Here is a 125,732-nt window from a genome sequence, read left to right as displayed (position 1 = left end):
CCCTGTACCTCTTAAACCTCTCTCAGCACTACGGGACCAGTAAGTTTTCCCAGTAATGAACTTCAACTTTGGAGTACCAAAAACTCAAAATATAACCTTGTGCTCAACGTTAACTGCATGGAAATGCAATTGTTTCAGACAATTCATGCTGTGAACTTACTTCAGCATATTGCATCATAAGAACTACTTATATGAACACAAGTAAGAAAGTCCTGATCTGCTGAAAAAGTCCTTTAATGCCTAGTCTTCACAAAGAGAGACTTCATAAGGTACTTGCACTATGTCATCTTCAAGAAGAGGTCAGAGCTACTGTGAGTAAAGCCTTAGTCAACATCTAAGCACTGTATTGGTCTTTATATCAATGTATTTAATTCTACTTTGCAGTAAAGCCTACCATATTATCTTTCTTCAATGCCTGCTAATGGTGCAAAGGCTGAAAGACACAAATAACTTTTTTGAAAGAAAAGAATAATTTATAACACATGCAGAATACACTATTGGCTGGTCTTTAGAAAGGACTTTACCAAGGCCATGAACCGTCAGGGAAATTCTGGACTTCCAAAGCAGCAAAAGAGATGATCTCAGGTGCACAGCATTGGGGCAGGTCTGTCTTCTACCCTTCTCTTCTGTAACAGGGATCATGGATTCAACCAAAGTCCCAGATATCAGCAGCTTGGTAGCAATACATCATTGCAATGTCACTGCCTGAACACACAGCACCAAATCCCAACGTTATACCTCTGACAAGGGAAACTGATCTTAAGGTCTGCTTGACTGAACTACCTTGGCTTTTGGTGCCTATGTTCAGCACTAAGAGCTGAACTTCATAGAAGGAAGTCCATTTCTCTCTGTAGGGTTTCAAGAAAAGCTTGTAAGGAGGGACGACAGAGAGGAGAAGAATAAACAGCTATATACATCTGAAATGTTCAAAAACAGAGGAAAGTGTGTTGGTACTGCAGTAGCAATGTGCTGATGATTTATTTATGCATTCAAGCTTTTTTGATGTTTCAAATAGAAATTACTCCAAAAGAACAAACACTTTCAGTCTCATTCTGTAATGCCCATAAACAAAGCAGAGATGAAAGGTACCTGACTGAATTTGGGTAAAAATAGATGGGATTTTGAAAACTAGTAAGAAAGGCCTGGGAAAAGCGATCTACACATGGTCTTAATTATGCCAATGGATAACCTCCACATTACCCTTTAAAAGGTCATCTGATAAACATCAACATTGGGCTTTTCTCACAAACCCAACACCTACAATTGCTTCAGGCTACTGTAATATGGCATGAGAAGTTAAATTAGAAGCATATATTTGGTAATAACACCTCTGAGAGGGAGTCTTCAAAAGCCTGTGCCCCCATTAAAGGATTAGAAGACCAGCATACATATCAGCAACTATACTCAATCCAAAAAGAAACAGATCAGGAGACAGAAATCAGCATTTTGTTCTGATTAGCTGCTTTGATTGATGTATATTTATTTCTTCACTACTTCTTCTTCTTTTTCTCTCTTTTTTTTTTTTCTCCAACTGCAGCAAACATACCACTGGGGAATGCTATAAAATATCAGAATAAAGTGCCACTTTCAAGCCTTCTCCTATCTCTCATGGGTCCAGAGATGATCTTTCCAGAACACGTGTTGGTAAGTCACACAAAATAAAGCAATCTCCAAGGAACTGATAGTCTGGGGTTCAATTGTTTTCAGGAGCACCCAGAATAAAAGTTGGAGACTTAGATATTAAGTCATTCAAGAATAAGAATGGAGTCATTAAATATTTCTGGAAATGTGATAATTCTGTATGAAACAATATGAAAGATTAAAACAGAAGCAAGAATAATTAGAGTCAGTGTTTTACATAAGCACTGCTTTTTAATTTCATTATCTTCCCTTCTGGAAACAAATTCATCCAGTTTTCCTGAGAGCTAATATTTTGAGGTTTTCTGCCCCAAAGGCAGCCCAGAAATAGGTTGGATTGTCCAATAAGGATGAAGGCAAAGGGCATATCCTAAGGATTAATGACTGGCTGAGAAATTGAAGGGCTTAAAGTGAAAGAAATTCTCTGTATCAAGGTCACTGATGAGGTTAGGATTATTTTAAACTGGGAAGGAAACCCATAACCAGCTTTTTTTTTTTTTTTTTTGGTACTTTCTCTATTCTTCTGCCTGATTGTAGAGGAACAAATTCAGTGACCCTCTCCTCCCATTTAAATAGCGGGCTAAACCCTGCTGGCACTTGCAGGCTTTAAAAGGGGCTAAATGGAAAAGGGTATTTTGTCTCATTTTGTTAGCCACCTGTAGCTAGTCAGAAAATTGTCTGCAAACAGGTTTCTATGGATTTTTCTCTTTATTTTATTCTCAGCTCATCTTTTCAACTCACATATCAGGGGACTCTGACTCTTGCCCAAGAAGAGAAGCTCAGGCTGTGCTACTTCTGTATTAGATTTCCTTCCCACCATGGAGGATCTGAGGACAGTCACAGACTTGATTCCAGAGTCTATTCAAGGCAAGCAGGGCATGACAAAAGTCTCTTTTACAGACACTGTGGCTCTGAAATCCTAAGTTATCTGGCTCTGAAGTCCTAAGTAATCCTCATGTGTTTTGTCTCCTGGACTCCTAAGGGGGTAGAGCAGTTCAATTAAATATTCATTCCCAGCTCCCACTGAAGCATTTCTGAACCCACTTCTCCCAGTGTCTGCATTTGACAGATCCTGCCCCCACTGACTCCTATCTCAAGAGCATACAAGCAGAAGTGGGACGCTGTAACAAGAATCCAGAAGCCAGAGCTGTCAAACCAAGTCTTCCTAGATACCAAAGGGGCTAAGAAAAGAATGGGTGCTTGTTGTATTTCTGGCAGGGATGGTTGCTGAAAAGCCTAGAGAGAAGGATCCCGAGACACCTCAGCTTCCAAGCTCTGATGGGTATATTTCTAGTTGATCAATCTCTATGTCTTTGAGGCTGAACTAACTTCCCACTTCAGGCTTCTGACAGCTGGACAAAGCAGGGTTTGAGCTGTGCCTTGCCCTAAGTAAGTGTGGAGAGATGTTTTCAATCTGACCTTGCCAAATCAGTCCCTGGTTTGGGGCGTTTGCTGAAATCCAGGAAAGATTTTCCCACTGCATTTCAAGTGGGTAAAACAAATTCTATCCACAGAGGTTTGATTGAGTATTGAAGCAACAAGCATTCTGGGAGATATGAATCTGCCTCATGATCTGCAGAGTCTCTAGCTTTTTAAAGTAGAATATACATCTACAAGTGGATTTGGTGGTGGTGGAGCTAGTTAAAAGCCGATTATAAAGTATAATTTTCACAGACTGAAGGATTATTTTTAACCGCACTGTGGCTGCGTACATTATTAACCTTCTATCTTATAAAGATAAGATTTGGCATGAGCAAATGTGGGCTTTGTTTGGCTTTTTGTTCCTAAGTTCACATATTTTGTTAAAGTACATCAGATAATGAGATGCAAAAACATAAAGACAGACATAAGAAAGAGCAGCAAAATAGAAAAAAAAGCAATGAATGGAATACAAATGCCTAATCACTGATTTAAAAAAAAAAATCTTTCATTTACATATTTTCATTCATTCATTTACTTTTGCTCTTTGAATTTTTTTTAACAATTCAAGTCAGTAGCAAAATTGACATTCAGGATTTTACCCTGGATCTCCATGGTGTACAGCAGTGATTCCCCTCCCTCACTTGTTGCCCCATTCTATTTCTTCTCTTTTAGTCAGACACATTGCTATGCTGTGATTGTAATGTCACTGGGTTTTACAAGATCGCTTCTGAGATGTGGGGCTATTTTACTCTATATATTGCTTTGAGCATTTTTACTATCATCAATGTAACCCTGAGAAAACTGTGAGTCGAGTTTGTCATGTTAATCTTAAATACACTAGCTGCTACTTCTTAGAGACAATCCAAAGCATTTTACCATATTGCAGGGAGTTCCTGCTCTGCTTTGAAATGCCAGTTCCTTCCAATGACAATGAGATGCTCAGTTCCTCCCATGAGGACAGATGCAGTGTGGAGAGCTGACCCCATCATGCTCACATCCTCCTTTCCACGTGGGCTGATGTTGCCCCAGGGAAGACACCCAGGTAACACTGGCTGATGATGTGATTGCTGCTATTTTGGTCGGGGCACTAGGGAGTGAAAGAGGAACCTAATGAGCTGAATAGCACAAGCTGGGAACCTAAGGGCAGAGTTATCCTGTCAGCTGTTCACAGGCCTGAACCTGTGGCCTTTTTCCATAGTAAAACATGCTTAAAGCCTTGCTCTTGAGCCCTCTTTTCACCTGGTAACAGCTACCATTTGTGACTAGAGCGGGGCAAATATCAGCCATGCAGTGGGCGAGAAGCCACACACCTTGCCTTGAGCCCGTACCACTCTGTATGAGGCTGGCACCATGCTCCTCTATTAGCTGGCATTGTTCAGTCGGGTACAGCTGCAGAGGTGAGCCTGGAATGAATAAGAGAAAAACAGGTTGTCTGATACTGCATTTAGAGAACTTAGTAAAATGTGTATTGACTTCTTGGCAGGCTGCTCAGCTGGAAACGGATAAAGAAAAATCTATTAATTAAATAATTTAAATTTTAAAAGTAAGTAGGATTTTAAAAGATTAATGCCCGCCCTTGTTTTGAATGCGAGTTTGGTCCCCTTGCTAAATTCTCACTATGTATACTCTGAAATGTCTTCTGCTTTACACCTGGAGAAGCTGTGACCCTGATTTCAACAGGCACACTGTGTGTCAAAGGCCGGGAATCCTGGATTATCCCGCAGAAGTCAGTTCCCAAACTCCCTAATGGCATATTAAACAACAACATGTTGAAACAAAACAGTGCGAGACGAAAGCAAAACTAACTCCTGCTGGTTGAGCACACCCTTAAATGCATTTCTACCAGCTTCTGTTAACAACCTTTTCTGACACAAGTCTGCTCTGGATAACTAAGAGAAATACTGAACAGGTAGAAACGTGGGCTCAGAAGATGTGGGTTCTACACCAAGTTCTGCCACTGACCTCCCACACAATGTGGAGCAAGTCACTGCATGTCTTCCTGTTACAGCTTTTATGGCTGTACGATGGAGGCAATGATACTGAGCTCCCTTGTGAGGTGCTTTGGGACCAATTGTGAGAAAAAGGCTGTAAAACCCCAAAAAGCTTTTTCACAAAAAAAAAAAAAAAAAAAAAAAAAAAAAAAAAGAAACAAACTGCAATAATAATACAAGAAATGTGTCACAAAGCCCTTTAGAGCCCTCCATGTTTCAGGTTGTGAAGCACCAGTAAATTGGTAGCTCAACTCATACAATTCTCCCTCTCTTCTAATAAAAATTTTTAAGATGGCGTATTAAAATTGAAAAAGGGATTCTTAATTGTATCTCAATCACTTCTAGCTGGGAAGATGAAGCACAAAAGCCAGATGCTTCATTCTGTCTCTTGACTGACTGATTCCGTAGTCAGAAAGGATAACAGTGTAAGAGAGGCAATAACTCAACAATATCAGTTCTGTCTGAATTAGACAAAACCAATTATCCCTCTGCTCTTTCTGGGCTTGATTATTTGCTCACTCCTTTAAAATATGTAGCAGATTGTTCTCCAATCCACTGTGCTGTATTCATTCCTGCTGGAGCCATTTCTCCTACCTGGTAATTCCAGCCTTGAGAGTGCATTGTAAGATGGAGTTGCTTGGGCATAAGGTGGGAGATAAGGTGAGTGGTGTGAGGGATTCTCCACAGCCTTGAGTTGTTCCAATAAACATGCAGCCCTCCTTGACTGTTGTTTGTCACCAATTTATACATCATTTGGTTATGCGGAGGGTGGTTTTCAGCATGCTTTTACATGTGGTTTGGCAGTGTTGAGTCTGTTTCACAGCTTGCTTTTACATGTGGTTTGGCTGCAGTGAGGCTGATTTACTGTGAGTTTTTTTTTTTACATGGAGTTTGGCTGTGCTAATACTGGGATCTGCATGTTAGGGATTTTACTGTCCCTGTAGTAAGACAATGAAGTCATAAGGCTGAAGAACCGTTTAGATCAAGTGAGAAGTTAAAACAAGCTGGCACTGTTCCCTGCAATACCATGAGAAGATACTCAAACACTGTTACACCCCAACTTCCTCCATTGTGATCAGAAAGCTGCTGCCCTATATCCTGATGCAAAGCCATATGTTTTCTGTTTCAGATATCAATCCTTAACACAGTTTCAGAGGTGGGATCCAAATGGCTTCCAGCCACATCAGCTGTTCTACCTTTGTGTGGGTTCAATGTACAGCAAACAAGATTTTGCAAAGAGAATGTGATTTATTAAGCCTTTTCTTAACTAGCCCAAATAACCAAATAACTTTATCTACAACCAACAATTTTTCCAGGCATTTTCAATTGCATAAACCTTCTCACGTGAGAAGCACTGTTTTTCCCAGCTAGATTGTAACAGTCTTGCAGAAATCATTATCCCAATCCACACAAAACGTGCTGGCAAAATTTAACTACTAACTCTTAAGTATAAACATGCAAGTGTTATTTTGTCATATTTTGTATAAAATTAACTCCTTTTGAAGCCTTTTGTCTCTAAGTTGGCCATGCTGTAGCTGTTGTTTGTAGGTTGTTAATGAGTTAAATTAAGGCCTTTCAAAGGCAGCAAAATTATTCCCTACCTTTTCAATCCTCATGCCTAGAACTGAGCTGTACCTCACCGCTTTTCATTGCCCATATCAAGATTCTCACCAACTGCAATTTTCTCGTTATGTGCTTCAAATGTGGGGTGGAACAAAAACCTTCCAAGTTTCCTATCACATAAATCCCAGTGCTGTTCCAACTTTGTTTTTCTTGCTTTTCTATGCAGTAACTTAGATTTACACATACACAGGCTTCATATCAATTGTCCCATACCCCATCTTTATTTTTCCCTGTCAGCTCTTGAAGAAGGGAAGATAAGACTGGAAAGGAAGTTAATGGGGGAATTACAGTTAAATTCTCTTCCAAGAATCCACCTAAAAAGAAGATATCATTTCCAGATGCTATTGCAGGATTTAGCAACTTAACAGGGCACTAGGTGTCACTTCAGTCTTTTAATCACTTTCCAGAGGCTGAGCTGCAAAATAATCTCACAAAACAACATAAAAAAAAAAAAAAAAAGAAAAAGGAAAAGGCAAAATATAGTAATAATGTACAATAAATGCTACTCAATATGTAAGCTGTCCAGAAGTAAACATGTTTAGCAGATGAATTAGAAAAGGCAGGAAAAAATCTTCCACCTTGGCTCAGTTCTTTAAATGCTAATCTCTGAGTGAGTCACTGTAAGAAACAAATACTTTATCTGTGAAAACGCAAAGGAAGCACCCCACCCATTGATGCTTTGATACAAAAAGAACATTTCATATTAGCTGCTTTTTAAAAGGCTCATCTGTAAAAACTCTCAGTAATTTTTGTTCTTTGGTAACAGAGTTCTGCACTGCATTAAGCACCCATGATCTAGATGAGAGCTTTGGCTTTCAGTGAAGATGTGTGACCGAGGGGAGTCTTCTGGATGATGCTATATTTTACCTTTTGTGTTTGCCTTTGGCACAGCAAGTTTGCTAGTACCTCCCTTTCCTGAGTTCACATTTGGTTTGCAGAATTTCCTCTCCCAGAACCGAAGGAGAGAAATGCTAAAAAAAAAAAAAAAAGTCAGTTCAGAGGAGTGTTTCTCTTTGTTAGCCTTTTTTAACATGCATTAAGTCTGAATTTCATGAAATAAAATTTTTACTTCTCTGAAACCAAAAGAGACAAAACATAAATATTTAAAAGAGAGACATTTTGTTTCAGGTAGCATTTATAGAATGACTCAAAATTTCAGTTCAGTTTTTATGAACAGAGGCAGTTCCGTAGGAACTCATAATTGACAATATTTCTTGAAATTATCAAATGCCCTTATGAGAGGTGATGTACTACATATCACATTTCTTTCCAATTTATTTTCTTCAGTAGAGTTCATGACTTCCTGTGCAATGAGGGAATACTGGAATTTAGCAGCTTTAACCATGTTCCACTTATCTTTGTAGTCATGCTGTAAACAGCCAATATGAAGACATATAGGTCGTCTCATGCACTCGTAAAACAAAGAGTAATGCTGGCAGGAGAACCTGCACAGGCTTCTCTTAAACCAAATTCCTGATTAAGCCTCTGAAGATAAGAGTCAAATTTCCTATGCTAAGAAATGGCACATGGCACCACGGGAAGTAGAAATGTTAAATATTACTTCGGAGGGTCAAGTTACAAACTAATGTTTTGCAAGCCATCCCAAATGCTTGCTGAAATGAACATGGGGTTTCTTTACCAGTGTTCCCAAATTTGTTCTTATCACAGTCCAACGTCTGTAGTGCAAGGATTTGTTTTCAAGTTAAGTGTATTTTGCATGTATTTACTCTGACTTATTACTGTCACTCACCACCCCATGTACAGGAGCCCTCACAGGACACATCCGGAATTTAGGAAGTGATAAGATTCAAACATTTATTTTGAAGCTCTCTCCCAAGACTTAGGAGCTTCCGTATTTTCCCCCTCAAATAAGAAAATCTAGAAGCCTTTTAGGCTGTGGGTAGACAGAAGTTAGATTTATCTATCACAAGCACAGTTTCCATCTATACCTGCAGAAGAATGCTGGTTGTCAAGCTTGTGACAGACTTAAGGGATGCCAAAAACAGAGGCAAAGTGTCTTTGGATTTGCATGTTTTGTGACTTCTGGTGCTTTCCCTGTAGGGTGCTTTCAGAAATAATGATGAAAAATACAGATCCTTGTCTTCAAAGGCAATAGAGGCTCAGCTACACTTATCAAAACACCCTATTTGTAGGCTTGCACAGGGCAGAGGACATTTTTGCCTTCAAAACCAGCAGGGCGTGATCATTTCTAAGTCAATATTTCCCTGTTACTAGTAGTGCCAGACAGCAGGATGCACTACACAGAGTAATGCTATATAAATGCCTCACAGGTACACAGCATGAACAACTTTTTCCTGAGGAAGTTAGTGCTGAGCTTTGCTATTCTGAGGATGGTTCCCATCCATCCAGATGAGCTGTGCTGGAGCAGCAGACTTACTTCATGACACAGTCAGCCAGGGCTGCCAGAATTATTTCTTTACATTATTCCTTCTGCCACCTCTCCCTACCCACTGAAGTATCACCTGCATACTCACATTGGCAGCACCCAGGAAAATGTTAGCACATGTTGGCTGCCAACGTTTCTGCTGAGGACATACATAGGCAGCTATTTAAGAAAGGCACTGGCAGGTTATGCTGTTACCTGTGTCTTCAGTGAGAAGTCACTTCTAGAATTGCTCAGGCAGCACTGAAACAGAGGGATTTTTCCAGATATCTCAATGGAAGGTAAGACAGAGAATGGATAGGAACGACCACAAATATTCAAGGGAGAATAATGTTATTTTCCTTTTACTGGTAATTCTCATTTTCTCCTCTTTCCTTCTTTTTTCCTGAAACCAGCCAAAAGGGCAGCTGCTAAATGACTGCTGAAAAGCAACCGGCACCCCAGCTTGTGGCATCATGAAAAACCTTGGGCAGGTAGCAGAGTTCTCCCAACCCCTACCTGCACTGGCAAAAGATGCAGGAAATAAGGGTGCTGCAGGCCATGTCTCAAGAGGAAAAAAAAAAATGGAAAAAGACGAGTTTGAAGATTATTCCATGTAGAAATACGGAGCATATAGAAATCCTGTGAGAATGGATGCTGTCAACCCCCCTGTAGTAATATATGAGGCTAATGCATTTTCCACCCACTGCTGCAATTAATAAAGGCTGCTGCTAGACACACAGGCGAAGCTTGCTGCTACAGCATTTCTCCAGGCAGCCACCACTCTACAAATAACAAATCTTATCCAGTCAGGGTGAGCCACTCATGGAAGTTTGCCAGACGTATAAAGAGTAGGCTTTCCTCTCCACTGACCCAAAGAGCCCTTCTGTTGAACACAATGTCTCTACACATTCACATACAAATATAAGTATATATTTCTGCTAATGTAACATATCATTGGATTTAAGTAACTGAACATCCACTGAATCAGAAAAGTACCTTGGTTAAGCATTAACTAGTATTTTCTATCTGCCATCCAGTATGCTGTGAAGATACCAAATTCTATGAGCTTGATAGAGAAGAAAGCAACATTAGTAGATGAACTAGATGATTAGTGGATGATTAGTAGATGAATCCTAAGTACAAGAGCTCTTCATAATGTTTCCATGGAATAGGGATGTCTCTGGACTACAGACAAGATCACTTTATTACAGGTTTCTAAACTATAAGCATGAGAAGAAAATTTATCACCAAAGAATGTAAAGTGTGAGTATTTGAATGGAGGAAGTAATCAAGACAGAAGACCCAGTTTCTGGAGATTCCAGGATAATGATTCACTCCCTGCTGCAGTAAGCAGTGCTGAAGGTGCTCATATCTGCAAATTTTGATCGAAGCTTCTAAAATTCCCCAGAAAAGATCCAAGCATCATGATTACATCTATTATTTGTACTGGAAAAACTAACAACCCAGAGACTGCAATGTTACAAGGACGGAGTAGGACTCAAGCCATTGCTGATGCATCCTTACATGCCAAAAAATGCTACTGAGCTACAGGAAGGGTGACAGACTCCGCCCTTTCCCCTGCTACCTCCAGGCTAATGAGTGCTATAAATTAACAGTTAGTGGAATTGTTACTCAAGACTGCAACACCTGGAGAACATTCAGCACGCCACTCTTTAGAATTTCCAAATGAAATGAAGCACCTTGGTTTTATAACCACAGACGTTTCACAGGCTTTTTTGCAATGCACGAGAAAATCCCATTTAGCATCAAACTTGCTTGCAAACTGGCTTGCATCTGGAGTTGGAATGGTATTTATCTGAAAAGCAAAATTAGTAAGTGATGTCAGTGCTCCTTAGATACAAATCCACTGGAAAAATTCAGAATTTCCTCTCTTTTTTTCCCTAGATTTTTGCTCTGTGATATTTAACAGCAGACGTTATTCTTTGTAAAAATTTTACATGAGCACTGCAGCCTGAATAGGCAAAAATCTGCAGAGAGAAACCCCATACATGCAGAAATACATGGTACTGCCTAACCCAACTGGAAAACTCCTGAGGCAAAGAAGAGAGGGAACTCAGATGAAAAGACTGTCTACAGCAACACATACCACTGGAAAAGCTCAGGACTCACATCTTGCCTTGGCTTCTCTCTAGGGAGGGATTACAGTGCCAACAATTCAGCAGTCTGCAATTCTCATGTCTCATCTGGTCTCTTATGTCACAAATTGAGCAGCACGAACAGAGTGCCTATTTGGTTGCTGAAGAAAGCATCTTTCCCAAGACTTATGCTGGTGTACATTTAAATGAGAACACTGAACACAGTCCATGTTTGAGGTGAAGAGAGAAACGTAAGTGCTTTAAATCAAAGAGCAGAATGTTTGTGCTTTGATTTAAAATTCATATATAAATAGATTTTTAATTTTGAAAGCCCTAGACAAGATGCAACATGACCTTCTGCAAAATTGTTACTAGACTTCAGTGGTGAAATCTTGATTATGATGGTTCCCATACAGCATCCAATTTCAGTGCAATTTTGAGTGTGGTCTTCGAGCAAAATAATCAGTATCTCCACATGTCATCATGGAAATATAATTTAATAATCTGCTGTCAGGACTGAGATTAAGGAGGGACTAGAAGGGAAAACTTCTCACCAAATTGTAATCAGCATCCCTTGAAAATTAAATATTCTTGGTAAAACTCCCACCATTCATTCTCTCGTGAGCAGAATATATTGGGTCTTGTAGATAACCGAGCTGTTGTTCCAAATAGAGCAAACAATTTCATAACATTTGATTGAAATTCAAGAGGGTTATACAAAACAGCTGTTTAGTTTTGGTTTTGCTGCTGTCCGTAGGTGTTTGCTCATTCCTAGAGTATATAGCCCTAATGTATCATCTCCCTCTTACCACCTAGACTATTAATTTCAGTCATTAATCAATTTAATCACTTATCAGTTGTTAATCATGCGTGTAATCTCAATATGTAGGAAAAGAACCAGCACCTGAAAATATTTAGGCTTTGCTAGAGACCTGAAGTTTACTTTTTTCTTCATAAGACGCACAATAGCGTCAAAGTATTTTTTTCTGTCATCGAGAAGGAAAGTTGAAGAAATTTACAGAGGTTTTAAAATATTCCCTTTTGGCTACATTTAAGACAAAATGAGCACAGAGCTCTTTGCACACTGCTTCATGCTATCCTCCAACTGTTCCTCATTTCTGACCCATAGGTGGCTACGACAATCAAGAGCTGAGCAGGAAATGTAATGAAATGTAGCCGTGTGTAAGGAGGGGTTGCTTTGTTTTCTTTTAGTCATTGCTAAGAGCTGGTGACAAAGCCTCCTCATGACTCTAAAGGCTCTTTCCTTCAGTTATGTTATGCTCTGCTGGAACTATTGGCTCTGTAGTCTCCCTGTTAAAGGCTTGGTATGTCTGAACAATACTGTGAAGTGTGGCAAATGGTCTGCGTGAAAATGACCTAAATGAGGGAGAAAAACGAAAGTACACAAAAGCAAGATAGGTAAATTGGTAGCCCTCACCACAGAAAAAAATAAATGAAGTAGCAGAACATAAGGAGAAAGGAGAATGTAAACTTAAAAGTCCTTACGGTTAGCTGCAAAAGACAGAGAATAATCCAAGCCACATAGAGTCAGCTGAAAACCAGCAAGGTCTTTACTCCACACGCAGCTAAACTAGCTCTCTGATCTAGTAATCCCCTGGAAGATGCTGAAAGCTGAAGTCTTTTGAAGACTTGACAAAGTGAGCATTTTGTCTCATTTAGAAATGACCTAGATAGAAAAATTGCCCCCACACAGCGAGCACAAACATATATGTATTCTCAGAATTCACATTTGCTCCTTCCAGTTCTTTCTGGACTCTGATAAAAACTCCTAAATCTCACCGCCAGAAGTGACTTTTTTATGAAGTAACATTCAGACCTCACTGGATTCTAACTACACCAGAGGTGGCCTTTCTGATGTCAGGAAGGAAAAGGAAATATATATGTGAAGAAAAACAAAAACTGCACAGTCTTACCTGAGTTTACTTATATGGAGATGGTTTCAAATGTAGAACCACAGAGAGAGCAAAGCAGTCAGTTTGGTTTTAAAGAGATATGATCATGTGCTTGTGCAAGCGCTTGACAGACACATACAGCAGCCTGCAGTTCGTACATCTTGTTCTCATGCCCATTTTAACAGTGCATCAAGCACTGCCAACTCATTATTTACAATTATGGACATGATCACAAGATGTATGACAAATCTTACAAATGCATCTCATCCCAGATACCTTCCTGACATCTCTTAACACCGTAATAATGCTCATTGAGTCAAAGGAAGATCCTCAATCTGACCCTCCTGTTTGCCATGTAACTATTTTCCTACAGACCCTTTTAGGGAGGAGGATCTGTTTGTTGTTTGTGGGATTATGCTATGCAGATCACAATTTGCCTCTCTTTTCTGCTGATCTATAGAACACAATGAATTCCATAAATAAAGTTTTGTGTTGGGATCAGGAAACTAATACTTAAGTAAACACAAGTTTGCTTCACATCTGTCTGATAACACATTGAATTGTGGATAAAAAAAAAAACATTACAGAACTTATTCTTGGAAAAAGCCATAACGTGCATTCGCAGAAAGGTGGGATTAATATCTCTGGCTCAATCTTTCCCTCTCCCATTTGTTTTCACTATATATCTCTGACTAGATGTATGTACATAAAGATAAGACGTGTTCTTCTGTGTTGCCAAAATCTGTAAACAATCATGTGAGTAAATATCCTATCGTTTCAGGTCTTTCATTCATAACTTCCTGGAGGAAGTAAACTAGGAAAAGAAGGTTGTTTTTCACGAACAAAGCCTAGAAGACAAAATGAATCACTAGGCAGATTGATGAGCCTATGCAGAACTGATTTAGCCGGCTCAACGTTAGGAGCAGCTCTCAATTTTCACATCACAGAGTTAAAACGAGGTATCAATAAACAACTCCAAGTATACATAGTTTGAGTATAAATTCGCCAAAAGTAATCCCAGGAAGTTCCAGCCCTTGAACCTCTACAGAGTCCATGCTGTTAATAATATTTGCTATACAGCCCAGATCGCATGTAACAGACACAAACTGCGTCTATTAACTTGGATCTGGAGCCAACAGTAGAGGCCAGAGTACGTAGGTGGCCTGTTTTGCAGGAAACATTAGAAATCTGTAGTTGAGTCAGGCAGAAGGGACCCTCCCTCCCTCCGTGCCCATCCAGGCTCCTGGGAGGGCACAGTCCCTCAGCCACCTTCCCTGCCCTCAGAAAGGACCATCCTCTTCATCCTAGCTATGGTTTTGGATTCTCAAGAACCACTTGAAATTAAGTCAAACACTCAATGGGAGATGATTTTGCTGACTGTAGGGAACTTTTACAACATTAGCAGCAATTTAAGTTTGTGTTTTTTTCTTTCTCCCTCCCTGGACGCGTGGGCTGTTCCAGAACTTGTATCAGAATATTCAGTTCTCACATCTATTTATTTAGTTAGCAGTGGCATTCCTATTTTTATAGCTTTGAGTTTTTAACTTTTTTGTTAGCAACGTTAACAAGGTTTACAGCATATAAAGTGAGCTGTGGCATTTAAAAAATGTTAGCTTAATGTAACACCAGCTTTTTTTATATACATGTTCAATGGCAAACTCCTACTGACAGGCAGAATGCATTTCTATGTCTGGGCAAGTTTATAGATGGTGTTCCCACCTCTGGGCCACAAGGTCACAAATTTGTTTCTGATTCTATTAAGGAAACACTCAACAATGGTAAGTTTGTGTGCTTTTTTTCCTTCCCCCCCATCCCCCCTTTTTTTTTTCTTTAATGAGAGGGGACTGCTTTATGTGATCCAAGATCTTAAAGATACTCCAAGGAATCTCTGTTTAATGCTGAGCCTTTCACCCCCATGCCCTGACTGAATAACACTGGCTGCAGATTTGAAAAGCTCTGTCTGGCAGTAAGATAAAACAGATTTCAGGGAAATTTGATGTGACTGAAAGAAGAAGAGGCAATGTCTCCCTCATTTGCCCATGCACAGTAAGAATAGTTACAGTGCCTTCTGTGCAATTTCATAGGAGTAAGATCTGACTCTGCCTCAAAAGGACGTACTGAAGTGAAAGACACAAGACTTGTTCTCAGTTCCTACTTCTGCAGCAGTTTGTCTGTGTGACCTCGAGGCCCTCACCAGAAAGCTTTGCTGCCAGGCCCTCCATGACTGTGGGGTGGAAGGAACCTCCTTTTCCTGTTTTCATCTGCAAGATCTCGGAGGTCAGGCACTGGTGTCTATCTCAGCAGAGGCTTTTCACACTCCATATTAATGGGAATATTTGCTGTACTCATGGCAGGGACAAATAAAAAGACAAACAAACAAGAAGACATTAGAGGTGGCTTTTATTGCCCTACAACGTACCAACCTTGTTCTTTCCTGGCATTAATTTAGCTAGATATCTTCTCCTCCACACCACATGATGGCTCAAGCTGGGGATCCCTCACTGTAACGGCTTTCTGGATGACACCCATTTAACAAGAGGGGAGGTAGCATCCATGCTTGTTACAGCCATCACTGTCCTGTGTTGACTTCATGCTGGAGGACAATGCACTCTGGGACTTTATGGCTACAAACATAGGGACTTCTTGCATGAGAAATATCTGGGGCCTATCAATAAGACTCAGGTGATGGGGTAAAATGATGAGCAAGAGAGAAATAGAACTTGGCGGAGAGAAAGGAGAATAAGTATGCATCTCTGTTGAAAGAATTTCAACATCACCTATAACTATCCAGAAGGCAAGCATGAAAATGCAGAATAGCATGAAGTGTAGCCCAATTTCTGGGTTGCTTGGGTTATTGTGAGTAGGAGGATCAAGGCTTGGTTTCAAATGCCTCACTAGTGAAGGGAGATCAGCTGGAATAAAGCACGAAGACAGAATTTCTAGGCTAGGAAAAAAAAGCTGATCATGTTGCAACAGACCACAGGAAGGAGAAATTGGCTGCAGTGTCTGACTGGAGGCCTTTTAGCTACATGAGAGGACTCCAGGACTATTCTTTTTCTAATTTCCTTATGCCCCCAAGGAAGCTCCTGGTGGAAATTTGCTTCCATTTATGGGAGAACTGGAAGAATGAGAGCCAGACTGTGACTGAGCATCTGGCAATGAGAGGGTTCAAAGGAGAGGAAACTGCTCACACAAGATTTGAAAGTGCTATTCTGCACTGATAATTGACCTGTGCAAGGAGTGCTTTTACGGCTACTGTAGGTCATTACAGGCAGATACTTTTGAAAAGTGCTAGCTGAAGAAACTCTCTCAGGTGCACATCTCATATGATAACTTCACTGTCTGAAAACTGTTATCATCATGCAGATTCTTGTCACCAAATGAAGTGTTACATCATCCTTTGTGCCTTATCACCTGCTTCAGACTCTCTTCTCCGTGATATGTATGGGTTTGGCTATTAAAAGGCAGTCTGACAACCACAAACCTACTACTAAACATCTTTGCTCAGAGGAGACATTTGTTCCTAACAGGTATTCCTGTTTTTCAATGCTGTATTTGGTTACCTCATAGATAATGGTTTATGATTGTTGTGCAATACCTTTTTAAATCAGGCTGCAGCTTGTCTTGCTCCTCCTAAGGATGGCAAGTTTTCTTTTGGTTTTAAAAAAAATTGTGATTTCTTCAGGTTAAAAAAGAAGTCCCTACTTCCCTTAAATTCCTTTAAAATAACAACCTACAGGTGAGAAGCACGTACGTATCTTCCTACAACACTCAGGCAGTTCTCCACTAAAGCAAATAATCTGCTGTCTCTATTTACTTGGTTGCTGCTATAAATCACTCCGGCAGTTCACAATGATGTGGGAGAAAAATGTATTTTTAATGTGTTTGCAAATTTATCAGAAAATAATCCCAAAGGTCAGCATGGCTTGTCCACAGGAGGAATGATTAATAAGCAAGGAATAATCAATCGCTTTGCACCACATTCGGGTGTTCTGCTTTGTTTAAAAAATATATATTAAAAAAAAAAAAACACAGAAATTTTGACTGTTCCAGGAACATGGGTGAAATGTATTCAAGGCAATTGGGAGTTTTTAGTTTGTTACTGCTTGATGGCATTATGACACCAAAAAAAGAAAAAAAAGTTGATCAGACTTTTCTATAAAGAAAAGCAGCAGATGTTCGCCTTCCACTTTACCCTTACCTACAAGAGCTATTTGTGAGATAGTTTTCCATTCTTCTGTTCCAATGTTTCAAAACACTTTTCTTCCTACTTTTCCACTGAGGAGTTTCCCCTCCTGAGATACTGCACCAACATGAAATCACTATTAAAACAACACAGGCAAGTGACAAATACAGAAATTCATCTTGCTCGGCAGCAGTCCGTACAAAGCACTATTTTTGTGACAATGCTAAAAGACACAGTCTTGCTCTTGGGAGAAAAGGATGAGTACCAGAACTGCTGTGCGCATCTGGTTTGGGCCTGTCAGCCTCTGCAACACACACTGCAAACACCACACAAGTGGCTCTTTTCTTCTGAAGTACAGTAACAGACCTTGAGTGTGTAACAAACTAGATCCTCAGTGGTAAAAAAGAAAGAATGCTGAAATCAGCCCAGCCTCTGCTCTTTGCATATGTCATGTCTTACATAAGATATCCCTGTACCAAAATCACACTCCAATGTCTTCTTATACCCAACCACCACCATGACAATTTCTCACCCCCTCTAGTAGTTACCTCATGCCCTCAGCGTTCAGAGGCACTCTCCTTTCCTTCTGTCCCTCCTTCCTTCCCCCGGGAACTGGCATCACTCAGCGTTTTGGCTAGGAGACCAATTCTCCAAACTGAAAACATCAAAGCATAACTCTGGTTAGATCTCATCCCAACCCTCTCAGTTTGTTGACTTGGAAAGTGAATAACTAATAAGGCAGCATGCCATTGTTTTCTGTTTATTATAATGGAAATAAATTGTTGGCTCCAAATCAGGCACTGATTGTTCCTTTGATATCACTGCCAGGAAGCAAAATAAAATGGCTTTTTAAAAATCACCTTTCACAGAAAGTGCCACAGGCATTTGAAAGATGAGCCTTTTTCCATGTCAAAGGGCTCCTGCCAGAAGTGCCAGACACACTACCACAGAAATTCAAATCCTTACCTCTCAAAATAAGAAAGTGCCAGTGAGAAGGTGAAAGCAGGGCAGTAGGATGGCTGCAGCTGGCACGCTGCAGTCCTGCAAGTGCTCGTGGCTGCAGAAGAGCTGGCTCTGCAGTGAGGAGCACATCCTGAGGAGTATGAAACACATCCTTTGCTTTTCCTTTTTGTTTTATTTATTTATTTTTTTTTTAACTCAATAAAGCACAGGTGGGCTGGGTGGACTACTCTCTGTGCCTGGCAGCTCTTAAACTAATAATATGAGATTGAAGGAGCCAAAAAAGATGTAGAAAGGGTATTGCCTCAGAACTTGAACCACCCATAAATCTTGCTTGTGTGTTTTTTTTCCTGTTTTTTTCTAAGCTACACAGAGCAGCAATTTCACTGTACCCTAAAGCTTTCTCAGCACTTTAGCTTCTTCCCTACAGATTGTAAGGTGTGAACTTCCAGTTACTTGAGTACTACCGCCTAATGAGGGAATATGTTGTACATTGGCCCCATGCACGGACTGAAGCTTCCTCATCAGAGGCTGTAGTTGGATCCAGATCTTAAGCGACCCAGAGCACAGTGGTGTTTGGATTTCATGACGTGCTGCAGTTTGATTTGGCTCGGAGCAGAGGATGAAGCCGAGTGCCAGATTCAGATCTCAAGCCAAACTTGGATTTTGTATTTCAGCTACCAAACTTCATCATGGGTTGGCAAAGTCACGCTCTCACCTGCTCACACCATGTGGAGAACACCTGTGATGTGCTGGAAGGGCGGCTGATCCTGCTGTGAGAAATTCCCCGTAGGGAAGCCAGCATGTGAGAGGCTGCTCCAAATGACTGGTGGCTGCAGATGGCTTCGTGTGCTGGGAGTGCAGGGCCAGTGAGGCATGCTCAGACTCTTCAACTACTAAGAAAAAAAGTTGAAAAGAAAAACTGTCAGGAGCAGACTGCAGCTTTACTCCTCCCTTTGTTGTCATGACTGTTGAAACTGGAGCAACATTTTTGTTTGTGGGACTGGGACTGGGATGCAAAGCAGCAGCATGACCAGAGAATAAACTAGAAGAACTCCACAAGCACATAACTTCCTACAACAGCATGCTTTTCAGAGTATCCATCCTGATGCCTAAGGATCTGTTGCTCAACATTATTTACTGGTCAATGCTTTTTCCAAAAATCAAAAATATTCCCATAGCTTAACTGGTAAAAGATCTGTGTGTGGCTAACAGTGTGGTCTGCTAAATATTAAGGTCTTATTTGACACCTATCTTATGCTTATATTTGCCTCTAAGTGCAACCTTATTTTGCGAAGTATTTAGGCTTATTATTAACTTCAAGGATATGGATATGTCCACAAAAGTTGGGACCTCATAAACTGCTTATGACATAATGGTCTTTTCTGAGCACCTTTTCTTAGGTGCTTTTCTGAACTGAAAGGTTTGAGGGGCTTTCACCAAAACGCTCTGGGATTAAGTAGAGACTTTCTATCGCCTTCAATTCCTTATTTTTTTATACTTACTGCTATCTTATGATGGAATATTTGGAAAGAAAAAGGAAGGACTTTTTCTCCAGATAATACCATTTATTCTCAATTATTTCTAGCACTAAGGATGCAATTACTGACCTGCAAACACCTGATGATCACTGTTTAGTTTGACCTTTTTATGAGTGTGTAAGTTTGGTAACTAGCCCAATAATTTGTTCCCCAAGTGGGTATAAAAGTCATCTGGAAGAAAAAAAACAGTGTCTGAAAGTTTTCTGTGCAAATGGAAGATTCTGCTAGCTGGATATATGTGTTCATTTTCGGAAATGGTTCTCAGATGTGAGGCTGAATTTGCTTTCCTAAAGAAATCAAATATAAGTCTTTAAATGCAAAGTAGTGCTCGGATTCTTGCTTATTTTATTAAAAAGTCAGTGATCATCGCTACATGTTGATCTTACGTGTTTACAGAAAACAGGTTCAAAAAATCTATACAGACTCCAAAAGATACTGTGACAGAGATATGAGGAAGGCCTGAATGACTCAACATGGTCTTTGCAACCATGCTGTCCCTTCCCTGGCATCCGTTTACCCAGGGTGCAGCTGGCCTCAGAGGCTTTGCACAACTCTTTGTGGGGGGTCGTGATACCCCAAAGGCAAAACAGAAACCTCAGGTGACAAAGGCAGCTTCTTTGTACTCAATATGTGCCCCTTTGTCTGTGAGCAAGGCTGAACCACGAAGGTCACCTGAGGAAGAAGGTGGATGCTATGAAATTCAGTGGGTTGCTCGGTTTCAATCCGAAAGCACTGGTGTCTGGCTGAGCATTACTGGCACATCAAATTGCTCAGTGTACACTTATCTGTCCTATCTGAAGAGACACAAGTAAATGTCAGACCTTAAAATCCCCTTTGCACTGGTACTCTGTTACATGAAATTAACAGGACCTCCTTGGAGAATGTCGAAACATTATATTGCGGCATGCAGAACTGATACTAAACAAAATTTCTGCTTCTGCAGTTGATTTGTTTGCAACTCAACTTACCCAGCAAGTTACTGGAAATACTGCAATGCAAAGAAAGAACTTCAGTGCAACTTCAGTGCTAAGTCTACTCCTGTTCTTTTCTAGAAAAGGCTCTGTGAAACTTTAGGAAACTGATTCCTGAGGAATCACTTCCTGGACACAGCACAGTCAATATTAGCATGACACTCATGCTTAAGTTATCTTGGTTTAACTTTAGAGCAGTATTTCCCTGAGGACCCCTCAGTTCTGGAAGGAGTAACTTGTCTCTGCATTCTGTGAGAGCCTGGATTATTTTTAATCTTCTGGCCATGTTACAGATCAATTTATAGTCTCACAGAGATGGTAAGGACAAGGATTTTGGGGCGGGCAAAAAGAGAGTTGGCTGTTGTTGATTAGTGAGTATTGCTATTTCTGAAAAGAACAAACTTCTCAGGGCAACTTATTCTATCTTCTTGCACTGCTAGCTTCATTTTCAAGAGAATGTGAACTGGCCCAGATCCACAAACTGCAGCAGACTGATGATCCCTTCAACCAGCATGGACTTTTTGATCCATGCATATTGAATTGTGCAAGCCCTCACAGCTTTGTACAGGTGCTGTGTACTAAAATAACAGAGAAGATGATGAGAAGAAAACTTTCTTTTTCTCTTCCTGTGGCAGTTTTATACATACTACAATGAGTTATCCCAATGGCTTTGTTTCCAAATGACCTCAACCTAGAACAGCACCTTGCTTGTTATTTTGAGAGACACAACTAGTTATCATTTCCAGTATTATGCCAAACATATTTCAGGTTCCCACTGAAAGTGACATCAAAGCTAGAGTTTGAACAAATCTCTGATATGTGCTACCCATAATATTCAGCCATATATATTTTAAAATTCTCTATTTGTTCAGACCAAACTTATAAGTTCAAGTATGTGCCAGAAGTCATCACAAGGATGCACAAGGATGTGTGCTGAATCTGCATACATTTCAAAAATCACAAAAGGGAGAAAGTGCATTTTCTTCCAGTTGCACTTAGGTCTTACTCAAGCCTTACTTAGGCAAATGCAACTCCTAACACTTACAAGGAATGCAGTACAATGGTTTCCTTAATTTTGGCAGATGAAAAGGAAGAACCACAGAGTTTTGTATTACTTCCAACCAAAAGAGTCAAATGGCCTAAGTTTACCCAAGGTTTCACAAACACTTTCGCAACAAACCCTGTCAGGACATTTTTACTAAATGCCAGTAATGCCCAGGATTTCAAGCTCCTGAATTTAAAATTTTTCCGGGTTCTTTGTTTGTTTTACACAACCTCCATCATGATTGTTTTCTTGCCCCTGTGAGTACCACTAGGATGTTTCGACTGAAGCACTTTCCAGGAATTAGTGAAGAATTTTAACTCATGGAGCAGAGAACTGACTTCACTTCTGGAAAACATCATTCCTGGAAATGCCTTTTGCTGAAGTACCCCTTCTTAGTGAGACCCAAGGGACTAGTTGCAGGAAGGGCTGGATGAGGCCATGCTCAGCAGGTGGCTCCCAGAAGAGGTCCCCTGGCTGCCATCTCACGCTATGTGAGTCTCCTCCACTTCTCAAAATGGTTTCAGTGACACAAATGGCACCTAAAGTGGGGCACATCACAAGGCTACACAGCTTTCTGTAAGCTTTTGATCAAGTTCTCCAGCTCCACTTTGTCCTGTCTCCATCTCTATGGAGGTGACCGCTGCCTGGGGCTGTCCCAGCTGCTTCTGCCTTGCCCCGTGAACCTAGGCATACTGAGCAGGGGTGATGGGAGGTCCACTTCCAAAGCACAATCCTGCCCTGAACTGACATATTCTGTGATCCTACAAAAAGTCTCATGGAGATGCACTCCGAGTGGGAAGATCTGCTACAAATACAAAACAGATGCTATGGGCCTTAGAAAGAGAAGAAAAGTGACATTTTCAAAACCATGGGCAGAAACAAGAGCAGAAGCAGGATTTCCTAACTTACTTGTGGTTGTCTTATTTATACTGCTGCTTCTTAAATCTTATCTTCAGCACTGACAATTCATAGCCTTTCCCAAATGTCTTTTCTCCTATGGTTAACACTCCGTAATGCTGAAGGTTTGAATATTAAAATAATCTTCCCAGATACAGACAGTTATCTGACATCAGTGAAATTGTGATGTTACTATTCCCCAAACACCTGTAAAACTTTCATTTTTCCTCCCCAGCAAAACCAAGATGACCTTCTCTTCTCCTTCCCCTGGTACTTCTCTTCCTGGGGCCCATGTGGCTTTCTTGGCCTGCCTTAGCCAATAGCATTCAAATCAGAAGACAGACGGATTTTCATTATGAACTTTACAGTTACTAGTACCCCCAACCCACTAAAATACTGCAGATTTCTGTGGTAATTCTACTTCCAGAATTGTCAGAAGTATGCATAAGCCAGGCTTATTACATGTGGACACAATTTAGATGGATAATCATCCAGTAGGGAGTTATTTTTTATGAAGTCAAAATTTTACTGAGATACGGTATAGTCTAGAATGGGAAACTCTTACAAACTTGTGGGTTTTCTCTTGTGTGGGTCAGCATATTCATAGGATGCTGAAAGCAATAGTCCTTAATCCATCAGCCACCTCTCTAACAACTCAGTACTCATTAGTCACTATAATTTCCTAATAGCGCTGAGAAGAACACTCAGTGGCTTTGACTTCAGTCTGCTCCAGTAAGCTTTTTTTGAGTGTTGCTTTACACATTTCATAGATTGAACACTCTCAGGATCTGTGGCTGGAGCAAACAGTTGTAGGCTTGATGGTACCTAATGGCTGAGTGGAAAACCATTCTCCATGAGCTGGGAGATTGGCTCAGAATCTTGATGTTCTCTGTGGGATGAACTGCATTTCCCCTAGATAATCAGAAAAAAATGTTAATCTCCAACTATCACTGATGTGCGTAGACCCAGTGTTCTCTACCTGCCCTCCAGTGTGTAAATTGCACACAGACTGGACTGATCAGTCCTGACTGCAACACTGAAGCAAATACACTTTGGTAGGGCACACCACCGAGTTATATGGCTCTTACCACAGAACCATCGTGTCACTGTGGAAGCTGGCTGGAAGGAATCTATACCAGTGGCATCTCAAAGTTGAGAAGTTTTGCATTAAAATGAGCACATCCAGGAGGCCAGAGGGCACAGCTGGAGCCTCCACACTTGTCCCAAGCCCCATCTCCTGCTGGTTCCAGCCAGATCTCCTGGGTGGGCACCAGAACTGTTTTATCTGCATGCAGTATCTGGGACTGCACTCATGTACTGCTTGCATGAGGGTACCACTTGGCTTCTGTTTGGACATTCTCTGGAAGCAGCCCTGCTGTTGTCTGGCAGAAAGGCACAGGCAAGTCCTTGAGAAAGGATGCTTTAGTTTCTGGTTAAAACAACAGTCCTTTTGGTTTCAATCCTGGCAATAAAGTTGTTCTCAATGCTCTACATATATAAGCTGTAAGAGCAATAGCACTATAATTTTCTTATAAAGCACACAAGCTTCATTTTACCTCTGACAGCAAGTGATCCAGGGCCAGTAAATGACTGGCAAATGCTTTCTTTATTCATCTCTTCAAGTATTCTGGCTTTTCTTTACTTTTAATTTGCCTGGAGGCAGACATTTGAGATAACAGCTGTTACAGTGATATTATCAGTCATCTGCACGTCAGAGAATGCCAGGAAAATGCCTGTGGAGTAAACCTCTTGGGTTTTTGGTTTTGTTTTAACTGCTCTGGGGCAAATTCACTCCTTTGTCAAAGTTCTGCTCAAACATGAAGAAAGAATATAATGGAGCTTGTTTCTACCCTCTGATTACAAGAAATGTCTTTTCCTGCTGTTAAAAAGCACAAGTTTCCCCACTTGCTTTTTGATGCCTCTCAATGATAAGTGCACTAGAGCAGCTCTTGTCAGGCTGGTAAGCATTGTCAGAACACATCTACCAGTAACGAATGTCCTTGTGATTTTCTGGAGAGAGATGTGGTTTGCACACTCCTGAACAACTGAGGAGCCTAGTTGCTAACAAATCCTGTTAGAATGGGTCTTTACTTTCTCATGAAACACACCACTTAAATCTTTGGGTTTCATTTACAAAAATTGCTGAGGAATATTTCTTTTCTTACTAAGATGGAGGGCCAAAAGTCACGGCTCATGACTAAGGAGGTTTATCTCACAAAACTAAACTATCTGCAAGAAGGCTGTGTAGGTTTATTGGTTCTTTAGAGAAGACACCGGGAGGAGGGCCTTGGTTTGGGAATTATTACCCTATATTCTGTGGTTTTCCAGAGAAATCTCAGAAGGGAAATCAATCTGTAGCAATGGAAACAAATTGTGATGTTCCCCTATTGAGTATATTGATGATAGACCAGTTTTTCCAGTAAATTTAGTGAAAGCTTAGTGAATCCTTTGTACTAGAGAAGCTTATTCAGTATACTTTGACACACATTACATGTAACTGAGGATCTTGAGCTACTTTACCGACACGAGGCGGAAGATTAAAAAAAAATGACACCTATGAAATTACCATTATTTCAAAGAACCAACATAGATATAGGTGTTGAAATAAGTCTGCAGTCCTGAAGGAATGAACATAGAAAATAAAGGCTTCGGCATGCATATTTACTGTTTTTCTGTATTCCCTACAATCTTTTAATCATGCAATCACAGATGTTTCTCTCTTCCATTATCTTGACATTACAGAAGGTAATTTTAAGTAGAAAGTGTACTACTTAGGAGTCAAATTCTTAGCTGCACTACATATTTCCTGAATAACTTTGAACAAGACATCCACACGGACGTGGAAAATGTTATATATAATGTCATACGTCCTGAAAAGGCTGTTAAGCACTTGTATATCACAGAGACAAAGCTCATACCAACATCTCTGCAGCAGAAGAAATACGTGTGAGATAAAATTGGACCTTGAAGGAAAGCCTTGAACAGAAATACAAGGTAAAACATCCAAATAAACTACTACCAACTGAACCTTGTGGTTTTTTTTTTTTTTTTTTTTTTTTTTTTTCCCAAATGTAGTTTTTTTCAGCTTTAATACACTTGTTTCTAAGTACGGTCAACTTACAAAAAAGAGGCAAGTGTTTTTGAAAGCTTTGAGGATGCACGAATTACTTCTCCCGTGCAAACAGTATTTCCTTGTCCTTGTTTCCAGTAGGTGTGTGAAACTTACTTATGGCATTCAGGTGCAGCTGTTTGGAACAAAGTCCAACGACTACACAGGAGAACATCCTTCATATTCAAAAAAATTTGTGAGCTCAAAGGAAGTGTTAACAATGAAACAAAGAGCCTTTCTTTTAGGATCCTCCAAAGACAAGAAGAATATGCTGCCTGCTTAAACAAAGCAAATGGTAGATCCAAAAAAGGTAACCTTTACAGCACAATAGTTCGTTAAGCGCAGCTTTGCCTACATGCTTTCATCACTGCTGATGTGGTAACATAAAAGATTTGTTAACCATAGGTTAACTCCCTCTTCCAAATGTCTCCAGGCTTTTGAGCAATTCAACTCTCTGGAGCTGAGGTGTTTTTGGCTCCCAGTGAGTAAGCTCTGAGGGCTGGAAATGTAACTGGATATTTTCTACAGAGTTGTAGCAGCACTGCTGGGGACAAATAAACTGCCAAAAGATGCTTTTTTTGTTGTTTAGTTTCTACGGAGGCTGAACTGACAACAAAAACTGAGATATGGACTTTATTGAAGCCGTGAGTGTTTGTAACTCCTGGGAAAATCTGGGTAAAAGTTTTGTCCATGACATTACAGATCAGGTACTAAGATCCAATTTATAAAGTGAATTTGGACTGAAGACTTAATTTCTTTTCTTAACAAATCAAAATCTGAAAAAAACCCATATCTGAATTCATTAAGAAAAAGGGAGAGAGGGACAAAAAAGGTGTTTAAACCAGTTTTTATAAGAAGTACTTTCTCATGTACAAAGGTTTTTCTCAAAGTATCATCTTACTCTAAGGCTCAGCAAAAACAGAAGAAATAATTTCATTTTGCAGTGTGAAGTAAGACAACTTTTCCTGCTGCCGAGATCTGCAGTATCACCTAGATGCATACTGCCAGTAGGGCAGGGATGTACCTCCCTGCAAAGCATCAGATAGTGGTCACGGCTGAGAAAAAAAGGCTGGTGATAAAAAATTGTTCATCTGATAAAGGCAACATACCCCCTAAGCAATCCTCTATTAAAATGTGTTTCTTCAGGTAATAACCAGTGCCTTTTTCTGAGATTATCACCAGGAATTTAGAAAAAAAGGGCTGTACAGAATTGCAGTGAGGAAGAATAAAAGAAACAAACAAGGAAATGTCAATTAAGATTAATAAAGTAATACCTGAAGTGACTGGCTTGGCAGTCAAGTGTTTCCTTTCATGTTTTCTGGATAATTCATTTCTTTGAGATGAATACAGTGATGGAATTCAAGAGAAAGGGGAAGTAATGAATGAAAAAAATAGACTTAGAAAGTTTCTTTCCTGCTTTTAAGGATTTTATAAATTAACTTCAAATTATTCTTAGTCACGATGACAGATCTCACACCCAGTAAAAGAGATTGGGGGGAAAATTCAGGCACCTGAGAGGATCTTGCTGCCTACATACAGGTTCTATCTGGTGGTGGCACCTGAGATCTTCACAAGGTTTCAGAGAAAGAGGAAGGGAATATGGGAATGACTCTAGTTGTCTGGAGTTGAAAGGTCCCTTCTATGGAAAATGATTATGGATTTCAAGTGTAATTATCTTTGAACACAATATGCAAACAGTCTGAGAGAAGAAACCAAAACAAGGTGTCTCCTGTGCCTCCTTTCCCAGACAGCATCCTTCATCACCCATGATTACTCTTCCCTTCTGGCTCTGCTCACCTCTTTCAGCACAGTGGCACAGTTCATGGTGGAGCTGGAAAAAGCCCCATCCTAGCCTAGCCTACGGCCTGGTATAAGATCTGGGTTTGAACCCCTGAGGCAAGGAATCCACAGATCCGAGGCTCCCAGGTCTCGGTGTTGATTAACCATGGGTTATTACCTACAAAGACAGCACATTGTTTCACCATTTTTTCCACTGAAAAAGCTGGCTGCTGGAACTGTTAGCTGGGAGCCTTGCAGGATACACGATGACACACAGGGAGATGGAGACAAGGTCCTAATGGTGTGAGACAAATGTGTGGGGAATTCAGGTGTCTGAATTCCCCCGTGAAATGGGAAATGCATTTTCCTGCATCTTACCTATGATGTGTGCCCACTGTTTTCAGGGAAGGGGTAGGAAAAATAAAATTGAAAGACTAACTAGCTAATGCCACTCTTATCCATGCTTAGAAATAAAGTGAGGTTCATTACCTGCCCCCATCTGTCCCTTGAAAAGAGACAAATTAGGAGAAAATAAGCTACTTCAGCTTGGTATTATTATTTCCTTAATTTATGTGGCATATGACTGTGGCATTTATTCCAGATATGTGTGGGAAGAGACACAACTGCTTACAGCAGTACAGCCACAAATCTTAAAGAAATAAACCTATGAGGGTCTAGAAGACTGGAAGGAAGATAATAGAAGGTCAGTAGTTTTAACAAAGAAATATCACTGTTATGATAGTGAGAGGAGATCTTGGCCAAGTGAAATACAGTCATGTAGCCAGACATACTACAACTACAAGACATACTCTGCATGCCTGAATCAGGGACTGGGAGAAGAAAGCAGACTATTCCTGACTTAGGGAGAACACCATCGCTCCTCAAGGAGTGCCTAGAGTACTATGAATATTAACACAAGTCCATGTGCCATAATCTAAGTGCTCTCTTATAAGGCTGGTTGACACCCTCAGATCTTGTATCTCAGACACTACTTCAGATATTTTCTTTGAAGCATGACTCTTCTGCATAATATTAGTGAGGGAAACTTTCACCAGCCTAGTCAGAAAGAGCTTCAAGAACTTGTAGGCTTATCCGTGCTTATGTAGTTGTCTTCTCAGCCCTTGGGACAGTCTGTCAGGAGAAGGACCCGAGTACTTTCTTTCCTTTCTAATTCAGCCTGACTTTTTCCTTTCCCACAGAAAGAAAAGCTGCCCAGAGAATTTGTGGATGCCCCATCCCTGGAGGCATTCAAGTCAGGTTGGATGGGACAACCTGATCTAGTGCTTGATCTAGCAGTTAGCAACCCTGCCCATGACAAGAGGTTGGAACTAGATCATTTTTGATGTACCTTCCAACCTAAGCCATTCTATGATAGAAAAAATTAAGCTGAAGAGTCTAGTCATAGGAAAAAGGAGATGCATTTTGGAGCAGCTATCAGCAAGGGATGGGTTCCTGCTACTTGTACTACAAGGAGGTCTTCTGACGGGCACACTAATCTGGGGTATTTCTTTACCCCTAGAAATTCATGTAACCTGTGCCCTCTTGTCTTTATTGCAAGGGCCCATGTTTTTCTGTCTTGCATTGTTTAAAATAGCCCATTATTCTTCAGCTCCTCTTTCTGGAGCATTGTCTATGGTTGAATGACCCACTGTTTGTTTATGCAGAAAACCACAGGGAAGAGGGCCAAGGATACTTCAGTATTTACATACCAAGATGTAACGGCCTTGTGTTGCCTGCAGATATATCTATATCAGCACAAGCCCAAGGTCAGATCTTGTTGATGAGTGGTATTTGTGAGCTCTTGTTATGTGTATACACGCACTTTCAAACTGCATTAGGCCTGCCACAAACTGTTTACAAGAGATTGAGCCCATGGTGAATCAGCCCTGCAAGCAAGTTCTGCTCTGTTCTGCTCCCCTCATTCTGCCTGATACTCCTGGGCTGTGTGAGGCAGAAATGCCTCTGGACATAGGCAGTGCTTTGCCTATGTGATCAAATCAATGTGATATGGGGATCAGGTGGGATTCTGCAACTGGGGGGACAGGACAAAGGGAAGTCATTAGCTCTACATTTGATAAATCAATTTGTTAATTCGGGATCAGGTGGGATTTTCCAGCATGAGAGAGAGGACAAAGAAAGCTCATTAGCTGTATTTTAAATAAATCAATGTTTCACTTGGTGCAGAATTCTCCTTGAAATGTAGGGCAGGACAAAACGGATCAGATACTTTTAACTGTGACTTGAAAATACATTTGACATAGAAATAAGAAAAGCTTAATACTTAGTGCTTGTATATTTTTCTAGGTATTCATTAGCAGAAAACAAGTGTGGCCAGGCTGGAATTCTCAGAAAGATTTAAGGAAACAAAGAGAAAAGACCTGTGACATGTTCAAGGAAATAAAGAGGAAAGGTTATTTCATCTGTGAGTGGCTCATCATATCAGGCAAGTTAATTTCAAAACATTACAGCATTCAGAACCACTAGACATGTCTGAAGGTTAAGACCTAGCCTTCTACCTGACCCTGTTGCAGGAAGATATCATCTACAAATCATGACAACTTCTGCCAGGTCTCCACTGCAATAACATTCACTAGGTGCTGAGTTCCTCTCACCTGTGGCATATCAGGACAATGTTATCTCGTAGTGCAGATCTCACTGCCCAGAGTCCACTTCTCACTTGTGCAAGGTTGTGCAACCGTAGTGATGATGGCTGATCTGTACAGGTCCTGCTGAGGCTGGTGTGACTCCATGGCCAGCGTCATTTGTCTGTGTGCTTTTACTGATGCAGCATCTGAAAGCAAAATGTTATCTCAGTAAGAGAAGGATTTGGGCACATTAAAAAAAATAATGCTCAAATGATCACATCTGACAATATTCAACCTATTAACACTTCAAGGCTGAAATGGAGGACAGCAATTCAAAGCCATGAATTCACATTATAGAATACCAAGCACTACATGAAGCCAAAGACTTTGCTGTAATCAGTACCATTTTTTCTCAGCTGCATTGTGCATTAAGAGCAGCTCTTTGAGACAGCAAGAATAACCGGCTGCTTTTCTCTTTCCCTTGTGTCAGTTTTTCCCTACCTACCCTTCGCAGAAGGAGACTTGCTTACTACTGATAACCCATCTTGCTTGGCTAAGCCTCCCAAGGGAGGGTGCATCTCCTTGTGCTGTGTGCCACCTGTACAACGAGAGGCACATGATAATTACCTTCTAGGGAGGCAACAGCTCATCTGTGTCACTGTCACATCTGCCTGTGGCTAATAGGTGTGCAGCATTTGCTGTGAATTTAAAATCTGCCCCCTTTCAAAGGTCAGAAGATCAAAAGTTCAGCTCTCGTTGGGAGTTGCCAAGAGAGCCCACGCTGGTGCTTGCTGCCACAGCAGGCTCCTTCTGTGCAGCAGCAAGAGATCAGCAGCAGCTCACTGCTGTTTTCAACAGACACATAAAACTGGAGACCCAGCCAGCTGTAGCAAGAAATAATAAAGATATTAAGTTTACATACAGTCTTCAAAAATTTCCTCCAAGAGTCTTCAGTTTATTTTCTCACCTCAGTGTGAGGCTCAGTTTTAAGAACATGGCTGCCAAAAGAGCGACTTACCCCACGGCTTAGATGGGCCGTTGTGATGGATAGCGGATACTATTTCAACAAAGACACAGCGCCTCGAGTTTTAATCTCTATGTAAACTAATAGAACCTGGATCATCGTATTTTTGGCCCCTCTTTTACGAGTAAATTCTCAATACCCACTAGAAAAACATGTACTGATGGCTTACAATGCTACTCTTCATATAAGAGGAGAGTCATGTGGAGTCCAAGCACAGCAGCATCTTCAGAGGTTCAAAAGTCAGCAGTGAGATTGAGTTTGTGCTGAAACATGACCACATGCTCTGAGACAAAGAGCAGTCTTAGTTTCCAGATACGTCAGTAAAAGCATTAAACTCAGTCTAAATTTCAAAATGCAAATAAAAAGAATGTTCAGTATTGAGACAGTTTTTTTTTCTTGCAGCAGTAACCTTACATTTCATTCTTCCAACTGAAGATCCATGATTTGACACCCAACCACAAAAGTGTTCTGTTTTTTGTTGTTATTGTTTTTTGTTGGTTTTGTTTGTTTGTTTGTTTTTTTTTTTTTTTTTTTTTTTTTTTTTTTTTTTTTTTTTTTAGTACTCAAATAAACAACACTGGCTTATTTAAGCATCGTTTTCTGTTTGATTTAAGAAAAAAAGGGGAAAAAAGTTGCTCTTGGACCCCAAGAGAAAGTCTGTTTCTTGAAAGCACCAAAAAGGAACTAATGAATGGAAACAATGCTGGAGCTGTTACTCAGCCACATTAGCTTGCTTTCCTCCTCCAGGGAAGTGCAGCACTTCGGCTGCAGTGCAGAAGAACATTAGTCAGCAAAATGCTCAAGTAGGTACTTGAGAGCTATTAGCATAATTGGGACACAAGTGTATGATTGAAGTTAACTATCATTAAAGTTGTTTCTTGAGGAGGAATGGATTGATGCAGCTATTTAGGTAATTTTGAGCATCAAGGACAGAATATTTGAGTAATTTGTATAAATTTACTCACTGGTTTTATAGGAAACCACCATTTCTGATTTCACAAGTCCCAATCTGATCCCCTCAAATGCCTTAAAGCTTGTCATACTTCTTGCTCCACTACTAACACTTCCTATTTTCTGTACATTTTCCTGTGAAAATACAAACAAGGGAAACCTGGGCCCTTGCACTCTGGGCCCTGGTGTAACTTCATCCTCGACTTCACCTGGACATCCACTTCGGTGATGTAAAGCTCCTGAATAGCTTCAAATTTGCCTTCAGAGTGAGTCCACCTGGAAGAAGCAAGGGTCTGTTTTTGTTTCTTCTTTGTGCAGTGTTAGCAGAGGCACACTGGCAGTGGTAGCTGCCACTTTGGAAGATGTATGTCAGAGGAGGAGAGGCAGGAGAGCATCCTCCAACCTATTGCTTAATGTGTTTTCATTCAACACTAGACATATCAAAGAAGTATATTTCCCTCCAGTTGGTGAAGCTTGTTTGACTCTCACAGCTGGGGCCAGGAAGAGTTTTCTGAAGTGCAGCCATGCTCATGCATGATACTTTTTCCTCTTTTATTTTCTTGTTAAGCCAAAATGGTGTCTGTTACAGGAAGTTCATGTAGCCTTTAGTACAAATAGCATTCATGGAAATTGTTTGTTTTCTGTACTACAGCTTTACATGCAAAATTAAACTTCAGGAATTTGTTTTCAAATTTCTAACGCCTAAGGCCTATCTAGAGAAGACAATGCAAAAAAAAAAAAAAAAAAAAAGACAAATAATGATTTCCTCAGAGAACAGGATATAGTTTAATGATGCTACTTACAAGCTCATAAAAGAAGTACCACCATAAGAACTTGTGAGAGGAAAACCTACTGTTACACTTAGTTTTTAAAGCTGGATTTTTAATAAGGTCTGACCATCTCCCTGGGAGAAGGAAAATTTATCCGACCGGGGTAGAAACCAGCCTGACTTTCCTTTTGCTATCCTCAAGGCTGGGCCAGATCCTGGGTAAATAGAAAAAGCCAGAGCACCACTAAAATGAGGAGAGTTGCCCCAGATGAGGTCTGCTCGCTCTTCCCACACCTCCAAGGGCAGGCAGTGGGTGCCTGCTGCTCCCAAAAACCCGCTGGCCTCAACAGCTCCTGTGCTATGCTTTGCTCCGCTCTGTGCAGTCTTTTCTGATAAAGTAATAAACATATCGTAAAACTCTTTTACAAGCCAGGTCTCACTCTCCTCTCCAGCTTTTTCTCATTAAAGGCATTGCTGCTTCAAGGAAGTTCAAGCTGCAGCATATTTAAGATCTGCATTCCTTTGACATGTTTTGAAATTATTTTAAAACAATCGGTAGAAAAGGACCAGGTATGGGGGGCTGAGCACTTCAAAGGGAAAGCAGATCACTGTGTGAGCCCCGAATTACATAACATGCCCCACCAAGGAAATAAATTAATTTGTTTTCCAATGGCTCATTTATATAACCCTTTAATTATAGCTAACCATATCACCAGCATTATAGCATGGGAAAATGTAATGCTGTTACTCAACCTACCTCTCCGCCCTCTCCAGACCGACAACACAATCATTAAGCAGCAAATGCATGTTGGGACATCGCCTGCTCTTTTGTCTTTCAAAGATATAGTTCAGTACTGTGGGTATGAAAATGTGACCTCAACAATAACTCTTTTTCTAGCGCTTTTTGATGTTCCTAAATTCCATCTCCCAGTTAGATCATAAAAGCAGAACAGCATTTGACCTGCTTGCAACACTAAAAAGAGTATTGTTTTAAAATTCCCTATTTTCCTAGTCAGCACAGGTCAAACTCTGCAGTTGAGCTCTGATAACTGCGAGTGCAGCTGCGTCTATGCTGGGTTTTCAGATCTGGTGTGTTTAGGTAGCTCTGTTGACTTCAATTAAAGCATTTCTAATTGTTTCTAACTCAGTACACACCAGCTGAGTCCAGCTGAGGCACAGTGTGATAAAGCAGCTTGCTGCAGCTCCTTCAAGTCTAGTGAGTGGTACATATTAAGAGTTACTAGGCCAAACCACTGTGATGGCAACAGTAACAGAAAGATTTTTCATGTGACTAATATCAGAATTTTCTTAAATTAAAATAATCAAAACAGCTGGTTCTATCCATCTTCAATCCACCTCAGAAGACAATATGTGAAGGCTAATATGAAAAATAATCTCCTGATACTAAAGATGACTGTGGCACATGGAGAATCCTATAATTTCAACAGTGTGGTTGCAAGAAGGTTTCATTGTAAATCACAGAAATTCTTCCTTATGTTATTATGTTTGAGTTGACTTTTAGTACTCAGGTTGGTGGAATCTTTCAGGTATAATAACTTTCTTTCCATTGAAAGATATCTTGGTAGCTTAGCAGCACCGTGATGTCAATAACTTTGTTGAGATACAAAGATTATGCAACCTAATGCTAGACTAGCCAGCCAACTTAGCTGAATATCAACAATCTCATATGTGACAAAATTAGAACAGATCATCAGGGATGCTGTGGAATTTCCTTCAGTAGGACTCCATCCATCAAGCTGGCTGTCTTCCTAACAGATAGCTTACCATGCTAGCGTGCTCAGCACAAGAGCTGTGTTAGGAGTTCTGCGGGGACCTCGAGACCAGCCTTGCAGGTTCCAGGCTCCCTATTCAAGAATCTACAGTACTCTGTCTGAATTTAAAAAAGACCTAGAGAAAAAATGCAGTATACACAGGAATGGCCCAAAAGAAAATTCCTTAATTAGCTTGCTAAACAATTCATCTCTGTATTTGTTTTTCATTTAAAGATGACATAAAAAGAGTTTTAGCAAACTATTCCCATGTAACTTGGTGCAGAGGGAGCTGAAGTAATGCTATAATTTTATCTACTACGCCCTTTGAAGCAATGTTTCATCGGTCATGTCTGTGATGCCTGAGGATAGCCTTTAGACCAAGTTATGTGCTCTTAAAAACAGATCAAAGGAAATTTGGTCATCTCCTTCAAAAGGCAGCTGTTCTCCTCCCCATTTTCATAGAGCTGCAAAATGAACCAGGGCATAGCGTTGAGGAACATCTCCTCTAGTTCTGTGTTAATGCTTTGGTTTGACACCTCAGTTTTTTAGATAGAAATATATTTTGGTCTAGCGGTGGGCTAGTTTGCACATAGCAGGGGGGTTGAAACTAGATGATCATTATAGTCCTTTTCAACCCAGGCTATTCCATGATTCCATGTGAATGATCCTCAAGGGAGCTACAGTAATTTAATCTTAGTCCTGAACTAAGGGGGGAGATTGGATTTTTCTAGAAAAAGTGCTGAGTTTGTATCAAGCGAAAATTAAAATTTTAAACCTCATGTTAGCTGCTAGTATTTGCAGGGCATTATAACTCATTTGTTATGATTGAAGAGACACACAATTACACAAGAATCTTAGATTGCAATAAATAAACACGTTATCAGCCCTTGGGATGGTAGAAAATTCTGTCAAATGTGACTAATGTCCATGTACCCAACAAGTTAAAAAACAAGGAACCTCAACTAGGAAACAGTATTTCTGAACAATGTATTATAACCTTATGATTTGGCATTGAGACCTGATTTTGAACAAAACAATTAAGGCTTGCTGTGGTAAAATCTATACAGCCCAGCACACTTCTTGCTCCCATTTGGCCAACATTTTGGATGTCATTTTGATTTACACAAAACAGGGAATAATGGCAGTGAGATGAGGGGAATAAGACTGGTCTAGAGAAAACAATAACCAGTTATAATCCAAAAGCCAAATTCCTCAATCTTTAGAAAGTTTACTTAATATGCTTTTCCTGGTTTTGGCTGGAAATAGTAAAGTACCTTGAAAAATACTCTTTCCTGTATTTGATTCAGCTGAAGCCAAGACCTACAAGAAGAAATCTCTGGGTTAAACAGAACTAAATCTACAAATCGCCTCCTTTTAATGGCTGTTTGTCTGACATCTTCCCCAGGATCCTCTGATCAGAGGCAGCATATAGTTAGAACACTGCATAAAATGATTCAGTATCATTCAAAGCCTTTTTAAAGCAATGTTTCTCATTCAGAGAGGCAAGAACTGCAAAGCTGATTCTTTGTGAAGCCTGGGAAACAATATGCATAGCATTAAACAACCAAAATATACTTCATAAAACAAGTTTCTGCTGTAGAGCCTCAGAGCACTCTGGGCCATAGCAGATGACCTCCATCTTTTCCACGTCAGCTCAGGATCATCCAGGCTCAGCCAGCAGAAGTTCTGCAGCAAGACCAATCCACCACTGAGCTTTGGTCTGTGTTAGCATTTATCGCTGCCATGCAACTTGGTTGCTTCATCCTATTTCACAGCGTCCTTGATTGCGTTTGAGTGGGAGCTACGATCAGGTAATTGGCAGGCAGATGTTACCTCTAATATCCTGCTCTTCCAAGAAAATCAAAGAAAATGTCAGCCCCCTGAATAGTCTTTTAGCTACCCAGGATCTATCAAAAAATCTGGACAGACCCTATCACCTGAAAAACATGGATAAGGTCGGGCATGCCCACTTGTTTGTTCTAATTTTTGTGGGTAGAACAAACCATTTCTGCAGGGTAGCTGTACACTGCTGGTTGTGCAGAAGGGCTGGAATTTACTCACCAGGACATAAACTTCTCTAATAGGAGTAATGCCCCCACAAGCTTTTCTGGCTGCCAGTGATGTGAAAGCCTATTGGTCCTGGATAGTTTTTGCAACTGTTTGTACTTCAGGAAATCAGTGTGCTGCACTACCATTTGTAACTAACATAATTTTATCTCCACTCTCTGACCACTTTCTGGTAATGCAGCATAGTTACACTGCTGGTGAAATGCAGGGAAATGGGGATTTGCAGTCCACTATGCTGCAGCTAATGAAGTTAACAGGGAAAAACAAAAAAACATAATCCTGTATTTGAAACTGTTTGGTTATGCAGCTGCAAAAACAGTACATGGAAAAAAAGTGAAATGTTTTAAGTTTCATTAACAAGAAAAAATGGAATAATGTTTTCACTGACTGAAAATATTTAGTTAAATTTTCCAGAAGGAGAATCTTTTTAGCACAGAAATGCCAAAATCAGATCCTCGTGGACAGAATTTACCAATTAATTGATTCTTTTCCCATTTTTCAGAGAAAACTTTCTGACATTTTCAGCCAGCTCATGAAAAGTCCAAAAACAAAAAGAATTGAGGAGTGCAGGCTTTCCTGTGTACATCCTTGTGCTGTTGAAAACTCAATTTTCTGTTAATAGGAGTTTTGATCAGCTCAAGAAATGCTGGCACTCTGTATCAACACCACTGATGGGTCTCATCCTATGTGCAGCTCCTTTAAGGCAGCTAGGAGCCAATGGCAAAGACACCAGCAGCTACGAGACACACACGCACCTCTGCCAAGGTGGAACACTTGCCAAAGCTTGCTTTTTCCCCTGATTTTCCTTAGTACAAAACACCCCTCCTATAGCAGAAGTGGTTACATAGACAGCAAATTTCTACCAGCTGAGGTTCTGGCCCTGTTTTAGCCTTCTTGGCTTATTTTCTGGCGTGTTGTTGCAAGAGGGCTGGGATCCTGCCAGCTCAGGGGTGAACAGAATAGCATTCCTGGACTCTTAGCAGTGTTGACCATTGTATTGATGTGAATACACAAAAACCTTCAAAGGCAGAAAGGTGACTCCCTGTCATGTGCAACACTCCTTCTAGTCCTTTCAAGCCACAGATCATCAGCATAGTCTGTACTTGAACCCAGGGCATGCCACTTTCTCCAGTGAACGAGTGATGGAGATTATTATAGTGAATAGTAACAGTAGATGAGGTGCTATCTCCCCCTTAAATTGAGCCATTCAATTTGTCATGAATAGCTGAGTATTTTTTGCTTGCATTTGGGACTTAGATTTCAGTGGTGGGAACAGAGTGAATAGGATCAATGATGAAGCTGACGTACAAAAAGAAGGAGAAGAAAGGGCAAAGGACTAAAGCCAGTAGAGACAAGCAATTACAAGGTGTATTAATGTACACTGGGCTAGGCTGGAAAGAGGGAATAACTTATTGTTATTCTGGGGTATTTTTTTCAATGGAGGCTAAAGGGGAGGGAAGTGAATATTTGGTATTTGGACAATTGCAAAGCTCTGCCGGCACAGAATAAAGAAACCTTTTAGGACATGGCAGCTGCCTCTGAGCTTCAAGCATGGTACTTGATACCACAATCTACCCTCCTCATGCTTTTTGGCCAGCTTTAGAGAATAGCAAGGCAGCATTCACAAGGAAGACAATGACAAATGTCAAGAAATGGAGAGGAAATGTGAAGTTTAAAAGACTATTGAGTGACAGGCAGGTTAGATCAAAGGGAAACATTGACCAGGTATTTGTAATTGCAATGCTAATAGAGGTTAATCATGGAAAGCAGAGCTACAGAGTGAATGTCTATTCAATCTCAAAGTATACACATACACACATATATATTAAAATACACATGCATAAATTCATGCAAATATACTTATGCATTATTTTGCTTCAATAACCAGCTGGTCACTCAGCCAGTCACCTTCACCCATTCTTGTTTCTGGAGCTGTTAATGGAAATTGTGCAGGCAGAGCATTTGAGCATTTGCTGTCTGAGGCATGCCATACATGGTATCTTGGAAAGAATGCACAAGATGGTGCTTGTATATAAATCACTGGAAAAGAAAAGTCAGTGCAAAACCTAAAACTGTGCCCTGCAAGAATGCATTTGTTTTCTTAGATTTAATGTAGAGAACAAAGAGTGTTTATTATATGACTTTAAAAACAGAATTTATATTTCCATTTTACTGATTTTGAGATCTGTATTTCACAGGAAATCAGTACCCAATTACATGACTAAAAGAGCATTGGCTTTTCTAAAGGTTGTACTGTTCCGTGAACTCAACTTTGAGCACTTTTGCTTACCAGCTCTTTTCAGTCTTATCTCTCTCACAGACGTGCTCTCTCTTGTTATCATTCTTCCACAAATTCCCTTTCTATGCTACACAAAGATTTCAAAAAAACAAAAACATTTCCTTTGGGAGCCTTTCCATACTCATTTTAAGAAAAAGCCATTCTTGTTTGCCTTTCGTGGCATGTAGCAGACCCAGCTGTGTGCTGCAGCAAGTACAGCTACAACAAGACTTAACTATGTCTAGAATAATTCCTAATACCACAGCTATGTCTGATTTTACCAGCAAAACCATTCTGATGTCATGTACTCCAAAATCTTGAAAAAGAAATGTTAATATAACAAAATACCACACACAAACTATTAATGAAAGACGAGGTGAATAACTCTGTGTACACATCCAAAACTCTTCACCTAAAGTCTGCCAATGATGATTTTGCTTTTTTCTTTCTTTCTTTCTTTCTTTCTTTTTTTTTGCCAAGAAATCAGCCGCAGAAAGAGAAGCTCTTGTGATGTGTCTGGACTAATTCATGAAATTATAGGGTCTCTGTCAGGAGTTTCGGGAACATGTAATATAAATAATAGCAACTTTAAAAAATGCAGTATGTATCCAGTATCCAGAAAGGTTTTTCTGTTTATGGACAATAAGCTACTCGGTTTACCGTCTTCAGAAAGCAGCTTTGTCCATGCATTGCAATTACATTTTTCTTTAACTATAGAAAAGACAGACAATATGTATGCAAGAAAGGAGAAGATGGTAGGCAAGAGAAAGAGGTATCGGCATGCAGCTACAGTAGAGATGTATACATTCTTCCCTGTGGGCAAAGGATGCTTACATTGAGAGCTATCAGTTATGTTGATGCCAATGCCACTCATCCCCGCACCTGGGAGTACTCCGGGCAACAGTTGGTTGGGCAGGCTGCCAAAACTCTCCCCCAGACAGCAGGACAGGAACCTGGAAGAGAGTGGAAAGATGAGGTAAGGTGCAGCCCTTAGCCAGAGGCTGGAGGGGGCCTGGTGCCCCGGTGGCTGCGGCTGCGTGGGGAGCAGCGTGCATTTTGGACAAGTCTGAACAGCTGCTGCAGGAATGCTCACCTCAGTGCTTCCTTCTGCAGTACTGGAAGGAAGAGGAATAATGGGGAAGAGGGTGGGTGGCAAAGAAAGAAGCACACCCACACACACACCAAAATTTGTTTTGGGTGTTCACTGTGAAATCACAGCGAAGATCCTGTGGACTGCTTTATTACATCTAGATGAGGAAAAATACAAGGTATCATTTTTTACCTTGCAGTCATCCTTCTACGTTATTCTTTTTCATGGATATTTCAGCATGTATATAGATCAGAAATGTCTTTTAATGATTTTAAAAGAGTAAAAGTGGCTCAAGATCATAATATTCGAGTTTCTGTCTGGAATAGGAGTAGGTTAATACACAGAGGTGTAGGTCCGAGGCTGGAGCCAGACTCACATTTGGGTCTGTCAGCACAAACATCCCATGAATAACTGAGCCAACATTTAGCCCCAGCAGTGGAAATATTGTAAGTTCATTTGGAGGCAGTCTGGTCTTGCAAAAGCTCTGCCATTTTGGACTGAGTCCAAAAAGCAAGCAAAAGGAGGCCCCTGGATGTTTTTTATTATTATTATTCTTATGATTTGAATAAGCACATTGTGGGTTCTAAACAAGCTTAAATCTGGGCAGACATGCCAAAACAAATCTACCCATCATTCTACGAGCCAGGAAGATAAGAAACTCCAGTTTGGTCCCTTCTCTACTTCAGAGATACCTATCTGAAAGCATGCTCCTTCTAAAAAATGAATTAAGAATTACAACAGCACCTTACCAGGTCTCCTCCCACCAATAAATAAAAATACTACTTGAATTATTTTTCAATAGCTGAAAAGTTAGCCCATGCTAACAGCAGTTTCCATGACAATATTCACTATTTTGCCATCCTGCTCAAGGCTGGCAGTAGGCTGAAGCACAGATTCTTGTATACACAACCTTACTGCTGGCTGGAAACCCTTCTTCCCTTCACAGAGAAGCTGTTTCTGAGCTGAGGTTTCTGTTGGGTGACCATCAGAATCTCTTTGGAAAAGCAGTGTTCTCTGGGAGTTTGAATCTCATTACAGGTGCTTAGCTAACCTTTTTTCCTTCAAACTAATTAGACTTGTGGTTGCTCTTTGGTCATTTTCAAGCATTTGTATTAACAAAAGAGTGGGAATGTGGTTTATCATCTCCCCCTTTTTATCTTATATAACTTTTGGAAGGAAAAGGACTGCAGAGTATATGGAAAATCATGGAATAAAGGAGATGCTGCAACATTATTTCTGATCTCAACCACAAGGTAACCTATTGTTATATACACCCACCTCTCTGCGCACTTGCAGATTGAAAAAGGCTCATGTCTTATTTTGGTAGAAGGTTGCCTAGCTTCCAAACAACATCTATACATCAGGCACTGCTCATAAGTAGGGAGGTGAAGTGCCACTGAAACCTCAAGCAGTTGATATTAGCTCCCTTTTGTTTCTTTAATAGGTTTTTATTTGGAGCAGTTACATCCACTGGGCAGAGACCCAAAGCTTCTTAATAAAGAGCAGGGCAGTGAAAGCCTATAGCACTGCTTCCCCACAGTCCTTCCATCCTCCTGCAGGCAAAACAGCCTGTAAAGACTAGCAGAAAGATTTTTTCTGCGCTTGAATGCACTCTCACAGGTCAGTCCTCCAGAGAGGTGGCACTCTGCAAGGGCTGGTGTAAGAGGAACCTGGAGTGGGAAGGCAAGTCTGGGTGCTGCTCCCTGGTTTCCTTTGCGGATTAACACTATCACCGCCCTTGCAGCACCTCCTGATATCACTGCAAAGCCAACCATGATTACCTCCATCCCCTCTCCATTATTCCTTGCTGCTGCTTATGCAGACAAGCAAACCTGTATGACTTCAAGAATTTCAAATTAGAGAACTGAGTTCCTAATTTCTGTAGTTTCAGTATATTAGCTACATCCTTCTGATTGAAAATTTTGCCTCTGAAAAAACACAGAACTTCTACTTCCCCACTGCTGTTATTCCCATAACAATGTATTTATCACCACCTCAGCAGCTCATTCTGTAATGCAAAAACTGAAATGAGGTGGCCCAGCAGGCTGGGTGTTCATCAGCCTTTCTATTCAGACATTAACTCTGTGAACTCTGCAGATCACTGCAACTCAAAAGCGCGACTGCAGATCAGACAGACATCCCTGATCCAGCTTGTTCAGAGGTGACTGTTAGAGTGCATCTCTATGTATGGGTGAGTGGTAATTAGCCCAAAAGCTTTGCCACTTCTGTAGAACACCTCCCTGAATCTCAATTCCCCTGTCACCACACCAAAGCAATTTGAAGTCAGAGCAGGTATGCCAATGCCTGCCAATCTCTTGACTGAGTGCAGGCTCTACCAGGTCCCTCTGCTCTGACATAAACAGAACTTTAATGTGTGTGAGATCTGAACACGACTGATTAGTCTCTTAAATGTTTTTGAAAAATCAGAGAATTCAAATAGCAAGGAAGGAGGAAATTCCTTGTATCTGAAATATTTCAAACAATAAGAAATATCTATTTTGTTCTGAGGTTAAGATCAACCCCATTTAAAATCCAAGCAAATTCTCCATCCCTGTATGTTACAAAGGGGAAGGATATTTCATCAGCTATGGCTTACCTTGCTCTGCTTTCCTCATCCCCATAATTGCCATCAGTATGGCAACAACTGCCACTATGGCAGCTCAACATGAACTATGAGATGAGGGTAGGAACCTGAGGAATGAGAGATGGATGAAGGGGGAAGTGAACAAGGAAGGAAAAGGGGAGGAGTATGAACATACAGGAAATGGGAATCTAGAGAGCAAGAGTTGGAAGTTGAGGTGTGGGTTGTAACTGAGCCTAGAAACTTAGCTGCCATGTCACCAAGCACCATCAGACCTCAGAAATTTCCATTCTCTGAACCAGTGGTAAACACTGACTGCCTTAATTAACTTTTCCATCATTAGTATGCAACATCAGGGAGGCTGTACAGTAGACTCCTATTAGGCTCTTTACTACATGGTATGAACAAACATAAAACTTGGCTCCCGAAGAGGTAAGACACAAGTCCCATCATACCCACATAATTTTGAAAAGTAGGAAAGGCAAATCCTATTTTGTATTTGCTTTTTACTTTTTATTTATTTGCCTTTGCTTCTTTCCCAGGCACTTTCTTCCTTCTGGGTCAGCCAGTTTAAACTGGAGACTGTAGCAAGAGATCCATTTCTCACCAAACAAACTCCTCTACAGGAAAGCTTGTGTCTTTAAATACATTTTTGAGCAATTCTCTCCCCTCTTCCCCCTTTTGGACTTCAGTTGTTTTATTTGTCAGCTGATAATATGGACAAAATATTGCCTCTCTGCTACAAGGGAAAGTCAGTAAAAGAACTTCTCAGCAGTGATTAGAGAAGCTTGGGAATTCATCTACCTTGGCAGGAAAGTTCCAATTCCTCCACTTTTCTAGGCTTTAATAAATTCCTGCTCTCCTCAGCAATAAAAATAAAAGAAAATCAGTCTCCTGAGGAAAATTTCACTCCAAGATGCTGCGCTATTTCAGACATTCTGAGCTCTCATTGGAGAGAGATGTATAAAAAAAAAATTAACTCTTCCAAAAAATAAGATAAAAATAAACCTATCCTAAAAATGAACTTTCATCATTCTCCCCAATCCTTGTATGGAGTTTCTTTAATGGATGCTTAGTGTGTGGATGAAAAGCAGTGCCCTGTTAAGAGCATAGCATCCTCTGTCTTCAGGGTGCTCCAAGGCTTTCCAAATACAGAAAGTGGATTGTATTGGAGAACTGTAACTTTATAGAATATATACATCTGAAATACCTCCCATGCAACATTCAGATTACTTCCTAAACAGTCTGTAGTTCTAATGCCCTATTTGTTTTGAACGTTTTCTTCTGGGAAGAGCAAGCTGAGGTCTCTGCTCTTCTCACATTCTCCAGCTCAGGTGAGTTTGTGCAGGATGGGGCAGAAGGGTGTCCATGGTTTTCTCATCTGCACTAGTGACAAATCTCCGCTAGCTGGAACAATTCAGCAGTTCTTTCATCATAGAACTGCTGGGACTTTGTAAAGGCCTCCACACTCATAATGTTTCTGAAGCATTTTACAGAACAGGCAATTATCACTGATGGGCAAGCAACCAATTTTTTTTCTTTCATTGACAAATTAGACTGTTTTGAGTAAAGCTGACATAAAAATACATATTGTTTTTGTCTGAATTTGAGGCAAAGAAAGAAAAAGGAAGGACAAAAGTTAATTTCAGAGCAAATTAGATTTTGTAGCTAATCCAAAAGCAAGTACTGTATTCAAGATGTGGGCATTTTTACAAATAGATTTAAAAACGGAATTGAAAGAAGTGTGATGCAGTGTTTCTGGAAAATGCATTTTTGTTATATTGGCCAGGTTTACTCACTCCTTCTCTTCTGTTTAAATGAGGAGAACGTGGGAAATTTCTTTTTCAAGCAGGGAAATACCCAACACTGGAAAGAGCCGGTGTAGCAGTGCAGGATCAGCCACAAGATCTCGCATACTCAGAGCGTGGAGGAGCTGAGCCACCTCATATACCGGCTCATAATACCAGCTGCGTATTACAATTGTACCTTTGGAGCTACACTACTCTTGAACCTCCATCTCAGAACTGGAAGTACAGTTTCAGTTACTATCAACTATCTTTATGAGTAAGAAGTTCACAAGCCAGAGAACTTCTCCACTCAAATTCTAGTAGATGAATTTACTTGAATCAAAATTTGAATACAGCAGTTAGATTTAAAAGAACCTGTACAAGCAATGGGAAGTACAGATGTTATAATATGAGGTATACCAAAGAGCTTGGCACATAGTTATTACACCAAAGCAGAAAAGATAGGATGCCTACCCATATCCTGGGCTCATTTACGAAACTCTTGCAGAGGGGATCTCCAGAAGAAACCCTTCCCCCCTGGTAGTCAGCTCTTAAAGGGGTCTAGGAGAGGTGCAGCCAGGCTCCACCCCTTCCACCAGCACAGGTGAATTGCTTGCCTCAGGTGATCAATCAGAGGTTCAGGTTGTGATTCAGCAGTTCCCATACAGAACCAAAGGAACTTCAAGATCTCAATTGTCTGTTAAGCTCTCTAAATCTGTCAGATTGGTGTATGAGCAGCTGGTACACTTAAAAATAATTGGTACACCTTAAGAAGGAGGAATATAGCCCCTTTACTAGAGAGGTAAGGGTTATGAGTGTGTTAGTAATGAAAGACTGAAGCTAGTACTTGTAACAATTGTTTCAAATCCAGACAAAATCCTAAAATAATAAAAGCAAAGATTGCCATCATAAACATGTTTATTATTTCCAAATGTTGTTTTTGTGTGTGTTTGTACAGTATATGCCATTGAGCTTCCTTGTACAAATTAGAAATGTTTCACATTCCGTATACACAATGATTGCTCTCACAAGAGGCCTCAAGGTTTGTTTTCTGACACAATGGAGAAACAAGGAACCTTGAGAAAGATCAGAATAATCTGTTTAACATTCTCTCCTTGGAGCTGGGTGGTAACTAGAGCAATATGTTTTCTATAAATATTCACAATCCTGAGCCACAGACCACTGAAGGCAGCAAGATCCAAGCCCTGCAAAAGTATATGCATGCTACAGTTCTTGTCCACTGTTCTGAGCATTTCCAGAATGGATCCTATGAACGTTCATGACACCGTGAGTTTAACAGAAATCAAAGTCTAAGTGTTAACACTATTGGCCCATGCGAGCTAAGAGGTATCCTCATGCCCAGAAGTTGACTTCTAATGCCACAAAAGTACCCAAGCCTAAATTTTATCTTCTTTTAGGCACTAATCTCTCATTAGCTTTGATTCAACTTTAGCTTCCACCTAAATCCCTTTAATAATCTGGACTCCCTACATGGAAAAGCATGGATTACCACTTCCCTCTTATATGGAATAATCATTAGTGAGCAATGCTGCTTTAGTGATGAAGAACCTAGTTTTTATTTATAGCAAGCCATCCTAATGGTAGTTTAGCGATGGAAAGTATAACTTGCTTTACTATTACACCAATGAGGATTGTAGCCCCTTGAATTCTAGGACGTGCCTTAGCTGAATGGCATATATGTTCTTCTCCTCAGCGTTCTCAGTAGAATCGTAGAATCATTAAGGTTGGAAAAGACCTCTAAGATCATCTAGTCCAACTGCCTGCCTACCACTATTGTCCTAAACTGTGTCCCTAAGTACTACATCTATCCCTTCCTGAAAGTCCTCCAGTAGACACAAGTGAAACAATAGGGCTAATTTATCCTTTTAGGGCTAAACACTCTGAGATGAACACTGAAAGGGCTGTGTAAGGGCAATAAAAGTAGATATTTCACTTCAAAAATAGATATTTCACTTCAATCATACAAAACCAGCACAAAGCAGTGTGATGCCATTCCCTTCAGACGCCTGTGAGAGAGAACACCATTTATGCTCTTTATGTCTGTTCTGGGGATCAATAAAAAAAAATAATCTGTGGCTATTAAAATTTATTCTGATTACTTTATACAATCTACACAGTCCTCAGTATTGTCTGACACAACACCTTGCATGCTTGTGTGCAGAGTGTGAATGCTAAGCAGTCAGCTTCCCTTTTGAATGTGTAAACAAGCAAAGTATCTTTGGAGGACTTTCTTGTAACTCTTTAATTCACTTGCCTCTGGATCCTTTCTCCTTTATTACCTGAACATCCCTCTAGGGCAGAACTTTTGCAATTGCCAGTTATTCTGGAGGAAGGAAGGTTTTAATGAATCAGGAAATGAACAATTTAACTCCAAGGCTTAACCTGTATTTCTTTTATAAATTAAGCCTTGTATTTTAATGATTTGTTGTTTTTGTTTTTCCTAGCAACTAATCTTACTGTTTCTTTTCCTTTCTGTTATTTCTTCTATCAGTCACAGTGATTACTTTTAAACACTTCCAAGATCTTTCAGAATCTATAAGATTTTAAAATTTGTTTTAACCATTTCATCACTGCATTTCTTGTGCACCTGCTACTCTACCCCATATTTTACTGTACTGAAACCAATACAAACCTGGAAGGTATCTGCCATGTTTAGTGTGATAGCATGCAATTGTACCTTTTGAATCCATGCATTAATCTATATACTCTATTCTGACCAGCAAAATCCAAATTTTCCAGTAATGTAGCCATAAGGTACTTTGAAACCAAAAGCAGAGGTACCACTCAAGGGCTACTGACCTTGATACTGATATTCACAGTCAGGAACAAAGATACACAACTTCAATTAAAGCCTCCAACACCACTTTCCTATGTAACCCTGGAAAACTCTATAAAGACTTTTCCAAAAGGATTCAGGTAGAAAATTCACAGCAAATGACACTTTTGTTGACTATTAAGATGCAACCTCTGTCTCAGCAATCCTCCAAACTGCTGCAGACTGAAAAATCCAAGTATCTACCATAAAAGGTTACACAATTGACAAATGTACAGTTAGAAGAGTGGTATAGTTAGGATGGAATTTTACAGGTTTATAGTTACAAAGATTATAGTGGTGGAAAGAGACAATCAAAAATGAAATGCTCTCCTGTGTCCTCAGCTTACACTAGAAAACTCCAACAGGATGGATCTCTGGAGAAATCGCTGTCAATTCTCTTGAAGGTATGGGTAGAAGCTTAACATTTGGACAATATTTGCTTTTGGGGAAGAGATTTTTTTATTATTTTTAATTTAAATTATATTTACATAGGCCAGGCTCATATAGTAACATGGCTACAAGCCAATTTAATATGCCTTATTTCCAAGCTAGAAGATACCTACACCTTTTTCCTGCCCTGGGCTTTGATACAAGAGCCTGGGATTCATTTTCAAAAGAGCCTATGAAGTAAGGCACCCAATTTGCACCAAGTTGGAAACAATGGTGTAAATCCCACAGTTCCCCTGAACACTTCAGCCAAAACATTTACCTATGCATCATCCTGAGGATGAGGTTTATGAAAATCAGAGTTTTCATTCCAAATGTCTTTACATTACAGAACTGTAAATCAAGTGCTGCTGCCCAGAGGCATACTCCCAAGAAAGTTTGCAGGATACTAACTCTGTACTGCAAGCATAGTGCCAGCTTGTAAAGAAATAAAAGTGCACTGAGCCTTGGAATAAAGTCCTCTTTTTACATTGGTAACCTGTGGTCAAGTACATTGTAAGCAGAGAAGGAATTTTCATTTCTCACTGGCCATGCGTAAATAAACGCAGATGCTGGAGGAAGAGTTTCTGATTGCATTTAGAAGAGTTGTCCTCAGAAGAAAAGAATTACTTAATTATCTTCTATCTTTGTTGAACAACTGAATTGGATTTCTGCTCCAAGATGCATTTAACAGAAATTGCTTCTTAAGATAATTTGTGCACTATGTGGGTGGATAACCACTCAGCAAATGGCTTATGAAGAGGCACAAGGGTGGTCCTGGCTGGTTTGGCAAGTAAGTACAAGGGAGTACATGTATGCATTGCTCGACAGAGAAACAGAGGCTGGGAGAATTGCTACAATATGTAAGATGCAAATATGTGTGAGGTTGTACAAGACTGACCTGAATGACTTGAGCGATAGGTGTGGTGCACACATGTATAGACCGTGGCAGTAGGTGCTATTGAAGGGACAAGACTAGTGAGGCTGTAATGTACATCTAGTGAAGCAGTGAGGTTACTGTTGGGTGATCAGATTTCATTACCAGCAGCTGTAGTGCTTGGAAATGGCTGTCTGTAAAGGGGTGATTGTATATGGCAGCCAGCCATGTTTCCCATTTGATGCAGTTTCGGCACAGAGGTGCACATCATCTCCTGTGCCAATGGTGTGTAGTTCAGAACAAAGATGCATGCCTATCCCAGTTGTGCAGCAGATGTTTGCTCCTTTTTTTGCCTTTATTCTTTGTGTCTTGTGATTTGATTTCTTTATCATGAGATATATAGTGGCATAGCAATATGCTATAGCTTTGTCTTTTAATTGAGGAAAGTTAAAAGACAAAACAGAGACTGCATTTCAAAAGGAGAGCGATGTTTTGGCTAACATCTGACACAAGTACTTGCAACTAATACCAGCTGGCTGCTCAGACATGTATCAGCATTGTAGCAGGGTTGGTTCATCAACTTCGCATCACTTGGTAAGATTGCATTTGCCCCAGTGATGACTGAATTAGAGCCTGTGACATTATGCCATCAGTTGCAAATCCCATGGTTTGTGGCCAGAAGCATCAGACGCGGGAGAATGAATGTGCCTGCTTAGGTCCAGGACAAAAGTAATATGAACTAATGCTGACCTTTTCTTTCCTGTACTTCTGACCCAAGAACAGCTAACCAATGTCTGCTGACAACTGCCTGTTTCTCACTAACCAGAGACTGCCTTTTGGGTAGCTCTGTACTACACAGTGCTAAGTACAAGTCAAAAATAAAAAACTGAGCCCCTGCCCCGGGATGCTCCTTCTGTTGCAATTTGGAAATGATCACTTGATACTTTAGAACTCACCACCATCTTGTGGGGGCATCTCTTGCTCTGAAAGTTAACTCCTGTAGATAACACACACATCAATGGAGAGTTGCAGCACTGGGCTGAGATTTAAGACTCTGTGTGTTTGTTATCAGAGTGAGTAAACAGATGTATCATGTGTTTAAAGATGAGTAAATCTAACACAAAGACAGGGCTGACATATGCCACTTGGGACTTGCAGAGCTTCCAAGGAACCTGATTCGTCTCTAATGGGACTGATGTAGGACAGAGAAGATGCTCCTTTCACTTTTTCCTTACTTATATTTCAGTGTTGGATGGGAAAAGATACCCCATACCATTATCAAAACAAGAAATAGCTACAGCAATGATGTAATTGTCTGGATCGGAATTCAGATATTCAGACCTACAGAAACTTTTTGCCATCATTATTGCACCCAGGAAACGTAACCCCAGCTCTGGCCAAAACCCCTATTAAAATTCCTATCTCTGCAATATTCCCAGAACATCAGCAAATTCATTCTCCTTTTGAGCAAACACAGAGGCCAGATTCCAGCAGTAAAACTGCAGAATTTGTGAGCATGGGTCAGCACGAAGTTTGTTCTCATACAAAAGCAGGTTCTCACAGGAGATTATGAAGCACAAACTGCTGAGAAAGAAGGCGTGAAGACAAAACAACTGAAATAATAAATTACGTTTTTGCGAGTAGTCCGGACTTCAGGGCCTGTCCTCAGCAGTGGGGACTGATCTAAGCCACGAATACTTTTAGTCTTATAATAGTAACATAGCTGAGATTTCAGACAGCTTAAAACTTCCATCCTTTGGGCTTTATGTTCATAAAATTCTAAGGACTTCAATACTAAACTGCAAATCATGATGGCTGCTTTACAAGCATAATACCTCATGGGCTTGGTGGAGTCTGGGTCCACCAGTGTCCTCTGCCTTGCAGAGCTGCCCACCCCTAGAAGGGGTGGGGGTTGCTTTGCTGCTCCCCCTGATGCCCAGGGGCTCCTGATCTCACTGTCATCCCCAAAAGAGTTGTACCTCCGAAAACTGAGGACAATGACTTCCAAGAAGGAAATTTGCACCTGGATAGTTATGCTGATGTAGCAAAGAAGGGAAGAAGGAATAGCCATTGCCAGGTTATTACTTTGATAAAATCATAGCAGTGTCCACTGCCTTCATGTAAACAGGGTCTCAGTCTTTCCACAGCAGCTCCAGCACTTGAAATTTGGTCTGAAGTGGTGAAAAGTGTTAATATCTTTGTGGTTTAGGGTGGAAAAAAAGTCAGTGTATGGTTATGCACATCTGTTTGTATGTGAATGCTGAAGTTCCCATTGAATTTCCTTTCTGAACAGAAAAAGTGCCAAAGAATCACAAGAAGCCACTTTTTTCATGTGAAAAACTGTAGTTTGAAAAGTTCAGATGAGATTAGTTCAGAGAAAACTCCAGATTTTTTTTCCCCCCCCAGTGCAATTAGGTCCAGAGGAAAATCTTACTGCTTCGAATAATATTGGAACTTTGAAAGCTGAGTTTCGACTAAAGGGCTTGTGGATTTAGCTTCGGACATATTATGGATGCTTCCCAGATTTTCTGAGCCAGCTGTGCTAGATGGATGGAAGGTGCTGATTGCCAGCCTCCTGTCTTAACTTTATTAAGCGTAATGCTCAGAGAGCTAACCAGGATCATTCAGTTCATTCAGCCCACACCTGGATCTTCAGTGAGATGCTGCACTGTTTAACACCATGAACTATGGCTTTACTGCTCTGCTATTTCCTCCTCCCTCCAGCTTGAAAAACCACACTTCAATCAAAGGCTGAAGTCGGTGTGGGAATAATAACCTTCCTTTATAGCAGCAAGTAGGGACATCTGGAGAGGCCAAGGAAAAAGGCAGGGAGTAAAACCATCAGGATGCGCAGATTATAGTGTTATCATAAGAGCTCTTGATTTCAGGAAAGCTTTTTAGTGTGGAAACATACAAAACTTTTGTTCCTTCAGCTGTGGGTTTTTCCTTTGAAGGTCACAGAAAAGGTCAAGAAACTTGGGACTGACGGTGTAGAGGGACAGTCATAGCATCACCAAGTTTCAGAAAAAAAAAGAAAGGAAAAAAAAGCATGTCTTAGCCGTTCAGGCCAGTTCTTGAGGAGGATGAATGGATAGTACTACAAAATCCATAGTCAAGCACAAGGAATCCAACCTCAGAGCTTGGTGGCACCTTGGTGCTTCAGGTCTTACACCCAGCTCTGCTATCAGGACAAATCCATGAAGCTTTTGGTGCTCCCCTTCCACCGGTGATGATAACAGTAACACCTTCTTTCTTCTGTCATTTGTCTGCCTTGTTAGACTGCTGAGTTTTTAGAGGACAAGGACCATCAGTACACCAGCGCCTACTAGGGTACCACTTTTGTCTCTTGCAGCTTTAATGGTGTTAATAATTGGTAGATGAAGGGTACTGCAGGGCATATCCTCCCTGTCCTGTAGTCCCATGGATTCCAGCACATCCCCATCAATATGTTGTTTGTTAGCTTACGGGACGAGGACAGCAAATGTACCTGTTCAATATTTGCCTTTCTTTTACGCTTTCAATAAAAATTAAACCCCTGAAGACTTCTTGACATAGATTGATGTGAACAGGCACTCAAACCCTCCTTGAACCGGGAAGTTATTTTCATGTCAGGAACAACTGTCAGGTTTCCTGCTCAGCTTTCTGTGGTGAAGGCTTAATGCCAAAAAGCTTTTTGTATGGAAGGGGGTATAATTCACTGGACAAAACTCATTTTTCTTTGCTAAATTACTTCTGAAGGGAAATTCCATTTTCATGGAGAAACTTCAGCATTTCCACAGCAAAAATGACATTTCCTGGCAAAAATAATATATTTTTTTTCCCCTTACTATGCCTGCTGTTCATTTAGAGGCTGAAAAATAATATGGTTCTTCTACTAGAATTAAGAAAAGAAGACAGCAAATTTATTTTGTGTTTAGATAACTGAAATGAAAATTAAAATCATTTTTCAGAATTCTGAATTACTACTCAGTTTCTCATGACCCAGGGATACTCAGACTTGGGCTGTTATGAACCAAGCTTTTCATCCATGAAAAAATGAGCATTTCCTTGGTTAAATTCCTACTCCTTTAGGCACTTGGATCCCTCCTCTAATATGTCAGAAATCGATTATCTGGTTATTCTTTAATTTATTAAATCTCATGTCCTGGATTCTGAAAATATTTGGATGCTGCTGTAATGCATTTTGTACTGGCAGAGCAATTTGAGCTAATACATTTTGCATAACTCAGCCGAGGCATCTTGGCATCCTGAATCACTCTGAACCGCACTGAATACAGTTTAATTAGTGTCCAATGTACCGTGCCTTGGTGGAGTGGACAGCTGGCGGCTTATCTTGCGTGACCTTGGGTGACAGACACAATCTGGGATAATGCTAATGTGTGTCTTTTGTCAGTTGATACTGGGGGAGCCAAAAAGTCAGGGCTTCAACAACCAAATGATTAGCACATATCCATGGGGATAAAGATGGGAGGGAAGATATGTCTACCATGGACATGTCTCAGTACGTTGTGATTCACAGACAGGCTAACGCCAGATGCAGACAGAAACCTTTCATTTTTCAAAGTATCTTGCATTGCTTTCAGCAAAAGAACAAATGCAGAGAGGGAATGTAGGCTGGGTGAAAGACTGGAAGTAGAGATACGTTTTGAAGAAGCGAGCACACTGCTCATTAGTTTCGGGTGCCATCATAGCTGGGTTACCTGGGCAAACATTTTCTTACAGAGAAGTAAGGCAGCTGTGCACGTGGAATGAGTTAAGGCATAGAGGTTGCACTCAATGAGCTTTACAGGTCCCTTCCAACTTGAAATATTCTGTGATTCCCTCATTGCACAGATCTGGTGTGTCTTTTTCTTTGAAGAGGAGAAGGAGGGAAAGCCTGGTACTTCTGGTGAAATTCACTGAGACATGGAGTCAGGTTCTAGGAGAGAAGGATGGGAAGTCAGGGAAGACCCATAAAGTCAGGAAGTAACAAGAGAGCAATGGAGGACCTTTGAGAACAGCTTCTGATTGCTCACATTTGTTTGTAGGGAATTGTGAACTGCTCATAACAGCAGATCAATTTGTTCAGAAATTCTAATAAAGAAAATCAAGAAGGATTAAAAAATCATTCCAGTTGGACATTGAGGAGTTATGATAATTTTCCCAAAGAATAGAGAGAATTTGCCAAAAATCATTTTTTCTTACTGAAATACAGAACCCAAATTGGAAGCAAATGCTAAATGACCAGAAATGGAAGACTGAGATCAATGGATTGACACTCACTCTAATTTACACCAATGAAGACATAAAGTTTCAGTAATCTTTTCCCATGCATGTGTAACATATCAAACATGCAGGAGCCTCTCTGCCACCTAAGAAATCCTAATAATAAATTCTATTAAAAATGGAGGAGGAATACTTAAAAAAGAAAAGTGTCTTAAATATGTCCACAGATTATTATTCTCACTTCTAAACATCTTGTAAAACCATTTATGATGTTCCTCTGGCAACAGGAAGAGAGGCAATTGCCAGCAATTGCTGTTTCCCTAATTTCTCTGGATCAGACAATACTTCCCCATCTTTCTAACTGGACTTATACTGGAAATGCATCACAGCTTGTGCAGAGCAGCATCCACAAGAGGGCTCTGCTGGTGCCCCTGCTCCAAATTTCTCAGTATACAAACAAATAATAATAAAGCAACCAACCCTTTATTCAATAAATATGTCTATATTTCATTTGCTAAATATTTTCCCACTGTAAATTACTTTCAACTTTCTATTTTCCTCTGTGCCCTTCATACTGGGCATTCCTGCCAGTTGTTGTGAGCTTTATAAAATAGAAAAGTGTAACTTGATCATTTTTTAATGGATGTAAGTTAATAAAAGCTGGTCCAAAAAGCTTAAAAGCATTTCCAGTAGGAGATGAAATTCAGTCTATTCTGAAATATTTCATCTTAATGAAATTTTGTGCCACAGTGAGAATCGCAGGGGATTCTACTAGTGTCCAGAAGTTTTATTTTTCATGCTGTGGTATGGAATATCTTAGGTTAATTTTCAAACAAGAAGCAGTAAGCCTTATTTTATTTACATATTTATACATGAAAAGAAATGCAACCTCAAAGAACATGCTATATATAGCTGTTTGAGTTCCCTAAAAGTGCCTCTTTGATTTTCAAAACCAGGAAGAAAAACATCATTTTCTTCATTCCTTTTTATCATCAGGTTGGTGCCATTAAATATTGTACCTTCATTACAAAAGAAACCTGCAACTAAAGCAAGCCCCAAAACACTGCATACACTCAAAATAACTAGACTAACCTTACCAAAATCTCCTAAAAAAATCCTGTCCAGAAACTATCAAGCCTGCAAATGTTGAGTATAACATTTGTTTTGAAAACAACAAATCTCACTCAGATAAAGCAGTAACCTTCTCATGCTCCTGACTGCTCATGTAAAATGGAAATTTGCCTGAAACTAATTTTCATCACTTTCTCACCTCTCCTTTTCAGATGGGAGTAAAAAAAAGTCTTGAAAAGTTATTCAGTTTTTCATTTTTTCCTTGATTCAGATGCAATTCACAAACTCACTGCTCATTTTCCACCTCCTCACTAAATCTTCCCTGTCTGAAATCCCACTCTGGAAAAGACTGACTAAAACTCCTTAATATTAAGCTCTATTGTGCCTGAAAATCAGTGCGCACAGTTATTTTCAATTTTTCCTGTTTACCAGATGAGTAACAAACCCTTGCATTAAATGGGACATTTAGCTCTGTTTCCATCTGAATACAGGTGTCTGTACCATCTCTCCAGACTTCAGTGGCTCCTATCTTATCACTGCATCCTTTTGATCAAGGAGCATCTTTGCACAGGTCTGTTCTTCACTTCAAAGTGACCATAACCTGACTAATCTCTTCCCTCCTGCTCTCATAACAGAGCTGGGAGATGCATTCAGGCAGGCCATTGGGCAATCTGGATGAAAGGCTCCAAAATCTTCTGTGATTCTGCTTCACTTTTTTCCCTGTTTCTCCCAAACTATTGGTGCAATGTAGCTGGGAAGGCAGATATTGGCACCTTCTGATTCCTTCCTACAAGGATATTAAGAAAAATGTGATTTCACATCCAGCCAGGGCTGTAGCATAGAAAGCTTCCTGCTTCAGGAAGAAAATCTGTCACCTCCCTTAGGTGCCACCATTCACTAAGGTACTTAACTCACTGCTGATCTTTAAAAACAGAAATAGTTACATTGAGTCCAGTGGGACAACTCAAGTGCCCTGAGCAAGGCACACATATCTCTCTGAACAGGGCTGCATCCGTCACTCTTATCTACATGCTGGTGTGAAGCTGCTCTGCAGGACAGCTGTGACAACTGTTGGTGGCCTGAGTTGTAACCTGAGCAAAAATGTTTCAGTTTTGGCTCTGAAAAGAACTGCCTTGGCTTCCTTTTTAAGCTACTTTTTAAGCTACCAAAATGATAAATAAGCAAAGATCAGACTGAAGCCTGAAAAACTATTATCAGGCCACCATCCACAGTAACTATTCACAAAAATGCATAACTGCAGAACTAATAAGTCATCTGTATATGGCACAATTACTGCAACTGCCCATGTAATCATGGTAATGGCGTACAACAGAGCACAGCTGGGAGCACCCACAGCACTGTGAGCCCAGGGAAGGCCAATCAGTTACAGCTCAGTACACATACACAGGGGTTTCCTATAGCTGGCTTGAAGATATGTGTGTGCACATGTATCAGCTACACTCTTACTTACTTATATGCAGCCAACAACAGCTTTAGCAGCTGAGAAACTGAGAAAAACGTCTGCAGGACAAAGCTTGGAGGGCAATGTAAAATACATGCAGCAGTTAAGCATGGAAAATAGAGATGTGAGAGAAGAAAGGGATAGGAATGAAACAGAGAATGAAGGAAAGCAAAGGGGCATAGATGTATGCATGACAAAACATAACATCAGTGGACACCATGCAAGTAGCTGGTTGGGCTCCCGTGGTTTGTTTGTTTGGAGAATGTCTTAAGAAGGGCAACAAAGTTGTAAAGGGTTTGGAGCACAAGCCTTATGGGGAGCATCTGAGGGGACTGGGATTGTTCAGTCTGGAGAAGAGAAGGCTCAGGGGAGACCTTATTACTCCTTAAAGCTTCCTGAAAGGAGGTTATGGTGAGGTGGGGTGGGGGTCAGTCTCTTCTCCCAGGTAACAGTGTAGGATAAGAGGGAATGGCCTCAAGTTGCGCCAGGGGAAGTTCAGGTTGGATATTAGGAAAAGTTTCTTCTAAGAAAGAGTGGTGAGATACTGACACAGGCTGCCCAGGGAGGTGGTGGAGTCACCATCCCTGGAGGTGTTCAAAAACTGTGGAGACTGAGGGACATGGTTAGTGGACCTGGTGGAGAATGAGTCAACAATTGGACATAGTGGTCTTATCCAACTTTATTGATTCCATGATTCTATGATTCAGTGATTCTATTTCTCCTTTCAGAAGCAGAAAAGATAGAAGAGAGAAAAAAATGAAGAACCAATGATTACAAGAAAAAGAAAAGAGTATGAAATGAAAATGAGCTAGGAGTTATTGAAAAACACTGAAAAGCAAATGGACTAGAAGAGAGGTCACTTCAAGCTTCAAGGGCACTTCAATTCATTTAATACATTTAAGCTTCTTTTTTGCTTTTTACTGTTGGCAGACGTCCTAAATCCCTGAAAGTGTGAAAGAAAGATGTGTGGCAGCTATTTGGAACTCTTGGGGATTTCACTTAGTAACTTTTGTAATTAAAAGAAATTAAAAAAAGTAGAAGGAAAACTTGCTGTTCTCTGAAAGCCACAGCACTTCCCAGAGTAAAACACCAATGCCACTGGAAAATGGATCTGAAATTATTGCTGGAGTCAGAGACTCAAAACCAGGATGGTTACCACAAGATTTTTAAGTACATCTTCATAGACAAAGACAAGATTTGACATGGTCATCTCTATGCTGACCTGACCACACTGTGGTCGAGGCACAGCGGGTGCCTGAGAAAGATGTTAAAACCTTCATTTGGAGGGTTTCACCTGCTGGCAATCTCATGTGGGACACACACAAAACTTTGGCCCCTTTGCTCAGCCACAGAACACGATGAGCCCAGGCCAGCAGGGGAACCTCCCCAGCCCCAGAGCAAGAAAGGCATTCACACACCAAAGTTGCACTTTTGGAGTCAGGCAGACTTTAGCAGGTAGAGCTGAAAATCCTTCTCCAGCTGCCATCCTGCACGCTGAAGTTCACCTTCCTTTAACCTCAGCCACAATGTCTCTTCTGTTTTCAGCATGATAGGAGATCAACCTAAACTGCCTGGATACTTAGATTCAAATTTAAGCCTAATCATTGTTTAAAACTTCTTATGCCCTTTTAGAGAATATGCTGTTCAACTTCTAATATGGTGCACAAAAGGAGAAAAATGAATAAAAGGTTTAATTACAATTGAGATGTCTCCGGTACAGCTTACTGCTGCTCTGGAAGTGCTCCCTCTAAACTCCTGAGCAGCACAAAAGGCATCATTTCCCTGGAGCGCTGAGGGATGCAGTGCGGGACGGTGTGCGGCTGCACCCTGCGAGGCCGCTCTGTTGGATGGGCTTTGTGTGGGAGCGCGGCCCTGCTGAGTGACAGCTCGGCCTGGGCATCAGCCTTTGTGAGCTCAGTTTCCCTTCTGAGTTACCACGTTTCTGTAACTTCAGAAGACAAGTATTTCCCTTGGTAAGGGAGCACTGCAGTCTTTGGGGCCAGAAGGCACAGATCTGAATGCCAGGCGTGGTTACAGGCAACTCATTTTGTCAGTCACCACTAAAATGAGGCAATTTTAACTTTGTTCTAAGCCACAAACAACACAATTCCCACTAACACTATCCACAGCTTTGCCACTATTAGTACTGCAGTATTAGGATTGTTTCTTATTTTTCACTTTTATTTCCCCACCAGCTGTAGCTACCACACAGCTCCAGAGGCCTGTGCAACACAGATGATACTGTGTTTGTCAAATCTGGGCCAAAGACAAAGCCTCTAGGGCAGACTCATGAATGCAATGAAGACCTTTTCCTGACTCCAATATTTACATAACATTTCTCTCACTGTTATGCCCCAAGTTCCCAGCCAGGAGTGATGCATCGGGGTGTCCCCAGCCTCATGCATTACCCTAAACACATAACAGGCTGAAACAAGACAAGGAGCTGTAGAAAGGCATCTGTCCCACGCTATAGATGGGAAAAAGAGGCACGCATGTCCTGCAAAGGAGCTGTGATGCAGGTGGTAAATAGACCAGACATCCAATTCCTATTTTTCCCTCTTATACTCAGGATGTGGTGACCCCACAACTATAAATTATGTGTTGATCCAGTTATTCACACATGTATTCCTGGGACTATCTTTTGTAGTCATAGCAAGAAAACTCCATCAGCTTGTGGTTCTGCAAACCTGCCGCTGACATAAAGCGCAGTGCATTGCTGGCACAAGTAGCAGCAGCACAAGCCTAGCACAGTGACTTGACCAGCCTCTGCCAGGGGACTGTGTGCAGTGTCCACACATGAGATCCCACCTGGTGGAGGGACAAAATCCCAATGTCCCATAATAATGTCAGGGCCAGACACATCTCCTCGAGACAGAATGAGATGGACTGAGAACATATTCCCAGTTCAAGTAGGTCCTGGACCAGCAGGCGATGGACAGCTTGGGGAGTTCCTAGCATCCATTTCCATCATTCAAATACAAAGATATCCAGCTACTAAACTTCACTTTCAGACAGCCCTGCAGGGTTACAAGGCTATTTTCCTCGTTTTTAATGATTTCTTCATGCCTTTTCACTCCTGAGCATTGTCTAGCTTTTGACAGGGAAAAATCAGCTCTGCCTATTTTCAAAATGAAAAGTGTATCTCAAAACAAAGTGAGTTCTATTTTTCTATATCTTTTAAAATACTGTAAGCAAAACTAAAAGAAAAGCAAACTCTTTAGGCAGGAGAAAACATTGTGCTCTACGGTATTTTTTCTCAGTTTTATTGTAACAAGAAAACATTTTCTTGTTGTACAAAAGCATGAAGCTGTATTTCTATTTTCCTTTATTTCCAGGCCAGGTGATTTTGTGAGCCTGCTGTGATTTTTCAGTGTGGGAATCCCCAAATGATCTGTCTTACAAATACTTGTTCAATCTGCTCTTGAACTCACGTAAAGTTTTTGCATTTACAATATACTTTGGCAAGGAGTTCTCCAGTCTGCTACATCCTCCAAAAAGTCTGATTTCCAAGCTGAAGAGCCCAGGCTTATTCAGTCCTTCCTTACACAAAAACTGCTCCAAAATTTTCATCATACATGCTGCCTTTCTCTAGTCTTGTTTGCTCTGCTATATTCTTGTCCCAGACATGCAGGCTGTATTTCAGATGTAGCTAAACTAATGGCAAACTAATGTTCTTGGTTTTGTACTGAATTCCTTTCCTTTTCTGAAGGCAGCCAAGTGCTGATCTTTCAAGGAACTAGCTTTCTCTGCCCCAAGGACTTGCTTCAGAACGGTAATGGTCAGCTCAGAGTCCACAATTTCACGTACAAAATGAGAACAGCATCTCCCTGTACACACAATTTCACATTTATCTGCACTGAATTTCTTCTGCCAGTTTGCTGCCTGCCCACCCACCTGCTGCCACAAGAGCCCTTCCAACTCTGCACAGTACTTCCTTTTCCTTATCAACTCAAGTAACTGTCACAAAATCACAAAACTTCTCATCTTGCTTCATTGTGGACCCTCAGCAACCCCACTACAACCCTTCTCTGCTAAAAGAAACATTTACAGCCATTTTCTGCTTCTCTTTCAGCCAATTATATATCCATTCCAGCAGCATCCCTTCCATGCTTTGTTTCTCTTAAGAACCTTTTGTGAAGGTTCTTCAAATGTAATGTGGGAATCCATGCAGTATATACTATTTGGATCCCCTATACCCATGAGGTTTTAGCCTCTTCAAAAAATACCAAGAGCTCTAATTTCAAAGAGAATCCTTTTGTCAAATGAAAATAAATTCAGCTGGTTTTGAAAAGCCAAAGGTATTTGTCTGAAAAATTTAGCAACAAAAAAATTATTATTACCTGCTATCAGACAATCATTAATTGCTTTCTTTGAACAGGTGCGTTACCCAACACTCTTAGTTGCACATTTTATGAGGAGGCACTTGGCTACACTGCCTTTTGTTAAGAAACAGAGATATGTCTGCACAGCACTAAGGACCAGCAAAGCGTCCTTGTGCATTGCATTCACAATAGTGTTCCTTCTCATGTTATGTGGTAATCTGGCTTAGATAAGCGACAAAAAGTTTATGAGTTCTGTCTATTAATTTTCCTCTTACGGAGTATGGCTGATATATGTATGGGTTTTAGGGTGTATCTAGTAATGAGGCTGAACTGACAGACTTCTACTGCAAGTAAGACACCTTCCTGTCCTCAGGAATCACTGGAAGCTCTGGCAAGAGCACAGAAATTTTACTGTCTTTTTCCTATTCTTGTGAAATACAATTTATGAAGTTCTCAACTAACTGTTGCTGTTTCTTCTACCACGTTAATAAGCAGATACTTACAATTTAATGGTACACATTATGACTACACAGCCAAGCTCCAAATGACTTGAATGAGACACAATACTGGGATTTGGATATTTGCCTACAGGGTGCAGTCACTCCACACAGAGGGCAGCCAGTGCTGGTTTCACCTTCCATTTCTGTTTGCGGACAATTCCCAGTTTGTTAAAGCTCTTCGGGTAACATGGTGAACCAGCACCATTACTGGGTGTCCCGGCCATGACCCTGCCTCTGATGTTACAGTCTGAGAAGTGATACCCACTTTCTCTTGCAGCACTTATTTCTGACAGGCAGCCCCATATGTTGGCACTAACCATTGCAGAACTGGCCAGAATGTGATGCTCCGAGCATACATGTGTGTGTGTGTAAGTAAACATAAAGTTTGCTCCCATTTCACATGCTCTTTACTGTGGTCTGGAGGATAACTGCATGCCAGTGAAGATAGGAAAATTTGGTCCTTTAGACAATGACAGGGAAATGTCAATACTTCTTGCACACCCTAAGGACAGTTAGATAGACAGCATTTAAGACCTAATAATTAAAACATGAAACAATCTTAAATAAATACTAATAATGGATTCATATACTTCAATTTACGAGCCACCATCTGCACTTGGTTTGCCATATGGCAAATCAAATATGTAGAGAAAAGGAAAAACTTAGTATCTTTCTGCCACGTGAGCTGAAGTTCAGCCAGATGAATGGAAAAGCGACACCATAGTTGCTGACAGCCTTTAGAGCATACCACTAAAGACAGGTATATTATTTGTTAAAGTTAGAACCAATTCAAGAATTTAAATTTGTCACAGTGGAATTTGGCTTACAAAACACTTCCAAAGCTACCAATGAAAATACAGTGGTAGGAAGGCATCAGAAATTATTAGCTGAACTCCTCATCCTCTGGGTCTTGTTGGTTACTCGTGCCACAGGCAATACTTTCTTTTTTATTGAAAATCTTTCTCTTCTCTCCCCTATACTTCACCTTTTTCATGCTTCTCTTTATTATCATCAAAGTGATTTTTCTTCCTGTCTCCAGTCTTTTATAAAAGTCCTAACAGCTTCATTTTCCTGCTCTACTGCTGTCACAACATCATCAGCAAACTCAAACTCAGTTGCCACACCCATACAGTCCCTGCTCTAGTCTGATTCCATAACCATTTCCTTCTCCCAATTGTCAGCTCCCTTGGGGAGATGAGTTGTACTGTCAAGGTCTACACAAGTTATAAGAAGGCTTTCACACCTTTTCTCCCAGTCAGTACTTCTATATCTAGAAGTATATATATATATTCTGATCTAGAGAGTAGATCAGAAGGAAATTGCACTTACTTTATCAGTAAAGCTTCACCTGTGCCATCCCTTGCAACCATCTTTTCAAAGAACTGACCAGGTGAAAGATGAGTCATGCCATCACAAGCCTGATGTATCTTCTACAGTAATAATTTGTTGTGAATTGCTCTGAGGCTGCACTGGCTTATGACACATTTCAGTAATGAGGTGCAACATCATCCCAAATCCTAGAACGCTGTGCTGCACAATTTCATTTCTTAGTATAAAACATTTCAAATTATTGTGCTTTACTGTAAAAATGTGAGGGAACTTATGTACAATTTTAAAATGCAACTAACTTTGTTAGGGATACTTCAGATATTTGTGTTATTGTGAGGACTGCAAAGAGATTCATAAAGCATGATTTCTTAAGCTACATTTACTTTAGAAGGTCAGTAGCAGTTACCTGTCATGTTTACAAATCCTAATCAGATGACAATATTACAGGTTCTAGCAAGCAAGGCAACAAAAATGTCTTTCACAGAAATTTTAAAAATTGAAGACTGACTTTGAGGGTTACTACAGTTGTGTGCATAAATGACCTACGCCAGGGAGTCTGAATTCACGCAGTGCTGTTGACCACTTTTACCGGTTACATTTAGCAGATAAGAACACTTAACATCTGTTTCGGAGGGCAATCTTAGTAACAATTCTTTGTGCAATCATGCCTATATTACCTACATTATTAAATTACGTTACTCATCTAAGGTGTGTATAAATTAGTTTTAAATGAGTTGCCCAAAGCTACACAGCTCTTAATGCTATAGCTAGAATCAGAACTCAGGAACTGTTGAACAACACAGCACTACCCAAACACAGATCCATCTATTTCCATATCTGCACTAGAACTAGTCCAAATCCTTTCATCTAGGGAATAAAATGTAACACAAACAACACATGACATCTGCCAGCCTTTCTCAGGAAGAAATTCAGGCTTGGGCACTTATATATTCATATTAGCCAAACTGCAATCAGTATGTATTACAATGAAAGGCTTTAGAAGACTTTAGTCAAAGCAGTAAGTCTGAAGATTAAAGTACTAGCTGTTAAAGCTTGAAATATGATGCTTATCAAACTTATTGGCATGTACAGGTTGAGAAAGGGTGACATTTTGTAACACCAAATATGTGTTGCTCTGTATCACCAAAATTATCTAAAGTGCAAAGGTTTATTATATGGACTTTTCAGACCACAAAAAAAGCTTCAGCCTCAACTCAATCATGTTAGATTGCCTTTTTTTAATTAACAAAGGCTTTTTATTTTATGTTTTGGCATCTGTGCAAATCTGGTGATAACATGGTGAAAGGCATGAAGATTTCAGGGAAGCCAGCGAGCAGTTTTCACAAGATCATCATATATAATTAGTAATACAATTTTTTCCAGTTCAAAAAGAGTCGAATTTTGAATTACACTATGAGAACATTTGAAAGCAGAAATAAAGCACAAAATTATACATCTACCTTTGCATAGTTATGCAAGTTTCGCCTGTTTTAAAGGAAAGAAAGCAAAACCAAAGTCAGCTAAGTCTTCTTCATCTTAGCCACACTTCCCTTGCATCAGTGTGTAATCTTTCCCTCATGTATTACCCTCTTGCTCTTCAGTGTCCTCATCAGCTCCTGGAACAAGGTGGATAGCATGGATCTCAGAATTGCAACCCTACAGACATGATAGCAAAGCAAAACTGAAAAATTTTTTCCTACGTACTTCACTAACATTTTCCTCAGACTGCTTCATGTCTTTTCTCAGTTATAATAAGTATAGGAATACAGAAATTGAGCCATTGGGGGAAAAAAAAAAGAGAGAATAATAATGACATAATATCTGAAGTGGAACGATATAAAGTGGTCTTGCAAGTAAGTTATTATTTCTAAAACTGAACCAAAATTCTTCTTCACTGAGCCAGATCTATCACTGACTTACTTAAAATGGGCCTAACCTGTCCCTTAGCTAATCACTATAGACATGGGCACAGATGCATAACAAATAAAGCTGAAACACTGCAAAAAATGTGAAAAGCAGAAAAATCACTGGCATCACAGAGCAATTTTTAATGGAAGGACACTGTAAAGTTAATTCCCAAGTCTTCAAGGCAAAATGAAGACATAATTAAAATGTTTGGCCAAGGCTTAGTATCTATTATAAAAACAAGGCACATATCCATTCTCCTCCCTGAAGATAAATCAGCACATAATTACAATGAGGCCATCAGACTAGGAAATTAAGAGGAAAAATCCCCGTGTTACAGGCCCCAATTTGCCTTGTACTTCTATCCCTGCTGATTATCTGCAGTGACTGTCTCTGCCAAAAATCAAGATGAAACTTTAATGTAGTACAATTTCCTCATTTTCAAGAATGAACTTGTGAGAGCAGGATGCTAATCCAGCCCCACTGCACCTCTTATTTGTCCAGCCTCTGATTGCTAATCTATACCAGCAGCCTCACCATAAAGGAAACAGTGCCAGCCACCGCTCCTACAGATGAAGAAGAGAACTGGTGGAAGCTCACAATTTAATAGTAATACCATAAATATAATACATGTATATTTGAAAAATGTAAAACATAAAACACTTTTTAGATTTTAGATTTTATAGTAGTACTATAAAATCAAGTACCAAACACTATAAACCATCTTACCTGTGCCTCAGCCTTTGTCTCCTAACCAGCTTAGCAAGTTCCTAAATTGAATTGTTACACGCTTCACAGGGAAATGCCTTTTAAGGCAGAGAATAAAAAACTAAAATTAATTTTACATAACCCTGTTTTAAGTATCTTTATATTTGTGGGATTTGGATTATGGCACTCTACTCATGCATAAACTCTAAGAGGCAGTAAGTGCAAGCTGAAAACCACTGATGTTTTATTTTCCAAGATGCACAGTGTGAAAGGTGTTTTTCCTAGGAAACACATCAGGTTTTTCAGAAGTACTAACATACTAAATCCTACATGGGGGAAGAGAATGAAGGATGGAATGCCATACCAATACTATACCCCATTGTCTTGTTTTGGGGTACAAAAAACCATATTTATATACTCTGGCAAGGATTTTGAAATGCTTGCTGCTATTCCTTCTGAGGAGACCAATTTCTCAGTCAAATCATTTAGCGAAACCTCATCTGAGAATGTAAACCTGGCTGTGTAGATTTTAATTCCTGGCTTGGGACGTATCCATAATTAATATTGTTGTTGTTTCTTCTCATCAGCATGAGTCACCATCTGGCAACAAACTGCAGTCCAGGAAACTTCTATAACTTACCCTTAATTTAATTCCTCAGGATTCTCACCCTTGTTTAGCATATTACCAGAAAACAATCCAGATGTTACAGAGAAAGGTCGGAGATAAGTAGCTACAAACTGGTTTAGATAATTCTCTGTAAGGGTTGGATTCAAACAGTTACTTTCCAACACAATTGCAAGTAATCACGGAAAACTTGGAGTTCTTCTAACTAGAGAATAATTAAATGAATAAATTATACAGGTCATGATTCAGCCAAGCATTTAACTACATGGTTAACTTACAGCATATATTGAAATCTACTGCAACTGGATATTAGTATATATGTTACGTTGAGCCATAGGACTGAACTCTGCTGAGCTGGTAGCTCAGGAGAGAACACGTACATGATGTGTAGAAAGCTGCAGATTGAAAATCTGGCTCCAGTTTGAGATGGGTCTCAAGTTCAAATAAACGACATCAATATCAATCTGAAGTATCTTTGATCCCACCTAAGGATTTATACCAAATGTGGTGAAAGAATTCATTTTTTTCATATAGGAAAATAGAAAGTAAAGGAAAAAAAAAAAAAAAAAAAGAAAAAAAAAACCATAAGAAAAAGTAAAGACATTTAAAATCAGACATCAACCTCAGTTGATCCTCATTTGACCTCATTTTTCTATGTACCTCCACTCTCCAGTTTGAGAAGTAAATTTGTTTTCAAGGGTCCCAAATTCTTTGAATTCTGGAAACTGAGGTTCAGAGGTGATCTTGTCAGTCAAACTGGAGACTCTTTAATGCCCTTCCATCTTAGAGGACATTTTTCACTTCTATAGATTATTAAAAATTTCTGTGAATGGTTCTGGCTTTATATAGTGTCTAAAACCAGATTCTTGCTTTTCTCAATGCATCCTTCTAGGGTCATGTTGGAACAAGAAAATGATAGCAGCATTTACAAACTACTTAAGGTTCCCTGTGCTTAAGGCATTTCTTCTATAAGCCAATGGGCTTTTCAGATGAATCCCGGAAACCCCAGATCTTCTCTCTGTATGCCAGTGATCCTCACAAACAAAAACTGGCTAGTGCAGCTCAGGGAGATGTATCTAACACAGCTTTGAGAAATGTATAAAAGTGCTGGGCCTTACACATACCACAGTCACATAGTGCTCAAAGACGCAGTGCCTTGTTTTTGTCAGATTTTCAATCACTAGAAAAGCTTTAAGCAAACAAACAAACAAACACCTTAACATCTTTAGAAATTACGTAATTGCAATGGCCTGCACACATCAGAGAAGAACCCAATGCGTTATCTAGACTTTTAACAGTAAAGTTCCTTTTCTGCTCCTTGTGAGACTGTCTAATTGTCCCCCCCCTAGTCCCCTTGGGGCTGCCTTTCCCCAGGGCATCTGTAGTGTGATGTGTTTCACAGACCTATGTGTAATGACACACCCAGAGCTCATCTTGCTGCAAAGAGATGGCTTTAAACGCTCTTAGAGTTGCTGGTTTCACCCTAAGTAGAAGAGTCTTTATTTTCCTACTTCCCTGGCTCTCTTATTCTGCAAATGAGCACTGGGATATCACATGATAACATGGGACACACAGTTTTCCCCTCCTTTCTTTCTCCTTAAAGTGTTTTAATTAACATTTCTATTATACACACTCATTACCACATTCCTGGCTTCAGCTTTAAACTGGTCATTCTTGTTACAAGCCCTTTAGGACATAGTGGTAAAACTTTACACGTCTTATATTATAGCAATTATTAATCACAGGTACATTTTAGTGATTGAACTACAGCAATTGCTACCAGTCTAAACATAACACTTAAACAGAAACAAATGACAACACTGGGAATGGGAGTACCTGCATACGGTGACACTCTCTTGACCCCATTAGTTTTATAGGACCCTTTGGGGGCTTTACCACAACTGCAACGACTCCACAGCCCCACCGTGTCTAGGCAAGTAAAGTGCTTCTGCAGCAGAGCAGGTGTGTTGGATGCACTTATTAAGGAGAGCTACTAAATCAACCGATGGTCAAAGTCTACAGTGTGGATGGCAGTTAGGAAATGCTCCCCTAAAGAGCAGGAAGCCAATTGGAAAATATTTATTGGCGGAGGTGGAGATGGCCAACAGTATTTCTCTTAAGTCTGCAAGGCAAACAGCTGCTATAAATTCTGGGTATGGGAAAAAAGGGCTGAACTCGGGCAAATCCTTGTGGTGGGGCTCCATTAATGCTTTTAGCCTAAAGAGGAACAAGCAGCCACTAAAAGGTGGCTGGACTCCATCTATCCTGCCCATGTTCTGCACCAATCTTGTACAACAGAAACAGCTATCTGGCTAAAAGTATTGTTGGTATTACTGGTTTACCTTTCATCTGGATCTGTTTCCAGGTTTCTTATGTGGGTGGAAGAAAAGGCTTTTGCTGTACTTGTACCAGCTTAAAGTTAGTGCAGGAACATATCACTGCTGGCCTATGTGTAACTATATGCTGGTGGTAGCTTTTTGTACTTTTTTTTTCCTGATAGCACTTCACCCCTTTGTGTTTGCCTGAGCTTAGAGGGAGATTAGTAGACATTTTATAAGAACGTGGAACAACTGAAAAAGGAAGCTGAAAGGGAGGCTTTATATGCAGGCTTAGCCTGGTGGGAATAAGTTCTTTCTTAGGTCTCTCTAATTGCTTTAATAATTAAGAAACAATTTTGGTAAGCTACATTATACTTGATTTTAAGAAATTCACTTATGTAGAGACAAGAGTTTAAGCAGCAATTCATGTATCTACAAAGAAAAATGCATCCATCTTCACTTATGCCTTCAGGAGAAATTAATAAGTTCTGTGTAAATATCTAAACTGAATATTAAAAGTCTCCTTTATGTTTATAAACTCCTTCTATGCTGACAAAATGAATTACATTTGTCAATAAATGGCCTAACCATGCTGCTTTAGGCTCTTATGGCTCTGATGCAGAAAAACACTTGACCACATTCTTCACTTTAAACAGTTATGTGATCACAGTAAACTCAGTGGAACTACATTTAGATTTAAAATAAAGCATGTTCTCAAACAATTTTCTTCTGGGAGCCTCTACTTTCCATTGTTTATGTAAGTCAATAAATTTGCACTCTAAGTTAAAATTAGCCAGGATTTCCAAATTGAAGACAATAGGAGATCTCTGATCTGCAGCGGGTGGAGGCTTGGCAGCTCTGTATCTCAGACTTGACGTTCTAGAAATAACGCTTGCAAACCACCCATACATATCTTGAATTGAAAGGGAAAAGCTCTGATCTCAGTCTGGCTGCTATGAAAACCCAGAGTGGCTCCACTTAAAAAAATCAACATGACTCCTGACTGATCCTGTGACTGAATTTTCTGCACTTTGAGCCATTTCTTTATATTTCCCTTGCTCCACGCATTCCCATGTTCCATCGCATTCACCACTGACCTGATTCAGTCAGTGAAGCCTATGAAATGTTTGCATGGTGTTAAGTAACCTCCAGAAAAGCATCTACTAAAGCCAAATGAAGTGTCATTTATCTAAGCAGTTAAGTTACAGAGGTTTCCATGCCAAAGTACTTGGGTATCCCAACCACAACTATGCATAAATATATATTAAAAGTATGCCTTTTAATTGCCCTTTAAAAAATTTTCTGCTTAAATGTACATAAAGTTTTTTAAAGAACAATTAAAAGACAGCTTCCTTATCAATCTTGGTTTAAGAAAGTCTTCCTTTTAGCTGCATGGTAGATTAAGCAATAAACTCATTCTCTGTGTCTATTTGTCCAGCTGACAAAGGTAAAATATCATTAGAAAAAAATCTGGGAATAAAAGAAATTCTGAAAAAAGTTGTCACAAATGTTAGTGGGAATAAAACACACCTTTCATACCAACCATGTTAAAATAGAACAGACAAGTTAGTTGCTATACTTGCAGCCAGGTGCTGGAGGTTAAATATTGATATGACAAGGTGGCAATGCCTGTGCCTTTGGACAAAAGTACGCTGGTCTCAGGGAACTGCCAAAGTTGGGCGTATTTGTCCCAGAGCCGTACCTAGAGATGGGTAGAGGACTACCCTGTTCTAAATGTCCTAAGCTTTTCCCTTTCATTTTCTTTGTCACTAGATGTCACTGTACACACAAGTGTGTGCCTGGAACTCCAGGCAATCTAGGCACTGATGGCCTGAGGGCATGGTAAGAGGTGACATCGGATTTGAGCATGGCCTTTTGGCTTTCACTCTCATCTTCTGGAACTTGCATCCACTTCAGTTTTCATTTCATTTTGGAGCAGAAGCGGGGTGATCCATTTCCACAGCAAACCTTTCACTGTTGATTTTGAGGAATCCTTTCATTTTTTTTCCTTCATCAACACTGGAAGTTCCCTTAATCAAGCACTTTAGAGTATTCCAGTTCCAGTAAACCAGGCAAAGGACATGGCACTTGAGCTGCTGCAGAACCAGAGGCCCTGCTTATGCCCCATCTGAGCCAGCTAGGCTGGGTTTAACTGGCTGCCTTCCAGCATGCAGACGAGGCAAACTGAAGTAACAGCCTGAGTGAGCAACAACCCTAACCAAGCACAGCAGTGCACATACCCTCAGTGGGCTCACCTGTGTGAGCCCAGTCCTTCCCTGTGCTGGCAGCCAGCAACTGGCAGTCACCCTGCTGAAAGACATGGAAGTCCTATTCACTGCCCTTAGTCCTCTTCATACAGGACTGAAAGGCACTCTACACAGAAAGCCAGATGAAGGCCCATCTTTAGTGGTCTATCATCAAAGCCGTTTATCTTAAATGTTCTATCCAGTAATAGGCAGGTTCTGTTGTCCATATATCGATTATTAGAAAGCAGTTGACAAAGTTTTGGCCACAGATGTATCTTGTGTGATTTTTGGCCGGTCCCATGGTCTGTATGCTCTCAGACTGGACATCGAAGCAATATGGACAAGAAAGTGAAAATCAAAGAGATTTCAAGACAGCTGCACCAATTTCCCATTAAAAGATACTTGAAAGTAGTGTGTGATTTTTACATTTTGGCAAACTTCCTTTTGGACAAAAGTCTTTTACTTAGACATTCACAGATATTAAATTACACAAGTCACACAAGGAATTAAAGTGAATGCACAGAGATAGATATTAGCTGTTGTAAAACAGCACTACTCCAGAGACTGCTGATCTGCATCAGCTAGGAATTTGGCAGGCAGGTTTCAGTTCGATGTTCATAGATGATTTCCCATTCATCCAGATTTACTAGAGCTCATTAAAATTCTCTTAGCAATATTAGTTAGGAAGGTCTATGAACTGCAGATCTTTCTCTCTTTCTCTCTCTTTCTCTCTCTTTCTCTCTCTCTTTCCTTCCTTCCTTCCTTCCTTCCTTCCTTCCTTCCTTCCTTCCTTCCTTCCTTCCTTCCTTCCTTCCTTCCTTCCGTCCTTCGATTGCAGAAGAAGTAGCATTTTCTACTCAAATGGATTTTTTTAAAGACAAAATTTGAATGTGTAGTTTGTAGACCACTAAGCAGAAAATTGGCATTATTTCTGACCTGTGACTGAAGGAGTGCTTGAACATTTTCAGCTTCCAGAAAACACATGCAAATTTACAACGTGGTCTACAAAAATATTTCTGCATATGATTTTGACATTTGCTCTCAAGAAATATTTATATACAGTTAACCTGAAATACTGAGTATTTAGAGACAACACAGAAGAGAAGCAGTTGTGGCAAAATGCATTTCTGTAGAAATTCCAACATAACATCACTATCAATACTTGAATATAGAGTACTGGATTTTAGTAGAGGATGAACTAATATCATCCTATTTGTTGTGTGAGATGGCAGGTGATAGTGCCTCCTCTTCTCATATATCCATCTCTACACACTCCATATTTTTTAGTTTGAAATTAACAGATCTGTACAAACTTTTGCTTGAGAGGGAGAAGTACACAGTGCCTATCAAGGCTTACCCAGACCCAGAGCGCATAGACAAAATCTCTCATGTTCTTTGCATGCTATTTTTTCAGTGTAATTCACTAACAGCTTTTCAAAATGCTCAACCTGTTTACACCTGAAACTCAATGACCTCTATTCTTCCTAGTGGTAATTTTTAATAATCCGTTTTATGCTATGGTAGACCAAATCAGACTCTGACATGCTGTGCTCCCTTCCTCACCAACTTCACTCTGCCCACACTTGGTTCAAAAAGCAATTAATTCTGCAATAAGATCAGTTCAATTTCAGCAGGGATTGTTTAGTGTGGAGAAGGGGAGGCTCAGGGGAGACCTCATCACCCTCTACAACTGCCTGAAAGAAGGTTGTGGTGAGGTGGCGGTTGGCCTCTTCTCCCAGGTAACAGTGATAGAATGAGTGGGACAGCCTCAAGTTGCATAGAAGAGGTTCCGGTTGGATATTTGGAAAAATTTATTCTCAGATAGAGCAGTAATGCATTGGCACAGGCTGTCCAGGGAGGTGGTGGAGTCACTGTCCCTGGCAGTGGTCAAGAACCGTACAGGTGTAGCACTGAGAGACATGGTTAGTGGGCATGGTGGAGGTGGGTTGGTAGTTGGATTTGATGACCTTAGTGGTCTTTTCCAACCTTAATGATTCTATGACTCTTACAAGCTACTTAAAATATTCAGGATTCTCCTACAAATATAAAAATTCTTTAAAATTTCTCTCATATGAAAATATCATTGCATCATTACATATTTGGCTATTTATTAAAAAAAGTTTTGAACATATTTGTAAAGGAGCCAAAAAACATTTGCTAATGACTACTGATGTTTGATAGCATGAGTTGCTTGTGCTTAGGCCTGGGGAAGAGAAAAGGCTCAGGATCCAGAATGAGAAGAGAGAAATAAATCTTCTGATTTAACTCTGAAAAGCAGTATTCTCAGTGAAGTCAAAACGTGGTACTTCAACTTTGTCTTTGCAAGAAAATATCATGACATAGGGATCCTAAGCATTTTGCATTGCTTTTGAACGAAGAGGTAGAAAGCACTCAGTTCAGTAAATCAATGGAAAGGTTTCTCAGCTGGTTTGGATAAGCATTTTTCAGGCCAGATGCCAACTTTGTAAGACCCAATTTGGTTCTTTTGGACACTTGGATTTTGTCATTGGCATTACTGCTGAAGCTCTTTGCCATGACTAATATTCTTACAACTGCTTTTCTGGGAAAGGAAAAAAGCTAGCACTATCTTTAAAACAGGTGCCAGTAAAGCCTGTTTTTGATGACTGTTTTTCCCATCTAGGCATACCGTAGGCTAGGTGACGGTTCACCTGCCATCAACACATCAGGAATTCATTCAACTGTTCCATTGCTTTCTTTTATTGTGCCATTACTGCACATATAACCATACCCAAGCAGTTGGCCTGAGGCAATTAGTGGAATCCCTGTCCCTCAGGTGGGGAATAAGTAAGGGATCTGTCACCACCAAATAAGCTGTGAAACAAAGCTCCAAGGACATCCACTGAAGCAGGTGACCAAGAAACCAAAGTTGCTGAGCCACTAATGTGCTGTGATGGAAATAAGTGTATGATACAACTTGGCTGCCAGCATCCTTAATTACAGGACATGGCATCATTTGATTCACAATGGAATAAATGGATATATTTATATATCTGGAGGTTTGAATGAGGATTTCCTGATTTCCTGATGAAGTCATTCCTTTATTACAGCACCTTTCGTGGTTCTATACAGCTAAGGTCAATTCAGCATTTCCATTAAAAATATCAAAGCTATTTTCAGGGCTTTATTATTACTCATTTATAGAAAATCTCTGTACCGGATAAGACTTGGCACACAGGGCCACAGCCCAGGACAGAGAAAGGCAGAGGTCAAGATTTTTCTCCCTTCTTCTCTTTAAGTGCACAAATAAATACACAAATGGTAAGTAGCAGCAAATGATATCTTTTAAAGACTAATAAATCCTACATAAGCTTTTGCCTGTAAATCCTAAACACCGACTTCTGCTCTGGAGTATAAGAAGGGAGAATATTAAAACTATTAAGTGTTTTTGTCTGGGAAAGTAGCTGCTTCCCATGTGCAGTGACTTCTTTTCCAAGAGTAATTTTACAATGCATTTTATTAACTGAAGACTTTGCACAATTAATGCAACAGACTGCAGACAAGAGCTCCACATAGTAAACAAACTGTGAGTTTTGTTCCAGCCTTGCTCCTGTATTGATGCACATGTGGATAGTTCTCCCAGAAGCAGCAGACCTACATGAGTAAAAAATCTCTGCCAGGGTGGGATAATTGATAATTGGGCCCTGTATTCTCTGGCCTTGTAGCCCTTGACAGGCAGCTGTAACGTCTTCAAGGGAGTTGTCTGCTCTTTCATGGGAATAATCAACATACAATGAAACCTTGTTTATCTGAAGGGCTCAAGTGACTCTTGGGATCTCCCGATAAAAGGCAGTGGGGACGAAGGAGGGAAGGAAGGGTCCTGGTGGGCATCAGAAGATGGTGCTCAAGGGAGGCACCTCTGGCAGTTGAAAATCAGGACATGTCCCAGAGCCTTCTGGCCAGCCCTTTCACTGAAACAGACAATTTTCTGGTAAGCAATCTCATTCTTGAAAGCTCCCATCACATCTCACGGCAGCCATTTGGAGACAACACTGCACTGGACACACACAGCGACCATGCAGAGACACAGCTTGTCCAGGGTTTCTGTGATACGGCACCAATCCTGCCATGCCCCAGTGTGCCATCAGCACTGATTCACACATTTGGTTTCCTCAATTATGTGGCAGGAGGCTGCACAAGGAGCCTCTCTGTGCTCTGCCACACCCTCAGCCTTGCTTGAAATGCTATGCTTTGAGAGTCAGAGCCTTGTGCTTCCCATAGCCAGGAAGGGTGGAGGAACTTGAGCTGTCAGGAGGTTAGCTGCTTGATTATTTAGTTTCTTTCTGCTTTGTGGTTTCTTTTGTCTGCCACACTTGGGACCAGAGCCCTGGGTCAGAGTCAAGATTGATTATGATAGTGCTCTGCAGACACCTCCTAAGATCTTCACCCCCAAAAGCAGACCAGCTGAAAAGAGACCTACATGGCTAAAACTGCATGCCCATACTGGAATTTTAGTTTTCCTAATGATTTGTTCATTGCCTAATCATACTTCACAATCTGCTGTTAATGCTCAAGCCCCATATTTGGCTATACTGCATCCCTTCTGGCTCCTCCACATGGCTCTTCCTACGTCTTCATCAATTCAGATTTGTAGATGGGGTGGAGTTTGGATTGAAGAGAACCGTACAAATAGGGAATGAGGAGCAAGGATTACAAAGGATGGATTTACAGATAGGCTAGGTGTAGTTTTGTCACTTTATATTTTGACAGTTCTGTTTTGATATTATGTGCAACCATGAAAATGGAAGATGCTGCAGCAACAACAGGGTCTTCAGTCTTATGGTGGCACATACGTCACTGTAATGTGAGAGATGCCCCTGAGCTAAAAGGAAAAAAAATAGTAATAATACCACCACAAACAGACATCAGAATATATCTTGTTTTTCTCTTCTTGTTTTGGGACATTAAGGTGGAAGGGTGTTGGGCAATAAAGAGCCACTGGCATCTTCACCATCTCTGACAAAGATGAGCTCACAGGCATTTCACACACAGAAGGAGGAACTTTCCCAGATGACTCTGCTCTTGGCATTAAGGCTGCATTTACTAGATCTAACATACTCCTGGGGCGTGATGAGCTCAGACTTACTGAAAACTGGTCTAATGGAAATGGTCGCTTCAAATCCTGCACAGCAATGGGGACCGTTTCAAAATGTCTCCAGTATATGCAGTACAGATGTGCCAGAAGAAACTACATGATGATTAAACTCCAAAACATTTCTAATGCAGGCAGAATCTGGGGTAATTCATTTCCTTGTTGTACTGCCTGGCTTGGGATACCGTCTTTTCATCCAGAATAGCCCCATATGGCAGAGAAAATAATGAGAAACAAGAATGGGTAAAACAACTGTTACATCCCCTAAATTCTAGAGAAGTCTCAAATATCATATCTACTGTTTATTCAGCATCTTCTGTTAGCAAAAGAAACCAAAACCAACTACCTAAAGGCCTGAGCTGTTACAGAACAGGTTTGCATAGTGGCATTAGGCTCAGAGTGAAGTGGGAACACATTCCTGATCTGCTCAGGTAGGAAGTGATGTTCTGTACTGTTGGATATTCATACCCACAGCCAACATCAGAAGATGGTGTTGATCATCCCTCCCTATCTCATTGCCTAAGACTGGCACATTTTTTGCTTGGACTTTAATGCACTGAAATCCTTGATGCTCAAATCTGCTTGTCTATGAGGAATGGAAGACTGTAAAACGTTGTGTGTCTGTAACAAATCTTTCATGCTAACTAACATGGACCAGAAGCCAACAATCCATGCATTCAGTAATATCTTTACATAGCATTAATTACTTATGAGTGCAAACCAATTAATACAGTCCATTCTATCTTAAATGCACACATTGCTAATCACATGACTTGTTCAAAAAAGTATTTTAAGAACAGCAATACTGGGGCAGGATTCCCCAGTATTCCCTGTTGGCCAGTAGCAGAGACCTAGAGACAATATAAAAAAGTAAGGCAATAACCAGAATATGCTCCAGTAATAAGAATCTAGGCTTGACACGTGCAGACTTTAGGTAGACAGTGAAGGCAGAAGAAACTGTTTGCTATTTGCACTTTGGCAACTTTATGCTTTCTTGGTGCGGTGACCTACAGAGTAAGGAATCCCTAAGAACTCATTAATAGGTGGTGTCTCGGATAGCTCCACTGAGACTGAAAATGAGAAATAAAACACAGACTATCTGGGAGAGTTGCCTGTATATTTCACTGAAACATTTTAGATTTCCAAATGTTTCCTATTATTTATCATTTTATATATTTGCTCTTTTGAATTCCAAAGTAATGGGCCAAGTCTAGGAAGACTAGAACAGGATCCAACCAAACCAAAAATGAAAATTAAATCGTCACTTTGCTAAACACAGCTCAAGCCCACAAAAGCAAGACAAATCAGCTCTGAGGCTCAAATGCCATCCTTGTCTGTCTGCTGTCTTTCAGGCAGCCTCCAGAACAGGGGGATTTCACAGGTCACACACAATGCCCAAGCATCACAAATAGGTTAAGGAGGGAGTCCCAGCCTTAACTCTGCATGTCGCTCCTTCTGTGGTTTCAAGTCAGACTCTCAGTGTTAGTACAACCTATTTTTTGTGGTTTAATAAATCACATACTTTAGCTTATGTAATGACTCAGAATGAGTGATTGTATTCTCTTCTGGCCCAGAGGTGGTGTGATCATGTCCCAGCTCTGTAAAGCAGTGGAAATCAATGGTTGCTGCTGGACTCAGTTCAGGCAGGCTGGGGTGTGTGGAGGTGGCGAGGGGCTGGCTCGAACTTTGAAAGTTTACTAGTTCCAGATGGAGTTGTTTACAAAAAATAAAACATTTTTGAATCAGCTTGCGGTTCAAATCTCCTTCCTGACCTTCTCTTACCAAAACAGACAAAAAAAGATACGACTGAGTCCTTCTGCTAATGGACAGCCCGTTCTATGTGACCCAGATTTTTCCTTCTTTAAAAGCATTTTCTGAGTCCAGCTACCTGCTGAAGTTTAAACATACTTCAGATCTGCACAGGGATGTGAAGTCACAGGCTGCTCCAAGCCAAGGTTTGTTCTCCTGCACATCCAGCAGTGAAACCTGAAGCTGCTCGCTGCGGCACACATCCTCCTCATTAAAAGGCTTTCCCATTACGCATAACTCTATTGCATGAAGTCCTTTGGCAGCCCGATTGATTAAATCCCTTTGAAATCATCTCTGTTACAACATATCTATGCTGCTCAGAGCAAGGAGGAGGAGTGGAAGACTTGCCCATGTTATAAACTTAGAGGCTGCCTTGCAAAGAGCAGAGAATAAGTAAAGGGCAAGCATGGATGGGGTCTGAATGCTGGTACCATTCAAGGGCAGAGTCAGGTTCAGACTAAAGATGAGCCAAACTGATGATGATCTCTTCAACTTTGCCCACTCAAAGAGCAATGCTGGCTGCAGCGAATACCACAAAGGGCATGAGAAGGGCCAATTCTGCTGGCAGAGCCAGCCTGTCCTCAGGAACAGAACACCACAAGAGCGGTGGCACCCTGTATTTTTGTTTTTCTAGCCACCCTGTCCAATCAGCCATGCTGTCTTCAAGTGCTAAGGGCAAGGACTGAGAAAGAAACCTGCTCTGACAGATGTGTGGAAGATTCTCTTCATGATTAATTGGTATAAGGGACAACCCATTGCCACAGCATCTTTCTCCCATCAAACCTCAAGGACTTGGGACTCAGCCATGCACATTTACAGAAGCCACTGGTTTCTCATAAATAAGACTGAAAGGAATTTGTTGCAGGAACTGTCTCTGAAAAATGTAACCAAGTTTACAATTTGAAGAGCTTTTATGATTTTTTTAAAATTATTTTTTTAATGAATCCATACATCGCATATCTGATATTGTTTGTACTCTGTGGGCAGCTTGTAAGAAGCCAGCAAGAATTGGATGGTTTTCCACACACAGTTGTCCTGCTGTGCTCCACAGCACCCCTGCACTGTTCAGAAGGCGCCTCCCCTTTGAAAATGTGTTTCCTCTCATGTAACACAACCAAAAAGAGCTTCACTGCATCTATTTTCATGAACAAACATTCAGAGCACGTGCAAATATTCTGGAGAGAAAACAAGATTTTAGGGGGTCAAAGTGAAAGAAGAGGATACTTTTCTACAAACTTTCTGGAGACTAGGGCCTGTATGGCTGTGAAGGAAAAAACACCAACAAAATGTTTGGAAGAGCCTTCTGAAGAGATGGGGGAATTAATGTATTTGCCCCGTGTAGTTTGTGTCAATTTTTCCACTTGTAAACAAGTGATTTTGTGCCTGAAGACAGAAGGAAATACATGGAGAAACCCACTTCCTTAACAAAATTCCGCATCTCACGAGTCCAACAAATTAAGACTCCAAGAAATAAAGTTTTAAAGTAAAAACGGTTCTCTTCAACTTCATGGAACCCAAAAACGTGCCTCTGAGTGTTCAGAGACTCTGCATGAAACAAAAAGGAGAGTTCATCCATCGAGAGAATAATGGAAAGAGAAAACCAAAACTTCTAAGCTGCCTTTGCTCCAGCATCCTGTAACCAGTGCTTCACATATATCTTTCAGCTATAACATTTCACATCTTATTTTAAAGAGCATTTTCACATTTCCCTTTGAATTATTATGTTTTTCTTGGTTCTCATTACAGCAGCAAGGGGACCCAACACCCCTCATAATGAAAGGCAGAGCGAGGATGAACAATAAGAATTGGAACTTCCCACAAAGTCTGTGAAAAAAACAATTATCTTTCTATCTGGGAAATGCCATGTGCCCACCCCACGAGCTGTTCCCAGCAGCAGGCACAGCCCACAGCCTCCTGGAGAGACAGACCCTGCTGGAGGGGCTGCGTTGCAAAGCACGGCACTGAGCAGATCCAGGTTTGGGAAATGACAAACGCAGATCAATTCAGTAGTCTGGTTTTCACAGATCTGGTTTAAATGAGGCCACGTGAATGGTTGTCAGTGCAACGCTGCAGGGCTCAGCAGTGTGTGAGTCATACCTGGAAGGAAAGCGCCTGAACTCTACTGCTGCCACAGCCACCATACCTGAAGCTCAAGCCTGGTGGCCTGGGTTTCATGGTGACATTTCAGGGTAAGGAAGAAATAAACTGCAGTGCAAAACCTGTAAAATTCTTCCAGAGAAAGCAGAAAGAGGAATGGCTACGCTTTACCCAGATACAAGAATTACTTTGCCCCTTCAGATGGGGTAATTTGAAGCTCTCTGCATACAGTATGGCCCTCTGCTATTCCCTCTGCCCTGGGTTCCACTTCCCTACTTGCATCAATTGTTTTCCAGTTCTCTCCCTACCCCCCTGGACTCCTCTGTATTTCAACATTCCCTGCCTTAATTTTCTTTTGGATTTAAAATAAACCTTTTGAAGAGATATTTCCTTTCCAGTGTCACACTACAATGTAGACCAGGTCTGCATTTGATTAGTAAATTCGTCCCATGCTGATGTTTTTGTATCCTCAGTGTCATGTACATTTAATGAGACACTATTCCCTTCTCTGTCTCCACTTTTTTTTTTTTTTTTTAAAGGGAGGATGTGTGTTAAAGGGATAGGAATATATTTGACTGAGAAATGCAAAGGAGTCAAGAAACAGTTAAAGTCAATAACTAACAGTTTCCAAAACAGCCAGCAGGAAGCACATGGGTCACTGAGCACTCCCACATCTCCCAGCCACAGCCGAAGGCAGTGAGTACCTTTGCAAACAGCCTGGATGCTCCAAGCTGCCTCTGAAAGCTTGGAGGAGGAGTCAGGGCCTCCAGTTCTGGAACAGTGGGTAGAGAAGTGGCACATCCAGAGGTGCAAGAAGCAGTAAGGACTGAACATCCGGACATGACAGGCAAACAAAGAAAAGAAGGAAGACAGGCCCAGAAAAGTGCCCAAGAGTAACACTAGGTGCTAAGGAAAGGTAGGAGTGCGCAAGACAGTGAGGAAAGACCTGGGTGAGGTAAGGGAAGGGGTGGCCACAGAGACAAGAATGGGAAAAGGGCAGTGATGGCAGGCTTTGTCTCAATGAACGTGCCTGAAGAATGAGAAGGTATGGAGTAGACATCCTTTTGGCTGCTGTAGGAATACATTCAGAATAAAGGTGGCTTCTACAAAAAAAAAAAAAAAAAAATTAAAAAAGGCAAAACGTGCTTTGGCCTTCTGCTGCTACATTTTGCCCTTTGAAAATGGATGAAAAGCCCAGTATAGCACTGAGCCATTTCACACTTCACGTGAAGTGCAGCTCAGTGGTCTCTCCATTTATATCAGCCCTCCATGTAAATTAGCCCGCATTCATCAATCTGCAGTTGTGCCCTTCTAACAGAGATCAAGCTCAGTACAAACTCAGAGGCAAAATGTTTCATGGCTATGTTTGTGGAGGGGGGTACGCTGAGGCAGATGGGATCAGGAGCTGACCTCATGACTACAATGTCCAAAGGATAAAAACACAGTTGGGTTCTTTGGTTCTGTCAAATTAGATATTCTATCAGAATCTGTCAGCATCCTTTCTCCACATTTCCCTTAGCTCCCAGAATCAGCCCAGAGCTCAGATGTGAACAATGAAATGTTAATCTGATCCACTGCAGCCAGCAATTTAAAAAAAAACATCCCAGAAGTCACCTCTTCTACAAACATACCCATCTAAAAGGGATATTAGTTGATGCTTTTGAAAAGAAACGCAAAGACAAGGCTGCTTTTGTTATAAGAAAGATCTCCCAGTGACAGACAGCTGCTGTGCCATGCCATGCACAAGACTGCAGCTATGAATTACTTTGCAGAAAAACATCCTAGGCACCAGTATTTTGAATGTTTATCATCAGCTGGTGAAATGAAAGGGCTCTCAGGCATTTTAGGGAGGACAGGCGGATAATCGCTGATGCAACATCTTATCTGTGCTTTCTGGAGAAGATAGCCTCATTAAAAGTAGAAGAAAGGAGAGGAAAGCTTGCTGGAACGCTTGCAGAGTCGGCTTACGTGAAGGAACTGAAAATGAGCAGAAGGGCTGATAAAAGGCATAGGGGTTTTACACAATAGCATATTCTCCTGTAAACCACCTAATTCTTCTACTTGGTATTCATCACTGTCAGAAGTCTTTATTGCAGTGAATGAAGGCTTTATGCGTAGCCTCATTATCAGCTCAATGATAGAGGGCAAGGCGTGCACGTGAAGTTCAGTACCAGAGATATGTTGTTAAAATGCTGCAATTTGTCAGCATTTAGATAAACAAATGAGGGGCAGACCGAGTGTGTGAAGTGACCTCTGTGGCATTCACGGGATATTTTGCCACTTGTTCTGAAAAACGTATTCAGGTTGCTGTAGCTTTGCTTGGGTGGAATGAGAAAACATTGATTTAAAAACTCTTCCTTTGAGCAAGAAAGAGATTTGCTCTCATTTTCTTTTAAGTTGTTTCTTTCTCCGTAACCTTGTCCTTTGTTTCCTATTGTGCTTCCCAGGGACCCCAACATTCCAGAAAAGCTTCCTGGGCTTGATCCTGAGCAACTGGACTCAACGGCACATTCCTGGTGGTTTGTTCCCCAGCCAGCTCAGCAGCTCGTCACAGCAGTGTGAAGAGTTCAGAAACAACCAATAACCCGTGTGTAACATATCATAGTGATGTAGCTGAAGGAATGTGTTTTTCCTCACTTAAGCTAATAATTAGAAAACCAAAGCATTAAAGGAAAATAAGGGAAAAAAATCTTTTTTCAGGATTTGACACCCTTGCTCTTTCCCATTGGGAAAGCAGATCTTTGGGTTTTTATTTTCAGTAATACTTACCCCAGTGCTTACGTTTGCCTGTTTCCTGCCAATTCTCTCTCCTAGCACTCAAGTGATGCATAATTGAAGAGTGGACAATGCTTCTTTGCAGAGGACTCCATTTTTCAGTTTCTTACAGAGTTTTTAATGATGCCACGAAAGCCAGGCACCCGAGAAATCAAATCAAATGAATTGTAACACTTTCTGAAAAGCGAGATTATGCTACAATGGGGTTTCAATCACCTCCAGCAGAATGTTTGTCTGAAATCAGGCCTTCCTCAGATTATACACAGCTGTTGAGCTGCCTAATGCTTTCACAGTTTTCCTATGTTGAAGGAAAACCTTGGTGGCATGGGATCACCATCAATCTCAATACCTCATACAAAGTGGAGTCACTAAAGTCTCATTTGTAGCCCCCTTTCTTTTGGGCCTATACACAAACTTTTCTGCTCATTTGAAGAGAATTATGTGGGCTTAATTAAGTGTAGTAACTTATTGCTAGCACAGTGCCCAATCAATGAAATGTGCAGATGCGATGTGAAATGATGGGGCAATGCTGTTGTGAAGAATACAAATCAGGGTGATGGCTATTATTTGTACCCAAAAGAAGTTATTTGAGACTCAATTATCCCATTCATCCTAATTGTGGTGCACCAGATGGTTACAATGCCTAAGAGACTTCCACATCCATAACATTTCTTCTGGGCACCTTTTCTTCTTTAATTCACCATACGACGATTAGTTTCTTATTGGGTGTTTATTGAAATGAGGGGAGCTAAGGAACAGATTTAGTGCATCAACGAACAAAAGAGAGGGGGGACCCATGAATCAAAATCAGAGACTGCAGCTTGCCTCCGTTGTTTTTCAAAGGCCTTGAAATAGTCGCCTGGAAGCTTATCTGCAGTGACCTTCCCTCCCCTTCTTTCTCTTCTCCCTTCTCTCCCCAAGCCCAGGAGATGTAAAGTTTTTCAAATCTGACCGGCTGCTGTGCCGTCTGTCAAAGCCTTTCCAGCCAAGTGAGCAGTTTTTCATTTAATTCACTGAGTTGTCCTCAATAAAATTAATTCCTTCTCGTTGGCACCATTGAAGCAACGAATAGGAACAAAACCAAACGAGCTTGTGAATATAGTGCTGGTCATTAACTTGGGGGGCACTGACTCTATCATCTGTTCATCCCTTCATTTCATTGAGGTGCTTGCAACATGAAAGGAAAAGAAAAGGGGGTAGAGAGAAAGTGAGAACCTAAAAGCCTAAGGAGCCATGTTCTTAGTCAGACCAAAACAGCTTATTTACACCCACTGCAACCAAACAACCAATGAATTGGCAGCCATTTATACCAGGAAAACCTGGCACTTACAGTAGCACAATCCTAAAGCTCTAGCCCATCGTTTATGTGAATCTCTGAGATTAGATGAAGGACACGGTTTAGCGGATGGCTGCTATAGTTAGGGTAGTATGGTTAGGTCGTGGTTGGACTAGATGATATTTAAGGTCTTTTCCAACCTGAGAGATTCTATGATTCTATGATCTCACATGCATCCTTTGCATGTGCAGAAAAGGGAGAACAACTGGGCACACTGTGTCCATATACCACTCAGCTATATGTTTGTCATCCTTCTGGGGGAAGGAAACTTTCTGCCCAAGCTCAGGTAAATGTCCTCCAGACAGCAATAGTCTTGGATTAGCATTCAGTGTCTGGCAGCACTGTGCAGAGCTCCGTGCTTATAGCAAAATAGGAAGAACACTGAACAGGAGTTAGCCTTTTGCCTTGACAATCACCACTTCCCAATGTCTTTTATCTTCTGAGCTCAGAAGCATCGTGGCACTCCCACTCTGTCTTGGTGCAGAAGGAGCAAGCAGACTTCAGCTTTAGCGTACCTGTTGTTATAGTTACATTTGTTTGTTAAACACAACGATGGCTCTGGGAGGAATGCATTCATGACTTTCCCAATTAAGAAAATGGCATAGCTCTGGTGGCGTCTGCTTGAAACCTGATCGTGTGGTTTCAGAGGCTGGCAACCACATCCTACTTTGGGGTTAGCCAAATAAAACTGCATTTTGGTTTAGCGTTGCTAGCTTTGAGGAAATGATGGTTATGATATTTGGGCCAGAGTTTATGTTTACTTAAACTACAGATGCCACAAGATGGAGACCATCTTTCCTAATTTAACAAAGGAAAGCAGCATATGACATATGCTTTTTTCAATAACATTTTTCAAAGTTACCTTCTGACTTAAAGACAGACACTACTTGCGTTCTGAAGCCCATATTAAGATGGCACTAAGCTGCAACACATGAACCCAAGTCATGCACTGCAAACTGTTTATTATTTGCAAATACATGAAGCTTGATGACATGTATCACATAGATCTAATTTCAACCATGTCTTTTCTTCAATAAACAAAACATGTTGTACCAGCGGAGCTATAACCAAGTGATGATAACATCTGCTTTTCAGATCTTGTACAGATCAGAAAGATAACTTCTTCTCCCAAAATAATGAGAAAGTAAGGCAAAAAAGGGCTTTTTGTCCACTACAGAATAAATAGGGGCAGATTTTCAAAAGCAAGTAAGAATTTAACTATTCCTATGTACTGTTCGAAGCAGTATTAATAATACTTATCTAGGAACTGAGCATTCCTCTAAAATCTCTAGCTGCAGAAGTACTATCCATGCACTATTTTTCTTGTAGGACAGCGAAACAGAAGGCTGAGATATATGATTTCAAATTCCATTGTTTCCTTTTCTTGGTACAGGCCAGCTATGGTGATTGTGAGTCCCTGTAATCCTGTTTTCTGTCTCAGCTACATTCTTTACCAAATAAGATAAACTTCTGCTCTGCACTACACTGAATACTGTAATGTTGTGCTTTCTGCTTTTTTTTTCAAGAACAATGCTCTGCCCTGCCACACCTGTTGAAAAAAGATCAGATTCAGAGATCTGCTCCTGTCAGTCCTGGTCTTTCCTTGGACAGAGGAGCTGGATTATTGGAAATACACTGCACAGTTTAAATGGAGGAGGTCTGCCTTCGACACCAGCAGAAGAATTAAAATAGAAGCCTTGATTCCAATAATCTTCTCTGCATTATCATCCTTCCATACCAGATCAAACAGCTGTGTGGTCTCTAATGTGCTTTTTGAGCGCAGCTCTTCAAGGTGAGGTGTTACACAGCATTAGTAACCCCAAGAAATTGAACCAAATCTTTTTCTGGGGGTGACTGGATTAGAAATGGTACAATCCATTCTGTAAGGTGGATGATAAAACCCTGGCCTCACTTCAGTTGATTGCAGATCTTACACTGACCTCAGTGTGGACAAGATTCACGTAGCACTCTCTATACTGAGAGTTCAGGTTCTTAAACTGAGGCTGCAACCATCTGAATTTTGGCACAGATTTCTAGGTCAATACGCAGTTTTAAAAATGGGAATCCTGTCAGTAAAAATGAAGCATTATGTATAAACTCTTTGCTCAAATTCTGGGATGATTCCACACTCTTTGGCTCAGATTTGCAAAACGTCAACCACATTTCATCTCACTGCAATGGGGAGACAAAACATTTATCTAATATGGATAAGATGGTAAAATCTTGTTCCCACAGTGTTTTTAGATTAGGCTCAAAGTACGATCCAGATGCCATTTTGCACAACTGAGGAACCGTGCTAAGGTCTATTCCAATTTCCTGAATAATTTTGCCCACTAATTCTGTGCTAATTTTTCTAAGCAAATTGAGACCCCACTGTCCACGGGTGTGTTGGGTGCTTCAAGTCTGTAGCAGAATCATGTGGAGAAAGATGGCTTCTACTCAGGCATTACACATGTCAAATCCTCAAAGATTTGTCTTTTCCTACAGTTATTTTCATCATCTCTCGTTTTCCTGTACCAATGGTCTCAGCTGAGCAACAGTATACTGTGTTATGCCTTCTACAACATGTTATAAAAATAATTCTCTGTCATCAGAGTTCAGAGAATGAAGATTGGAAGTCTGTTTTCTCAGAGAGATGCCTAAGTATCTGTGAAGATTTCAGTCTGCCAGACTAAGACGTAAGATAAAGCTGATAGAGGACAGCAGGAGGACCAAAGGCCAAGAGGACAGAGCCATGGAAATCTCTAGATGTCTCTGCAGGACTCCCAGCTTTAGCTTTCCCAGTGACATCATTGAGGCAGCTGGACTTAGGTGTGCACAACACTAGCATCATATATCATCGCAGATTCATTACTGCTTGTCTTATCTTCATTTCCTTTCTTGTCTTGACTTGACAATATTTTTTTCAGAAATTGATCTCTGACATAATTGTTTCAGATTTCAGACTGCCCTTACTTCGTACACAGAAAAATGCAAAGAAACAATATTTATGATTTGATTTGCCTTACGATGTTGATTTATCTTCCAAGTAAGCAGAGAAGTTTTTCCCACACATTTTGTTTTGATCAAATCTATTAAGGTCTATAGTCCCTTTGTTTAATTCAGGTCTCTTATTTTTGGTCTTTAATATGAGCACAGGCACGCAAAAATATCCGTGATGAAGCCTGAATCCCCTGGGACCTATTCATTGTGGAACGTTGCTACAAGCTTGAACGTACAAGGGAATGTGTCTCATTAATTGATATTTACATATATCATCTGAAGAATGACTTTTTTTTCTATTCCATCCCCCATTATTATGCTTTTTATCATCTGATTTGGCCATACATTTGTTGTCAGAGGTCAGTTACAAGACCAAGATGTGGATGAGAACATTATAGCTCACTATGGAGAATCTAAAATATATAGTTGCCATTGACTCTGGCAAAAGCCTTTTTCCATATTTAAGGAAATAGCTGAAAAGAAGATTAGATTTATGTTCATCAGGGTTAAGGTCAAAACCAGCCGTATCTTTTTATATCTATTGAGCTAATTATATACACTATTTAGTACGCTGAATTATTTCTGTTACAGTGGGCCTCATAAACTTAAAAATACATGAGATTGTGCACATCTATTTTTCCCTCTCTCTACAAAATAAGAAAAAAAAAATAAATAAGAACATAGCTACTCTGAAAGTTAACTTCAATAAAAAGCAAATATATTTTGTTGCATGTCACAGTATCTTCAAACTAACAAATAAGCAACTATTACTTTTATACTACCCCCTTTCCTGAATCAAATTTTCTCCAAAATCCCAGACCAACTTTTCTTTAGCTTATCCTCTAGTAAGAATGGAGTTTGCAATCAATACACAGACTTCTGTTCTTCCAGAAAATCATGGATTCAAATTAAATGTGTCATTCATTCAGAACAAAGCTAAAAAACTAAATGTGATATTTAGGTAGGGAATTTAGAAACTCAAAAAATAATAAGCACTTTGTGGGCAAAGTGAACATACTGCATGTTTGTGTGCTTTCACTACAAACACGTAACTATTTGAGGCCAGATATTTTTCTAGGACAGGGTTCTTGACTCCAAGTTATAACAGTGGTTTACACCTACTGGTCCTAAGTAAAACATCTGGATTGCTGCAAATTTCACTTAACCACATAGGAACAAAAAAAGACCTCCAAGGAGATTTGGATAGAAGTTCCACAGTAGTAAAAGTAAAGAGAATCATCCAGAAAACATCACCAAATCAGCTCTTATTGCCTCTCCTAATGGAGTTCTACAAAAACGTCCTGAAACAGAAGTCTTGATAATGTTGAAACATCATATTATGATTTTTCTGAGCAGAAAGTTTGATATTCCCTTTTTAAAAAAGAATTTTCAAGATACATTGAATTTTACATCCATAACAAATAGATCAACAGATGTAGTGTGCTTGAGGATTTCCAGTGCTCTCAAGACCAGAGTGAAAGAGAGGGTCAAGTTCCATCACTATGACATCATGAGTCACAGTTCGGCAGCGCAGGAGATATCCATAAGCAACCTTAACACACTTCTCAATGTGCATCTCACAATATAGTCATTAGTTTATGTAGGGAATAGTTAAGCAAATATGGGATAGAGTCAGCCCTCCTGATCTCAGTCCCATTGCACAACGTTTGAAGAGGGACTCTGTATGACTTCGTCCTCTTCTCCAGGGTGGGAAATGCAAGCTACAGTCAGAACTGGTATTCTCCCTCTTTTAATCAAATGCATTTAGTTGGCTGCAGTTGAGGATCTTCGAACAAGGCAGATTTTCTCCTCTTGGAGCCCACAGATTTCCCAAAGTTACAAACTTTCATATGACAGGAGAATTCCCTCAGTGGTCAATAAAGCCTTGTTGAGATTGGAAGTGCCTCACATCTCCACTCCTTTTCCCTTTCTTCCCTCTACCCCCACCTCCAATTCTCCCTGCCCTTTTTCAGCATCCCCTGCTCCCAGATTCTTTCTACTGCCTGTGCCACCCAGTGTTTCTCAGCAAGGCTAGGGGCATTTCTTGATGCACTGCAGATGTGGGCTGTTAGTGGTACTTTCACATGGAACTCAAATTGCTTGAAAAGGTTTAACCCTGTGACTAAATTCTCAAACCTGCAAACAGCAAGAAAAGCTCACGCTCCCATCTAGACCGAAAAAGGGCAAGTTAATGAAAGAAACCTCCACCCGAGCAATTCACAGGATGCATGAAAAGAAACCTAAACCCCCCACATTCTCAGTGCTAATTAAGCAATAACGATCAAGGCACAGAGTATTTCCTGGGGATTAATAACTAACTGGGAGGAGATGATGACCCCAGACAGTCATTAATCCTCAGGAAATGCCCTGCATCGAAGTTGTTATTGCTAGTTCAGACTAAATATGTGAGAAAATAGATTTTTTAAAGTCTATCTTGCTGGAGCCTTTTCAATATGCTTTCTCTTTGATTGCAATTGTGAGCCCCCTGGAGTAGGACCTCTCTGGTCCATCGGCCAGCCACATTTCACAGAATAATCCTCCAGATCTCACTATGTTCAGAAATTAAAATCAATAAGAGATCCTTAAACTGTCTCTTCTGCAGACATCTCTTACTGTTCTGCAGATATTCAAAGCCTGATTCTGGGCAGTGCTGAGCTGTGTCAGTTCCCACTGAACTCAGAGAGGGTTATTTCAGAGCTGAGCCTCTGCACGTGAATTTTGTTGTAAACTTCGCTGCTCTCCTCGTCTGAGCATCTCCCAGCCTCAAGAGCCTGTATTAAGCACATACTTAGCATCAGGCAAACATGCATGCCTGACTGCCTTGAATAATTTAATAGGTAATGATGTGTAGTGGTCAGGACTCCTTTGCACCTGAGTTCTCATCCTTTGGCTTTTGAATCTCAACAATTCATAGCCAACAATGGGAAACAAAGTACCAAAATTCATGCATCACTTTAAAATCTCCCTTATCTTGTGCATGCATGTCTGGTTTGAAGTCTTCCAAATAATAATTCGTATTACAGTTTTATAAAAGAGAAATGATCAAATCATCTAAGCAGTACAACTGTTTTTTGCAGGCTGTAATGAAGACCTCAAGACACATACACATGTGCACAAATACATATGGAAAGAAAAGGATTGTTTCTGCTATCACATCACAAGTCCCCTAGTGCTTAAAGAACTTAGCTTCTGCAAAAAAAAAAAAAAAAAAGGAATTCAAACATAAACTTCCTCATTATTGGTATTCATTAATTTCCAGAGCAAACAGAGCTCTCTGTATGCCATTAAATATGTCCTTTAGCTTAGAACGAGAAACAACACATGTAAAGGAAAACAAACAAAAAAAGAAGAATGTCATCTATGTTAATCTTTCTGTCTTGGTTTAAAATAAAAGTAAAGGTGATCTTTTCTAAAATCTGTACTGTTTTAATATTAAAATGATACAAGGACACACAGATACATGGCATTAAGAACTGTTTCAGTTCTAAGCATCATTTTTTCAGGCCTTTTTTGTCACTTCTTATTTAAAAAAAGGAAAAATGCAAAAGGATGAAAGAGAAACAATAAGTCCTGCCTGAGTCCAGCTCCTATATTGTTTTGAGATTGAGGAAAGCATTCAGCATCTAACGGGATTAAACTAAAGGAAAATACTTAAGACAGTTAAAATTCAGATCTGCAAAAATGGAAAGTGATTTTTTTCCCCACTTTGAGTCATCCTTCACTATTGCATCTCTGATCAAAAGAAGAAAAAACAGTTCATAAATCAATGCAATATTCATACAACAGAAAGCTTATAACCTAACACACAACTACATGAATTAGCAAGCTCCACTTTGTATGGAGTTCTCCCTAGATGCTTTCACAGGATGCCAGCTTTATTCTCCACATAAATCTCTTCACTTTGTAGCAATACCAGCCCTGAGTGTTAATAACACTGTGTCAGCATTTTGGTGAGATTTATATTGGAAAATTACATTGAAAATTGCCTGGTCATTACACATTCCTTTGGAATCGATGAAAGACTATAAATCTTCTTGAAATACATTTGTACTCATATGACTCAAACATACACCCTAAATGTACCCTCTTCAGAGAACATTTAAGCATGGTGTTGTGGAGAAAAAAAATATAACAAAGTCACTGTGTTAAAATTATTGGGTATTCTTGTTTGTTTTTAAATGAGTATATACAGAGAATATCCCAAGATCAGGGCTGGGAGATCTATTTGAAAATTAATAGATGAAAATTAATAGCTATTCTAAAACAGAACCAACCCTACTTCTCCTCCACGCCACGAGAGCAGTCATTTGGTCTAAAGTTTCACGTTGGCCTATTTCTTATTAGCTGGAGTAAACTGGCATCAAGGGGCTATCATCTGTCAAAATATCTGCAGGAGAGAAACAATTGACAAAGCCACCACTTGAGAATGTTGAGTAAACTGGGTAAAAAGCAGTGAAAGAAGTTAATGTGCAACCTGGCACACTGTACCAGCCCAAGCCGTGAGAACCGCTTACGTGATAATTGGTCCCTCACAATATCTTCTGCTCAGTCAAACATTGTCTTGGGCTTGTCTTTCAGCACAGGAACTGATCTCTTTGAGACGCAATGAAACAAACACCCACCTGAAAGCCCCCTCCAGCTGACAGGGGAGGAATTCAGGTGGGAAAGCTTGCAGTTTCTGAACGGGTACAAACAGTTTCAGGTAACTCCAGACTCACCCAGGGTCAGTAGAAAAAAGCCAACCATTTTTTTTGAAAGAAGAAGAAACACATTTATATGCAGCCATTTATTCAGTACAGACAGAAATAAGTAGCCTTTGGGATTCAAAGAATTTCCCTCTCCATTTTTATCCTCCTCTTTCTCCAGCCTTAAAAAAATCCCTATTGTACTGACTATTACAAGGGGGAGAAATGTAAAACCAAGAATCAGAACAGAAACAAAAAGTTAACAAAGCTGCTCTATCCACAACATAAGAAGCCAGGCAACAAAAGAACTGGAATATAAGATGATGAAATATCTTGTAATACAGGGGTTTCATAGTGCCAATGTTCGTTTGCAAATACATGTACATGCTCCAGGGAGGGCAGCATTTTGAAACAGAGCACTGCTGTGTAGAAGTGAGAGCATAAGTCTTCATCAGAAATCACTCCTAAAAGGACAGATGATTCAAAGGCTACAAGTGAAGGGGTGATTTTCACCCTATAAGGCAAATTATTTTACTTTCTAAAGTTGGTTCACTTTGCACATATAAAGTGACCTAAGAGACTATTCTAAAATAGGATTTTCTTGAGAGAAATGGTCTGATTTGTAGCTACTGGAAAATATGAAATCTGTGTATATTTTGGCACATCTTTAGATTCTCAAGAGTCAAGAGAAAGGTCTCTCTCTCTTTTTTTTAATGATTCAGAGTGGCATCCAGTCCCTAAAAAGTGGGAGAACTCAATGTTTGTAGAGCAAATATAATTTTCTTTGTGACAGAAGAGTTCCCATAGCAGATTCTGTCATTTCTTGTGTTGTTTTTAAAAAGTGATCCATGTTCAAACTTGTTCCTAGAGCAACAAACATAGGCAAATACTGCTCTCAAGAGAAATGCTCAATAGCCAGACAGGTGCTCCTTTGCATGAATCTCTTTGAGTCCTGTCTTCTCAAAAACTGAGGATGAATCATGACAAATTTCCTTCAGATTTCATCAAAGCTTGTGATACTACTAAATGTGTAGTAAACCAATTCCTTTTCTACCAAAGGCACCATCCTTTAAGTCATATATACTGACAGAACTGTCCGTGTCAACAGAAACACAGAAGCACAGTCTGATATCCAAGATTAATAATAACCATTATGAGACTTTCTTTGATGAAATCACCCAGTGTCTCACAAAACAAAACAAAACCTGTGACAGCCAGAAAAACTACATGGAAATAAAAAAGAGAAAAAAAAACACAGTGATGAGACTAAAACTAGCTCCCTCGTGAGTAAGGGTGGTATATCCTGTCTGATCTTGTTAAGCAAGCTAGAATGTGCAGAAACACATAGTTGTTCATATCTGGACTCGGCTCATCACTGGAGGTGTGAGAAGGCTCTTGTTTGCGGGTCTGTGTCCATGTGCAAATGGAAAGGTCTTCCTGCAGCACTGTACAGAATCCAGGTCAAGGAAGCTGCAGTAGAGTAGAAACTTCCTTCTACACAATATTTAGGCATATACTTAGATTAATAAAAGAGTCCCTAGAAATGAACATAAAATAACAACAACAACAACAAACCAACCCAAGAATACATAATAAATAACTGCCAGTTAACTCTCTGATTGTTTCTGGACTCCAGTACCACACCCAGACACACACTAGCAAAATACCTTTTGGGGACTGCTCCCAAAAGCAGCAGATACCAGACTTGGTTTGGTCACCTCAAATGTTCTGCAGTAATATCTTAACAGACTTGAAAAAAAACCCACTCAAAATGCTAATTTTGTTGCAGGACCCCTGAGCACTCCACAGTGCTCAGGTGAGTTCCACTTCAAATGCTCTAAGGTATGAACACAGCCAGTCTGCTCTGACATAGATGTAGTGTGAACTGTTTGGCCCTGGGCACACAGACTAGTCCTTACATCCATTAATTAGAGGTATGGACACAGTCAAGGAGATCTGATCCTCTGAAGTGAGAAGACTGATGTTCGTCTCCATTGTTTTGATGCTTGTCCTCAGCTGCCACACTGAGGATTTCCCTTGTTCTCCCTTTCATCCACTCTCCCTCTTTAGGTGAACCAGGAAATGCTCAGATGAAAACCTGGCAGCTTCCAGTGTAAAGGAGCTCAGCTTTGCAGAACAGAACATTGCTACAGCAGAATCAAGTGAGACCTTGAGGCCTGACTGATCTCACCCCTCTTCTTCCTGGACTGTGTAACTCCACTGACTTACTCTGATTTACTGTGGTCTAAGAAAAAAAACTGATCCCATCCTTTCCCTAACAGAGGAATGCTGTTACTAAACTGAACTCAGAATTCAGGAATAAGTTAGGCTTTTCCTGCAGGTCAAAGAAGGCCAAGGTGGTCTACAAGGTGCAAAACTATAATCATTAGCAAGTAAACCACAACTTTATGTACCCTTTCCAAAGCCACTATGAGAACACGATCTGCTCAGCAGATGGAGGTGCAGATACACACATCTGGAATGCAGGTACTGCACCAGATACTCTGTGGCATTCTAACAGCTGGATTTCTCTGGAGGCATCCTTCACTGTTTACTGCCAAGAAAGAGGTTTGCCCCTAAGTGGCATTAACAATAACACCTATCTCCTCTTCTCTACCAAATCTAAAGGTTGGAGTAAATAATATATTTTTTTTTTTTTTTTTTTTTTTTTTTTTTTTTTTTAGACCACTATCCTCCTCATCTGTTTGACAGACTGCTACACTGGGGCGAATATCAATGTGACCACTGGCTGAAAGCCCTTTATTGCTTGTCAATTCTTCAGCAAAGCTGGTTGCTTTTTTTTCAAATTACTATTATTTCCCAGAAGCTGGTGAAAAAAATAGAGGAGAGCAGCAACAACTCCTTGAACCTTCCATTTACTCAGTTTTACTGCAGCTTTCAGGGACTGATCATCACCTGTGCTTATAAAGGATCATGTTTGCAATGGAGGAGGGATTTATGAGAAGTCTTTTCAGACAGGATAACTAAATACACCCACAATAAATGAATGCATCTCTTCAGATATAGGCCCCATTCGTTCTTCTGTCTGTACATTTAGCTTGTCTGAGCTATACTTTTTAAAGCATGAAACTTAAGCTTCATTTTCTAAGTCAACATTTAGCTTCTCAAATACCCAAACAATCTCACTTTTGAGTGCACTGCTCATTCAGCAATGCATACTGCAGGCATCAGTGAGAGGTTTGGAACTCCTTGATTCACTTACCAGGATGGAGGTTGTAGTGAGGTGGCAGAGGGGAGGAAGGAAGCTAGTTATCTTTTGTCTTCAAAATGATCCCTTGGGGAAAATACAGTCGAATCTGCATTGGTAGATCATAGCTGATCAAGGTGAACTTGGTAACTACATTGCCACTATAGCTAATGGAAAATAAAAAGTATAAAGGAGAGACAGAATCAAGCAGTTTGCTCAGGATATGAACAAAAGAAACATTTGCCTCCTGTGAATAATAGATACTGAGGGTCAAAAGCAGTTGATTTCATCACATAGCATTAATGAAGGGATGCTTCAAGTATACTATCCCTTGACCCACTCTATTAGTGGAAAGCTTAAGACTTCAGTATTCTCTAGGGCCTCTCTTTTCCTTGACCTGGACTGAAACCACATACCGTACCACAAACGTAAGCTATTTCAGACATTTAGATGGAGTTTTACAATTCCAGACTGTGATCAATTACTGACTATTTGAGATTTACAAGTGCTTTTTCCACAGAACTGAAATCTGGTGGTGACTTCAACTAGGAGCTCAACAAAAGCTGAAGATCTAATGTTTAGAGAAGAGGCCCAAGTGGATACATATTTCCAGATGTAGTGAACTCAGATTTAACAACTTTTGTGCCAGATTTGATCAAATAAAACTCTCTAAAAGACCAAAGCAATTACAATGGGACTTCTGTATGTGAAAATCCTAGACAAACAGAAAGGTAGGATGCGAATCTCCAGTTACACCACAGATACACTGCTGTACGCTCATACGTAAACATGTATTTTATCCTCCTCTTCAAATTATTTTTGCCATTGTAGATATAGTTATAACTAATTGCATAATACCCTGGAAGAGGTCTGGATCAATGGCCACTGTATTTAAGTTAGAAAGATGGATGTCTGTACAGTTGAGAACACAACAGTATGTTCCTTAGGATACATCTACTCACAGAAGGCTACCTATGTAACTAGGTTCCTAACTTCATCACAACAGCTAGGTGTGTAGGATGAACACAGACCAAGAATATCCAGAGGAGCCACTACATAAACGTTTGACTACAGTCATTCAATTTCTTTACACACAGCTAAAAGGAATTTAATATAGAGGTGAAACCTAAATTACTTCAGGTCCATGTAGAGGATCATATATCTAACCTTGTAACGTGCAACACCACATCACACGGAAAGTTTTGAGCTAGCTTGAAATAATATGCCAGAAGTGGCATATCTATACTTATTTGTATCACTGTGATATTTCTAACACAGTAAATAACGATGAAGAGACACAGATCCAAAGCATCACGTTAATGTGAATTTTCCAAAAGACAACATACAATGTTTTTTACTGAACTGTGAACGAGCTCACTGAGAGCTTCCTGCTTTAACACCACGAGGATGTAGTCATGCCCTCAGTGAGAATCACAGTTTTCACTACTCAACCAAGTCATATTTAAATATAGTTCCCAATGAGAGCTGCATGAAGAAAATATATATAAGTCAGACTAAAAAGTTAGGCCTGCAATCCACCGAGCAAAACTGCAGAAAGATAGAGAAGGAATTATTTCTCTTTTAGAACATCTTAATCCTTCTGTAGAACTGAGCAAGAATGGCCATAGCTTTGCTAGTGAGAAGAGAGAGCCTGCATTCAGGGACAGTTCACCACCATCTTTCAGAGTTACTAAGTTCAGAAATACAGTATTCCAAAGATTCTTGTAATCAGTAAGCATTGTTAATAATTTTTAGCACTTCCAAGATCTCTCCCCTTGCATATATCACTAACACTGTAAAATTTAATACTGAGTTAAATCTCATATGACCACAATGAAATTAAGTATTCTTTTCCTCAACTAAGAAATATAAAAAGACATAGAAAGAGCATCTGCGATTGAGACGCAGCACAAAGTGTGAGTACAGAACACTGTTTCCACTGCACAGGTAAACACAGATCTAAACAGAGTTACTGAATTTAAATCTTTCAGCTTCCTGCCAGTATTCTCCTTACTCAGACACCTTGCTGATTAAATGTCCAAATAAACAAGCTCCTCATGTGTTCCTGAATATCACAGTGATTCTCAGGAGTAATATATGTATTTTCTTCTCACCCCATCATTTTAAAGCGCCGTAAAGAATTTTTAAGAGAACATTCTGCAGAAGAGCAAGTGAATTGCCTTGTTTTTCTGAATGGCATGTGTAACACATCTTGCTAATTCCGAACACAAACAATTCTCTTCACAAATATACCAAAGTATCCCTTTGCTGTGATTGCAATGCTTCATGTGCCTCCATTATATATTTAGCAGTTCTAGCACCAAACCTGTCGCACTGCAAATGGCACAATTTGGCAGGCAATGCAGATGTGTTCCAAGTGTTTGGGCTATGACTCCGAAGGTCACATGCAGCTGAATTTCTTGGCTAACTCTCACTCTGCTGGAGTTTTAGTTTCTGTATTTGCAATGCTCTTCAGCACATGTAGGCAACGGACCATGTAAATATCAAGCATTTTTGTAAGAACGGATCTGGATGTCCTCAATTACAGTGCTTTCATCTATGCATTCCTACTCATTTCCTTGAAACCAAATATACTGTTTTTCACAGGTATTTCCAAACGCAATCCATAATGGGGAATGGAGATCAGAGCCAGTAAAATTTTTCAGCTGGAAAAATTTCTCATAAAATATCAAGGCTTCCCTGAAAATGAAAATTTTCATAGTATTCAAGAGTTACATTTATAAGAGCTGAAGGTCCAGAATTTTCTATTAACTTCACAAACACCCACTTTAGAGTGACTCTATCCAGGCTTTTAAAAATGTCACAAACACGGTGTGGATACTCACTGTAAGAATTAAATCTAACGGGAAAGGCTATACTTCGTATCGCATTAATTACGTAAAAATTTCCTTTATTTTTTCCTACCATATTAGAGTCAAATTTTCTAATGCACTATGTATAAAGAAAGCATCCAGAATATTTAAAGGACATTAATTACTCCTCTTACTATACTTCATTAATTAGCATACAAGGGTTCTGAATGAATCTAAGGTCTTTGTATGCGGAAGACTAACTTTCTAATCCAGTACTGCTGCAGAAAGGTCTGAGTTGTAGTAGAGGAGGGGGTGCAAAGTGCTGTCTCACATCTCCAACATATGGAGGCTTCCAGAAAGCTTGGAGCACAAGTACTTGATAGGAACTATGTTATTGGACTTTAAATTGGCTTTTTAAAAATATATATATAATCAACAAAACGTGAGGCTCTATTTTTTTCTTTCTGGAATTTCTTAGTATGATGTTATTCTGTAGTACACTGATTTCTCACTACCACGAGACACTGGATTTTTAAATTTTTCTCCCATTCAAGTGAAGGTCAAAGGTTTTTAGATATTTCAACAGAGGCCTTGAACAAAGATTTCTTCGTTGCTTCCTTTCCCACTTCCTGTTGTTCAGATCTTGTCAGTTTGCAGGTGGGTAGGTTGCCCATTCTGTAGATGGGTTTTGAACAACAAATGAAGTCAAGCTCTTCTTGCCTTTGCTTCTCACTGAATTTTCATGGATGACATTTGCCAAGGCTTGAGAAACAGTAACTCAAATGAATAAAGTCCTAGTATGTCCATCCATCAGCATCTGTGCAGAAGAAGCCAAGACTTCTCTGGGTGCATTCCCAAAACTTCATCAGGCATGATACAAATGTGCACCATTTTACTGCTTGGCTTATTAGTTTTAAAATATCCAGATTCTTTACCTCATTCTGGCAAAGAAAAGCTGGGAGGAGGGCTTTTAACTGAATATATATTACAAGAACACTACATTTAAGCCTCCTTTATATTGGAATGGGGAACTGATTTGAAATTCTTCAGAGCTATAATGAATAAAAGGTTCACTACAGGACTCACTGCAGCACACTCTCTCTACATTCAGCTGGGAGCTTCAGCTTTATTACATGCCATAATCTTTTTAAATACAGAGCTCACTCTCCACACTAGGATCTAATCTGTCTTGTTCTTTCTCTGCTTACCTTTTTAATTCTGAAACAAATGCTATGCACTTTTGTTGTAGTTGTTTTCATTTGTTTTTGTTTGAACAGTCTCCTCATTACTAGATTGGCTGGGAAAACATCTTCCTCATCTTTTCTAAAAATTGTTCTTTTAGTAATATTTCTGTTTAACACTATGATTTCAGATGAGCTTCTTACTATTTTTTTTCTTTTTCTACAAGACTTATTTTAAACATGTTATTTTAAAATCATTGTTCTTTATTTCAGTCTGATACTTGCTAATCCTGAACAAGAAAAAAATGTATACTTCATTCATACTTGTCAAGATGCAGAAGTATTAATCAACATACCTTTTCATTTTCAGCATCATATGCTGTTTCTAAAATGTTTAGCACCAGGTAATTCAAAGCTTCTAAGACCAAAAGGTCAGCCATAATTATTAATGGGTACTCAAGAGTCTACTAGGAATTATAAGTTAATGCTTTTCATGTGTGTTGAATTCTGGAGAAGATCCCATTCTTTAAGATGAAGTTGAGCTCTTCTTTAGTAAGTCTCACAAACTGATGAGTTGTCTTAGCTTTCACAGTTGTGTTCAAACCACGTGCTCCATAAGCTTCACACTATTGGCCTCCTGCCTCTTCCATCCAATTTGCAAGCCTTCGCTTTGTAGGCAGATTCCCACACAGCACATATTATTCATTATCCTAGGCCCCTGGTCAGCTGGAATCCATATAGGCACCTGGCTACAGTTCAATTTTAGATGCTAGAAATAAAATGAACAGAGCCAAAGGCTTGAAGCTGTACCCGTTCTGAGTTTGCTACATCCTGCACAGACTCTGCAAATTTGTTTTTGTCACATCTCTGCAGACCTTGACTGAGCAGCTGCTGGATCACATCTATTTGCACTTTCTCAAGATGATTCCTTTCAGCAGTGACTGCTACCTGCATCACAGCAAGAGCCTTGCAGCATGCAATTATGAGATACTCCATGATTGATGCAAGTTTCTTCTCAAACCTACTTATTCTTTAAGTTTGGAAATTGGGAAGTAGCTATTACTGTTGTGCCCTCATCATATTGAAGATTTCATTGTACAAGTTGCCAAACAGAGCCCTATAAAAATGTGATCACTACTCAGTTATTTCTGGGGTCCAGAGTAACTTTAAGGGATATCAGTATGAAGCACAGTATCAGTATCTTTACAAATCTGGCTTCATTTCCTTGTATTTTTTTGGCAAAGTAGAATTTGGAAGTAGAATTCAGCTGATCATTGGATATAGATTAAACTGCTTTCCTTCCTAGTCAGTAGGAAAAGTTATGCAGCTGTTTCAAGGGCAGCTGTATAAATTCAAGTAAATCACAGGAAAAGCTTTTTATTCATTATAATATGGCTTGGGGCAAAGTAAGACTGAAGTTATTAAATTGTAACTAAAAGCTAGCCACAGTAAAATATATTGAAGTCAAGATTAAAACTACATGCACAGTGTGAGCTCTTAGTGTGGATGGTGGAACTTAAGAGAAAAAAATAATTCCTCAGCGAAAAACCAAAATTCCTGAAGCTCTGTTCATGTGACCGAACTGGGCTCTGGAATGTGAAAACGGGCATTGAATGTCTGCCATTCAACATCATTTCAAAGGCAAGAGAATCAAGCCAGTAATTTGCACCTACAAAAACAGTAATAGCAGCATGTTTTTTCAACCATTACCTTGATAACTTTTTTAAAAGCTTCAGACAGCACCCTTTTTCACACCTAGGGGTTGAACTGTTTAGAAAATCCAACAGTTGGCCAGGATAAACCTTTATCTTAATTTAGCCATTGTTACTTGTATTTTTGTAGCCTTTTGGTGGCAGGAGGTCACATTTCCATGAAGATAAATTCCTTATTCCAACCATGGTCTGAGGTCATTGCATATCTCTGCCAGGACAGACTTAGAAGTGACAGTGAATAGGAAGTTTTTGTGTTGTATTGTCCTGGTTTACAGCAGCTGGAGCCAGACAGCGTTAGGACCAATATCAGCATGGGCTAAAGCAGGCATATCTTTCTAGTTGCTCATCACACAACAAAGAGTAAATAAACACTGTCCTTCATCCAGACTGAGCTGTCAACCCAATTAGGCATGAGAATGTCCTAATGCACCAGGTCTCCTATATTGTCACCTCGAGTTTCTACTGCTCCTACACTCGGGGTGATTTCAGACAGAGGTGGCTGTATCTAAACACGGTTTCACAGCTGGTAGGGGTCAGGTCTGCTGTGTCAACACTAATCCTTCCTGTCTACTATCAGCTAGTTTGACATTTGATTTGTGTCAAGTTTCTGTGTCCACTGGAAGCCAAATATCACAGCTCTGAGATAACACTTTGCCCCACCTTCCTCCAGCCACTGAACAATTTTGAATTATCACTACTCAGACTGTGAATCAAAGGATTGGGAGTTACTGAGGCAAAGACACATATGCCTGAGAAATTATGCTGGAACAGACATCATTTGCCTCATAGATCCATTATTTTCAGCAGTAGCTATAAAACAATTTAACAGAATGCTATTATGTTCAAAATCCAAACTACAAGAATTAAAAGCCTGATATTTGAGCATCTCACTGAAATGCACTCTTTGCTCTTTCCAGTGTAATGGAGTAGGTCTATATAACACTGAGGTTTTTACACATCTGAAAATTTTACATTAAATAAAAGGCCAGCCACTCGAAGTACAGAATATCTTAATGTTCACGTCAGACTTGTTCTAAATGAAGCCAAAGTCTCCTCTCACCCCTTCCAGCTCTGCTGAATAGTTTGTTATGATTCTGTGATAAAGATCAGCATCTACTGAAAGATAAGCCAGGACCACCACCAATTTGGACCTTCAAAGCATGCTGAACTGCATTATACCACAGTGTGAAAGGATTTGCCTGTCAGGAAGGTGCCAGCTCTTGTCACAAGGCTGTTCCTCGACAGTAGTCAAGGATTTTCCCATGAGCCCTAATAGCTGTAGGATGAGTCTCTTATTGTATGCTGTACAATAAATGATGTATATGGTCTCCATAGTTCTGGAATGCACAGTGATGATCTACGTCACATTAGACCTAAGTAAGATGCCCAACTCACTGGCATGTTTTCTGTACACGTATAATTTTAGGGAGAAAAAGTAGTACAACATCCCTGACAATTCAGACATCCCTTACAAAAAAGGAGAAAATAAAGAGACAGAGTACATACATGCCCAGATGCAAATTCATACAGTCTAAGCCATCACCTAAGCTAAGAACATTGTTCATGGTACAATAGCCCCCTTCTGATTTGGCATTATACTATGCATGACACATCCAAAACTAAAATCAAGACTTTTACCTCAAGGAAAATATTTTCTAAAATTCATATTTGTGTTAAAAAAAACCAAAACCCTCTAATTTGTTATCACAACCATCAATTTGAAAGTACTTTTGTCTTAGTTTTAAGCATATGAGCAAAAGTAACACTAAAATATATATGTGTATGTGCATTTGATATAGTCCCTATGGATACAACTATATATATATGCCATTCAAAGTTTAAATATATTAACATTTCAAGTTCTCTGTTTCTTTTTTTGTAAATAAGCACCTAGAATGGGAAGCTTTCTTTGAATAATTAATAATATCAACCTGTATTTAAAGTTTCTTTGCTATGCAGAACTACTACTTACCCCTCATAATTGCTGGCAAATATGTGGATAAGGGTAGTAAAAACATCCACATCTCTATTTAGGACACTGAATCACAAGTCAACAGCTGAAGTCAAGCAAGACTCTTTTAGGAGTAGTTGGAAAACAGCGAGAACTAGAGAGAACTTCAAGTCTGTCACACATCCTTAATGTAGAAGAGGAAATAATCTAGAAGGAAGGCACGCCATCCAGAGGGACCTTGACATACTCAAAAGATGGGACCGTATGAACCTAACAAGGTTCAGCATAGGAAAGTGCAAGCTGTTGCTCAAGGGTTGAAGTAATCTCAGATACGTACACAGTCTGGGAAAAGAACTTCTTGAGAGCAGTCATTGGGAGAAGGACCTGGGAGGTCCTGGGAGAAGTTCTTTACAGAGAGAAAGGTGAGGTGCTGGAACAGGCTGCCTAGAGAGGCTGTGGATATTTCACCTCTGAAGACATTCAAGAACTGCGCTGGAACTTGAAGGTCCTTGGGGTCCTTTCCAACCCAAGCCATTCTATGATTGTGTACGTAAAAAAACAAAAAGAAAAGGCCACTGAATAACACTGTGGAACATGACTCTACTTGCATAAAAGTGCCACAGTTGTTAATGTTAGAAAGTGTAAATTTCAACATTATCTCTGGGAAGCACAACTACTATGCACATTTGCAAGAGTGGTTTTGGGATATTTCATACAATGTTCTAACACTGAACAGAGACTTTCAGGTAGACAGTGAATCCAATCTGCTTAAGTCATAAATTTTCACTAAAAATATTTTGTCCACTTGCTCGTCAATTGCTGGTGTTCTTCCTTACAGCTGTTAATACACAGTAGTTAACATAATTATGTGACCAGAATGGACGTATCTCTATTCTAGAGTGGTTAACAATGTTCCTTTACTCTTTTATGAGCAATTCAGAATTTCTTGGGATTTTCCAGCTGCTTTTAGATCACTCATTAAACTAAGTCACAATACAGCCTAGCCAGCCTTTTTTCTCAGACAGGAACTGAAGCACATGGCTTGTGGTCGCAGTAAATTAATAAGGGGGTGAAAAAAATAAACAGAAGGGACTTTTCACATATGTTTTGGAACACTCCAAATCTGTCCACTATCTAGTTCATTGGTAGCACACCATTCTTTTGCCAGCCATTCTTGCGTTCACTTGCTATACGATATAATACTTTTCTTCGCAACACCACAACTTGTATTTTTAATGAGTTATCTGAATTTCAGGAGGCTAGATACTGATGATGTAAGCTGGCGTCACTCCACTGTATATTATTAAATCAGCACCAGAGCTGCTCCAAAAATAATGTCTCCTGTTTATTTCCATGGAAACTACAACAGATACAAAGAGCTCAATAACATTATTTGATAGAGTGAATTCTTATCTACAAAACACTATTTTTCAGTGTAGTCACCACTATTAGCTGATTTGCACAGACGAGCTGATCGACACACTCATCATTTCACGGTGTGACAGCTGTGCATGGCCATACAGAATGTTGCTTGTCTTTCACATCAGTGTCACCACTGCTGAAACAGACCACTCACCATCTCACTATTTTCACATCCACCTTCTGGTCTCCATAAACATTCAGCAAATACCAATGAATGTCAACAGGGGCCATTTTTTCTGCATGGTCCATGTGTACTTCTATGTCAGATGCCACTGTGTCAGACTGCCCCTCTGCTGTCATCTATCACATGGCAATAAAATGTAATGAAATACTGATGGGAAGGTTCAGTCTCTACTGCCATACTATCAACATCCATCTCTGATGTTGTCAGACAATACAGTGAAATAGGAGGCATTACTTTCAGAGCATCCCTTTACATATTTAAATGTATGATGAATTCCTTACTTGTAATGTATATAACCTTAAGCCATAATTATTACATCTATTTGTACAGAAATATTTCTACATTCTTCCATTATCCACATTTACACAACTATGAAATTAAAAATGCTCAGGGAAGTATCTTTACCGTAGAAAAAATAACTGAATTTCATTACTTAATATACTTTAATTAAGCATATCAGAAGCTAGTAACAAAATTCTTATCTTGTGAAAAGATAATACAGCATTATAAATTCTTAAAATGTGTTATTTTTCAAAAGATTCCCACTAAGATCCCACTAAGGGTTTCCTAAAACACGCTTTATGACCAAAAAAAAAAAAAAAGCAAAAAAAAAGCAAAAAAAAAAAAAAAAGCCAGTAGTGTGTTTTTAAACTGTATCCTTATCATTATCTTTTGTGAGCACAAATGCCTTTCTTTTTCTGTTGTGGTGTGGCTGTGAGTTCCTTCATAACTATCTGTGGAGTATCCCCAGAAACCACTTTTCATTCATTTCCTCAGGCTCGAGGAGTGTGAGCAGAAGTGACAAATTTCAGAAACACCCTAAGAAGAAGCACAGCTCTTCTTCACTACTTGGCAAAACTTAGGTCAGTATGTGGTTCACATTGCCCGAGAAATCATTCAAAATTACAGTGATTAAGAGTCACATTTCAGCAGAGGATATCTACAAGGCTATAAAACTTGTTTTCCCACAGTCCATGAACCCAAAACTTAAAACTTTGATACTCTCACCTTCAGCTTTTCTACAGCTGAGCAATGTTGCAACCAGCCAATGGGGAGTGTATGGAAGGACATGACCCTACCTCTTCCCCAGCGTGATTTTCAGTAAGGGAAACTAATCATCATCTGCCTGAAGTTACAATACACTGGGGATGTCTTATAGCTTATAAATAAAGGGCCTTGCTGCGGTCCTTTAAAATCTCTAGCACTGCCAGCCTCTTGGATGCTTGGTCTGCATATTCTCAGATACCTTCTCTAAGCAAAGTATGAGATCAGGAACCAGGACTCAATCCAAAAGCCCACAGAAATCTATGGAAACTATACCACTCATACATTGCAATTAGCATTGGAAACCAAATCCTCCTCCAAATGCACCTGAAGTGTATCCACAGCCAAATACTTATGTAGCTTAAAACCATAGGTGTCCACTTATTCATATCCCATGTGTTTAACATAACATCACAAGATCCACTCGTCATCCAAGACATGACTTAAACAGATGATAATTGTTGGCAGCAAAAGCATGTATTATGGTCATGCCCAAAATGCATGTTTGTTGTGCCAAGGGCTACATATAATTAATTTGTGATGTGTAATTTGTCCCATAGACATTATCATTCCTCCTCCTCAACTGTTCTTCAGGGCTAGCCACTATGCCATGCCTAAAAATAGTATTTGTTGACAGGTTTATAATGCACAAAGGCTGCTCCAAATCTATACCAGTCATTTACTCTAGTAGAGAATGTACCCAAACATCTCCAATTACTAGAAAATGATTGCTTCATAAACCACAAAAAATCATTTGAAGAAAATCAAATGAAAGAACTTGCTGTTGATAACGTTAAGCAATCATTGCATACCTTTAAATGTGCTCCATTAGCTTTTCACATACACCCTCTTCCTCATGTTTTATCAGCAATTCACTCTATGCGGTCACACTGCAGAGTCACTTCTGAGACCAAGAGCTATCTGTGCACACCAGTCCATAAACTTACTATGGTCTCAAAAGGAAAAAGAAAACAAAGGCTACAGCAGCTAAAAATAATGAAGGCAAAATTGTGATGATGAAAATACAAAGGCTTCTAAAAATTATGCCGTCATGTTTCATTTATCTCTGGGAGCCAAGGGCTGAAAAGCTGCACAAGTACAACAAGCAGGCATCCATCTCAACAAGGCTCCAAAACGAGTCACAGATCTCTGCTGGTGTCAGGAACATCTGAGTTTGTCATAATTACGAATGCTAATGTGAGTTTTGTAGTGGTTATTAAGCCTCATGGTTTGAAACTCGAGCCAGACAGTAACTGCAGGGAATCTCTAAGGTGATCTAATAGTGGGAAACAGGTCATCCCGCATTTTGCAATTGGGAACCTCCAGACCTTCTGCTACAGTATTTGGTTATTTGTTAAGTACGATGTAGTTCTTCTATCCATAGCACTCAAAGGGGAAAGAAATGAAAGGGTTCTGAGCACATCTCATTTGAGCCTGCAATGTGTATAAGCGATTGCAGTGATGAGGTGAAATGAATCTCCTTAGCCATAAATGTTTCTGTGAAGCACAACTGAATGCATAGAGGCAAAAAAATAATAATATAATAATTAAAAATAAAACATAACTATGGGGAAGTCTCCTATAAGAAAAGAACATTTATTTTTTCTGTTTCAGCACTGATTAGCACATTCTGATTAGCACATGCACTTTTAATATCCTCTTTTTAGCTTTATACTTTCCTCCATAGAAGCGAGCAAAAAAATGAGCAGGAAGATATCCACATCTTGAGTTAAAAAAGTGATGAGAGACTTATGACCTCAACTTTCAAACTGAGACATTTTTAAACCTTTCACAGAGAGGCTGTTCCTGGCTTCCCTCTTTTGCTCTCTCAAACTTTAACTAAGGGCAGCAATAAAAAGGTGTTAAAAAATAATGAGACATGAATCTTTCACAGGGGAACAAAATAAGGTACTTACAGGTACATGCATACCCTGAGATGTCTCATGAAGGAGGTTGTTAAATTGCTACAGGCTCCAAATTCACTAATTTATGGTAATGGAAAGCTATACAATTTGCTCCTGAAATGCTGTTTGAAGTGATTGATAAAGCTTTAGTCTGTCTGAACACATACAGTAGATAGATTTAGTGTCTGGCTTATCTGTCTGGTCCTGAGTGTTCATCAGTCAACCCAGCTAACAAGATAAAACTCAGGATTGTGGTCAGCAAGTTCATATTCATCTAAAAATATGGGGTCTGTAGCGAGCTCTTTCACACAAAGAGAGCAGACCGAGTCTGTTTAATGCTTGCTTACCCCTACTAATGCTCTCCAGCTAGGGAAGGAAAGAGCTGCGGGCTTGAGAAGCAAAATGACCCTTTGCATTTACTTCCCCCTTCAATTACTTTTTAGCAGTACCTGAAGTCACAACTGCTGAAACCCATTAACAAAATCATTTTACGGTGCCAGAAATCTCAGTAGCTCATAAAATTGCATTTTGAACCACATTAAATTTTGCACAAATGTGATTTAATGACCTTTAATCAAAATACTGCTGTTTTCTACGTGGCTCTCTGCCTTCCATCTTGATGCACAAAACAGTTCAAAGTAAAGGCTCAGCTCATAAAGGTGAAGTGAGGAAGGAAGTGTGGGGTGCAGAAGATCTAGGCACCAGTCCTAGCTGGTGTAAAGCAGCACAACGCCACTGCTCTCACATGAAATGCCAGTTACCAGAGCTAAAGAGTCTGAAGGAATGTATCTAGAACCGGTGGCTTCACAAGTAATTATGCAAACACAATTTCACTAATTTATAGGAGGTGACTATCAATATTTTCATAGGTTAAAATAAAAGTGATTAAAGCTGGATTCCAAAGTAAAGAAAATTTAGAGAATGTACTGTGGAACATATTGGGAGTTCAGCACAAGATGAGCCTATTCTGAAAGATCAGCTTCTGCCCTCCCTACTATTCACAGGGGAAAAAAAATAAAAGAATCAATGAACTCCAAACCTCTTTGCTGTTAATCCGTGCTGAGTTTCAAAAAAGCCTGTGGAAGGACAAGATCTGAAAAGGTATTCACAGTAAAAGAGGCGATGGACACAAAAGTATATGCTGCTAATTAAAAACTTAAAATTATATCACAATGACTTTAAATGAGAATGATCTCAGTCTAATCACATAATGCTTTCTTTTGTGCTCTAGGTCACGCCGTCACTCAGATGCAGCATTCAGGAAGCACATTTCATTAGACTAAATAAAGCTTCAATCATGTGTAAAATTTCCAACTTGAATAGGCAGCCATCATATCATTCATCAGTCTAGGTGTATTTAATGGGTGTAATTTTTTCCTCATATTTCTGTGTGTTGTTTCTTTTCCATTACAGAAATCTATCAAGATGTCTCCCTTTGCTGTTCTTTTGGTCAAACAACACATTCTAAGATGTACTCCAAATACAATCCTTTTTGCTTGTCAAAATTGGTTGATTGAGATAAATTTAATCCAAGAGACAGAGGGAAATAACAACACAAAGAAAACATTCCCCTCCTCCCCACCAGGAACCAGATTATATTCCTCATACTTGCATGTCTTGCAATAAATTAATTATGCTTAACCAAAAACAAATTGAGCAGCCTTGTTCAAACACAACAGCCCCTTGTGGGTTCTGCCAGTTTCTACAGTTGAATGCAAAAGGATTATTTTAAACATGAGTCTTTAAAGTAAAATATAAGACCTTCGCTGTCCCTTCCTCCCTCTCCTTCTGCATTGATATCTGTGCCAAAGAAGGTAAAATAACAAAACCTTCCAAACTTTTATTTTTCCAGGAATAGAATGAAATTATAACATGAGGAAGATTTGCAAAATCATCAGGAAGAAAACATAGCACACAGAATAGTCTTCCAATATAGAATCTTAGTTTTCTAGCTCAGTTTTAAAAGACAAAATATTTTCTTCTAAACTCTCAGTTTTATGATTTGGATGCATAGTTACCCTGCTCATCTGAGACAAAATTATCATCTTAAGCACAGTTCTAGGCTATGTACATGTTCAGAGTTTCAGTACCAATCATGTAACTGTGTAGAGTTTTTTGCCCAGGATACTCTTCCCCCTGCCCCATTTATTCCTTTGTCTGCCTCCACGGAGGATAGAAATGCAAAACATCACATAGGGACTGGACCAGATAGCCATACTAAGCCCCCACCCCTTTGACCAGCCTAAACCTTTCCTGGGTTCACTCCTTTTAACTTCCCTTCTCTTTATGTGCATTTCATCCATCTGTTGTTTTCTCTTGTGACCTGGGCCCCAAACCTGAAATGAGATCTGTTCTGGTGCACCAGGCTCAGCAGCATCAAACAACATCTATTTCAGAAAACCATGAGCCTGACTGGGCCCCAAAATGCTGCAGCCTCATTCTTATTGGCAGCACAGTCAAGTTAAAAGCCGGATAAAACACAAAGAACCTTATACTTACCTTTTCTATTCACTGAACATGTTTCAGAATCCTGAATTAAGCAAACAGATGGGATAAGGGATTTATCCATCAAATATTGCAGCTGAAATTGTAGCAGTCTCCCTGCTTGTGATTTGAAGCCACTTTGTCCATTTGATGGCATAGAGACCTGAAAAAACAAACAAATAGTGATTGAGCATTTCTTTTTAATAACAATTTCCAGCAGGGACTAATTATTTCTGAGAGTTGGAATAGCATAGGAGAAGGATAGTTGTCAGAGTCATTGAAGATAGCGTAAAGATTATTTTCTTATGGGGGAGATTAAAAAACATACTGACACATTTATTGGGGGAAAAATGCATCACAGGAAGTTAATTTGGTTGCAGTAGAAATCAGAAGAAATTCTGGCAAGAATACTTATAACCTGAACTAGGATACAAACTCACTCACTCACTAGAACTTACTCTACAGGGCCACTTCTATTGCTAGGACATTTAGCTACAGTTCAGATAGCTTTTGTGATAATACAGCTACTCATCCTTTTGACACATAACCTAATTTTTGTTCAAGCCAACAGCAAGACTCTGGTCTTCAGTTGATGTTGAATTGGAGAATTTTGTTTAACACCCAGAAGAGAAAGTGAAGTAAGAAAAGCCAGAATCCTTCTCCAGGGAGCAAAGGGAAGCTGGAATTAATTTTCAGCTCTACCAAAAGGTTTCTGAGTAACCTCCTGCCAACTCTTAATTTTCTCTGGCCAAGAAGCTCAAATATATTTTAAACACCTAATGAACTTTATAGACCAGTGCCTTTGAGTCTTAATTCCCATAAATAAAATGCAATAGTACCTGGGAATCTTTTCAGCACAAGAATTTTTAAACAGTCATAATAATCACTTTTTCTCTCATGTGACAAAGTGGGAGTACAAATGAAACTTTCTCCATCCATAACATAAAGTATCACTGTGGACAAGAGTAAGAACTCCTATCAGAGAAATACTGCAGAGGGGAATCGATGAAAACCATTGTGAAAAAAAATGTCAAACTTTCATATTTTAGATGTTTTATGTTGTATATAAAGAAAAACTGTTAAGAAAATGCTCTTTAAATGGAAGTCCACATTTTTCTTTATAATATGACCATGCTACAGATTCATACGCATTTGATGGAACACTGAAAATAGAGATAAGCTGTGGCCCCATAGGAACTCAGGATTTGTACCAGGTATTCAGCAGGAACTCCTCCTTGTATTCCAAACCATCAAACACTTTGCTTGCTAATGTTCCCACATCTTTTCTATCTGTTAAGGCACTAGGAATCTCTCACCCAAAGAGCTCTGTTCTGTAACGAAGGCACAGTGGAGGATTTGGGGGTCAGGATCAGGGCACGGTCTTGGCATGATGTGGCCTGACCAGAAGAAGAAGCAAATGGGACCAGAGAATTTCCCTCTCAAGAGCTGCCCAAAAATAGCTGCTTTCCTCCTTAACTCAGTATATATTGATTATTTTTTTCTACTATAATTTTGGTTTGATAGCATCTACAATGATATTTGAGGTCTTACAGCTTACTGCCTTTGGACAGGGAGATATAGGAACTGAACACAGTGCTATAGATTTCCAGTTTGGATGTATCAGATAGATACTAATGTCTTCTGGGGACAATCTTTGCTGAGTACAGCCATTTCCCAAAGGCTAACAAGAATGATATCATTTACTTCAGCGGGCACAAGATCAAATCCAGCATTATCGTGGATGTATTTCCCAACATGTTCTACCCGATAAAAATATTTCAGCTCTCAAAGGGGAGTCAGAAATGAGAAAGTCGGCAGAGTTCATAAACACAGTCCAGACACATGAAAGCTCAGCTTCAGATCCTGCCTCAAATTCTCAGCTCATCTGTTTCTCTCATTATGCCCAGCAGATACAAAACAGTTTTGCTCATCTTGAAGAGGGTTAATACAAGCTGGAAGTTATTTACAGTTAATAGCAGTGGAAAAATTGCAGAGCAGCTTGGTCTAGTATCTAATAATAAAAAATAGTTTCTTGTAAAGAGACTTAAGGGCAGAGACTATCCAAGTTCTTCACGTTTTTTACATTTTTTCTTCAAGAAATAGAACAAAATGCCAGTAATCCTAGCATTTGGGGATAAAGTTTTCCATAGCTTTCTGGTGACCCTGACAAAAAGGAAATCAATGACTGGTAATCACAAGCAAAAACATAAGCTGTCACTAGTTCATCAGTGCTGTGGTATTTCCAGGTTTTTGACTAGCATGTTCAGTGAGAAATAACGTTAGTCTATTTTCAGAGTGCAAAGACACTGCTGTGAGTGCTGGCATACTGTTAGATCAACTTTATTTCTTTGAAATCCTGAAAGGCAACTCCCAAAATAAAATTCAGGAAATTATATAGAGGTGTCCATAACACAAGACTAATAAAAAAAAAATCTGAATTCAAGCAAGTCAATTATTGTAACAAGTCTCAGCGTCATTGAACCCACTAATGCTATGCTTAAGTGTCTGAGATAATGTTGCATCACTGAAAAAAACAAACAAGCAAAAAAAAAAACAAAAAAAACCACACACACAAAAAAAGAGGTCTTTAGTTGTCTTGAGTTCAAGAAAACTAAGACAACACTGAAAAGCAGGTGATACTTCCTAGGAAGCCTATTTTAGAAATGCATTTCAGCTACCTTCAAAGTTTCAGCTGACAAATTCTTGTAAAAAAATCCGAGCCTATGCTCTACAGACAATCCAGAGATAAAGCTATTCGCTTTGGTACAAGTTACACATGATTTTAAATCAAATCTTCACAAGTATTTATGTGTCTTTTTCCCACTGAAATTGAGAGTTTATCTTTTACATCACTGATTATTTAAGTCAAAGAAGGTCATAAGGGTGGGGGGAAAAAAAGCCTATCTCTAAAGGTCTAGTTTCTAGAAATACTGTTACCTAAGAGCCAACTGTGCTACTCTTCGAGATCACTGATCTTTATTTTTGTCAAATTAAAATATTTATGACTTGACCCAGAGGGCAGCAAACTAAGCTAAGGGCAGGCATCCCTTAGCTCCATTACTGCAGTGTTCCTGGCAGTAGGAGAAACAGAAAAAGTTATTTGACATGACAACAGCACTTAGAGCATTGCCACTGAGAACATCACGGGCAAGTGGTGACTGAAAGCACTTCTCCAGCTGAGATCCCAGCCTCTCAGTGCACATCTGCACAGCACCTTTGTTTCATCAAAGACCTCAGAACACAACAGTCATGACAGAGAATGACGCTGAAAGCCATTGACAAAACACAGGTTAGGTCCAAATGACAGTGATGTTTTTGCATGCCTAGAAACTTCATCCTGCTCTTAAAATTTCATCACAGAGACAACATGCCTGCAGTCAATTATACCCAAATGTTGATAACAATGGTATGGAGCTGCCACATCTTGACATTTCCAAAACCGGTTTGTCTTTTTTCCCTCTTGTTCTGATTGTTTTTATTTCTCACTATCAAATAGTTTGGAGGAAGTTAGTTTATGAAAAACATGTAGGGTAGGCCCTTCTCTGAAAAATTCCCACTGCTCTGACTTTATTGTTTATTCTGTTGATTCTCCTAACTGGTCAGCAAACCCCCAGGGCACAGCTAGTGCAACGAGCAAAGGAGAGCTCACAGAGTAGTGAGTACAAAATAAAGGAAGGATTCTGTCTCTGGCTATGGACAGTATTTTACACCACAGGTAGACTTTCTACCTTCCTTCCAATTTCAGATGGGGAGGGGAAACCCTTATGGGGAAGGTAAACCCTTTTTGACACAAGTTCATCAAGTTCAGTGGGAATGCTCCCATTAGTTTCAGAGGGGTCCAGAGCACACTCAGTGTCAGCAGAGGAGGGAAAAGGGCACAAAACATGCAAAGGTACTGCTTAAGAAAATACCCACTGTGCTTCGCTCCATCAAATCAAAATTAAAAACATCATTCTGAAAAAGGCTAGAAGAAATGTTACCTTTACCTGTGTTCTTGTTTGTTATCACATTTGTAAAACTTGCATACAATGCTCTAAAATTCTCGAGACGTGGGAATACAGCAATAACAACTTGCTTTCAGGACTCTGAATAAAATCCTGGCCTGGCTGAAGGTAACAGAAGCTTTTTATTGATTTCTATGAAGTCAGAATTTCAGCTCCTGAGAAGAAACTGCAATTCCAATTTGAAAGCAAAATCTGTCAAGAAAACTGGCACAAAACCATAACTAAACAAAGTACACAAGGGATTTCAAATGAGATTAGAAGCATTGTTTTGACCCTGTGGCATTCAGAGGGGTGTGAGAAAAACACAGCAACATAGCACAAGAAGCTTTTGCAAACCAGGCAACTGAAACAGACAGTTCAAAGAATTGGAAAAGAGAGTCTAAACGGAAATGGAGTGAAAGGAAAATACAGCTCCATCTAGGGTGAAAGGAATGAGGACCAATAATTGGGATTCAGCTTTGTTTCTGTGGTAGGTGCTCTGAAATCCATGTTGGAGGAGCAGACAGAAAGGTCATGGAAGTCAGAATTATTATATGAGAAAGGAAGTGAGAAACAATGGGCTTAGAGAAGTCATGACAACTGAAGGATTGGTGGTCTTCAGCTCAAAAGAATGGGTGGCCTTTATTGATGGGCTCTTTCTATGGAGATGAATTACTGTGTGCAATATCTGTACAGACCAGAAGTACTCTGGTGACAGACTTGCTGAGTTATTTGCTGTGGATAAACTATCTACGGATTCTTTCCTGATTTTGATTTTGAACAAGTCTAATTACTGCTGTAACATGTATTACAAACCTCAGTCCAACAAAGCATATACATATGGTTCTTAACTACAGCCACATGAGGAGGCTCTCCAGCCTCAGTGGGACTGTAGACACACTTAGATTGAGCAGAAGGTTGTGCTTCACAAACAACAGGGTCCCCACGACCAAACACCCGAGCAAAGAAGACAAGTGAAAAACATGCAGAGGCAGCATTTTCACAAGCAACCCTGAGTGCCTACTGTCAGTTCTTCTGTAGTGCTGGCCACTGCTCTGTGACTTTGTTTCCCTTCCCATCGCATACTTTTCCCACTTTATTTACTAAGATTTACAGCTCTTTAGAGCAACGCAGTCTGCTTCTTGCATCTGTACTTCATCTACCACAAAGGAGCCTTGATGTGCCATAACCTAATTAAGCGGGGGGTTCCCAAACTGCGTATTACTCTTTGTGGTTTCTGCCTGATCACTGAATACCTACTCCCTTTTTGACTGAGTAGCAAGCAGTGAGTAAGGAAGTGACAACTAGTGATAGAGAATTTTTTTCCCATGTACTGATAGTGTTAATCACGTGAGGATACTCCTCCAGAAGCAATGGGAGCAAATGCTCCTGCATCCATTTTTACAAGAACAACTGAGGCAGGAAACAAGGCTGAAACATTTGCAGAGAAATTCAGAAGTGCAATTGCAGTAAATGTTCTGCTGCAATAAGAAGCAAGTGAATGGGATAGAAATCCTTGTTTTCCTCAGGTTTCAGATAGAACTGGTCATAGGTGGGAAAATATGCCTTGATTCTCTGTGCAGAACAAAGCCATTCATTGCAACTAAGAAAAAAAGAAAACATACAAGCACTGGGAGATTTCTGTTATAGGAGACATTCTGTAGGACAAAATTGTGGGAATCTGTGGGTGTGGAGTATGCTGAGGTTTGAACTTGGGAACTGTGAATGTAATCTTGACATCCAAAACTAGTAATGTGCAGAAAGAGCCAACACCACAGACCACCTAATCTCTGAAAAGTTCGAGTTGGAGCTATCGCCTACAGCAACTACAATCCTTCCCCGTGCCACAACAACTCACAGCTCTCAGTCTGACTTATGTGCCGACTTACGATTATCTCTCTCATTATCCATAAGGACCAATTTTGTTTATTTCTATACCTCCTGCAACTCTGAATCCATGGTTAGCAATAAAGCAGTTAAGATGGAGACAAGTGTTTTTTCCATCCCTTGTGTCGTTGTTGCCCCCCCCCCCCCCGTCACTCCCCCTTCTTTTTTTGGTCAGGAAATGCCAGCCCTTGTGAGTCTCAGAGAAAATGAATGGGAAACTTGCAAATTCCTGTAAACACCCACAAACTTTCTCATGATCTCTTGTTACTTTTCAATGGACAGTCCTTTGCAACTCCAAGAAGCCTGGGCTGCTGAATACAGCAACCATTGTGCCAGCCTCAGAAATGTGTGCTTGTCTCACAAGGCACATGCCCACACCACCTGGAGCTGGGCAAGCACACAATTACTTCAGCCTAACAGAGAAACTCTGACTGTTTAAAAAAAGAAAGAAAAACACACAAGCACTGACTTGTTGAGCAATAGCTTTTAAAAGACAATCCTGCAATCACAGCAAAGCATAGACTGCTCCAGGCTTGTGCTGCTAGTCATTGAGATGGTCGTGTTGGAGGCTTACAGGAGGATCAAGCTTAGACTACTTAAATAGTTGAGTCTGCAGCAATTCTTAAAAATAATATCACCAAGCCCTCTTATACTTGGCACCAAAGGAACCTAACTCATATCACCGTGGAAGAACATCACGATACAGTTTTGTGCAGTGACTCAGATATCAACCCCACAACTCCCAGCTCTGCCAAGTGCCCATTTGAGAAAGACACCACAGCTTGACTGGAATACAGAAGAATGGGTGAAACCACAGTGGGAAATCTAGCAGTGGATTTCATTTGCAAGCTTCAAAAAGATGTCCAAGAGTTACTGGAGAACAGCACTGACAGATTATTGTGCCTGGAACAGTTCAAGGGAACCAGGTTAAAAAAAAAAAAAAAGCAGCAATGAAATCAGTCCTACATGAACAGCCCCAGATCCCACAAACCCAGCCAGATGACCCAAAAATGCCCTTGCAGACTCATGTGCAGTTCAGCAGCAGCCAGAACAAGGAGGAAATTGGGGGCCTTATTACAGACCAGCCAAAGCAAAACAAACCAATGACTTGGTCATCACTGCCAGAAGCTGCTTTCACACGTCAGGAATCCTGGCCATGCAGCTGCCTCACTTGCCCCTCATTTGCCCACATCCGCTGAGTTTACAAATGAATACATTAGAGGGCATCATTTTCTATTATATTTGCCAGGGCAAAAGATGGTAACAAAAGGAGGTTACAAGTGAATGAATGTGCCAATGCTCCTTTTGTTTTTGTTTTTTCTGTAACACCTTTGTATTTAAAACTAGAACTTCAATTTTAAAGCAAACAAAGGATAAATATGGAGGTTCCAGTGTAAACAAAGAGTTGTAGATGCGGTGATATAATACATAACATTGTGATCAGGAAAAGTCTCATTCAGCTGGTCTAATCAACCAGAACTGACTTGCACTCAGTAAGCTTTAATTATAATTGCATCTGATTGATTCTTTTTCCTTCTTATTTCCTTTTTTTTTTTTCTTTTAGTATGTGGTTTTGTAGTGATGCATCAACAGTAATTCTTGACACAAGAGTGTATATTAGGGACTTGAGAATAGGAAATGGAAAGAACCCTATGAGTAACCATCTCATACCCATTATGTTGTTTACTTACTACTTATCCCCATTAGAGAGATGCTCAGATGAATGGGAACAGCCATCTCTCTCCTACCTCTGTGGGGAGCCCTGGGCCAAGCAGGGAGAAAGTGTAGGAGCCAGACCCAACATCAGCAAGAGGACTTGAGACAGGAGCCCTTGGATTGGTGTTAGTGTTGAGAGCTAAGCTGGCCATGGTCAGACATCCAGTTACTTACCATAGGAAAACAATGAGCAGAAATAGGGATAACTTTGGACTTAAATGACAAAGGAGATTTACAAAAATCTGATGTTGAAATAAAGGCACCAATCGAAAGTTTACATCTTTTTCTCAAGCAGTCTCTTCATGACATGTTTAATGCAGTCCCTGTGAAAACTGAAGATTATATCCAGATTGCTTCAATCAACCTCAGAAGAATTATTGTTCAAGCACAGAGGCTAAGATGTTCATAAATGAACTTGGATTGTAAGCCACCTTTTTGAAGGATATTGAAATAACATCACAATGGAATGTAGGCGCTCAGCTCACTTAATAACTTTTGAAAATGACCAGAGTACTAATGAGGATCACAAATACACTTATGCTCTTGGCATTTGAGGCTTGCTCTCTGCATGTGCTGTGCCAGCCTCTGCATGCATGAAGACACTCAGAACTGCACACTCTGCTGCTGTTTCTGTCCTGCCATGATAGGCAGCTCCCTTAGCAGAGTTTTCTAAAAGCCTGTGGAAAACAGCATTGAGAATCAGGTTTTGGCTTCATCGTGTTACACTGTATGAAAACAGGATTCTCAACAAAGATGTCAGTGCTTCAACAGCTCTCAGTAACCACTGCAAAATAAACAGTAGACAGCAATTACTATGCAGAGGTTAAGCATCTGCTAAGAGGAACCATATTTTTCATTGAACTTTGATTGCAACAGAGTGCTCGCTCCCCAACAGAAACATGGCTGAAGGGCAATGCTTCAAATGTGAAATGTGCTGATATACAGCAGTCCCCCCCAGCACAGCAAACTGCTCCACTATATAAATAACACAAGTGTTTTGTTTAAAGAGGATTCATTACAATAAAAGATATTTTTAAAAGTCAGCAGTTTTCCAGTGACTTGTGTGGTATCACAGCTCCTACGGCACTGTGCTAGCAGATGGTGCAAAGGGTGCATCCACGTGAGGGTTTGGCCCACAGCTGACACTGGAGGTACAGCCCAGCCACCAAAGCAATAGTGTAAGCACTTCTGTAAGGCAGAAGGCTCCTCTCAGCAGAAATTAACAACCTGGATGGAGCTGTAAATGCACACAGCCAGCCTTCTTCCCCATACAAGAAAGCTCATGTGGTTGGGGGAAATGTCCCCATCCACAAGTGGCACTGCTTACTGCTCCATGATTGTTTCAAGCAAAACCAACTCACATGTTGGACCGTAGTGCTGTTAACTATACTACCCCTCATCTTTAAAGCAAATACCCATTCCCAGGAAAATGTTCTGTTTGGTAATTCAGACCTCTAAAAAGAAGCTTCTTTTGATGGTAATGTTATGGTAAACTTGAGGAGTGTTTGCTCTCTGCCATAATCTCTGATAATAGAGCCAGTTTTCCAAACAGAGCTGAGCTTTGGGAATCGGCCTTTCCTGGCAGACCCAGATTCCTCATAGCAAGAATGCTTGCAGTCCATGCGACTGTCCCAGGACACTGTGACTGTGTAAACAGGAGCCTTTACAGTGAGATTAGACTGAAATTTCACATCATCCTCACACAAAGAGAGCAGCATCCAAGCTCTGGCTCTCTGCTTTTACCTGGTGTGGGACAATGCTGACCTGAAAACACAGATAGAATGAGTCCCATAGTTCTGTTTCTCTTTATGATATGAGAAAGAATGTAAATCTAAACCAGATTTTTATTAAATGGTGCATTTTCTTACTTTTATAATATACCGTGTATAAGTATGTAGCACAGTGGATACATCTGCTTGGTAAGCCAAGTCTGGAAAGCCACCCAAGTTTCTACATGTCTATTTGAGGATCCAGAGCAGTCCAGATTGTCTTTCAGAAATGCTGGGAACTCTCAGATCCCAGTGGAGCAAAAATGCAGTGTCAATAATAGCCCGGCTGTGTAAGTAACTACTGAAAGCCACGTATCTGAACAGTTTGATATTTAAATATCTTAGGGAAATCTAGTGTGCAGTGCTAAAGTGTCAGCACTTGTCTTTACAAACTTAATGACAGGATTGCAGCGTTTACACAACTGGAGAAATCTCTGCAGAAATAATTTCAGCACTAAATTTTAAAATCAGTTTCTTACAGTTTCCTTTAGACTTATTTAACCTATATGAAATTTAAATGATTAAACTGTGCTTTCTTACATAAACATCAATATTACTGCATTGAAGTTCTTTTCTTCTGATAATTGAATGATGGTTTAATATCCCACTTCTAAGGAGCACCAAATTCTTCTCTGGAATTTCAATGTAGAGCAAAAAAACAGTATTTAGTGAAACACGTTTTTCAGACATGCTATAAAATATAACTTGCAGACTATTCTAGAGAGAAGAACATGAACTGATTAGAATGGGAACCACTGCAACTTTTAATACTGCTCTATCTGCAGTGAAGCAGTTCCTGTTATGGAGGAATCCTCAGTTTATTTCAGATGCTGATAAATCAAGAGTGGATGGAGAAATTAATTCCTGATCCAAAGTCCTTTAAAGAAACCATTTTTAGAGGGTGACTTAATAAAAACTTCCACTGTAAGCTGTCTGGCAGCTGGAAGAGCAGGGAAGAGAGACTCTGGAGGGCAGTTAAGCAGTCAGTCCCACTGAAGTTGCAAAGATTTTGATCCTTGCATCCTCTTTAATAGACTGGGAAAAATAAAAGAGGAAAAAAGAAAAAAACAATCAAAAACAAAAACCAAGAAAACTTTGTCTCTATTAAAAAGTTATGAAGGAAAATTGGGCCTTTGGATGCTACATGGCTTGCATGTACTTGCATGATACTGTATAAACATACAAGAAGGAGGCAGTCCCTCCCCTGTAAAGTTTACAGCCTAAATGAAAATAGCAGAGCTTGATATAGCACAAGGAAACAGTAAGGCGAGATTGGCTGTCATGAAGAACAGAGCCACAGTAAATCAGTTGCCTCTAGTCTCTTCTGTAGGCATTCCAGCAAAGAGCTCAGCAAACTGCCAGACCATGAAGTCTCCACATTTCACCTGAGAGAAGCAAATCGCAGCTTGCCAGAAACAAGCCAGCCTTAACCTTTTCAATCTTTTAACCTCTACATAAACTGTGCTTGTTTTCCCGTACAAACAATGGCCTTATTGTTTAGGTTAAAATACAGTATATGACCTCTGATGCTAGGAAATGAATGAATTGTTGTGTTGTCAACAGCTACTTTTTTCCACACCCCCTTATATCTAGGAATTTCTTTCCACGTGTCTAGTTTTAAAGAAAAACATAACACTTTGGAAAGTGCTATAGATATACTCCAAAATCATACAACTTAACATGCTGACTTGCATTTTCATTAACTTAGAAAATCCTAATATAGACCAGCTTTTCAAAAGAATTCACCATCAGCATAGGCATGTAACTAACACTAATTTTCAATTGGTTATATTTTACAGAAACTTCCATTTCAAACACAGTCAGAACTTAAAAACTGGCTATTTATTAAAATGTCAAAATGGAACCCAGAGCTCTTCTGAGCATCTGGCCAGACTGTGGCTATGTGACTCAAGATGACTGCATGAGAAAATGTAATGTAGGTAAGCGAACAAAACAAAAAGATTATGCACAAAAAAAAATAATCAGACACTCATTTAAAGTTAGACACAAGGTTCACCTTCAAAAACCCATTGCTTGTTATAAGTTCATTTAAAATTGGGAAGTGTACAAGACAATTACGGTAAAGACAGAATTTGCACATATAGAGGAAAAGGCACCCAAAATATCCCTCTTCTCAAGGACAAGAGGAAATACGATGATAATTTAGAAAGCATGTTAGAAGAGTCACCCTAAGAGGTGAAGGAATTCTTTAAATTTGTGAACAGTATTCTAAGCAGATCATTTTTGTTGTTGTTGCTGGTAGTGTTTTTTTTTTTTTTTTTTTTTTTTTTTTTTTTTTTTAAGATTCAAATGCTTTCATCAACATAGGAAGGAGAAGGTTCATACCTTTGGGAGACCCACTAGATATTGAATGGACCTAAGAACAAATATTTACATAAAGGAAATATTTTCCCAGATTGGACCAGTTTCTAAATGAAAGGACAGATCTAGACGGTAAATAGAATTGTCTGGGCCAAGCTACTAATTGTGTGACAATTGTGTCATTTCAGACACCTCATTACCTATTTCAGATAGCAGCACTGTAGCCTGAGGCAGCCTTTGTTTTATTAGATATAGTCTTGAGAAAACAAATTTAGAGGAATCTTTTTTGACCAATTTTAATCGGTCTCCCTTCAGCCATTGCTTCCAAAAGCTCCTGGGAAAAAAAACAGATATTCATCTTACTACTCTTCTGTGGGATATGTTTGTGTATCACAGAAATCTAAAAGGGATACCATGTCAGTGATAAAATACACATATTTTAGTCACATGGCAAGGAATCATTACCTTTCGGTTCTGAGATTTTAACCAAAAAATTCTATGAGTCCATCAAAGTTGAATCAAGATGCATAAGGCATTCCTAACCTTTGGAAAACTACAGTGAATGTCATAAGTTGGATAGAAACAAGAAAGAAAAGGTAGATCTACCAAATAAGACTCCTTTCTCTGAATTAAGAGGAATGACATTTCCGTGTTTTTTCAAAGAATGAAAGAGAAGGATAAAAAAGAAATTGTTCCACATAATGCAACAGCTCCTCAGTTAATGTAAACTGGCGCCAGTTCATTGAAGTCAATGGAGCTACAGTGATATATACCAGCTGAAGATGGGGCTCTCACTGTGTCGGCATCTGGCATGATGCCATCCTCTGTCTGCATACAGACTAGCATTGTGTATGTAAACACTGTGTGACCCTCTAAAAATCATAATTTTAAAAAAATGCTTTATAGTTCTTATGAATTTGTCATGTAAAACAAATCCTGGGCTTCCTGTGTTTAGTGACTCTATCTGAGCAGAATACATTTGCAATCTTGTCTGTGTTCTGCTTTTGCTCACTGAATTCCAGCAAGCTAAAGGATGGGTCATTCAAAATGTGGATCAGAACCGAGCCCAAAAGAGCAGCTGCTTCCTCTGCTCTAAATAAAGAAAAATTTATATTACATACACAGCTGTGTGATACTTGGCTTGCATTGTTAGAAGGTAAAGGATGGTGTTTAAGCTGTACCCCAAAAGAATCACTAGGACTTTCAGACACTTCCTCAGACCCCCAAACCATTATTTCTTTCCTGGTCTATCCTCAGACTACAGAGAAATATTTTACTAATCCTAGAAGAAACCATGGTCCCTCCCTCACAGAGATCTAGCTACCAGATTAAGGGAAGAGTTTGTCCATGTCTTTCCTGATTCCTGCAACTGTGTTGGAAAGGGAAGAGGCAGATCTACTTAGCTGGTCTACAGCTGAACTGGTCGTCTGGGTTACTACATTTTCCCATGCTAAGTTACAACATACAGGGTATCTACCAAAGGACACTTTAATGAAGACTTAATTTTCACCAATATAATAGTAGCTCTGAAACTAAATTATGAAAATAAGTAGAAGCATATCTTCTTACATTTAAGATCCTCATGGAATATCAGAACTGAGAACTGATCATCTCTGGAGAATACATTTTATGGTGAGATCACCATAATGAAGGGATAAAAATTTGGATTCATGCATTTAACCTATAAACAGTCTTTACACAAGCCAGACCAAGTTAGAAGAAAAATAATTATTCAGCAGGCAAATCTAGAACATACTACAAGTATTTATATTTGTAGGAACACAAACAGAAAGAAGAAAAAGTACACCACCTTTTTTTTTTTTTTTGCCTCTAAATGTAGAGTGTATTTCCTTTTGATTTTCATTCTATATGGCTCAGATTACAAGCTGAAGAACTATTCTAGGTGAACTTTATGGCATAGGATCATCTTTGATATTATCCTCTCAGCTCAAGAAGATTCTCATTTAAGACTAGACATCAGGTAAGAACATGATCAATTATTCTTTTTAAGAAAGGAAATATAATTTATATACAGCCTCAGTAGTCACTAAATGAATCTTATAAATCAACAGTCTGTAGAACTGCCAAAAACCAAGGCGATTGGCAGTAGTTAGATCAGAGACAGATTTCCAATTGTACTTGGCTTACTTTTTCTGCAGCTCCTTTGAGTATCCTAATTTAGCCTGAGGCTCTAAAAGGAAACTTTCAATTCATTTTATCAATATAGTGAAAAAGTGGAGGATTCCATTGCAGTCTCAGGTGAAACAAATCTGAACAAGATAGATAAATCTAATTTCATAATGACTGTCATCCTTCTATTCATAAGTTACTGGAATTTGTGCTCTTGGCCTTGCCCAAGACTGAGCCTTAAGCTTGATGAGCACTAGTTTATCCAAGACTAGCTTTTTAAGTCAAGATACTTGGAGGGAAGAATGACTTTTTAATCTTTAACTGTGTGCCAGATTTAATGAACACATGTCTAACAGACTGCTAACAACCACAAAAAAATATTTGGGTAGAATCTATACCCACTTAAATTCACTTTGTCATTTATCCAATAAAATATAATTATGAAAAATAAATTCACCTGATTTATGAAATATTTACATCTTGTTTTAGGACCCAAACTAAATATAATTAATAGCCATAAAAACCAAGTGAAAGGAAACCACCACTGTTCTTCCATACTTTCATTTATTGACAGTGGTTTTGGTTAATTGAAGCACGTGGCATGTACAGGGATGAGTTTTTTGTTGTTCTTTTGTTTTTGTTTTTTAAGGTCACAGATAGGGATAGGAGAAACAGTTAACAAATAACCAACAAGAGAACTTAAACCAACTGAAACTTGTTTTGATTTCAAAGGAGGAACAGGAAGTGGGCACTTAGATTCAGATGTAAATTAGGCTCCACCAGTGGTCTGGGCGTTTGTTTTCACAACCAAACCACAGCTACGATTCTCATACAGATCCAATGATGATCAAAACTTCTAAACTTGAATCATATAACCTGAAATCTTGTAACCTGTTGTCTTGAGATTTTGCTTCCCAAGACTGGAAATCTTTTTATAATTATGCCTTGCTGACTGTACAGCTGTTATCTTTCTTTGTAATAGAATCTTGACATTTCTTTTCCTAAGGCACCATTTTCCATGAAGCATAAGAAGATTTCCATACTCAAAACCTGACATTTGCAACTGTTATTTGAAATATTTGAACTTTAACCATTACAGTCCATTTTCAAAAGAAATACTTTAAGTACATTTTAGCATACAACAGAAATCAAACAATGGAAGACAAAGAGCAGGGTAAAGACCTTGAACTTTAAAAGAGCAAAGGTTGCCAGTTCCCTACATAAGGCAAGTGGCTGGCATCTTGTGGACAACAGCTCTGAAGAGTAAGAGCTCTTCCATGTGTGGAGCTCCACCCCATGCTCTGGGAAACAACATGACATATCAGTAAGGTATCATGCCTAAAACAGAAAATCATGACATAATTCTGGTTCAGAAAGGCATACATAGGAGAGAAAAAAAAAAAAAAAAAGAGACCACTGCCAAAGGGTGTGGATGACTTAGCAACAGCAGGTACAAGTTATGCTTAAGGACAAAATGCCTTCTACATTGCTAGTTAGGGGAATTTACCCAACTTCAGAAAGATTAATTAACAGGAGATTACCTTAAATCCTCAATGCAGAAGACCCTTAACTAGAACACTTTACTCGACTACACTCCCTGTTCATCTTTATCAACCACACTATAGAGGGCTCTTAAATGCAGCAAATCATAACAGTGGTGATACTAATTTTAAAAGGGAACAAAATGTACAACCAAGACTGGTATTGCTATAGTTTCACAGCGTACAGCACCGTAATAGTTTCTATAAAAGGAAGTCGTTATTCTGGCAATTGTTGACTTTGAGTTCAAATATACTAGTGAGAAGATGCGTTTGATGCACAATTCACCTCCTTATTAAAGAATAAACTCTCCCTTTGCAGTAGGTCCAATTCTTTTTTCTCCCTTGAATATGTATATATACATAAATATATATGTATACATACACTTATATAAATACATACATTCTCCCTCTCCATATAAGGTCTTGGTAAATACCAGCTTGATTTAACTCAGAATGGAAAGAGAGAGTTCAATTTTAGGAGGCAAAGTACACATTATCAGACAAAGTAAAAGTGGGAAAAAAGTCCAAAACTAAGACCATGTAAGGTATGTATCAACCAGTTCAGAAAAAGGTTCCCACTGGAATTATTCCAGACTAAAACAATGAGTCATCCTCTAAGGAATCCTGTCCTCACATGAAATATATAAATCATTGTCCATTTTGGAAGGATTATGCCAGCAGCACATATCATTAAAATGTTATTCCCTTAAAAAATGCTAAGAAAAAATCCATTGTATTTTGTTCTGTAGATTCTGACTTGCAACATGGACAGGAGTCTGACTACTGGCCCCTGGGATAAAGTCACAAGGACATTCAGTTCCAGAGTACTCAATATAGGTTCCCATATACCTCTGCAAATCCAGACAACTGCAAACAGGATCACAGCTTTCAGAGGTTTCCTCTTTATAGCCTTCTCACGAAACAGTAAAGCTCTGTGGTGATGGTAGAAGAGGGAAGAACATAGCATCCTAATATAATGCTCTGAAATGGCGATGCTTGAAGTACATGAAAAAGTGGAATATTTAACACAATCAATATAATTACTAGTATTCATCAAATTGATATACTGTATCTGTTTCATAGGCCTATTAAAGCTATTGAAGTGACTGCCATTTGCTAGGGAGGAGAAAAAATGATGTGCTACTGAAGGGAAAAATTAATCTGTAAACTCCTATCAGAAAGCATAAAGCTAATGGTATAAAAAGTTGCAACAGAAGAACAGCCCTTTAGTCACATTCCCGAAGAAAAGACTTTGCTTTCTATAAAGCATTTTCTCTCAGAAATTTAAAAGCATAATTTCAAAGACAGACTCCTCAAGAGTCACACAGTTACAGAGAATCTTCATTCAGATACATTACCACTCACACATCATTTGTATTTCACCAGCACCTGAATG

At 39.8% G+C, this 125,732-nt stretch overlaps 2 long non-coding RNA genes across 2 annotated transcripts; both read right to left on the bottom strand.

Moving 5' to 3' along the window:
- Positions 1 to 4,413: 4,413 nt before the first annotated feature.
- LOC122174872 lies at positions 4,414 to 18,312 on the bottom strand. Its single transcript, XR_006177246.1, has 3 exons — positions 18,222 to 18,312; positions 17,804 to 17,910; positions 4,414 to 4,463 (listed from the first exon to the last, which is right to left on the bottom strand). It is a non-coding gene; the product is annotated as an uncharacterized LOC122174872 (long non-coding RNA).
- An 11,953-nt stretch (positions 18,313 to 30,265) lies between these two features.
- Positions 30,266 to 109,062, bottom strand: LOC122183619. The gene is made up of 3 exons (XR_006180296.1): positions 109,004 to 109,062; positions 39,838 to 39,956; positions 30,266 to 30,348 (listed from the first exon to the last, which is right to left on the bottom strand). It is a non-coding gene; the product is annotated as an uncharacterized LOC122183619 (long non-coding RNA).
- Between the last annotated feature and the right edge of the window lie 16,670 nt (positions 109,063 to 125,732).

Source organism: Lagopus leucura, unplaced genomic scaffold (genome assembly GCF_019238085.1).
Source record: "Lagopus leucura isolate 7727_CA_CO unplaced genomic scaffold, USGS_WTPT01 Super-Scaffold_73, whole genome shotgun sequence".
Classification (NCBI taxonomy): Eukaryota; Metazoa; Chordata; class Aves; order Galliformes; family Phasianidae; genus Lagopus; species Lagopus leucura.
Note: the sequence above shows the minus strand (reverse complement) of the source record. Positions and strands in the feature narration are given on the sequence as shown.